This window comes from Nelumbo lutea, chromosome 2, assembly GCF_056320005.1.
Source record: "Nelumbo lutea isolate HS-2025 chromosome 2, American lotus-T2T, whole genome shotgun sequence".
Taxonomy (NCBI): Eukaryota; Viridiplantae; Streptophyta; class Magnoliopsida; order Proteales; family Nelumbonaceae; genus Nelumbo; species Nelumbo lutea.
This window is the reverse complement of record NC_142685.1, coordinates 18,750,946-18,895,124: the sequence shown is the minus strand read 5'-3', so window position 1 is coordinate 18,895,124 and position 144,179 is coordinate 18,750,946. Positions and strand designations below refer to the sequence as shown.

The following is a 144,179-nucleotide window of genomic DNA, read 5'->3' as shown; positions in this document are numbered from 1 at the left end:
GCAAATTCGTTCCCAGGATACAATAAAGCCTTGGGCGAGAATCTGCAACCAGCAAAGTTGAAGAGTCTCCAAAGAAACTTTCTGTGAAACTATAGCAGACCAGACTGAGAGAGAGAGAGAGAGAGAGAGAGTGAATTTCAAAATTGTGTTTTTGGGGTCTGATTCATGCTCCTTAAATAACTTGTGAAGAGGTATGAGGAAAATGTAGGTGCTGGTTTAGAGAAGGCACCTTGAACAGTTACAATTTCAACCATTGTGACTGTTTAAAAAGTTGTTAACAGTTGGTGACTGTTAACTTTGTGACTGTTAACTTTGAATTGTGCCTCTTGATCACACCCGATCGAATCATGACCGTTGATCTCATCAATGAAGATCAACGGTCATCAACGTACCAAAACCAGAGCCGCCCATCACAAGCCACGCGGGTGCACTTCTAAAGCGTCTCATTGCGCCACACTGGGTTTTCCAATGTGGGACCGTTGAATCCCCCTACTCTCCTCTACTAATTCTAAGGAGTGTAATTCAGCTCCTATTGAAATACTGAAAACAAAACTTATAATTTTCCAATGTGGGACAAGTTCAAAACTGGGTTTTTGTAAGAGAAAAACTGATTTTTTCAAACAAGTGTACATGTGCAATTTCTCATGTAATTGACCAATCAAACCCATTGGATTTAATCTCTTATGAGATTAAAATCCAACAATCCCCCACATTGATTGATCAATTACATAGTTCTCTCTCAATCCAAACTACTATGACACAGTTATGCATACAAAAGGTGTTTATCAACTTAAACCTCTTGTTAGTATAGTTATCTCAGAGCCTTGTCAAAGTTATTGGTGGTAAGACTTTAAACCAACTACTCTCAAGACAGACTGGAGACACCTATACACATAAAAATGTTCAGTCTCTGCAAGAGTTTCAAATTTTGCTCAGCACTGTTATGGCCATGTGCTTCTTTCCTGGTTTCATGAACAATCCCGAGAGCAAACCCAAACCCTCATGAGAAGCGACACCACTTCTATGTTCATATAGGTGAAGTTCCACTATGTGCTCCGTTATTTGACACATTTCAGAACTTCATTAAGAGTTTATCTCAACCTCTCATCATAACGGACAACACTGTTTATGTTGTGATGGAAAATTTCTCAATGTCAGTGCTAACAGTCACATTGCTGTAACTTGTTGTTACCCATTAAACCCAATACTGATGGCTTTTCAGTTCAGGTTGGGTTACCATTACAGGTGACTAAGTAAATGGTTTTAATCCCATCTCTTTGGTTGTCATTCTTACCAATTCTCTGGCTAAACCCTTGGTAAGAGGATCAACCAAGTTTTTACTTGACCTCACATAGGTTATAGTGATGACTCCATCTTGAATCAGTTGCCTAACAAATTCATGTCTCAGACTTATATGTCTGGACTTACCATTGTAGGTACCACTGTAGGCCCTTGACAGAGTTGCATCACTATCACAGTAAATGGAAATTGGAGGCATAGGACTAGGCCAAATTTTTATATCCAATAATAAATTCCTAATCCATTCAGCCTCTTTTCCAGCAACCGCTAAGGCTATGAATTCGGATTCCATGGTCGAGTGAGATATACAAGTTTGTCTCTTGGATGCCCAAGAGATTGCACCCCCACCAAGGACAAAAATCCATCCAGATGTGGACTTGTTATCTCCATTACCGGTAATCCAACTTGCATTAATGTACCCTTCTAGTACAGCTGGATAATCACAATAAAACAAGCCAAGCTCCAGGGTTCTCTTGAGATACCTGAGAACTCTCCCAATTGCCTTCTAGTGCTCTGCATTGGGATTATTTGTAAACCGACTAAGTTTACTTACTGCAAATGCAATATCAGGTCTGATACAAAGCATAACATACATCAAGCTCCCTACTGCATTAGCATACTCAAGTTGTGCAATTGCTCTACCAGTATTTTCTACTAGTTTTATACTAGAATCATATGGGGTGCTATATAATCTTTAAAGCATAAATGCTTAAATTTCTCAAATACTTTCTCAATATAATGTGATTGGCTTAGTGCATAGCCCCTATTATGCTTTTTAACTTTTATTCCCAAGATGGTATCTACTTCTCCTAAATCTTTTATCTTGAAAATAGAGGATAAATAGTTTTTAGTTTCATTTATGCCAATCATATTTGTACCCACAATGAGCATATCATCCACATAAAGACACACAATTACTTCATAATTTTCAGTGAATTTTGAGTAGATGCATCTATCAGCACTATTATGTTTAAAACCAAATGCTAGAATGCAAGAATCAAAATTCTCATGCCATTGGTGCTTGTTTTAATCCATATAGTGATTTAACCAGTTTACAGACTTTCTTCTCGTTTCCAAGAAGAACAAATCCTTCTGGTTGTTCCATGTAAACCTCATCATTTAAATCACCATTTAAGAAAGCAATTTTAACATCCATTTGGTCAACAAATAAGTGATAAATGGATGCTAATGTTATAAGTGTTCTAATAGAAGTTGTTCTAGCACTAGTGCATAGGTGTTAAAGTAATCAATCACTTCCTTTTGATTAAATCCTTTGGCTACCAATCTAGCCTTAAAAGTTTGCACAGTTCCATCAGTGTTGTATTTTCTTCTAAACACCCATTTACATTTTATTGGTTTTGATCTTAGAGGCAGATCTACTAGTACCCATGTGTCATTTGACATTATTGAATCCATTTCATCATTTATAGCTTCCTTCCAAAAGGCAACATCTCTAGAGGTCATGGCCTCACTATAGGTTTTTGGATCATTTTCAATGTTTAGGACAATGAATATTTTATTTAAAATCTTCTCTCTATCAGTCTCAACCAAAAATACAATTGATTGAGTAGAGATAAAATCTGAACCTAAGTGTTTCTCTGTTCTTTGTCTTTGACCTCTTCTAAGTCCTATAGTAGGTGTTATAGTTTTGTCATTTCTTCTTTCAGTCTCATTATTATCAACAGGTATTGAGATCTGACTTTCTTTGTCATTTTCTGTGGATTCATTTTCTGCAGGTTCAGAACACAGTTTATTTTCAAAGAATTCAACATCTCTAGTTTCAATTATTATGTTGGACTCTAAGTCTAGAAGCCTATAGGCCTTGCTATGTTCTGCATATCCAACAAACATACTTTTCTTAGCTCTGAGTCCTAATTTGGTTCTTTTAGGATCAACACCCCCACACTTTTAGATATGCTAAATTAGGTTTTCTTCCTGTCCATAATTCATTTGGGCATTTGTTATTAACTCTAGAAACAATTCTGTTATGTAAATGGCAGGTTGTTAGGAGTGCTTCCTCCACAGGTTTAAGGGTGCATTTGCTTTTAACAACATGCAGTTTATCATTTTTGTAAGTGTTCTATTTTTCCTTTCAGCCAGGCCATTCTACTGAGGGGTATAGGGAGCAGAACACTGATGTATTATTTCAAATTCTTCACAGAAAGAATTAAACTCATTTTTAAAGTATTCAACACCCCTATCACTTCTAAGGATTTTAATTTTCTTTTCTAGTTGATTTTCAACTTCAGTCTTATATAATTTAAACATGTCAAATGCTTCATCCTTAGTTCTCATAAGGTAGACATAGGTGTACCTAGAAAAGTCATCTATAAATGTTATGAAGTATCTCTTGCCTCCTCTAGTTAATACACCATTGAGTTCACAGATGTCAGAATGGATTAGTTATAGAAGTTGAGAATTTCTCTCAACACTAGGAAAATGTTTCTTAGCCATTTTAGATTTTACACATATTTCACATTTTCCAGTTGATTCATTACTGTAAGCAATTATACCTAGTTTGCTCATGTTCTTTATGGATTTAAAATTCAAGTGTGCTAATCTATCATGCCATAAAGAGAAAGAATCAACAATATAAGCAGAAACTTTTCCTTCATTAATACTTAATTTGAACATACCATTACAACCATATCCATTTCCAACAAACATCCCATTCTTGGATATGATTAGTTTGTCGGATTCAAAGACAATTTTGAATCCCCTCTTACAAACAAGATTTACTGAGACCAAGTTCTTTCTAATGTCAGGAACATGGAGAACATTCAGGAGAGTCAGTGTCTTTCCGGGGGTGAAGTTCAACTCTACGTTGCCTCTTCCAGCAACTTTGGCACATGTTTGGTTTCCCATCTGTACCTCCTGGCCATCAATCAATTCTTCATATGTCTTGAATAAGGACTTGTCCTTACAAACATGGACTGTGGCGACTGAATCAAACCACCATCTAGAAGACGATTCTGCCATGTTGACTTCAGTAATCATGGCCACGAGATTGTCTTCTACCATATTTGCAGACTTGGTTTCGCCTTTCTGATATCGACAGACTCGAGCATAATGCCCATTCTTTCCACAAACATAGCAGGATCATTTCTTATTGTTGCTCTTTTTGAAGTTCCCATCCTTCTTCTTTACTTGTAATGCAGTGTTAGTCTTCTTCGATCCGTTTTCCACAAAATTTACCTTAGAGTTCAACATACCGGTCAGGGTCTTATCCCTACTGTCTCTAATTCGAGACTCTTCTTTAATACGAAGGTGTTGCTGAATTTGCTCCAAGGTAAGTTCTTCAGCCTTGTGCAGAAGCTTCTTCTTGTAATCCTTCCAAGAGGGTGGAAGTTTGGCAATGATTGCTCCCACTTGGAAAGATTCAGGAAGGATGATGTTAAGGGATCAAATTTTATTGACTATCACCTGTAGTTCATGAACTTGCTCCAGTATAGGTTTATGGTCGTTCATGGTGAAGTCAAAGTATTCTGCAATAAGATACTTATTTGTACCTGCTTCTTGCACTTTGTATTTGAATTCCAAGGCCTTCCAGATTTCTTTTGGAGATGTAAGTTCCTTGTAGAAGTTATAGAGCCGGTCTGATAAGGCATTCAGTATGTGTCCTCGGCACAGAAGTGAGTCATCTTCTCGTTTTGCTCTTTCCTTCTTTAGTTTCTCAGAGTCTTTGTCAGTGGGTTCAGGAAGTGATTGCAGATTCGGGTCTAACAGATAGTATAGTTTCAGTGTGGTCAGAAAGAAGATCAACTTATCTTGCCATCGGCTGAAATTTGCTCCATCGAACTGGTCTAGTCGAACAAGATCTTGGTTCGTCATCTTGATCAAAGTCATGCTTGCTTCCGCCTCCATTGCAAAATAACGTTCTAAAATTGTTGGGGAAGATAGGGTCACTGTTACTTAGGAGGAGAAGCTCTAAGGCGTGTCTGAAGACACTGTCTTTAGAACGCTATTTGCTCCCACTCAGTTTTACTGAGTTTGCTGTTGGGTTACAAGCAAATTTGTTCCCATGATACAACAAAGCCTTGTGCGAGAATCTGTAACCAGCAAAGTTGAAGAGTCTCCAAAGAAACCTTATGTGAGATTGTAGCAGACTGGACTGAGAGAGAGAGAGATAGTGAATTTCGAAATTGTGTTTTTGGAGTCTGATTCATGCTCCTTAAATAACATGTGAAGAGGTATGAGGAAAATGTAGGTGCTGGTTTAGAGAAGGCTGTTAACTTTGAATTGTGCCTCTTGATCACACCCAGTCGAATCGTGACCGTTGATCTCATCAATGGTGATCAACGGTCATCAACGTACCAAAACCAGAACCGCCCATCACAAGCCACGCGGGTGCACCTCTAAAGCGCCTCATTGCACCACACACACGCGCGCACACGCGTGCGTGAGCGTTGCACGATATCAAATCCCCATACTCTCCTCAATAATTCTAAGGAGTGTAAATCAGCTTCTATTGAAAAATTGAAAACAAAACTTATAATTTTCCAATGTGGGACAAGTTCAAAACTGGGTTTTTGTAATAGAAAAACTGATTTTTTCAAACAAGTGTACAGGTGCAATTTCTATTCCAACAATTTGGAATCATTGAGTAGTCGATGCAAGAAGCTTCTTGGAAAGTGCCATGGAAAATTTTAATCACAAAAAACAAAAAAAAATCCTTCTCGTCAATGGCTTATACCGTTCTCTCTATAATAGTAGCATCATTCTCTTCCACACCAAAGATCTCCAGTCTAGTACATTCTTCTTCTTCTTGGTATTTGAATTGGTTGAGAGCTTACAACAAGCATCATGGCCTCAGAGGAGCAATGGCCATTAATGGAGAACAGCCATGGCAATGACAGCAGCCTCAAGGGGTCGAGCAAGGAGATTCGGCACGGGAGGACTGCGCACAACATGTCATCGTCGTCGCTGCGCAAGAAGTCGGACCTCAAGCTTGTCTCCAAGGTGCCGTTTCAACGTCTCAGACTGTACTTGGCAAACATCCAAGAGGTCATCCTGGGAACTAAGCTCTCCGTTCTCTTCCCAGCCATTCCTCTAGCGATTATTGCTGAATATTGCAAGTTTGGAAGAGTGAGTCCTGTTCCCTGATTTGGGTTTCTTTCTGATAGATGATCAATAACACATTATTTTTTTATTATTATTATTATTATTTTTATGGAATTAATGGTTTCTGCTGTTGTGACTGATACAGACTTGGATCTTTGCGTTGAGCTTGCTCGGCCTCACTCCACTTGCAGAGCGTGTCAGCTTTCTCACTGAGTAAGTTTGATCATCAACAACACTTAATCTAGTTTTCTGTAACTCCATATATATATATAATCTGATTAACAGCATTATCAACAGTATACTGATCATATATACTTTACCTAATCAATGATCTGCAGACAAATTGCATGCTACACAGGCCCAACAGGTAATGCCATTGCCATCTCATGTTTTTGAATTAAATATATATAAATCTGCTCTGATTGATATGGAATTAATTCTGTTTTCCAGTTGGGGGGCTTCTCAATGCAACATGTGGGAATGCCACAGAGCTCATAATAGCACTGTTTGCCCTTTACAAAAGGAAAATACATGTGGTGAAGAGCTCCCTTTTGGGTTCTATTCTCTCCAACCTTCTTCTTGTCCTTGGGACGTCTCTGTTCTGTGGAGGATTAGCTAATCTCAAAAAGGAGCAGAAATTCGACAGAGTAAGAACCAAACCGCTTAATGATCACAATTCACAAGCAAGGATATCGTTCTCGTTCTTGTCTTGATATCTGGGTTCGTTAATTTCGTTTGATCTTTATCATTGACATTGATTTTACAGAAGCAAGCCGACGTGAACTCGCTCCTTCTGTTGCTGGGTCTGTTGTGTCACATACTGCCATTGATATTCAGACAGGCCGCGAGTTCTGACATAGTGGCAGCAGTCTCAACTCTGCAGTTGTCGAGAGCGAGCGCCATTGTCATGCTGATAGCCTACGTTGCGTACCTCTTCTTCCAATTGAAGACCCATCGCCAGTTGTTCGAAGCACAAGAGGTGATTTAGAACATGGCTCTTTTTTCTCTTTTTCTATCAGATCTCCTGCCCACAGTAATCCTACCCACATCACACTACACATTCTACAAAACACGAACGTCTCCCCGTGAATGATGTAGATAGGGTAGATGATCCGAACCAAATCGTAATTTCTAGTTCTGCATAATTTCTACAAAACACGAACGTCTCCCCGTGAATGATGTAGATAGGGTAGATGATCCGAACCAAATCGTAATTTCTAGTTCTGCATAATTTCTATTTCGGATTGTTGTAGTCTTGTAGAGTTACGATAACGATTTGGTTCGGACCATTCCGTTCGGTTTCTTGAATTTTAGAAACTAAATCGTGAGCCGAAATATTTATTTTTATATATTTTATCTAATGTTAATATATAATGTATAATAATATAATATACAATAAAATAAACTTTCAAAACACTCTCATTCTAATCAAATTGATTTATGGTGATTAAAAGATAAATTTTAGTAGGCACTCCATTATAAGTACAGTGACTAAGCACTCAAGTGCTTACTCACATGGTGTCTGTTGGGCTTTGGGCTTGAAACAGGTTGGATCCAGAGAGGGCCCAGCCCGTCTTGATCCACATCACGTGGGGAGAGAAAAACGGGTTTCCTTTCCATGTCTGCTCTCATAACGTGGGTCCATGACCGATCCATTTATGCATATAACGTGGGTCCACAAGTTTTTTTCTTTTCTTTTTTTAAGGGAAATTATCAAAAACTCATGCATTTTTCTTAAACTCACCACAACTTTTCAAAATATCTATAACTCATCATGTCACTAATTTGACGTTAAAGAGACTAACGGCTGTTAGTATATTATCATTTTAACCTTCATAGAAAAATATAATATATATATATTTTTAATGTTTAGATATGAAAAAAGGAAAAAGTAAAAAAAAATATTTTCAAATATAAAATACATAGAAACACAGAAGTTGAAAAAAATATAAAAAAATTATAGCAAATGCACATAAAATAAAAAAAATATTTTCAATTTATAGAAACTATAGAAATTGAAAAACAAAATCAGAAAAAAATTGTAGAAAAAACACCAAAAATTATAGAAAAACACAGAAGTTGCAAATAAATAACAAAAAATACAGGAAATTTTGAAGATTGTAGAAAATAGAAAAAATGTAAAAAACAGAAATTATAACAAAACACAAAAATGTAAAAAAAAGAAAATTGAAAAATGAAAAAGACCCTTTTCCTCTAACTCGTCATTCAAGGGTGATTTGGTCATAAAATTTGTTATTTACGCTAAAGTGAACACCTCTGTTAAGAAACATTAACGGTGCACTAACGGAAAGTGAATTTTGAAAAACAAAAACTTATTGACATGGTGAGTTTTAGACGTTTTGAAAAGTTGTGGTGAATTTAAGAGAAATGCTGAAAACTCATGGTGAGTTTTAGACAATTTCCCTTTTTTTAATTATGAGTTAGAGGACTCTTGGCCTATCTATATGATATAGGTATGGTTATGGACTAGGGTCTGATTGGTTGAAAGTATCATACGCTGGAGAATATAAAAGCCATTTAATATTCATTATTGACCCCTCAATAATTGATATGCCATACAACGATAACATTTGAATTCATGATTGACCCCTTGATAATTTATACTTCCATACAATCATAACACATTCCTTGCAGCATTTTCCAAACTGAGCTCACATTCCATATGATGTGTGTGAGAATGAATTATTGGAGAGAGAGAGAGATTTGTGGTTTTATTATGTTAGAAGAATTGTGTTCAGTATCTCAAAATATCTGTATCAGTGCATTCAAATACCTAAATAATATATATGAATATATCGATATATAAATATTTTTAAAACTTTAAACATTCTAAAAAGTAAAAAAAAAAAAAAAAAACATAGTGAAGTATTGATGATATTGATCCGCTTGATATCTATTATCGAAATAAACTGGTAGCAAGGGTTTTCAATGGGATTCAAAGTCCAAAACCATGGAAACGTTCAATTTGTTTACATAATGGGATTGAATTAAGATACAAGCCTGATTAAGTTTTATAATATAGAATACTTATATTTTTATTTGTTTTCGATGATCAGATAGGATTCGGATGTTTGGATTTAAGTTTTTAAGAATCAGATAAGATTTGGATGTGGCTACAAGTTGAAGGTGATAGAAGGACCAGGGATAGAGGAAAAGGACTTGGGTGGAAGTATAATAACACACTTCGCAAGCAGGGAATCTAGCTCCACATTGGGAACATCTCTTCATAAATTTATGGGAGATATTCCCAATGGTTATATGCTATGTGCAGAGAATTTTTGCTTGTAGAAGATTCAGGCTCGATTCAAATGTGGTTGGATTTGATCCCATTACAACTTTAGTGACTCAAATGACTAAATTTAGAATCCAGATTTGAGTTTTTCCATGGTTTAAAAAACTGACCGAGAATGGAACTGTTTTGCCACTGATTCCTGGGCCAAACGGTCCAACCATCTGGTCTGAACCCCTTTGGACGGTTATAGGGTTCAAAACTGGACCCAGAGCCATGACTCTAGTTCCTGCATCAATCGGTCCGTCCAGTCCGGTTCGGTTTTCAAAACCATGATTTCTCCCTTAACTTATTTTTCCACCTCTTTGTTTCATTGTCCAGAAAATCAATACCCAATGAGTGTCTTAAGCTAATGAATATTGTGTGAGGTACTTGAGTGGATTGTAAAATCTAACTCATTCTTGTGAAATTAATCAGGATGATGAAGATGGTGATGATGTGACTTCTGAAGAAACACCTGTGATTGGATTCTGGAGTGCATTTGCTTGGTTGGCTGGAATGACAGCCCTCATAGCTATGTTATCAGAGTATGTTGTGGGTACAATTGAGGTATGCAAACTGTTTGATCTCTCTCTCTCTAGTTTCACTGGAAGAGCTTATTCATGCCTTGTCCAAAGTTGCTTAACCAAGCAATTTCTTTCCTTGTTCATCAGGCTGCATCAGATTCTTGGGGTTTGTCTGTAAACTTCATTAGCATAATCTTGCTACCAATTGTTGGAAATGCTGCAGAACACGCAGGTGCAATAATCTTTGCTTTTAAAAACAAGTTGGTAAGTGATTGCAGAGCTCCTTCAATTGGATATTTTTTTTCCTCTTATCCTTCCTGGGTTCCAAAGTTAACATCTCTTTACTTGGGCATTTGCAGGACATATCTTTAGGTGTTGCCTTAGGGTCTGCTACTCAGATTGCATTGTTTGTGGTGAGATACTTGGCCAAAATGTTGTTGGCTATTGATCCTTGTGAAATTGGAGCATCATTCTTATATAGATTACTCTGGTTCAGGTTCCTTTAAATGTCATCGTTGCATGGATATTGGGTATCAATATGGATCTTGATTTCAAGTTCCTTGAGACTTCTTCTCTTGTTTTAACAGTAATTATCACATCCTTCGCTTTACAGGTATGATCATCGATACTCCAAATTTGCCGATTTGGAAATTGATACATTGAACCTTGATAGAAATACACATTAGAAAGAAAGTAGAAAACTTTTCTCACCATTTTGAAGAAAACTAGCCACTTTCTAATTTCCTTTTAATACTAAACCAGCTGCATTGTGACTTACAGGATGGGGCCTCCCACTACATGAAAGGATTTATTCTTTTGCTCTGCTATGTGACTATTGGGGCCTGCTTTTTCGTTCTCAAAACGCCGCTTCGTAAGTAACAAGTTATAATGTAATTTGGGTTTACTGGAAATCTCAGATTGATCCATGGTTATCTGTCATTGCATCCCTAATTTGTATTCTTCTTTAACATTAATTCCAGACCAAACGAGCATCCCCAAGCTTGGAGTGGAATCATCATCTGCAGGAGTCTTGGCAGCTTAACAGGCAAGTATTTGTTCCTGCAGTCCATAGAGAAAAGCAGATAACGCACAGAGTTATCAACTTTCTAACATACAGCCAATCTCAGTGCAGGCTTTCAACTTTGGGGTTACTCCCTCATACCATGGCAAATTAAATGTCTCTCAAGAAGGGATAAGTTTTATCATTCTTTGATTTCTATTGGCTTTGCCAGTTCCTGAAGCATTCTGCAATTTACATTGTATTGTTAATAGAGGATTTTGTGATGAACCAAAAGCTCAAGTGAAGCTGCCATCGAAGTGGTGATAGACTGTGAAGACAAATGATACAATCCAATCCTGAAGAGGAGCAAAATACGCCACAGAATTCATGTATAGCTTCCTACATTTTGGTGTAGCATGGATTCTCCCTGTAGCTATTGCTTATTTTTGCTCAAGTAATACTAAATAGTATATAGGCTTGGTTTCGTTGTCTGGAGTACAGGGGAAATTTTCATTCTGATATTATTTTACTTGAGCAATTGCTTTGTTTATTTTTGAGTAATATTTAATAAATGAAAGAAGTTCTTATAATGGTATTCTTAAATTTTATCAAGTTGTACAGTTATTTGATCTTCTCAACTGGTTTAAATTGAAACCAAATAAAAGGGTGCATGATGTAAGTTGAACAGAATCAAAGCTTGTTGGTGATAGTTTAATGAATAAATTATTCATAGTCAGGGGTTCCATTTATGGAATTGCATAGCAGCAACAGGCAATGCCCATGATCAGGAAAATCTGATGCAGAGAAAAATCCAAAAATAGCATTCGACCCAGAATGGATTTTCTGAAAACGTTATTCTTACTCATGAAATCCCCTGGGATGAGCTTGGATGAGGTGGTGGGATTTGGATTTGGGCTCTTGAGAGGGGATTGAAGAGAAAATCATCTCTCCTTTCTTTGCTGTCTCCCATTATCAAGCAACCCTTTGAAGACCCAATGTCATATATCTTTTGGGAAACTGCTAGGGGACATTTAGCTTGTAATCCATGCCATCTGAAAGGCTAGGGCTGCATTTTCCATTCCTTATTTTAGGACTTGTCTCCTTTTTTTGCAGTTAAAATCTCAGAGTTTATAGGGGCATTTTAACATTAAAAAGGAGATAAGAAATTCAGGATCAAATGCAGCCTAAAACTAGTGGCAATTCAGATAAGAAATTCATGAATCCTGGGGTAAGATATACCCACCACAAGAACATTTCTCCAGGTCATCGTTGGAGGCATGTGTACGATGGCAATCACAAAGGATCTGGCATCAACCAAGTAAATGTTTGGCATTGATGCTGCAGATACAACACTGTTTCTGTTTTCAAACAAAATAAGATACCGTTTTCTGAAATGGCGCTGCTGATGTGTGGGTTGGAAGTACTGTTCTCTTAGAAAACAGTGTCTTTTTTTTGTTTGAAAATGTTGCTGCCAGGTAAGATGTTTCTTGGAGCAACAACAACACCTTCTATTTGGTACCAATGCTCCATATATGTTTTCAGCACTGGTACCCATTATAGGAAGTCCATGTCACTGCCACATCACGTCCCCATTGGCAGCAACGAGCTCTAACATGAGGAAACATCGAATTCAGTGTTGCTCCAAATCACGCCTTCTCGATTTTCAAGGCGTGGCTTGGAGCACCGTTTTTTATGGAAAACGGTTTCAAACATATTGTTGTTTCCTAGAGCACCATTTTTTCCAACGTGGCGCTGATGTGCCATTGTTTTCTGGAGCAACAACATCGATGCCAAACAGTGCTAAATGCCATTGGCCAACTGCCACGGTGCATTTATTGATATTTACTGCATATTAAATCCAGATCTCAACCAATTACATTAAATGGATTAAAACTTGAATTCCCAGCATTCCAATGAATTTTTTTGGGTGCCAAGCTGGTCCTCAGGCAAAATGCTCTGGACTTTAACTTGGTTTAGGTTTGGGTTGTAGCCTTGGATAACCTGAGCCCAAATCCTCCTTGACCCAATCTAAACTAGTATTACCACCTGATTGGTTGCCATTTTTATGATAGGGGTTGATTGGTTATTAGTTTTTTTTTTCAGTATCATGTTTCTCGGGATTGTTATATTAGAGTATATTTGTAGTATGTATATAATTAACTTTTTTTTTTGGAATTCGGAACTGGAATGGCTTATTCCCATAGTCTGTTTGGTTCAGGCAGGAATGGGAATAGGAATTGAAATCAACAGGAATGATATTTTCATTCCCAAGGGAGGGGCATGAGGGAATGTCATTCCAAAAGGAATGGGATGGGATTCCGATTCTGATTCTGCCCAACCAAACAGCTGGAATCGGATTAGCCATTCCGATTCCACTTCTAAACCCCTATTCCTGTGAACGAAACGGGGCCTAAGCTCTTTTCTTGGAGTTGGTTCAACAAGTGGAAGGGTTAATGTATCTGATTCTACACCTGATCCACTGCTTTCACCATTTCTTTGCACTGTATCTCTTCTAGATACCAAATCTGGCCAGATACAAGCTCCGGAAATGATAAAATAGCCGCTGATGATGTGAAAAGCATGGAGCATTGGAGTAATCTACATCAAATGAAGTTAGGGAGCAGGATTATAAAGAGAGAAGCCAGAGGCTTGAGTTCTTTCAGCAGTTGCTTCTATGAACCATTTTCTAAAACCCTCTGCAACTTGAGCGGATTATCAGAAAAAATACTAAAGAAAGAAGGAGCCATTTTGTGCAAAACCCTCCTACATGTTTCGGGTGATGAGCTACTTGTGATTGATGGTGTGTTCTTTCTTACAAAACAATACAAAATATATACAAAGTAATACAAAATGTAAGATTTTATGCTTTACAAATTTGCATTTGTATTTCTTCCAACTGTGCTTTAGACTCTTTTACGGTTCTTGAAAATTTTGATAGTTAATGTGAAGAATAATGGAGGGTAAAGTTAAAGGTACTTTACTCTTTATTGTCAAAGAACTTAAATGTATTTTAAGTAAAATTTCAAATATTAAGATAAGTTTTTGTTCATTTACTAAATTATAAAGGTATTTTAAATAATTAATTCTTAATCTTTTTTAAAAGTCTTCTCTATTTAGCTATTTTAACTCTATTTTCTTTTATGAGGGAAAAAGAAAATTAAAGAACCCACGTCCCAAAACCACAATTTATTATGAATCAAGGAAAAAAAAATTCATGATACAATATACACTTCGATAAAAAAAAAATATCTTCCTCTTTCTCTCTATCTCTCTTCCGTCATAAATAAACCTGAACACTCAATACATGTGTTGAACATGCACATTCACATGGATTTTCATAGTGGGACCAATTCAGTTAATGAGTCCCCATTATTCACAAAAATTAATGAGGCCGACACCCATCAGCTATCGTAATTCTCATCTCGTTTCTTAGAAAGATATCAATTTGATAGGGATCACCCTTGGAGCATGTGAATGAATGTACATGTGACTGTAATTTGGATTAGGTGAATGTGTTGGCTGTAGTGTGGACTGTGGGATCAATTATAACGTTTTAAGCGAGTCATGAAATATATGGCCTGATTTTAAACTCGTTTCAAATTTGTCTCATTTTTCTTTTCAATTTTTTAAACCCGTCCCGTCTTAAACCCGTTAAACCCGTCCCACTCGTTAAATCCTTAAACGTTTTCTACTAAAAAAAAGTAATAACGCCAAATCTCTTAGAACTACTTTAAGCCACTAAGTCATCTCACCTTCTGTATTATTTAATGGAATAAAATATATTTTATTAATTTTTGTATTCATAAAAAACCATCAATACATATATGATTAACGATTCTAACTAAAAATTAAAAGAAATAATATTTAAAATTAGAATTTTATAACTAAATGAAATAAACAATCTATCAAATCCAAATTTGCATCAAATGATGATTTTAATCCCAAAAAATTTATATAAATAAAATATTAATAATAGAATAATATCTTAGTATTTAAACTTTATAAATTTGTGCATGATATATAATATAATAGGTTCATATTTATGCATCCCGGGTATCGGTTTATTGGATACCCTAAAGTCAAAACCCAAATCTGTCCCAAACCCTATAGGGTTTTAATCTAAAATCCTAAACCCATCTCAAACCCTATAGGGTTTTGATAAACAAGTCCTATTATGGTCAGGACGGGTCGGATACCCAAAAATTCCTGTGAAATTGCCACCCCTATTGATTTCTTGACTGTATAAATTGGTCCCACAACGTGTCAAACAACCATTGTGTTCAACTAATCCGATCTCCTGATTGTGTTTGTATTGTTGGGTTGTTAGATAGGTCATAGGTCCATTTATTAAATGTACTCTGTAAAAAAAGGCTTCCTCCTAAGCTCACTATTATTTTATCCTCTCTTAGTGCATCATCACCCAAGTGTACAAAACATTGGCATGTTCATTGTCTCCCAAGTGTATGAACCACTATGGCAGTTCAGTAAAACTCACCAACATGAAGCTAGTAATGCTAAGTGCATTGTGTTCAAGAATGAAGGCTCAGGGCTTGTTTGTTTTCTCTTAACTCTTATATCTTAAGAGGAATCTTTTAACCTTAAGAGAAAAATGGTTGTTTGTTTCCTCTTATTTTTTATCTCTTAAAGTGCAATCTTACAACTTTTTGTTTTTCAATGATACATTTAAAAAGACAAACAAAAACTCTAATATATGGGGTCAAAATATATATTTGATAATTTTCAGAATTCAGAACAACATTCTCTGCATTCAAAGTTCAGAAGAAAGAAAAGTTCAGCGATACTAATATACCTCTCAATGTAATTAGAACAAATGAACAAGCCCTCCATTTGACAAAAGTACAAATATAAAAAGGTATAGTGTAAATGTATACAAAATAATATAAAAAATAAGGTTTTGCACTCTACATATTTGTATTTATACTCTTTTCAAGTTGAGCCTAAAGGTCCAAGAAATAGTTTCTTAGCAAATCATATCTATGGAAACAAGCCCAAGCTTCAGTTTCAAAAGGGTACTCATTATGATTCCAGTCCACTAAAACTCTCTCCTAACGTCAGCTCAATAACAAAAGCATCAAAATTTATCCATATGGAATATGAAATCCATATAGGCTAGGAAATTTTTTTTGGTAATCAAAGATATCATATCAAAGGAACTCAAAAGATACGAATCTAAAACATTTGGCAACCAAGCTGAGATACAAGTGCCAGAGAAGAGCAGAATTGAGAAAGTGCAGACTGAGTCTTCAATTAGTTTATAATGATAAGTGAATTCAGACAAATTAACTCCAAGTATTCTGATCCCATGTTGGAGACACCCTTAAACTATGTTTGGTTTGAAAGAAAAGGTAAAGAAAGGATTAGAAATGCGGCGGAGAAGACGATATAATACAGGTTTTCTTATCTTTGTTTTCCTTTCCCTATCTTTTCCTTCAAATCAAACATCAATTCCCTTCTTCCACCAACCCCGTACTTTGAAAACGTACTCCAAACGCACATAAACAATTAAGATAAGATCATAAGACAGGTGATTAGAAAAGCAAATTCATGTGTAAGAGTTTAGGCAATCAGAAATTAAACTATCATCCGAAAAACATAATAGCACGAGTATTAGGCTTGGGCACTTGTAATTGTTGTAATTGGATCAAAATGAGTACTTTCTAAAGGATAAGTTTGTTGCAGGCCCACCATATAAACCAAAACAACACTTACACTGCGCCATGGGTCAATATGCACATTTAGAACCAAGCCAAGCCAAATGTGTTGAGTGTTTTAATAGGATGACAATTTTTCCCACTCGCACAGGGTATTTAATCTCTCAGACCTGATGGAGTTGGAGATATAATATTATTTATATTATATATCAAAATACATTATAAATTAGTTTTCAAAAAATATTATTAATTAAAATTTTTTGGGGACTTGAACTTCTATTAAGTTTGGGGATAGGGATTTATTTTAAAATCAGGGTTAGGGACGGAGAATATAATCCTTGCTTCGAATTTGTCTTGTTGTCATTCCTAGTGCAACATGAGTGTACAAACAAATGCTCAATGCTCTCATCAGCGTCACCATAAAGGGAGCAAGAAATGCCCCAATTGGAGAGATTGAGCTTAAATGGAAGAGCTTCATAGATAGTGGTGTGGCCCATCCATGTATTCCAATCTTAAGCAACCATGTGTCTTTAGATAGAATGCTCAGAAAGATCATCAATGACCCGTTTCGTCCTAGCCAATTGACTCGATCAACTAGTTCATCCGAACAATTCTAGTGCACCCATATTTTGATAAAGTCACCGATATGGTCGGGCCCAACCAATAATCATCTCCTAATAGGAGTAGAACTCCTTGATGAGCATGGCGTGGTAAGATTTCTTCGGAGAAAGATATACACAGTATACCCTCTTGTTGCTTCCATCTTGCTCCTTTGCTTTCGTTGTCGACGAAGCCTCTTGTGCTCGGTCCGGTGATCTCTTGCCTACCAATGTACTAACCTAACCATCTAAGGGTTCTCCTGGAAGACATACCTCAGGAGTCGGGGACAGTCACTATTGTAAGCATCATTCCATGTTAAACCAGGTGCAGTGATTCTACAGTTGGAAGAGTCTAGGTCCCCGACATGTAAGAGCTTTTAACACAAAAAACCCAAAAGTAGTAGTAGTGGTATAACGCCCATGACTCCACGAAGGGTGTAAAAAAAAAAAAAAAACGAAAAACCAAATCGACTGAAACGAAAAATTGGTTAATTGAATTGGTCAGTTCCATTTTAGTTTGATGTTTTTAAAAAATTAAAGGTACCGATCGATTTTAGTTAATCAATATAGAAAACCGATGGTAAATTGAATCGACCGATATATATATATATATATATATATATATATATATATATATATATATATATATATATATTTATTTATTTATTTATTTATTTATTTATATATATTATATATTGATGAGGGCAGATTTGACCCTCTAGTGAAATTGTGACACGTGGCACCTCGTGACAACTAGGCGACACCCAGGCAACAACTTACCAAGTTGGTGTCCCACCCGGGCACCGGCCTGGCTTAGCCTGGCGAGGCCTACGCACTGCCTGGCGCACGGCCTATGCATTGCTTGGCGTGACCTGCACGGCCTAGCGCGGCCTGTGCGCAGCCTGCACAACATGGCCGACCTGGATCAGCCTGGCACATGATCCGACCTGGCCGACCTAGCTAACCTAGATCAGCCCGACACATGATACGACCTGGCCGACCTAGCCGACTTGGATAAGCCTGGCACACGACCCGACCTGACCGACCTGGCAACCTACAAGACGCCCACCGATAAACTCGGCATGCATACCCCACAAGCTCGGTAGCTCACCAAGGAGCTAGGCAGCTCTCCAAGGAGCTCGCCACCAAGGAGCCAGGAAACTCAGCAGAGCTCGCCACAAGAAGCTCGGCATAGCCCAAGGTGCTCAACATAGCTCCCCCGGGCAGCTCGCCACTTGTAGGGTAGCTCGGTACAAAAGAGCAGTTTGGCGTATTACAGGAAGATCTCCTGCCTGACAACTGTACCTGACAGATCTGGAGACTTGCGCCTACGTCTCTCGCCAGGCAACGCCTTGCCTGGCAGAGCCGTACTCTGTAACAGTCGCCTGCACCCGCCACCTCAGCTCTGACAACGACGACTGCGACAGAGGCGGTCACGCATGATTTGACAGGACACCGCTATATAAGGACTCCAACCCCCAAAGGCAAGGGGGGAGAAGGAAAAAATGGAAGTAATCCCTGCTCTCTAGCTCTTTCATTCCTCTAATATCATCTTCAAGCTCTCGACAATCAGAGTGCTAACTTAGGCATCGGAGAGTCCCTACCGGGTAAATACCCCCGGGCCCCTTGGTTCAGTTCTCACAGGTTCCTTAGCTCCCGCCGCCTACAAAGAAGAGGAAAATATGGAGTTCTCGCAGGTCCCTTAGCTCCCGCCGCCTACAAAGGAGAGGAGATCACCTCATGCAGAGGGCAGTTGGGTTGCACTACAACAGGGAGCTCCACCATCCTCTGAGTTACAGGCCGCCTAGGAGCAGGTCAAATGACGAGTCCACCAAGGTAGCTCACCACCAGGGAGCTCAGCATAGCTCTCCCCCGGGCAGTTCGCCATTAGGAAGCTCGGCATAGCTCTCCCCCAGGTAGTTAGCCATTAGGGAGCTCGTCACCAGGCAACTCACCACCAAGGAGCTCGTCACCAGGTAGCTCACCACCAGGGAGCTCGTCACTAGGTAGCTCACCACCAGGGAGTTCGTCACCAAGTAGCTCCACCATCCTCTCCTAAGAACAGGTCAAATGACGAGGCACTTAGCCAAATAAATTGAGACATCACAAAAAAAATGATACGTGACAAAAAACAATTACATCATATATATTTTTTATATTATAAATTAATAAATATGTATTATATATAAATATATATTTATAATATATGATATATTATTTATTATTTAAAATATCATATTTTATGTATATATTTATAAAATTTTATTATATATTTATATTATATATTGTAAAAATAAAAAACCAACAAATTGACAAACCAAACCGGTTAACTCAACCAATAAACCGATTGACTCTTTCAATTGTGTAGCCAGTCAACCAGTCAACCACACAGTCCTTTTTAACTGTGTATTAGGAATAACTCCATACTTAATATTTTTTTTTATTTATGGCGAGATATTCCTATATTCCCAATGTACGGTTGAAAAGGGCTGTGAAAACAGTGTAAATACAAATTTGTGAGCACCAAATCCAAATTATTTCAACCCTCTTTTTATTAGGCCCACAACCATTCGTATAAGCATTTAGTATTTAATGGGTCGTGGGAATCAAGATGTACGCAAAAAGGAGACCCACAAAACCAACTACCCTTTTCTTTTAAAATTTGGGTAGTGCTCCACCAAACACTACCATATTAATTTTTTATTGAATATATATATTGGCTTTTGGTTGAATTGCTTTAGCTGAGCTGCTGCCCATTTGAGGAGGGCTGAGCTGAAGGTTCAGCTAAGCTGGTTCATTGCTTTGAAGTGCTTCGATAAGTTATTCAAAATTTCAAACAGCTTTAAATGGTTGGATACCGTTGTGCTTCAGCTCTCCCAAAAAAGCTTCAATGAAATATCATGTAACCAGCTGAAAAATAATCAATTTGGGCTCTCCAACCACTGTTTATAGGCATTCTGGATGCTTCTCACCTCACAAAAGTCAAAAAAATGTGCAACATTAAAAGCCTTCCCAACTGGGCACTAAACTACTTCGTACACAAGACTTCAGCTCTATTCCATGGCTCTAGAAGTGGCAAATGGGTGAATTGGGTTATCAATCCATTCATATTTGACCCTCCAACCCATGATTTGACCACCTATATGACCCACCCAAACCCAAATTGTGACTTTTTATTTTTTATTTTTTTTCTATTTAATATCAATTAAGAGAAAATAAAAATGATAAAAAGTTCAAAAAATATTTTTTAAATAAAAATAAAATCCACAAAAACACTGAAAATGAATATAAAACATAGAAAATTATAGAAAAAATATAAAATTTAAATGAAAGTATCATTTCACATAAAAACAGAAAATTGCAAAAAGATACAAATTGCAAAAATTTAGAAAAATATAAAACATGAAAAATAGAAATTACATAAAAACTGAAGAAATTATAAAAAATATAGAAAAAAACAAATAAATACAAATAAATAACAAAAAAATTCAGGAAAACGTATACGATGCAAAAAAAAGCAACAGAAATTATGAAACATTTAGAAAAATGATAAAATGCAAAGAAAATAAAAAAGTTACAAGAAACATAAAAAAATGGAAAAATTGCAAAAAAAAACAAAAAAATTATAATAAAGCAAAAAATGCAAATAAATAACAAAAGTACAAGAAACCAAATATAAAAAATGTATGAAAATTACAAAAATTGATAGAAATTTTCAAAAAACGTAGGAAAATATGAGAAAATTAAAAAAAAATCTGATTCCATCTTCTTTACATGTGAACCCAGATCTGTCTTCACCGAGGAATACAATGAACACAAATCTGGGTTTGAACCAAATCTAAAGTGATCTTCTCCGGTAGTGGATCTATGTTTTCAACTTCACCCTATGTTCAATAGAGGAAGACAATGAACACATATCTGGGTTTGAACAGAAAGAGATCTAGTGCGAATCTGAGATTGAATGCAACCTCTGCCATGGTGGAAAGAGCAGAAAGAGATCTGTTTTGCGAACTCAAACTCTCTCATGGCGGAAAAGCAGAGAGAGATCTGCTATGCGAGCCCAACCTTTTGAAGAAGAAGAAACAAAGAGAGGGAGAGAGAAAGAAAGAAGGGAGAAGGGAGAAAATCATGGGCGGTTTTGATGAGAATGGCGACCTAACTTTCTCCCCTCAACCTGGCGATTTGGCAACACAGTCGATACTCCACCAAGGTTGACCCTTGTCCCTTACAATTTTGACCCTTCCCTCAACCCAATTGATCCTAACCCTTTACATCCCAATAGGTACCCTCAACCCAACCTACCCTAACCCTCTTCTCCTGATCCAATTGGATGACTCAACCCATAATAACCCTCATCTTAAATGGGTGGGTCAAATGGGTTAGGGTTAATATTGTCACTCCCACCAATTTTCTAAGTCAGAGACATGGGAGTCAAGCTACCAAGTTACCAATGAAACTAAAAATTGCTGTTTCTACATAAAAGTCGTGACTCTCATATGTGATGTGACAACGTGTTTTTTCATCGATTTGCATTAATCAATCCAAAATATTTCACACAGAAACAGCACCCCAAACACAAGCTTGATGATCAAGGAGCTAAGTGGTCGATTGACGTAGTCACGTAGAACAGCACAAGTGCTAGGACTTCACCACAGCCCATGTTCTTGCACTGACATAGCCAAGTAAGCCCAAGCCCATCAAGCCCAATGTGTAAAGTTTGGATCAGCTACCAACAGATGGTCCCAACAATGTTCCAACCAGCCATTAAAACCATAGATCGGGAACATCTTGACATGAATGACAAGGGAGCATTTCGTTGGTAGCACACCCCTACCCCAACGTGTAATTCCTTGCATAGCCACGTGGCTTTAGAGGATCCAAGCCTCATGCTACCAACAAGCTACAGAATTGCTGTTTCTACCTGAAAGTCAAATTTGACATTTGAACTACCAACAAGTTCAATGCTCTCATCATTTTTGTTGGAGATCACATCTGCGCCCCAGAAACGCCCCACATACACATCTCAGCATGCAATGGGAACATCTCCCGAGGTTGCCGGTGGGAGATGTTTCCAATCCACGGTTGGGATATGCTATGGGGCGTTTGTGGGGCGCAGATGCAAATTCTTTTTGGTTGATGATCAGGAGCTAAGTGGTGAATTGATGAAGAACGGCAGAAGTGTTGGGGCTTCACCACAACCCATGTTGGTGTATTAGCATAGAGGAATAGTAAGGCCAAGCCCAGAAGCCCATGAGGACCCAAGTACAAGGCCCAATGTGTAAGGCCTCGCGTGGCTTTAGAAGATCTGAGGCTCAGGCTAGGCTAACCAACTAAGCTCCTTTTTTTGATTTCTTTGATTTCTTTTCTGGTCAAAGTAACGAAGCTCTTATTACCAACAATAAAAAAAGCCACGAAGCTCCATTAATCCTCCATTAAAGCTTCGCGAGATCAAAACACATAAAAAACATGATAATTAATTAATTAGTTAAAAAGCAAAAAGAGGGTTGCCAATACTCAATAGAAACAAAACAAAAAATAATTCTCTCTCCTGTTTCCCTCTCTCTGCAACAACCTCGTTGCCTTATCTTCTCCTTCCTTTCTAGTTGGAACACAGACGAGAACCAACATTTCGTGTTTTGAAGCTCTGTTGAGAAGATGAGGGAGGAGGGCAAGTTGGTCTGGCGAAAGATTCCTGGTCTTGAAAGGTCTAGGAGGTGTTTCAGTGAAGAAACAGAGCATGCACAATGGAGGAAGAGGTGGGGAGGTGGCGGTGCTTTTGCTTGTGTTTCATTGGTGGAGAAGAGCGAGAAAAAAGTGTTTTCTCCGACGGCTGAGCAACTCTTGAAGCACCCATTGGCGTTGCTGGCTTTCGTGCCGAAAGACGCAGCACTCTTCGTCGCGGGAGCAATAGCCGGTGCTGCGGCCAAGACCGTCACGGCCCCTCTTGACCGAGCTAAGCTGCTCATGCAGGTCTTCAATCCAATGCTTCCATAATTCCTTATCCTTTTGCTGTCCAATTCAACATTTTCCTTAGCTTCCTTTTGCAAGCTTCTGGAAATGGGTTTCCTTCTGATTTTGAAAATAATGCTGGATTTTGCAAGTTGGGTTGTTTGAATTGTTTTGTTTCTTGGGGTAATCTAAACTTCAAATCGCTTTTGTTCAGTTAAAATATGTTGGAATTCTCTCTCGTCCTCTGTCATACAATTTAGCGTTTACCCGAGCTGTACCTCAGAACCCATCTCTTCTCCTTTTCTTTTCTTGCGTGCAAATAAAAAATAGGTTCGCTTCTGATTTTGAATTAGTGTTTCTTTTTAATTAGTGTGGTTCCTTCCAATAGCTTGCTTAACTGTAGCGCTCTCAGTCGAATTTGAATTTTCTTCGTTCGGAAAGTATGAAACCATGATTTACTGCTTCACATTTTGTTTTTTCTTGTCAGTGGGTTTGCTGGAAATTATGGATTTTTGGGGTAGTTTTCATTGGCTCATTTTTATTCTGTTTTGGTTTATTAAGTTTCAAAATAATTGGTGCATTTTGTAATTACTTTCTTGATATATTTTTCCCTCAAGGAGAGTTGTCTTCGTAATATACTCTTTTCTGCAAGATAGGGAGGGATGTCCTAAAACAGAAATAGTGGAACTCAGCATTCTTTCTATAGTTTTTGAAGCAATATTTTTATTATCAAAAAGGTATTTGTTGGTTTGGTTTTGGAAATGCAGCTAATTGCTTTACATGTATCATTTTTTTTTTTTGCAGACTCATGGTTTACGGGCTGGGCAAGAGAGTTTGAAGAAGGGAGTAGGTTTCATTGAGGTGAACTTACAGCTTCCCATTACCATTGGTTTTTTAATCCTTAATGATATCACATATCTTAGAATCTATTCATTGTGCAAATTTCTAGTAAGCTATCAACATTTCGCTCAGATTTGTATAGCAAGCAATCTCTTTGGCCATTCTTTACTTTTCATATAGCTTTTTTTAAAACGGAGTTTTCACTGTGTACATTCTGTGAAGAGGATGAGCAGCCATTTACTTAAATGCTTAGATATATGGAGCAAACATGCACCCATCAGCTACAGTTCTTTATGATGTGGTGGATGGAAGGAATTGGGAGTATCCATGTTCCAAGAAGCACTTGTGAGGCTGATGCAAACATGGAAAAAAGTGAAAGAGAAGATAGAAGAAGAAATTAAGGTTTTTTACTTCAGATTATTGCATCAGGGGCAATTTCATAATTCTTGAGTGATTCAAACTTTTGCCATATTAAGTTTTTTAGGAGTTATTTTGTAATTTGTTGGTGTTGTAGGAACAGGATCAATCATCTTAAAGGGTCAAATTAGTTTAAAGAGTTGTATATAAAAAGATATTATATTTTTGAAAAAGTTGAGGTTGCAATAGTGCTACTTTTATTGCAGTCTTAAGTCTAAGGGGTCAAAATGTATCCATTTGACTTGGTCTTTATGTTATTAGATAGACATTTCAATTACTTTTGAAGGAGACAAAGATCTTGTGTATCAAATGTGTTTTGGGAGGTTATAGGCATTTTAGTATTGAAGGTGTTATTTTCTGATGGGCTTTAGTCTTTCTATTTTTTAGTTTTTTTTTTTCTTTTTTAAGTTTTTTATGGTTTGTTTAGTTTTCGTAAAGATATTTGGACTTATTTTAAGAGTTCAAGTCCGTGTTAGAGTTTATGTATGAGTTATACATGAGTTTGCTTTGGTCCTAATGCAATTGGTAGTCATTTCTGGTCACTTTCAAGTTAGATCTGGAGTCTTTAAAGGGAGATCCCATTCTTGTTGCTAGTCTATAAATAGTCATTATAATTGAAAATTTAAGAGTTGATTGATGATAATAGTTTAGTTTGGTGAATTCTGGTTGTAACCAAGTCTCTCTCTCTCTCTCTCTCTCTCTCATTTTATTTTTCTATTATTTTTAATTTTTATCATTTATTTCTTGCTCTTCTGCTTAATTTCTCACCAATTATCACAAAAATCATCTTTCTTCACCTTAGATACTTGTTCATTCTTAGAGTTCCTTTTAGTGAAACTATGCTTATTGGTAAGATCTTTGGAGGATTGAGGCCTTTGTGAAGATCAAGAATCTTGAGTTGATTAGAATCAACTTCACCAAGAAGGCCTGAGAAAGCAAACTCAATTCCCCTAGTCTCTAGATTGACCAATAAAAAATGACCCACATTTCCAAGAAAGACCCCATCAAACTTCATCTTCACAAGCTGAGCAGTCTCAATCACTTGGTGCATCTAAAGGGATAATATAGGAACTAAACACCCAACTCTACCTTGAGAGAATTATCACTGCCATTAATTTATCTGGACAGAACCGATGTAGACATTGTGGAGGGCTATTGATATAAAACTTTTCAGGGAATATCTTGAATGGGGCCATAATTGTCTTTCAAACAATTATTTTCTTTTCCACCCAAATATCCCATAAAAGCACAGAAAAATGTGTTAGTCTAGAGAACCATTTGTCCATGATCCCACACCCAACTAGTAGGAAGGTCCAAAATGTTGTTCAGAAGGATCCATGATATGCCAAACAGTCTCAGGGAATAATTACAAATATATTGAGCATTTGAGCAGCTATATACTGGATATTGAATGGTATGCATATTCCCCAAACATTCTCAGGGAATAATTACAAATCCAAGTTTCAACAAACATTAATAGCAGAGGACCTTTATACTTTTAAATACAGTTATGTTACTACATGCGACTTTAGCTATTACCCATACTTCAGATACTGCATGCTGAAGATATCTGTTTTGGTCTCTCTTTTTCTTCTTGTCCCCTTTTTTGAGTTTAAGTGGCTTTTTTTTTATTGAAGGATGTGGGGGGTGAGAGAATATTAAGCCTATCTTTTGAATGATCTAGAGTTTCTGTTATTTGACATACTTCTGTGGACATGTGACAGTTAAGTTCTCACTATGATGTCTTCTATCTTTATTAATGCATGTTTCTTGACTTTTTTTTTTATAAATGATAAATTTTATTAATCACAAAAAATAAGAAAGTACAAGATCCCCAAGGGGAGGCACAAGATGGACCTCTCCATACTAGTTAAGAACAGCTTCCCAACACACTAAAACAAGTTGCAAGGTAGCACAAAAAAAAAAAAAAAATCTTCCCTAGTAACCCCAAGTTTGGCCAGAGAATCAGCCATAGTATTTTCTGACCTGTGCACCCATTTAACATCCACTCTCATATTACTAGTTAGCCACTTCACTTTTTTGAGGAGGTCTTTGTATCCCCAAAGGACAGCATCCGGGTTTGAGAGCCAGCCTATTACCACCTGAGAATCCCCTTCAATTAGCAAATGTTCCAACCCAAGCTGGTTGGCGATCTAGATACCTTGTACAGCCGCTAGTAGTTCTGCTCTTGTAGAATCTCCCACTCCCACTGGCCCTGAGAACAAGGACACAATGTTGCTTTCCTTATCCCTCAGCACACCCCCTACACCTGAAGGCCTGGGGTTACCTTGGTTGCTCCCATCAAAGTTTAGTTTGATGACACCTTCCGGGGGAGGTTCCATTCTATAACTCTTTTATTCTTCTTAGTAGAGGTATTAGCTACTGCTGGCCAATTCCTCCATAGGTCTTCAAAAGAAAAATCAGCAAACACATCCAATGTTTTCAACCAATGGATTGCTTTTGTCAAAACACAGTCCTTCAACTCAGCCAAGCTTCTTTCCTTTTCTAGGAATATTCTAGCATTCCTTTCCTCCCAAACAGTCCATAAGGTAGCTGCCCTAAGACATTTCCACATGATTTTACCTCTCCTTGTATGCCACCAAATAAACTAAAGTTCCAATTCCATAGCTCTGCAGCAAGAGAATAAGATATCAGTAAATGGAAGCAGTCCTCACTTTGGGCCTTACAGAGGGAACACCAATTCAGGGAAAGACAAAGAAGATGTCTATTTTTCTGCAAGTTTTCCAAAGTACTGATTTTCCCATAGTAAACTTCCTAGCAGAAAACAACAATTTTGGGGGGAATAGGTCTTGCCTAAACTTCTCAGGGGTCCAAACAAACTGGTTCAAGTAAATGAAGCAACTCAGTAACACAAGTAAACTCACCGTCCCTTAGACCCCTTCAAAACCCAAAGTCCTAGTTTAAGGATAAGGGAAGCAACGGTTCCAAGAGACACTTTGAAATTGGCTCATTTTTGTAAAGGGAAAGGGAGTATAAGGAAGGGAACCAATCCTTGAGGGGTTGGTTGCCCACCCAAATGTCCTCCCAGAACTGAATAGAATTACTAGAACAAGCATCATACCTGACAAACCTAAGGAAGCAAGGTAGAATACCATGTGTGGCTTTCCAAGGTGTTGTGAGGGTAGCTGGACAAGATATCTCGGCATCCCAACCATTTCTTGAGTATCCATGAATACATGACACCACCTAGGAGGGCTTCATTCTTTTGCACTAAGTTTCCTATCCCCAGGCCCCTTTCTTCCTTAGATTTGGTCACTATCTCTCATCTAATTATGTGATCCTTCTTCACCTCCCCTAATTCCCATAGGAAATCCTTCATGATCTTCTCTAGTTTCTTAGCCTCCCTTTGGGGGACCTTAAAGACAGACAGGAAGTAGGAAGGTTAGCAAGTGTGGCCCTAATCAAAGTCACCCTTCCCCCTATGGAGATGTAGTTCTTTTTCTAGTCTGCCAAATATTTACCAAATTTCTCCACAATAGGGGACCAGAAACTGCTTTCTTTAGGGTTAGCTCCTAAGGGAAGACCTAAGTAATTCAAAGGCCAAGGAGAGATGGCACAACCTAAGCACCCTGCAATGGATCCTACCTCCCAGACCTCCAAATTTATTCCAGCCACACAGCTTTTATCCAAGTTTATCCTCAAATTGGAAGATTGCTCGAAGTCTCTTATTAAACTTTTAATGTTGTGCACCTTACTTAACTCATTCCCTTCACAGAAGATAACAATACCATTAACAAACTGAAGGTGGATAACTGGAATGTCTCTCCTCCCTAATCTCCAGCTTCTTATTAGGTCCTCTTCATTTGCTTTAGAAATCAATCTACTTAACACATCAGCAACAAGAGTAAAGAGGAATGGAGAGAGTGGGTCACCTTGTCTTAGGCCTTTGATGGCTGGAAAGAAGTCCTTTGCCGCCCCATTGACTAAGACTAAGTAGTAATAGGACTTTAGGCAATCATTTATCCAATTACACCATTTGTTCCCAAAACTATGCCTTACACCTCCAATAAAAAAACTCCAATGCACTACGTCATAGGCCTTTTCCAAGCCTAGTTTGCATACAAAGCCTTGCCTACCAGATCTCCTCATCTCCTCCACACTATCATTACCAATGAGGATCTGATCTATAATTTGGCTGTCCTGTACAAAGGCTCCTTGTGCTTGGCTAATGAGAGAAGACTACTTTGATTCTCCTAGAAAGCACTTTCGTCAAGATCTTATACATGCTCGTCACCAGACTAATTGGCCTAAAATCTTTGGGATGTTTGGCATCGGTCTTTTTAGGAACTAGAGCTAGGAAAGTGGCATTGATTCCAGGGCTCACAACATGTTTATCCTCAAACACTCTGATAACTCCAACTAAGCCTTCTTTTTATTATATCCCAGCAATCCTGATAAAATGCCATTGTAAACCCATTTGGTCCCGCTGCCCTAGCTCTATCCATTAAGAAGACGACTTGTCTAATTTTCTATTCCTCAATCCTTCTTTCTAACCATCCCTTGTCTATCTCATTCAAAATTGGCCAGGCCTCCTCTTCCACTCTTACTCTATTCTCTAAAGGTCGTTGGAAGATTGATTTGAAGTGAGACACAACCACTAGAAATCTCCTCCTGAGAAGTTAGATCAACATCCACCTCTAGTTTTACTATTGGATTTCTCCTTCTTCTCCCATTAGCCATGGCATGGAAGAACTTAGTATTCCCATCCCCTTCCTTGATCCATTTGTGCCTAGATTTTTGCCTCTACAATATCTCTTCCCTCAGAAGAACTTCCTCTAGATCCTTTTTCAGCTTCCATCTCAGTTCTCTAGCTTGCAAACTCATTGTCCTGTAGGATTCTTTGGCATCAAGATTCTCAATCTGATTCAATAGAGTATCTTTTGCTTCCTCCACCCTACCAAAATGGTCCCTGTTCCATTCTTTTATTTTAGCTCTCAACCTCTTTAATTTCTTATGGAATCTAGCCCCTTTCGATTTCACCCCCCTCAACTCTTCACTCCATCATTCCTCAATCTTTTTCACAAAATCCAGATGTGTTAAATCACATATTCTCAAACCTGAAAAGCTTAGGTCCGGTTCCAAAAGGTTCTTGTCTGACTTCTATAGGGCAGTGGTCAGAGGTAACCCTAGGTAAAGCCTTAGCCACCAAACCTCTCCAATGGCTTTTCCCAACCCTCATTGAATAGAAATATGTCAAGCTTAGAGCAAGTCGGGTTCTCTTGGAAGTTGGACCAAGTGAAGATAGCTTGTAGTAAAGGAAGCTTTCATAACTCACAAGAATTAATGAATTCATTAAACTTCCTTATACTAGTTGTGATGGTCTGTTGGGGATTATTTGAATGTTTCATGACTTCATCCTATCTGTTAACTTCATGTTGAACCATGGTGTCATATTGAATGTTAACTCCAGGCCCTTGCACTGATTGGAAAGGAGGAGGGAATTAAAGGGTACTGGAAAGGTAACCTTCCTCAGGTAATTTGCATCATCCTATAGCTTAAAGGCAGGATTATGTTTCCATTTTTTATTTTGAGCATTTCTATTGGTTAATACCAGGTGATCCGCATAATACCTTACAGTGCTGTCCAGCTTTTTGCATACGAAACTTATAAGGTAACCTTCTGAACATTCTTTACTGAAACTTTGTATGTTATATCATGGATTCATAGTCCTTTTTTTGACCAAAAAAAAATCATAGTCAGTTTTGTTCAAGAATTGTGATCTATTTTCTGTTTTGGGGTATAGAAAATTTTTAAAGGAGAGAATGGAGAGCTTTCTGTTCTTGGAAGACTTGCAGCAGGGGCTTGTGCTGGCATGACTTCCACCCTTGTAAGCACCTTGAACTTGCTTTACTAATTCTAGTTGATTTTCCTTTGTTGTTTTTGTACCTCTGGAATTGTCATATGTGTGGCATCAATATTTTACTCATCATGAATGAAAATTCCTTGGTGAAACCAGTTGACCACTAGGGTTCAATCCCCTGGACATATGCTTTACATTCCTTCCATTTATTAGCTGTAAAATATTGCAATTTTTGTACTTTGTTCATAATTTTGTGCATTTATTGGTTCTCCCTCTCTTCTGTTGTGTGTTCAAAGTTCTGATTTCATAACCTTTGTAGGTGACATATCCTTTAGATGTTCTGAGGTTAAGGTTAGCAGTTGAACCCGGGTACAAAACCATGTCTGAGGTAAAAATCATTGTGTTAGATGTGTAAAATATAGAATTCTTCTTCAGTGGCATAACAAACTCTGGTGGGTTGTTTCAGGTTGCGCTTAACATGCTAAGAGAAGAAGGAATTGGTTCATTTTATAATGGTCTTGGACCTTCTCTTATTGGAATAGCTCCTTACATTGCTGTGAATTTTTGCATTTTTGATTTGTAAGCTTACTCTTCTGGTTATATGCTTTCTTTCCGTGTACATTTATGTTTTCCAAGGGGGGTGTAATGAAACTGATTACAAAATTGCCTTCTTTCTTAACTGTAGGGTGAAGAAAGCTCTGCCAGAGAAGTATCAGAAGAGGACAGAAGCATCACTTGCAACAGCTCTTGTGTCAGCAACTCTTGCCACACTAATGTGCTACCCTTTAGACACTGTAAGGAGGCAAATGCAAATGAAAGGAACCCCATACAAGACAGTTCTGGATGCCTTTCCAGGTAAGACTGGTACTAGTTCTTCAAAGTAATTCATTGATTTTTTTTTTTTTTTTTTGCACACAAACACAAAATATATAAAAAAACGGTGATGTATATGCTCCTATATTAAACAAAAAATACAAGTCAATCACAAGCTGTATGACCACGCAGCAGATACAAGCTCTTATAGCAATAAAGATTTGCTATACATTTATTAATCTCCAACCTAAGCAAGATCATCAAGAATTACATTCAGATCTCTATGAATCCATCTCAAAACATGGGCAGGTGCCCCAATAACAGTCTAATCTCATGACTACTAGGAGTGATCATGGGCCCACACACTAGGCCTGAAATATAGGGCCAGGATGGAGAGGACAGGTCCTCCATGCTGGGGTAGCAATGATGACCCCTAATAAGTACCTTATACTAAAGGAAAAAAGGATTCCCAGGAGCAGTGACCATAGGGCCAAATAGGAATGCCACGACCTCAGCCTGAATAGAATTTCTCTCTCCAATGCATTCCCTGTAATCCCAAACAATCATTATTTAGAAGTTAAGGATATGTTATTCTCTTTTATTTCCTGTTAACATATGGGGCCATTGATTTCTTAGGTTGTGTTTGGTACCATCGTCATTTCAGGCTCAAATGTTTAGAGAGGCAATGGCATTTCATGCTAAAATTCCTAGGCGTTTTGACAATGAAACTTGTTTCATTGGTACTTATGCTGACTAGGTGTTGCACAAGTGTCTTGACCAGTATTGGGTTTGGTATTGGCCTTGCTACCTAAATGTTTATATTCAATGTGACACCACCCTACCGTACTGGTTCTCATCCAATGGTCAAATTTTAAAATAAATGCTTTCTGATGATTGGCTCATTATTACACATAGATTAACATCTAGATACAGATCTAATGGTTCTAGAAGCACAAAGCCGAAAAAAGAATCTTTGTTTTGGAGGTAGGGTTTATAGGTATTCGCCTATTCGGTGTTGTTTATCCATCTTTGCCAGTGTGCAATGCACCGGAATATATTTCTAAAACTGCCATGTAGGACACCAACTAAGAGGCAAGTCATTGAACTTTTTCTTCAAACGGACAGCTGATGGAGAAAATATTAAATTGATGTTTCCCCCAACACCCCCTGGTTTATGTTTCTATTAGAAACATTTTATGTCTGTTTTAACTCAAAACAGTTCCAACCAAACAGAAAATTGATGATTAAACTCAAGCTAGGGCGCTGATGTGGCAGTGTTTCAAGTAGAAACAGTCACGGTACCAAACATCACCTTAATGACATCTTTATTGATTATGCATGTTATTTGGCAATGAAATTTCTACAGTGTTTTCTGGTTGTACTATGTTGATGGGATCTTGGCATTGTTTAATTGTTGATAACCCCATTCTTGTGTACCACAAGGTGCCTTTTCTCATTGTTTATGTACTTCTGACCTGTAGTAGAAATGGTTTATTCCGCCATCAAGTGACATTATCTCATAATTAATGGTATTGATTCAGGTATTGTGGCACGTGATGGTCTCATTGGATTATACAGGGGATTTGTGCCAAATGCCCTTAAAAACCTCCCAAATAGCAGGTTCGTTTCCATTGCTCTGTTTCTATTTTGTTATACTCAGCTTATTCTCTTTGTATATTATTATTGCTTATTTTGAAAACTTGGTATACCAATTCCCATTTGGTCAAGTTGACATATTTTCTAATAAGGCATCTAGTAATGGCTGAAGTTGCTTAACTGAATGACTTATTGCTTTGTCTTTAGTGGATAAAATAGTCATATAATAAAGTATTGGGTAAAAGACTTAAAAAACATACTCTAAGTTTTTATAAATCGACTTAAATATATCCCGAGTTTTTCGAAAAGGATTAAATATACCTTGTGACTCTTTTATCCTTCATTTTCCTTCAAATTTTCAAAACGTACCCTGGCCAATGGATTGGTTCTTTTACCTTGTGAAGTTTTTATTGTATATTCACCTTAATGAATCGAAACACATGTTTGTTTGTTGAGGGGATAAAGGAATTACAAGACATGTTACTTTTAACTTGGAGATGGGGGTGGGGAAGGTGAAGGCAGGACCCTATCACTATCAATCTATTCCAGGTCAGTGACAATGGATTACCAACTGATTTGGGTCTAAGCGCAACAGCCCACTCTGTCTAAGCAGGATGTTGTATTGCCATCCATCAAAAATTCAAAACCCAACTGCTTATTGAGCACCATACGCATTTAGAGGAGAAATTCTTGACTCTTGGACTCACTGGTGTGGGTCTAAACCAGACCCGAGCTTCTCCTATTTGCTATATCAATATCTCTGCATTATCGAAGATAGACAAGCTGGGTTCAAGCTTGCTGTGCCAAGTTAGAATCACATTCATGTTCTTTTTTTGTTAACTGAACCAGTCCGTTGACCATCTTTATTTTTTATCCTTCTATTCATATATGCCTTTTCATTGATGGAGAGTATGTTCAAGTCCAGTGAGGTCAGTCCGTAAGGTATATTTAACTAGTTTAAGTCTTTTTTAAAAACTCAGGGTATGTATAAGTCAATTTATGAAAAATAAGGGCATGTTTAAGTATTTTACCCTAAAATATTTAGGGTATAGCAACCAGTTTGACATGCCATTCAACCATTAAAGCGCTCGTACTTAATGAATAATTTTCTAAAAGAAAAAGCAATAAATAATTCAATTTGGCTACTTCAGCCATTATGTAATGGCTCCTAAACCTCCTGATCACCTGATCCAAAAGATAAGGTCTCCAGGCTGCAGCTAAGAAAAAGATACCCTGCTCTTGTTGAGATTTATCAGAGTTTTGCATCATTTATTGACCCAGAAAGATATTTATCATCATCACCTAAACCTTAATTCAACTATACGGGGTTCACTATTTGAATCCATTCTTTTTTTACCAGAAAGATGTTAAGCAATACAAATAATTATATGGTTTTAAGAAAACCAATTATTGTTTATTAAAAAATTTTAGGCTCATAATTCATTGCAGTCACCAAGTCAGTTTGCATATGTAAAACATTCATGCCTGTGCCAGGTTAGAGTTGGTCATTTTTCCAATCTTACTAGTTACTATTCAGCGTGCTTCATATATTCATGCCATCTCAGGAGTCTTTAACTCTCTATGGTCCCCTAGATAATGGATTATAATAAGTCTATTTTCTACTTTCACTACTAGGCAGCAAGATTCAAAATATCGATACGCTTGACATGCCGGTATGGGTGTATCGGACGAATTGATACCCTTCTTTTATAATATATATATATATATTTGCAACCGGTTCAGGGGGGGCGGTTTAGGTCTCCATCCCCTGGATCAGTCAGACCCTTGATACACCCACTGTAGGGGTGTACGGGAGGGGTGCCGGAACGATACGTATCGGCCGATACGGGCCAATACGTATCGATACTTTGAACCTTGTCAGGCAGTAGGGCCCTTGCTTTCCTCCTGGTTTGTTGACTCATGAACCTTTATCTTTTTGCAGTATTAGGCTAACCACCTTCGACACCGTTAAAGGTCTGATTGCAGCCAGCGAGAAAGAGTTCCAGAAAATCATGGGAGAATACAACCGGAAACAAGGCTAAAGCATCCATACACAAACAACAGATTTTTTTGTCCTAATTGTTCAGCTATCAATTTCATTTTTATTTATTTTTTCCTTTTGCCGTTTATAGTGGAAATAGCCAGGTGGATTTACTGTATGATATGTAAAAATGCTAGAGTCGCTAGCAAGTTCTAGTTCGGGCCTTGAAATTTTGTAAAAAGTGATCTTTCATTCAAAGCTCTGAGAGTGCAAAGCCCGTAAAATACTCTTATCACCAGAAGTTCCGTGAAAGGATCGTTTGTGTATTATCCTCTGTATGGAAAAATCATAGGCGCATATGAATGACTAGACGCGTTTATACATATAAAAAGTGCTTCTGGACTGGAACACCATTTGAGAGATTCCCTTTGTGGGTAACCTAAAATTCTTGATTCTAGTCCATAAATTTTGATCTTCCATGCCTTCAGTCAGACTTAAGAACCTAGAGATTGGATGGGTGTGCTCTAGGCATCAATGCATCATAATGATCATCCTGTTGATATTGTAGATGCATATGCATGGGTAAACATGGATACCTTAGGAAAACTCAAATAAATCCCAAAATATATAATAACACTAAATATAGGTCTCAAATTACTATAAATTATATACACACAAAAAAGAACTTTAGGAAATGTTGAAAAATGATAGAGCTAAAAATGTGTTCCCTAATTCTTAGGAAACTAGTATAATTCTTGTTAATGTTCATAAATACATAAATTTTAATAACTAAGTACTTTTTAGTTTTTTTCCTCATAGATATGTTCTAAGAAGAGAAAATATCCAAGGGTAAAAATTTATAGGCTTAAGACTCATACAATTATGACTATCTGAAGCATGTGGTGGTTCGAAGTCAGGTACTCGTGGTCGAGAATTTGCACTGTGTTGGGCCCATTCAAAATTTGACAAACTCTTAACCTAAACCTGCCAAAATTGCACTCCTAATTTTTATAGGATAAAAGATTTAAACCTCCCTTGATATTTCTTCTAAATACTAAAACTTCCTCTCTTGTTTAAATGGACTAAGACCTCCCATATCAGGTGTCATTGAACAAAGACCTCCCATCGTTGCGACTGATCTTTTTCTTTTTTTCTTTTTTTTAACCCGATCCCTTTAAAAGCAAGAAAAGAAAGGATGCCACGAAATATCTTTTGTAACTTTCTTGTTGTTAACAAGTGAAAGGTAATAGCAATAAACTTAGAATATTCTAGGCATGGGGACCGATGAATTCCAGATCATTTCAATTGGTTTCTTAATCTGAGCAGTTGATCAAAATTTTGATGTTGTTGACCTTTTGAGTTAAGTCAACGTTCGGTTGGTTTGCATCCATATCCAAACTGTTCTAAGTCATTTATTGAGATTTTTTTTTGGTAAATCGAGATTTAAAAAGAGGGTAATGATATAATAGTTCCTAGTCCATGGGATATGCAAAAGCTTATAATAATTTTTTTATAGGAAACGGTAATTTTCATTAGATTATTAAAAAGATTACAGGCTTACCACCCAAAAAAATGATGGAAAAAGAAAATAAAAAACTTACAAACAGGCCCAAAACAAAATCTTCTTAGTAACTCCTTGCTTAGCTAAACTGTCAGCCATTCCATTTATTGACCTTCTTACCCAATAAAGTGCACCCCAATCCCCCTTGCTAAGCTAATAATCTCTCTCAGCGACTGTCTAAGAGACCACACTCCCAGGTTTCCAGTTTGCATCCACCCTATTACCAGTTTGGAGTCTCCTTCCACTTCTAATTGCTGCATGCCCCATTGTTTCCCCAAATTCAAACTTTGAAGTAAGGCCATTATTTTTGCCCTTAATGAATCTCCCACCCCAATTGGGCCCAAGTAAAGGACTAAGACTTTTCCTTCCTCATTTCTATACACACCCTCAACTCCCGACGGGCCTAGATTACCCAAGGAGCTTCCATCAAAGTTTAGCTTCACCTTGAACTGAGGCGGTGATACCTAACAATCTTGTACCACAAGGGAGGAAGGTGAGAAAATAGCTATAACACTCCAATTTCTAATTAAGTCCGTTGAGGAGAAATCCTTGAAGAGATGATGTACTTTCAGTTAGCACATAACCTTGATGGTGACAACATCCACAAGTGCTTCCTTGGATTTTTCTTGCCCTAGGAAGATGGCAACTCTTGTTATTCTTCACATTACCTTGCCCCTTTTCCTTGGTTGTCGGAAGAAGCTAGAGTTAAAAAGGTTCAGCAAACCTAAGGGGGTCCATCTGTAACCAATCAAAGAAGAGAATCAATTCCACAAATAATAAGCAAAAAGACAAGAAGTCAAAAGATGAGTCGCCGTCTCACCATTTCTTAAGCAAAGGTAACAGACATGTGGGGAAAGGTTGCAAGTCTGGCCTTTTTTCTTTGAAGTACATCCATAGTATTGATCTTTTTAAGAGTCACTTCCCAGCAAAAAGCCCTAACTTTTGGCGGTAGAAGAGAATACCAGATTTCTTTAACAGGAAAAGAGATAGACACAAAAGAAGACTAGACTAAGGCATTGAAGAAAGATGAACAAGAGAAGGTCCTTGAAGATGACTTTTTCCAAATTCTACTATATAGGCAAGAAAGATCTAGAAAAAATGAATTCAACACAGTGAATAACTCATCTGCAGAAACCAATTCTAAATCCCTTAACCCTCTTCTCAAATCCAAATCCCAAGTCTCCTCAAATACATGAAGTGAGGAGATGGTTTTGAATTTATTTAGGGAAAGAGAATACATTACCGGGAATCAATCCTTAAGCAGGGTGTTCCCAAGCCAAAGGTCCTCCCAAAACAAAATTTTATTACCTGAACACACATCAAATTTGATGAAAGGCTGAAAGGAAGACGGGACTCCAATAATTGCTTTTCAAGGGGAGAAATGAGAAGCCCTAGGGTTGATGCCAGCATCCCATCCATTAGCTGCGATTCCATGAATACTTTCCACCACCAAGTACCACAAGCTGTCCTGCTCCAAAGGAAATCTCCATAACCACTTTCCTAACAAAGTTATATTTCTTAATCTGATATTGCCAATGCCTATACCTCCCGCTTCCTTTTTCCTAGAAACTACTTCCCACTTCACTAAATGATCCTTTTTTGAGTCACCTGGTTCCCACAGAAAATCTCTTATGAGCTTTTCTAACTTATTGGAAACTTTGGCAGGAAGCTTAAATGTAGACAAAAAATACACAGGAAGGTTGGCCAAAGTGGACTTGATTAAAGTGATTCTACCCCCTAGTGAGATATAATTCCTCTTCCACCCTGCTAGCTTTTAGTGAATCTTTCTAAAACAGGGTACCAAAAATTTTTTGTTCTAGGATTTCCCCCTAGGGGTAGACCCAAATATACTAGAGGCCAATCACTTACCTCCCAACCTAAAGCCCTAGCCACCAACTGCACTTCATCATCCCATAAATTCACCCCCGCTACACCACTCTTGTTCCAATTGATTTTTAGATTAGAGACTCTCTCAAAATGCATCACCACCAATCTCAAATTATCCATCTCCTCAATTTCCCCTTCATAAAAGAGAATGATATCATCTACAAAGTGTAGGTGAGTGACAATCACTTGTTGCCTCCCAACTCTCCATCCTTTCAGTAGATTTCTTGAATCAACCCTAGAAATCAAGACACTTAGGACATCCACTACTAAGGTGAAGAGGAAAGGTGACAAATGGTCTCTTTGTCTAAGGCCCCTCTTTGCAGGAAAGAAGTCCCTAGCTACTCCATTCACTAAGATTGAGAAGTGACAAGAAGTAATACAACCCTTCATCCACTTACACCATCTCTCCCCAAAACCTTTATTCCTCAGCACTTCTAGCAAGAAATTCCAATCCACTAAATCATAAGCATTTTCTAAGTCAAGTTTACAGATCACACTCTTTTCTCCTTTTCTTTTCTTTTTTTGTAATCCATACATTCATTGGCAATTAAAACCTGATCAATAATTTGTCTCCCTTTCACAAAGTCCCCTTGATTCGGTGAGATTAAGGAAGGAATGACTTTCTTGAGTCTTAGTGCAAGAACTTTAAAATGATCTTATACAGACTCCCAATCAGACTTGTCGGTCTAAAGTCCTTGGGCTGAAGTGCAGGCACCTTCTTAGGGATCAAATCTATGAAAGTAGCATTTGCACCTGCATTTATTTTTCCTCTTTCAAAGGTCATCAGACTAATCGGTCTAAAGTCCTTGGGCTGAATTGCAGGCGCCTTCTTAGGGATCGAAGTTATGAAAGAGGAATTTGCACCCGCATTTATTTTTCCTCTTTCAAAGAATTCCAACAAGACCTCCACTAGGTCACCAGATTGATCGGTCTAAAGTCCTTGGGCTAAATTGCAGGCACCTTCTTAGGGATCAAAGCTATGAAAGTAGCACTTGCACCCGCATTTATTTTTCATCTTTCAAAGAATTCCAAAAAGACCTCCACTAGGTCATCAAACTGATCAATCTAAAGTCCTTGGGCTGAATTGTAGGCACCTTCTTAGGGATCAAAGCTATGAAAGTAGCATTTGCACCCACATTTATTTTTCCTTTTTCAAAGAATTCCAATAAGACCTCCACTAGGTTATCACCAAAGATATCCCACAACAGTCTTGATAAAAAGCCATAGTGAATCCATCTGAGCCCGGGGCTTTTGATTTTTCCATAGAGAAAACTGCCTCCTTTATTTCTTGAACCTCAAACGGTTTTTCCAGGGGTTCCAACAATTCCCTTTCTCCAACATGCCACTCAAAGTCAGTTAGAGTCTCTCTTGCTTTACTGGGGCTGTCATAAATGGATTTAAAATGCTCTGTAAAAGCTTTTGCAATATCTTCCTCTCTTATCAACATTGCCTCATTCCATTCCAAGCTTTCTACTATGTTCTTCTTCTTTCTTCCGCTTGCCAAGCTATGGAAAAATCTTGTATTACCATCTCCTTCCTTCAACCACTTGCATCTTGATTTTTGTCTCCAACTTATCTCTTATTTTTTGAGAATTTCCTCCAACTCTTGTTTCAACTTCCATCTCTCTTCCCTTTCTTCACGCTTCAATCCTCTCTCTGCCTCAACAACATCAAGTTCTTGAATCCTTTTACTAATAGCCTCCTTTTTGTCTTCAATTCTACCAAACTCTTCTTTATTCCAAGCTTTGATCCTGGTTTTTAGTTGTTGCAACTTCTCATAAAACCTATATCCCTTCCACCTAAACTCCACCTGATCCTCTTCCCACCATTCTTTCACTTTCTTTCGAAAGTCTAGATGTAACAACCACATGTTTTCAAATATGAATGGGCAAGGTCCTCCTCCTAGCAAGGTTTAAAATTTCGATAAGATACGCCCGATACAAGGCGTATCGTAGCGTATCTTTTAAAAACCAATATCGGATACGCATAGAAATTGGATGTCTCATCTTTTTTAATGCATATTGGGGGCGTATCGGGGGTGTATCAAGGCGTATCGATAGCGTATCGGCAAAAAAGATACGACAAAAAACTTAAAAAGATTAAAGGGGGAGAGCAAGCTTCTTTTCCCCGAAATAAGCCTTCTTTCACCCCAAAATGACTCTAAAACTCCAAGCTTCATTCCTAGAGTGCTAAATTTGCAAAATTTTGCAAGAAACAAGTGTAAATCGTTAATTCTTTTTAAAGATTTTTTAAAATTTGAAAAAATATGAAATAAATAGGTAAAATTTTCATTCTTTTATAATATCTTGTGATTTTTTTTCTTGAATGTTTAAATTTATGTTGATCTACATTTCTTACATTCAAAATCACAATTTTTTTGTGCTATCAGTAGATTTATGGAAATTTCATGAAGATATTTGGGGAAAATATAAATTAACAAAAAAATTGAAAATGTAAGTTTTTTCTTTGCCTATAAAGACTAAATATGTTTTAGATCTATGGATTTATCTATCATATCTATAGAGAAATTGAAACTTATTCTTTAATATTTTTTTTTATTTTTTATATTTTTAGAGTTTAAAAAATAAATAATATTTAATTATATTTTATCATTTAATCATAACAATTGAAGATATTATAATTCTACATATGATCTATCATATCCATAGACCAATTGAAATTTCTTCTTTTAATAATTATTTTTTATTTTTTTAGAATTAAAAAAATTATTTAATTATATTTTATCATTTGATCACAATGATTGAATATATTATAATTCTATAGATGATCTATCATATCCACAATTGAAATTTCTTCTTTAATAACTATTTTTTGAATATATTATATAATGTTTATTTATTTTTTATAATATTTGAAAATGAATAATAAATAATAATTATTAATTATATTTTCACATAGAAGTTGTGCCAATGCATGTTTTATGGTTGGATAGGAGCGTTGGGTTTTTATCATCCCATAAAAAACATTAAAACTTAAGAATTATAATTTATAAATTATTTAAGCATATGATTTTTAATGAAATTATAATTAGCTATAATATATTTCTTCATAAAACCATTAAAATATATTAATTTAATGTATATACACCTCATTAAGGTCTTATATTTAGTGTTCTTGATTTATTTTTATGATTTATTAAAGTATTTATAGTGTTTCCAAGCATATTTATGTGTATCTTAATTTTTCTCCAATACACATGCGTATCCAAAGCGTATCCCGATACGTAACTTAAAATTGCCTTTCTGATACACTTGGCGTTTCCGATACATTGAACCTTGCCTCCTAGTCTTTCTTGAGATAGTCTAACTGGACAATGATCCGACGTAGGTCTAGGTAGTGCCCTCATCACCAAACCACCCCATACTTCCTCCTAGTTTGAAGAGAATAAAAATTTATCTAGTTTACAACAAAGTGGTTCCTGAAAATTAGAGTAGGTAAAATCAACTTGCACCAATGGTAGCTCCCTCAATTCAAAAGAATCCACAAAACAGTTGAACTTCCTCATACTTGAGGTGATCCTATGGTTGGGGTTGCCACCCACCCACCACAACAATACAAGTGAAGTGTGGGTCACTTTTCTAGGAAAAGAGATTCTACTATTTTGAAAATTTGAAGAATTAGCAAGAGATGGAAAGACCTTTTAAATAAGAACGAGAACTTAAATATGAGTTGGTGATGTAAGAAAGAATGAGACAAGTTACGAGCCAATAAAGATTCAATACGGACTGATACATGCATCTTATTGTTGATATGGGTGGAATGACATGGTTTCAGCCATTCACTCATGCTGAATACTGCTATGTGTCAAAATTGATGCATATCAGCCAATACAAATCGATACTTTTAAACCATGCATGCAGCATTTAAATTTAAGGGAAATTGTCTAAAAATCACTATGACTTTTCAGCAATTCTCTTAAACTCACCATTCTTAAGATCACCGTTAGTGTACATTGACAGAAGTTGCACACACCAGCATAAATGCATTTCTCATGAACAAACTACCCCTTAAAGGCAAGCCAGCCTTATTAAACATATTTTTATGATTAAAATGCCCTTAAGCACCCAACTACCTTTCTTGTGCTGTTTGAAAGTATTCCAAGGAAGCTGAAAAATAGGTTTTAGGTCGAATAATAACAGGGATATTTTTGGAGTATTGAAAATTGGGTTAAATATAAAAGGGTAAAATGGTAATCTACCAACACCTGTTAATCTGCTTAACATAAAGTTACTGACATAGGGTTCCCTGTATGTTTTAAAAAGTTATTGTGAGTTTAAGAGATACTGAAAAGTCATGATGAATTTTAGACAATTTCCATAAATGTAAAGAGAAGAAACCAGGTGTGATTGCTTGATGAGGAGCCACCGCCACTTATTGATTCTTCTAGTGTCTTATTGGTTCTTTTCACTTCCATTTTCTTCCCCTTCAAGTGTCAAAGAGAATATAAGATTGGATAGGTGATCTTTTCTAGAGGATACTTGTAAAAATAGGGAAATTTCAATGATGCCAAAAGGGTATGATAGTGTAAGACTTTTAACCAATCAGTATCTGACATGAATTTTGATGCATACATGACGTGGGCCTAAACCCGAAACAGGAGTGTTCCTCTTGGCAATTGGCTGCACAACCTATTCGAATCCCTTGGGAAGTGGAACAAGGAGGTCATTGCAGTCATCTTTATAACTCTGGAAAATCTAGAAAGAAACTTTATTACTTTAATGGTGATGATGCTAATCGCCTTGCTATTATTGATTATATTTACAGTTCAAAAGTGGAGAGAGATCAAATTTGGTGGCTGATGTTGGATAAATGTTCAAGGTTAAAACAAACGAAACCAAAACCTCTTTTTTTGCAGCCTCCAAAGACAAGTACTTGTTAGATCAACACTGATGGTGTTTTTTCAAATCCCAATAAGGCTTCTCGTTGGGATTGAATGTGGCTTTTGTTGGAAGAATGACTATTCAGTCCACCTCAGAATTCTTAGCATCACCATACAGGTGGGATGAATCCTGACCGTAGATTGTTGCCAAATCCAGAGTCAGGATGAAGTTTATAGGGGGGGTACTAGTAGATTATGGGGGGCTGTAATTTTAGAATTCTGCAGTGGGCTGCAATGTACTTCTCGTTTTTGTTTTGCAACACCTCCCCTCTTTGCCCAAATAAGGTTATTCTTGAAGCCATGGTCTTGGTAAACTACGATTTGAATAAATTGGAGCAGTTGGTTTCTTGCTTCATTGGTGAAAAAGACTACTGTCATCCTGATCTTTTCTGTCAGCATATAAAGCTTTTAATTGCGGGGAAAATTTTGAAGTCCCAGTGGTGCTGAAGGGAGTCAAATGCTGCTGCTCGCAAAGCTGCCAAGCTGGTCTTGAAAAAAGACTTTCAGTCCCTTGTTGCTGATTATTTGAAATCTAGGTCGAGGTTCGAAGTATCAATACATATTGGGCCATATCGGCCAATACGTATCATATCGGGGGCTTCTCAATACACTCCTGAAGGGGTGTTTCAGGGTCTCAACCAGTTCCAAGGGTAGACAGACCTTAAACCAGGCCCTTAAAAAAACAAGATAAAAACTATCAATACTGTTCAATACACCACTATATTTCTAATAAAAACTATTGATACTACTAGTGTATTAGGGGTATCGATATTTTGAACCTTGGTCTAGATTTCTGATAAAAGGCTTAAAAGAAGTTGGTACTTTAGTTGATAATCTCAAGGGTGTTTGGATATGTGTGATAGTTTTTATGCTATTTTAATAAATACGTTTTCAACCCATAATTTTTTGTTATCATGCCCTCAATAGTGCTTTAATTAATGAAACTAATGAAGATATAAATACAAAATTAGGCTTATGGATAAAAATGTCTTACAAACAAGAGGTTTTAAAATAAGGTTAAGATTAAACTAGAGTATATAACACAAATTTAGTAATAATAATAGAAATCAAAACACTCAAGATTGGAGACCAATAGATAACTCGTGTGATGATTTATGATACTTTGGTTCAATAATTAATAACAAGAGAGATTGGAGGATTTTACCCAAAAAGTTAGAGACGGATGGGCAAAATGGAGGGGTGAAAAATATATAAAATATAAGATTAGAATTAAAATTCAGTAACAACCTAGGAGTGACTCTAATAGTGGACTAAGATCATTTGGGCATGCACATAGAAACCACCTAACTATGCCAGTTAGATGAAGTGATTTGTTTCACATTTAAGGAGTTAAAAAATAGTCAGGGTAAACCAGAAAAAGACGGGTAGTAGTAAGAAATGACTTACGCACTAATAACTTGAAAGTGAATATGAAGATTCATGTAGCCACTCCCTATAATTGGGACAAGGCATGAATGATGATGGTGATGCCTTGTGGTACTTGTGTACGTATATACGGCAGGCCAGGCCTCAAACATAAAACTTAGGCCTAAGTACCTTAGACCAAGTTTTTTTTATAATATTAGATTTGTCCATATTAATAGAAACAGATGGGAGAGCTGCTGTTGGCTCAGTTTGCCAAGGTTATGGCCTCGGGGAATAAAATGTATATCCTTTGAGATGGTTGTGGTGTATCTAGACTGTTTTTTAATTTTGTGTTAATTTTAAGTTTTATTTGTTAAAAAAGAAAAGAAAAGAAAACGATGATGCCGCATCAAATACGATAGCGAAACCATATAAACAGCTTAACCATGCCACAGAGCTTTTCCTACTTTCATGTTAAGACGAAATTCCCAAGTAATCAAGCCTCATGGGTGATAAAACCATCTTCTCAAAAAAAAAAGTCCATCTTGGAGAAAGGTTAATGTGGCTACCCTGCAGATGAGTGTGGCACACCATTTGATGGATCCCATTAGAAGATCTCAAACACCACTAATTGACCCATTACTGCTATCTGGGTCCATTTTGGGCATTGAAGATCAGGATAGCTCCTAGGTGGGTTCCGTCAAATGGTACCTCACTGCCTGCATGCAAACAATGTAATGCTATCAACTCTACCAACCGTACTCTGGGGTTGTATGGGAGACAAGATCATTCAAAGAATGGAAAACATAGTCCAATCAATGGTTAATGGAGAATTCAGTGGAACCCACTACTTCAACGAGCAGTTCCCTAGGAACTTTAAGTTTTATGTGGTGGACATCCCATCCGGCTCCCTCTAACTGTTTAAGGAAATTTTCAAAGCTCTGTTCCAACGCCAGGAGACTTTGCTCAAGCTGATGAAATGCATCACCTGATGCACGCAAGTGCTCACAGAGCCAATATGTCTGCCATATGCTTCTCAAGACTGATAGACTTGTGGCTCCAACCTGGAGTAAAGAATGTTATCATCAATTACACGGGAGATAATATTTTGCTCCTGAAAATAGCCAGAGACAACTGAAAAATAAATCATTAATACCTTGAATGATACAAAAACCTCAATGTCTCTCTGTTGGTTTTGGTTCATGGCAAGAATATATTTCTCCCTTGCATATAGCTTCAAAAGGGCCTTTGCCTGTTCCAAGTCCAGAATATTGGAATTAATAACAAATTTATAAAAAGAAAAACATTGGGGTTAAGAACAACCTTTTTTTCCGGTGTACTGAGAACTTAAACATAGCCACATTCTAGTTCATTTACCACTCCTACAAATGGTTTTTTTAATAATCTACTACTAGTAATTCTTTCTTATAAGAGAAAATTATATCAATTTTTTAATAATCTCTTACTACTAGTATAATGGTAAAATCTCAGGCCATCAAACCTAGGAATGCAAGTTCAAGTCTGGAAAAGGTCACTAAGTCTCAAATACCCCTACCCCTCCCAAGCCTCTGGATAGCCAGGACCATCATTAGGTAAGGACCCTAAATTCTGTTGTTAAGATATTTATAACCTGTTTTAGATTTAACTAGGTCTGGATGTTTGCACTCTCACTTTATAAAAAAAAATGAATTTTAAGGTAACTGCAGAAAACAATTCTCTATTTCAGATTGTTTGAAGGATGTCTATTAAAATTCTAAAATCCAGAACATAAACCCTAGTGATGTGTGAATAAACAGGAAGCAAGAGAGTGAGTTGCAACATAATCTGAACCCTATTCTCTAAATAGTAGTGCAATTACTTTGAACAGAAAATGTGGCCTTTGATGGAGTGGAAATGTAAAACAAGATTTCTGCAGCCAAACACCAAATAGTTGGATGAGGCTTCTTTAACTTACTCATGCATATGTCATTATTTTCCATTTTCACCTTTATTGGTTGTTAATTTTTCTTTAGAAATGTTGCAATTATAAATGGCTTTCTAGGAATTGGCCTTTTCCCAATATAGTAATTGATTTTGTATAATCATTTCCGTAGTACAAAGCCTTAGTGTAAATAGGTTCTATTGTACATGCAATCCCATATTTTCCATAAATATTATTTTGATCTATATTTTACCTCTTCAGTACATATATATTTATTTATAGTAATGAAATTTGGTCCTATAGTGGTTGAATACCCTCATGTGGCTATGAATCCCCCACTGTTGCCAGTCAAATGTTAAAAAATTGCTAGCCACATGAGGGTATTCAATTTCGTATCTTTTTTCTAGGTTCAGTTGCTTTATAATACACAAATATGTATTAAGAAAAGGATTCATGAGTTGATTTTTTATGCTTAGCATCATCTGTTTGCAAGCTGCAAGAAAATCTTTTAACTGTTCCTGGTCTGGCTTACACAACTTTTTTCTTCTGGTGTTAAGGCTTACATGACCTTGACCTTACTCTATAGCTTTAGATGGTTAAACTAGATTTCCATGAATAGCAGATATTTAGTGAGAAGATACCATGTAACTAGATCTCTCCCCACCAAGCATTTCCTCCAAAGAAACACCAAAGGTAATGTGTGGCTTCATGAATCTTTGCCAGGATAAAATATTTTCCTTCCTATTACATTCAATATATCCTGTATTGATCCATTCAACGACCATCATAAAGAGGAAAAGAAATAGAAAAAGAAAATAGAGGCCATATAAGGTATATAACTGTACCTGGAACAGTGGAATGCAGAATGTGTGAATTTACAAGCATACGAGCTCGCTTGAGATTTATCTGCCAGAAAATATAAAAAGAAGAAAGAATACACTCACAAGTCAAACATGCAAAGATCTATGCCAGCATCCACATGTTTCATGCTCTTTTTGCTGTTGTTGTAATTACTACTATTACTGGTTACAAGGTAGAACTTTAAAAATGAAATTCTGTGTGCTCTCTCAACAAGAAAAATGCTCTTTTGACTGCAGCCGAGGCAAAAAAAAAAGCTGCAAATAATATATTCTTACTGTGTTAAATCTTAGAGTGGTAAGTGACTGGTAACGTAACCAAAGGTGCAGCAGTCTAATGCTCAACCATGTTAATGCCAATGTAGAATATGATGTTACAAAGCCAGGTGTATCCTGCAATTATGGCTTCAACTTCGTTAAACACATCCAACCAATAATCAGACAACAGGCTTATGATAGTGAATGGAACATGTCATTAGAAAAGTAATTAAGATGACCTAGGCAACTTAAAGATGCCACAACAAAATTAGGGTGGCCCAGTGCACGAGGCTCCCGCCAATGCCACAAAACAATTCAGAATACTAAATATGTGTACATGTGTATAGGTGCTAGGGGTGGCCATGAGCCGAGCTCTTCATGAGCTACTCGAAGCTCGGTTCAAGCTCGAGCTTGAAATATTATAATTCTTAATTATTGAAATATCAAATAAAAATATTTTTTATATATAATTTTTTAATTTTATAAAACATTTTTCTCAAATCAAGCTCGAGCTTACAAGTTTTTGACTTGAGCCAAGCTTGAGCCTCGTACTATTTGGCTCGACTAAGCTCAAATTCACCCCTAATAAGTGCAATTACAGGGGTACAAGCTGGGTATCTAATTTGAAAAACTCACACTGAATTGGCCTGGCCCACTCAAATTTATACACATGCTCAACTGAAGCCTGCCAAAGCTGCACCCCTATAGATGTGTGTGGATATAAATAGTTATATAGATGGATAAAGAGATACCAAGACCAATATTCCAATAGCAAGACCAAGTAGTTGAGCTGCCACTTCCCAAACTTCCTCCTGAGACGGTTAATTTGAATTACTTTAAGATAGCACTTAGTGGGTACTAAGATAAAAATATAAATTACAAAAATTACAAAAATTACAAAAGTGAATGCTCTCTTACTGGAGAGAGCTAGCATAACATCTAAAGTCTGAACTAGGAAAAAACTGGAAAACCTTCAGATTAGATTATTATTTATTATTTATTTTTTTTTGGGGGGGTGGGGGGGACTATCACATCAAAGGTAAGGATCTCACCAAGAGATCCCTTCAAAGACTTTTAGCCCTTAAGTACCAATCTTGTTAATATGAAGAGAAGACCAGCATGAGCTAGCATTTTGACAAACTGAGTAAATAAATACATTTTTCAAGTGTAAACCTTACATTAGATTCATCAAAAAACTTTGTGATGTTAGAATTAAGCATGAGAATTCATGCGTTAACTTCAAAAGCCATGCCAATTTCTGTACTGTAATGACTAATTCTTGAAATCCTTCCTTTGAACATATGGAAAGCAAATTTTAATGAAACTAAGGCAATATACAAAGTTGTAATAATTATCATGGTTAAACTCGTGAGTGTATATGACACTTAACAAAAATGGAATGGCAAAACAGGATTCATGTAGCCAACCCCATATAGTTGGGACAAGGCTTAGATGGTGGTGATGATGATCAAATTACCATTACATAATAAATGTCTACATTTTCACAGATGCTACAGAAACTCAACAATAGATGTGGCACAAAACAGAGCAGAATGGCATAACAGGATTCAAGTAGCCAACCCTATATAGTTGGGACAGTGGGACAGGGATTAATTGAGTTGAGCAATAGAAACTCAACAGTACAGTATCTTTGAGTTTTAAATGAAACCAACCTTGGCTACCTTAGTCAAAATATGACGAGCATGAAATATTTAAGCAGGAGAATCATGAACCAAATAAAACAATAAAAATATCTGCTTCCCATAGTATGTAACTTCCAAATTTTATGGGATAAAAACAAATCTATCAATTTATAGACATCTAGATGGCTGCCCTTGAAGCTTGACTAACAGAATTTTCTACAATAACAAATGAATCCATGTGACAAAAAAAATATTACAGGAGGCTTTCCAGCACAAAAATAGCACTACATAATCGTTTGAGCAAAAAAAACACCATTAATATAACAGTACACATATAATAGCATATAGAGAAGAAACAAATTACTATTATACCTTTGCTGCAACCTCTCCTAGATTTCCTGCAATGGCAAAATGATTTTGAATGACACGAAATGAAGGGTCTTTGAGTCCTCTTGCTACAGCCTGTTTAAATATCAAACACAAATGAGCATTAGTTGATTCTTTATATCAAATGCAATAAGCAATTTTTTACCTTTTTCTGGGAAAGAAAGGTAAATATTGCATTACTCATGTCAAAAGTAAAAAGATTACAACCCCCTGCACGACAAGGCACTGTGCAGCGCCCATGTCCTTTCTTCAAATTTTCTATTCCGTGTGCTTAGGTACAAAAAGAGAGCTAAAATGAAAAAAAAAAAGAACTATATGGTCTGCCCCTTTTAATATTTGTCTTCCTACCCATGAATACAATCAACCCCATAAACTTTTCAACAAATTTTCTTCTGTACTTTATTTATTTTCAAAAAGCCTCTTGTTTCTTTCAGTCCGTGTTCTCCAAACCACTGTTGCAGAGCCTATTCTCCATATGACAATTCCTTCTTTAGATAAGCTTTTTAGCTGCGAGCACCTTAGAAAGGATGACTAAGAAGATGATCCAGGTTGTCAATAAACTCCTTGCTAGTCTGCAATGAATAAGAAGATGACCAGGTTGTCAAAAGCTTCCTCACACAGTAAACACCTGGGGCTCCACCCTTTGTTCTCTCTTTGCCAATTCATCCACTGTTAAACACTTCCCTAGAGTTATTGTCCACATCAAAAATGCAACTTTGGGAGGAGTGAAGGCATTCCATACACTGGCCTCTTGGAAGCTTTCCGTTGCATCTTCATTCAATCTATTACAAAAGGGCATAACTGTGAGCATTCCTGCTTTATTCCCCCTCCAAACTCTTTTATCTACCCTTAACAGATCAAGTGTGATGGTACGGACTTGTTGCACTAGTTCCATCCACTGCCTTACCTCCCAGTCATTCAGATTCCTTCTAAATGCGCAACACCACTCACCTGGATTTCCTTCCTGAGAAAGCGTTTTAGTTATCACACAATCCTTATTTTGTGCAATCTCATACAGAGAAGGGGAAATCTCTTTAAGGTGTTGATCTTCACACCATATGTCATGCCAAAATTTTATCTTCGTGCCATCTCCAACCACAAACTTGATTTCTCTTCTGAACTCATTTAATGACTGCCTATGATTTTCTTTTCCATCACCTTGGTTGTGCTCAATATAAAGATTGATAGTTATAAAAATGGCCATGCTCAACATAAAGATGGATAGTTATAAAAAGTTATTAACAAAATGTGCATTTTTTCTGATTGATAATTGAACACTCAACTCAACAAAGCCCTGTCCCAACTATATGGGGTTGGCCAAATGAATTCTATTCTGCCATTCTGCTATATTCAGCCCTATGTTCATTTCAAAATTATGAACTCCAAACCATACCTCATTACTTTGAACCATGCTCTTTTCAGCCTGCACCTAGCTCTTTTAGAGCCTTCAACTCGCAACAGATCACTCTGTCCTACTAGTAATCACAGATGATCATCTATGGACATGACTAATCTACTCCCATCATTTTAATACCTTTTGGTATACTCGTTAGATTAGATGCCCAGAAATATGCTCATTCCTAATCCTATTTGGTTTTGCAACAGCAATCTCAATATTTGAATTAATAAAAATAGTCAATAGTAATATCAAATCATCAGTCTTGAAAGCATATAATAATTCTTAGTAAAGAATCCACGCCACTGAAATTTGGAAGTTACAAGGTATTAAAATGAAATCAAAACAAAGAATTAACTTTATGTTCAGGTATACCTTGGCAAGATTTCCAAGAGATGCAAGAGGAAGGAAATATGCTGGATACATTTGTGTACTGAGATCAAAGAAACTGCATAATAGATTTCCATCAGTCTAGTACATTGGTGACTTCCAAAATCAAGTTCACTTATTCTATTTAAGTGAACGAGTTGTTATATGGACCTTCCAGCACTTCCAATGAAGTCTGCATACATGCGCCACTGTTTTGGGTCATCATCAAAGAGATTTCCATACCGCCCACCTGGAAAATATAGGAATGGTTCTCAGCTTGAATACATTCACCACACAACCAATTTCTTTCTTTTATCTTCTTTCATGACTGCCAGACCAATGAATAGGCGTCCAATGGCACCGATTCCATCTTTTGACACCCATCTGCCAAAAAAACTCCAAGTAAACATATGCTAGTACAACTTATGTATTAGTCCCTTTAATTATAATAAACAAAATAACATTTTATTCTTATCATCTAAAACAGTAAATAGATACTTCAAGTCATTGTAAATTAATCTATTACTCAAGGCCAACAATGAAGGAAGATGTCTCTTAATGGAAAAAAGCACTTCTCACAAGTCATTAGGTCAAGGAACAATACCTGATGGCAGCAGCAGAGGCAGCAGCAGTGGTTCCTGAAAAAGATCCTACACCTACAGCCTGGTATAACCATCACCAAAATTAATTAGAAAACAGATAATTAATCATGTGCAGGATAATGTTTAACAAGAACACAGTCCATGAAAGAGTTCAAAAGGCTTTCAAATAAATAATAGACACTAAAAAAAAGGAAATGCATGAATCATGATGTAGAACCTCCGAAGTGTGGAAAACCATGTCTAGTCACTAGAGTGAGTCCCGGGCTCCCAGACAATCAATGCTGCCCAAGCATGGTAGACATGCAAAAAGAGAGGGGCATTTTGAAGGAGAGAAAATGTCAGAGATAGTGCCACTGCACCAGTCCATCTTTATAAGTGTCCTGGTAATATAGCATTTGATATTTCTAGATTGAGCAACAAACCTATGAGCGTTTTGGCAAGGGTGGAGAGTACTAACTTCTGGAGCAATTTAATATTAGTTTGCATCTTAATTTGGTTGTAGGTGTAGGTTGGTTGATAACCTTTCTTCCTGTTTTTTCTTTGAAAAGAGACTTACAGAAACCTAAGATTTGGTAGTGATTCACAACCCACGATAATTGTAAAAGGAATCATTTAATTTTTCAGAGACTAAAAGATAGTATTCTCTTGATTGGTGTTACTAGTATAAATTAAATAAAATAACAAAAATGGATAATTTTTAACGGATCACATAAACAAACAAAAACAAAATATAAGGTTTGGTTGATATTTAAGTAACCTTTAGGAGACTTGATGTCACTAATGTGTGGCAGATCCAACCAGTAACATTTGTTGGGAACTGCAATAGCATGTATTCCAAGTAATCATCTGAAACTGATTCTGCGTTGTACATAAAATGAGAACATTAAAAGCATGCCCAACATGCATAATAGGATCCTAACATTTATAAGCTGGAATAACACATCTATCATTTCAAATATTAGTAGTAACCCCTTGTACTAGATTTCTTATTCTTGTTTCGTTTTTGCAGATAACAATTAAAAGCAGATATGAATTCTGAATGTTGTTGATGCTAATTTCCATCTATTACTAAAGCTGGAGATTCAAGGATAGATTTCACAGACCAAAATCAACATAACACTTTCAATCCATAGGATTCACTTGGAAGGTAATATCAAAGTCAAAAACAATCCAAATATATAAAAACATATATGTAATTATGTATGTACATGAGCACACATAAACACCAAAATGCAAAGCACATAATGCATATATGATAATATAAACATATGCTAATTATCTATCAAAAAAACATATGTTAATAAATTCTGCCATTTACAAGTGCTATAAACTCCCTAAAATAAACACAGTATCACTAGGATAAGACAGTTTCTTTAGCTTGAATTAAAAAGGAAAAGATTAAAGAGGTTCTTCCTAATCACTTTTTTAAAGCTTATGCACTTGCAATTTCTGTTTGGAACTTCAAATGCTTATTTTAACTTGTTTTTGTTTGAAAAAGATAAAGTATACATTGTATAGAAAAGAAAGGAAATGCAGAGGCCCCATGTACACCAAGGATCTGTGCAATGGGAACTTACGAGCAGATAGGACAATTTTCAACTAATAATATAATTAGCAAACAAAAAAAAAACTAATAATATAATTGGGTAACGTCCACAGATTGGACAAATTTTTGAGGAACAAGTAACAAGACAGAACTTTTAGCCAAAAGAAAAGTTTACTCTGCTTTCTCACTGGATCTATGTCCTATTTGTCTATTTTTCACTTCCTACAAATAAAGAAATTACCGAAAGGAACAAGAAAGGAACTGATGAGATGAAGCATTTTTTATTTTGAGTTTTGACCTGGAAATCCTGCAGGTAAGATAAAATCCTTTAGGACATGAGGAAGCCATGATAACTCCGCATCAGAGGGTTGTGATTCTTGTAACTCATTTTTAACAGGTTCATGCTCCTCCAAGAAAGTCTGTATTCGGGAATCACTGCCCAGCACATACCTGCTTGAACCCACAACATAAATTATCACGAACTTAAGCATCCATACTACAATATGGAATATCCTTTACATGTGCCAGGTAAATACTGGAACAAATGTATAAGGAATCACATCCCCAATCTTACTTTTTCTTTACTTTTTCCACAGAACATTTATTTTCAATCAAATAAAAAAGAAAATGAAATAAAACAGAATTACCAGACCGCATGAGACTAATAGGAAACTAGGAGATAACAAGAAAAACCTTAAATGGACATAAAATGGGGGAAAATTAAAACAGCCAAGAGAAACAGAAGTTAAGTAAGGACCTCTTTGCAGTACCATTGCCATATCTCTCTACCAAAACCACATCCGTTGGCCCTTGAACTCTGTAGTAACAAAACATGCAGAGCACATAATTCGTCAACATCAAGCCTAACAAAACATTTGAAAAAACAAAAAACCGACTAATTTGCTTTCACTTTCTACCATTTGCAACCGAAACTCCATCCATTCTGTGTGATGATATATACCAGCTGAAGCTGGTCAATTACGATGCACCGAAGGACAACGATGGATCCGTAATTGCAGTCCCATCAAACAGAGCTACAGAAAAATAAAGCAAAATATAGGAAATTATCACATGAGTACCTTCTCTCACGAACCTCTTCTTCTGCTCCTCCTCCTCGAGCATTGGATTGTTCAGAGGAGCAGAGAAGTCGAGCATTGGAACCACTCCTGCTTGAGCTCCTTGTAGAAGGTTTGAAAGAATATACAGGGAAGAAGAATTGCAGAGAGTGGGACATCCGTGTGAGGAAATTCAAACTAGGGTTAGGGTTTTAAAGATTTGCAGTGCAGAGTTCGAGTATGATGAGCTTCTTCCTCTTTCCCTATCTTTAATATTTGTCACTTACGAGGTCTTGCAGTTGAAACGACATATCTACGTCCCCAAATTGGCGCGAAGTAAATACTACGCTTCTCGTTGTCACCGAAATAGTGAAAATCCAGACCGTCGGCTTGGAGGAAATCCAAAGTCGTGAGCCGGGAAACACTGGGCCCATGATTCCATGAACTCTTTTTACCACTTGCCAATCAGCCCAACACGGGCCCACAAAAACTTTGCACACGTATCATCCATCTGCACATTTGGAATATCTCCCGACTTCATGGGGAGAAGAATGTGCGCCTGAATTCCCATTTACCCCTAATTCCACTCCAACCGGACCACCTGCTGAAGGCGGGAATCGATCCCTAGTCTCAGCTAATATGGCACCACGGTCCACGTGGAATTTGGGCAAGCCTCGAGGTATTGATAGCGATTAGAGAGTCGCGACCGGATCTGCTCCTCACACTTGGTGCATCACACGCACATATTACCATGCATTGGAACATCTCCCATACTTATTAGTTATTATTCATGGGAGATGTTCCCAATGCATGGTGTATGTGATGTGAGGAGCAGAATGCACCTCCCAACCAACATGGGATATGCTCCTCACAAATGGGCATCTCACAGGCACATCCACCGTGCATTAAGAACATCTCTCATGAATGATAATTAATAAATACGGGAGATGTTCCCAATGCATGATAAGATGTGCATGTGAGGTGCTAGGTGTGGAGCAGATCCAGTCTCCTCCCAGCCTCATCCCAGTGTGTATTAAACGGAATAGGATCTACTCCTCACGCAAGAGCGCCTCACAAGCACATCCACCGTGCATTGGGAACATCTCCCATGAATAATAACTTATAAGTACTGGAGATATTCCCAATGCATGGTAGAATGTGCATGTGAAATCAGTGTGAGAAGCAGACCCGGTCTCATATCGAAAACATCTCCCATCCTTTATTTTGTTATTCATGAGGAGATGTTCCTAATACACAGTAAGATGGGCTGTGAGGTCCATCTGAGGTGAGTTCTATTAAAAGCATATCCCAATTCGTTGAGTGGCAGCTTAAAGGCCAAAAAGGCAAGATATAAATATAAATGAATTTGGAAGATTATCCCGGCCCAAGCCCATGTACAGGTAGGCCCAAGCATATATTTCAGGCCTGGACCCAGCCTTTTTTTTTTGGGTAATAGGGGCCCAGCCTGAACTGACCCATTTTCCTCAAGAAAGAACATGAGGAGGGTCAGTTCAGGTAAACTAAAAAACAAAAAACTGCATTATTAGAAAAATAAAAAAAATAAATAATTATTAGTTTATTTTTGAGTATCAATAAGGTTTATTAAGCATTATCCCAGCAGCTCGTATTGACACAAGCCACAAAATGTCTCTTTGTTGGTGTAGTTCCCATTTTATACGAGAGAAAATTGAGGCAGGAGGCAAGTGGTGCAAATTTTGCATCAGTTTTGGGGTGCAAAATTTGCATTAAGTGAATTTGATTCAAGTCCAGTATATACATCCTATGGATAAGATTTGATTTGTATCTGAATATAAATGAATCAAATTTGGATCCAGCAATCTCACTCAATTCCATCCATTTGCAGACTTACTACATTGATTCTTATTTATTATTTATTTTGGACATACTCTATTGGCCTGAGTTAGTTCTACATGTAAACAAGCAGATTAGCATAATGACAAACAATTTAAACCATTGAGAAGATCGCCCTTCAAAGTCTTCATGAATGGAATGAAAAAATGGGTACATTATGGGGGTGGGCAGTGTTGTAAATGTCGAAGAAACCTGTGCAGATTGGAAACCGTGACCCTTCCGAAAACTTCATATATCAGGTAAGGGCCTAACTAACTTATTCTGGGAGTCGAAGCCCGGTGGGGTGGCACAATGAATAAATAATCTTGTGAAGAGTTTCAGACTGCTATCCCACTGTAATGCATGCCGATCTCAATGTCAAGATTTACCAAATGGAGAATTTCTACATTACTGAGCACCATGTTTCTGCAGGCCGGTTTCATCATCTTCTCTGGAAGTTGAGGAACTTGACAGAGCAGGCATAGACAAAAAAGAAGAATATACAGAATCCAATGAGCACTACTACAGAGGTACCAACCATTCCAGACTTGTAGCCAAGAGCAATCTCCAGATAATCCTTCACAGATCCCTCAAACCCAGAGTCCTTAATATGAGTCTCCACATCACCAAGCTGGGAGGTTATGACACCTCGTAATGTCCAGGCAACAGGGCAGATATAATGAAACCAAATCCACCAGTCTGGAATTTTCTGGAAAGGAATAAAGCAGACTGGTAAGGGGTTATGGAGTTCTACCAATTATCTATTTCCTCAAAATAGAGGTGCAGTGTCAACTGGTGAAGCCCAAGAAAATAATTACTTACAGATGTTGGAACAAGAAAACCTGAGAGAAGATTCCATAATGAGTAAAATGCTGAAGAAACAACAGCAGCAAACTGCTGATTCGGTGTCAGACCAACCGCCATCATTCCATAATATGTAAAATAGGTGAATGTGAGGAACATGAATAGAATGTAGAGCAGAAATTTCCCTGCAAAACAAGATGCGTACTTGTCAATCCATTGCTTCTTTTTTTTCTCCTTCTATACAAATCAGGCTTAGAAGCAGCCTCTCTGTATCTGCAGGGGTAAGGCTGCATACAATGTCCCTCCCCAGACCCCACAGTGGTGGGAGCCTTATGCACTGGGCTGCTCTTTCTTCTATACAAATCAGGCATATTGACTAGCTTAATAAAAAATAGCGCAGAAGGGGTGAGGAAAAAAAAAGATGGTTTCCTTGTATTTTGAGTATAGTAGGGTTGAAGGCTCAAAGGATTTGACAGCTACCTGTTATCATTATGTAAAGAAAGATAATTATTTTTATTTATATTTAAGTTGAACAGGAAATTCATAAAATAACTTCTGCAAAATTGACTAAGTTTTATTTGAAGTAAACAGGAATGGAAAATGTAATAATGAGGCTTGTGCCAAGAAATTTGATAAACTCAAGGAAATTTACTTGATGATTCATATTTTTCAGTTCAAAATTTCAATAAGGCCCACTCTTTTTCTTTTGACATTTTGTTTATTTGTTGCCTCTACTATAAAGACTCCTATAATTGGTTTTTCTATAAACATGTCCGTGCATGCATCATGCATGCGCATGTGCATGTTTCATCTTTCTCTTCCTTCAAGAAATTCCTTAAGAACTTCCCCTCAACTTTCTGTTACTTTCTTATTTTCTGTCAAACCAAGCACAACCAAGGTGATCTCGGTATTCCGTACCAAGCAAAGCTCTATATACTTCTAACCCTAACCAACACACACACAAACATATACTAGCCATACATAAATTCTTTTCCTCTTGCTTTGGCCAAGATAACTAACCAATTACAGATGTCCTTATACCAGAGACAAAAATTAAAACAGAATCTCCAACAAAAATGAAATTAAAGAAGAACTAAAGGGGATGATAACATCAGTAGGTAGAAGGATAATTCTGCAATATTTTTGCACACAAAATAATTCTACAAACTCCTCAAGAGAGAAATGTTTAGGGAACTCCTGACAACTATCTTTTATTCATTCATCACCAAGTCAAGACTGATTCGTTTCAATTTCTACATCACTGAACAGTGTTGCACTAGCATATGAGAAAAGGAGTATAGTGACTTCTTTCTTTATTCTTTATTGGGATTTATTTATTTTGGGTGAGGACCTGGGGGAGATCCAGCTTTCAAATAAATAAGATGAGTTTATGTAAATGGCTGTAGATTAATCATGAAAACTTTTTCTAATTTTATAATGGAGATCCTTAGGCCATTATCTTCAAAATATACTAAGATATGGAAGAACATGAGAAGGACAAAGTTGAAAAAGAAAAGGAAATGTAAGTTTTGGATCTCATAAGACAAAAAGGCATCAAATTTTACCTACTGTCTTTTCAAAATTTATCATGTAGTATGTTATCACACCAAATAATATTGTCTGTAAGGCAATGTAAGGTACTTCCACAAGACCCTGTTGACAAAAGAAATAAATATACATCATTAATACAAAAACAAAAGTGCGACATTTATCCAATATCCATTCTCTTACCTGTGCTGCTGCATAAGGTAATGGAGAATACATTCCAGCTGCCTTTTCTCTATAAAAAACAGTTCTCTCAATAGAAATTATTGGTTGTACTGAAGAAGCATTATTGACTCCAAGAAACAAGCAGGAGGCATAAAGAGCTGCCATAATGACAAATAAGTCCTCTATTGTGTCCCTGAAAAATATTTAGGACATGCTAATTACTAATTCTATTGCATTTCTAAAACCGTGTGCTTAAGAAACAATAGAATAAAAAGAAAGGAAAGCCATGATTATGCAATTCCTTCTACATAGACCAATTAAACTATTTAGGACCAATAATTCCTTCTACATAGACCGAACTTCTTGTTGTCCCTTTTTCAAACTCAACCAAGGAGAGGCTTTGGTTACCCAAAAACAAAGAAAAAATATCAACATTATATTCACCACCCAGAGGAATCATATCTTGCTCCCTTATTTTCCTTCCTCTCATTTCATCATTCATTACAATTTCAAATTTTCAGATAAAATGGAAGAACCACTTTAGCTATTGTAATGAAGGTTAATAAGAAATAATCTCTATCACTCTTATATTAAAATGTTCCCAATAACTTCCGGCTATCATAGATTTTAATGCTGTAGAGATAGTTGTTAGTATGTGTGGTCCCACTAATATCTTTATATTTATTTCATAGTAGTTGTGGTAGTTAGGCTAGACATATTTGTTTTATATTTATTTCTATTTCGGAAGGGGTATTTGTGTAACTCCACTAATGTTAAGTTACAAACATATAAATACTAATCTGATGGGCCAGCAAGTCAACCTAACCGCACCCTTTTCTTCTGTTCATGATCTTCTTTTCTCTTCTTTTTCTACTGAACTTATATCAGAGAAACAAACTGTTTCTGGTTTATTTTATCCAAGTTGGTATCAGAGCCAACCTAGAACAGATTAGTATTTATATGTTTGTAACATAACATTAGTGGAGTAACAAAAATGCTCTGCTGAAACAGAAATAAATATAAAACAAATATGTCTATCCTAACTGCCATAACTGCCATGAAATAAATATAAAGATATTAGTGGGACCACACATACTAACAACTAACAACTATATCTACAAATGCAATATGTTGGAACTTCAAGATCTATCATTTAAGTTCATTAGAGCATTGATCCTCCTTCATTGGTCCTTCTGGACATATATATAAGAGTTCAGTTCCAAGAGAGAGACCAAGAGGATCTACCCTTTGAATGCCTATTAGGTTCACCAAAATCAGTGCCAACATATTAAAGCATCACATAGGCATGTTCAAGGCACATTGCCTAGGCAACCACCAAGGCAGATAGTACTATACACATAATAAACATCTTAATATGAGAAAATAACTAACATATGCCCCTTTATATAATGGTATGGTATCTAACCCATTACAAGTCAATAGAAACCTGTTTAGAGAAGAAAAAACTAGTGTCCTAAATTTCATATCTGAATGTATGATTTTCCTTTAAACTAGGTAGGTTATTCAAAACACTTGTCATTGTTTCTGAGAATCGGGTGTAAGTTGCACTTTAATCATTCATTGATTTAATTTGTGGTTTAATAGTGTATAATTAACATGTAATTATATGACATCTATGTATATTATTTTTTTGTCACCTTAGGAATTGACTTGCCAGGCCAAAAAGCTTAGCTTTTGCCCAGCCACATTAACTACACAGATTAGTGCCAAAAAAAGAGTCAGCAGAGTGCTGGCATCTGGTGTAGACCTACTGTAACTGGAAATTCTCGTCACTTGTATGTCTAGTGAGAAACATAGTAAGATAACCATTTTATTCCAACACTCCAAAATATTGACTTCGAGAAATTGCTTCTTGACAATTCCTTGTTGATAATTATAATCACATCTATGAGTCCATCTATTAAAATAACATAATGACAGGAGAGAAAGAAAGAACTAACATTATTCAATTGTAAGAGCAAAATCCAGAAGAATATTCAATTACAGTAAAGGAAATAAGCAAGAAATATGAAAAATAGCCATCAAAATAAACAAGGATAAAAGGAAGCACCTTCTTGAACCAATGTTCCAAAATATTGAACCGAATATCAATGCACACAATGTAGTAAAGAATAAACGCACAGCATTGTATCGGGGACTTCTCCAATATACAAGCATTTGTTTCCAAAGACAAATCCGAAATTGACTTGTGATATCTTGTGAATATTTGGAATCAAACTTCAAAGGCTCAGAACCAGTGGGTGGAATACTCAAACGCTTAATCAAATCTTCCACTTCCCTATAGATAAACTTGTATGAAGTCAGCTTTCTAATTTAAAATGATCATTCTAATATAAGAATAAGCGATCAAATGAGGAACTGCTCTTGATCATTGCTTGAAAAGGTAAAGACAATGTTAGCTACTCTAACCTGTGTTGATCAGAGTGTTTGTATATATCTGCAAAGTCTACACCAATTCGTAGCTCAGAAGCTGTTGTAGTGATCTCAAGCATCCAGGTTGCTGGATTATAACCATCAGGAATGGGAGGGACACCATGAATTCCCTGTAAAAGGAAACAAACCCAGGGGCTGAATCACTTATTCAAGGGCAAAGCAACTAAATAAGTTGCCACCCAACTCTTCTCCATCAGGAATTATAAAATATAATTCGATTTACCAAAAAAAGAATTATAAAGTGTGATTCTTAACACTGCATCCATAGGATAGTAATAGGCCAGAGAAATTTAAATTTGAAATTAGGAAAACCTATAGCAGCTAATAAAAATATATTTTTTTGATGAATTACTTACCAGTACCAATGGGGTTTCATAAGAACATTCTAGAATTTGACAACTGTTGTGGAAAACCCAGAAATACGGATTTGAATTGCACACAAAAAACAAAATAAAAAACAGAGATAAAGTAAACAAAGAGGACACACAGATTTACGCGGTTCGGCTAACAGCCTATGTCCACGGGTGAAGGAGCAGAAATCCACTATGAAATCAACAATGGAGAAGAATACAGAGCTGTGCACTCACAACCTCACTCACAGAAAAACCTAAACCCCAAGCGCACCCAAAGTCTCTCAACTTCTCTCACAAGACAGACAAAAAAGGTATGCGAGAGAGAAAATCCCCAAAATACATAACTCTTCGTATTCAGTTCAGACCCATAAGCTAAAAATGGACCGTACTGCCATGGGGGCTCTGCCCCCCACACCGCCCAATGGTGGTTAGTGGTAGGCTACAGGCTACACTTCCACCACAAATCACTATAAAATTTTGCCTTTGGATTTTCTCAACTCAATTCGGAGCGGATTCATGAAGCAGGTTGTGACAAAGAATTCAAGGCACAACCATAACAATAACAACTACTTGCAACAACAGAGATATAATTATATGAACTTATATCTGTTCCAATAAGTTTGGCAGCAAATAAAATGCTATTTTAAAGATTAGGTGGTAAGGAAAATAAAAAGATGTACAATATAGACAATGAACAACAAAACATGACTTTATTACAAAGTTGTACAAACATACAAAATTGCAATGAGGGCGCACCATACATTTCTTCTTAGTTGAACCCCAGTCTAGATAAGCCACCAGCCATAGCATTCATGTGTGCCTTCATGCAAGACAAGAGGAAAACAAGTGGCTAGCTTTAATGTGGACAACTGTAGAGATGTAGAGTAATAACTAGTGCTGCTATTTTATTTATTGTGGTCCCCACTACTGTTGTTAGTTAGCTCTTTTTATATTTGTTGTTAGGCTGTTGTTAGCAATGCTAGTTTATTAGTTATTTGCTTATATAAGCAGTAGGGCTTTAATGTAATTTCTATCTTACTTTTTGATGTTATTATAAATAGATGAGTGGGGCGGCAGCTAAGGCCTATCACTCCTTTCTCTCAACTTTCTCTTCTCTCTTCTTTCTTCCTTTCTTCTTCTTCTTCTTCTTCTTCTTCTTCTTCTTCAGTATTTTTTTTTCTTCTTAATCTGCATCAAGAATTGGACTGATTACAGTCCGGATTTGTCTACTTGGTATCAGAGCCAATCTAGGGCTTCTCATGTGTGTCTAATCCAGCCGACCACATGAGATATTCCTAGAGCTGGAAGTTTAGCAATAACTGTTCATCGGCTGATTCATGGAGGTTACCAGAAGGTTTTAGCAGCTGTCCAAAGGCTTGTAGAGGCTTGGAGAGTGTTTTTTGGTAATCATGAAGAATCAGAGAAGGATAAAAGGATCAAGATTAGGGTTCAGACCAAGATTGGAGGTGGCAATCAGAGTTTTCTAGGTAAGTTTTTATCTTTTCTTGAGACCAGCATCAGTCGAGATAGGTTGGACTTATCTAGAAGGAGCGGCTGAGCTTCCCTTATTTTCTCAGAGTTTTACTAGGGTTTGTTCTTAACCCTTCGACCAGACTTGGCTGTGAACCTATTTGGAAGGTGCAGCTGAGAATTGTTTTCTGTTCTCACAAAGATTTCTCCAAGTTTTCCTTAACCCTACAATCAGACCTGATCTTTATCACTTTTTGGGTGATTCCTAAATCTGTTTCAGCATTTCAGATTGTTCTTTAAGTGAATCCTAGACTTGTTTCAGCTTCCAAACTTGTTTTTGGGGGAATCCCTTTGCTGAGAACTGGTTTCTCTTGATAAACCTATTACAGAAATGGCAGGAGCTGAGTTTAAGACTCAAGGGGAAGGGGTTTTGGGGGCTGGAAATGTGGGAGAAAACAATTTTCAGATCACTACTATTAAATTTGATGGTTCAACTACTTGGAATGGGCTCAGTCAGCCATGATGGCGATTGGGGGCAAAGGGAAGTTAGGTTATGTGAATGGAGATGTAAAAACACCAGCCAAGGAAGGCCCTTCATATGCCAAATGGGTTCAAGAGAACCATTTGGTCATGACTTGGCTATGTAAATCTATGCAGCCTCATATTAGCCGCAATTATTTGTGGGCAAAAACAGCTAAGGAAATTTGGGAAGTGATGAAGGAAACCTACTCTCAGCCTCTCAATGTTGCTAGGGCCTATGAACTGAAATGTGAAGTAAATAATCTCAAACAAGGGGAGAAGCCGATTTCAGTTTACTTTTCCACTTTAAAATCCTTATGGCATGAAATTGATCATCTAGAAACTATTGAATGGGAAAGTCAGAAGGATGCACAAACCTATAGAAAACAAGTTGAGACCAATAGGGTTTTTGAATTTATAGCTGGTCTGAATTCAGAGTATTATATTGTGAGACAACAATTACTCACAAGGGAGAATGTAACCTTATCTCAAGCCTATTCTTTAGTGCAAAGTGAGGAAAGTAAGAGGAAGGTTATGTTGCAGTTTCAGTCTATGGAATCAGCCCTTACAGCCATAAAATCGAAATTTGGGGGTGACAAGGAAAGGGACACAAAGAAGGAGGATAAGAAGGACCTAGTTTGTGACTACTGTAAGAAGCCGAAGCACACCAAGGACACTTGTTGAAAATTATATCCCCATTTAATGCCAGCAAATATCAGAAATAAAAGGGGGAATGCCAATGTGGGTATTACTACTGATGGTGCTCCCTCTTCCAACACAAGAGACACATCCCTAGACACTTTAACTACTGTCGGGCTGCTCTGACTCAGATAGAAAGTGAAGTTGATACTTTAACTTCCTCATCTCAGCCACTGATTGCATCTACTACTCCTACTTCGGCATTTGCTCATTCAGGTACATGGGCATCAACATATCATGTTTTAGGCCTAGGTAATAATGGGCCTTGTTGGATCATAGATTCAGGTGCATTTGACCGCATGACAGGCTTATCTTCTTTGTTTACTACTTATTGCTTATCCTGTGGCAAAGATAGAGTATCCATTGCTGATGGATCTCTTGTTCCCATCTCTGGGAAGGGAAACATTAGATTATCGAATGCCATCTCCTTGTTCTTAGTTTTGCATGTTCCTAAACTTAGTACTAACCTATTGTCAGTTAGTAGCATCACTAAAAATCAAAACTGTTCAGTAACTTTTTTCCCTGATGGATGTATTTTTAAGGATCTGGAGACGAGGAAGGTGATTGAGATTGACCGTGAGACGAATGGAACCTACCTAATTGGAGGGTGTCTACATGGGGAAGATAAAGAAGTTGGAAGGTCTTTTGTCTCTCAGCTTGTGAGTCAGATTATACATTGGCATAATTGGTTGGGTCATTTGTCTTTGATAAAACTCATATTAGGTGTTCGTATATGTTCAGATCAGAAGAAAGAGAAGGAAAAGAGAGAGAGAAGGAGAAGAAGAAAGAGAAGAAAAAGAAGGAGAAAAGTCACAACCAAACTAGAGAGAAAAATAAAAAACCCTCTAGTCAGCCCTTCTTTTATTTATACTCTTCTAAGATATACAAGGATTACCATTGTGCCCTCACTTAAGTGAGAGTCACATAAGCTGAGCAGTACATATATAACTAAACATAAAAGGACTGTACTACCCTTGTACAACCGACTTTAACACTCTCCCTCAAGCTGGTGAGTATATGCCATATAGTCCCAGCTTGTTACATATGTAGTCCACTCTTCCCCGATTCAACCCTTTGGTAAATAGATCTGCCCATTGATTTCCTGTGTTCACATATGCTGTACTTATCACTCCACTAAGCACCTTCTCACGTACAAAGTGGCAATCCACTTCTATGTGCTTCGTCCTTTTGTGAAACAATGGATTAGAGGAGATATGAACTGCAGCTTGGTTATCACAGTATAGCTTCATAGGAGTGTCAATCGAGTATCCCATCTCCTCTAGTAGATGCTTCAACCACACCGGTTCGCATGTCGTGTGAGCCATAGCCCTATATTCAGCCTCTGCACTGCTTCTTGCTACCATTGTCTGCTTCTTACTCTTCCATGTCACTAAGTTCCCACCAAGAAAAGTGCAATACCCTGTAGTGGACCTTTTGTCAGATATGGACCCGGCCCAATCAGCATCCGTGTATCCCTCTATCTCAAGACTTCCTCCACTCTTATACAACAACCTAGAGCACCCTTCAAATACCTCACAATCCTTAGGACTGCCTCCCAGTGTGGGATTCTAAGATTCTGCATAAATTGACTCACTACACTGACCGCAAATGAGATATCAGGTCGAGTGATGGTTAGGTAATTAAGCTTACCCACCAGCCTTTTGTACCTTCCCGGATCCTCAAACTCCTCACCTGTATCACTACCCAATCTAACATTCAGTTCCATAGGTGTTTCAGCTGGTCTAGCACCCAACAATCCTGTTTCTTCTAGCAAATCAAGAACATATTTCCTCTGGCACAGATTAATACCATTATTGGACCTTGCAACCTCTATCCCTAGGAAGCATCTTAATTTGCCAAAGATCCTTTGTCTGGAAGTGATCATGCAAATAAGTCTTCAACCTATCAATTCTTGGTCTGTCACTGCCTGTGATAACAATGTCATCTACATTACCAAGAGAATCTTCCCAGCATTTGATTCATAGCTAATATGGAATGGTCAACCTGACACTGTTTCATTCCAAACTTCTTCACCACTTCACTAAATCTCCCAAACCATGCATGCGAAGATTGTTTAGGTCCATAAATAGCCTTCTTAAGTCTACAGACCTTCTCACCCTCCCCCTGAGCAACAAACCTTGGTGGTTGCTACATGTACACCTCCTCAAGAAGATCACCATGTAAAAAGGCATTCTTGATGTCAAGCTGAAAGAAGGGCCAATCAAACATAGCAGCAAGAGAAATCAGAACACAAACTGACCCAATTTTGGCAACCGGAGAGAAGGTGTCTATGTAATCAATACCATACTGTTGTGGATAACCTTTAGCAACTAACCAAGCTTTCAACCGTTCAACACTTCCATCAGATAAGTATTTAACCGTGTGCACCCACTTACAGCCGACCACATGCTTACCAGGAGGAAGAGTGGGGAGGTCCCACGTATGAGTACGAGTCAGGGCCGAGAGTTCTTCTTCCATTGCTTGGCGCCACCCTGGAGAATTGAGGGCTTCTTGGACATCCTTGGGAACAGAGACAGAGGATAACATAGAAACAAACTGTCGATGGGAAGCCGAAAGGTGAGATACAAAAACATAATTCGAAATGGGATGGAGAGTGCAACTGCGTTTACCTTTCCGCAAAGCAATAGGAAGATCAAGTCAGAACTTGGAGTTGGGGTTGGGGTGGGATCAACTACCGGATCTGTCAACGATGACGAAGATAGGGGAGGAGCCGATGCTTGACGATGTGTATACACTTGACGGATAGGTGGTCCTCTCTCAGGTAGCTGCACTGGAGGCGAAGACTAGGTCACGACTGGAACAAGAGGAACAGGATCCTCAACAGGAACTAGAAGAGGGGGTGATGGCAACAGAGGAGAAGAAGTATCAGACCTGGAGAAGAAAGGAACGAACTCAAAAAATGTAACATCAGAACACACAAAAGAATGCTGAGAACGAGGGTTATAACACTTATACCCTTTTTGAGTCCTGGAATAGCCAAGAAAGACACACTTAGTGGATCTAACATCTAACTTGTCCATTCCAGGCCCAAGATTATGAATGAAACACATGCATCCAAAAACTCTAGGAGTAAGGGGAAAAGGAGACAACGTGGGAAACAAAACAAAGAAAGGGGACTGACCTTCAAGGATAGACATGGGCATGCGGTTAATAATAAAGCAAGATGTAAGTACAACATCACTCCAAAAGGGTTTGGGGACATTCATCTGATGTAAGGGGAACCGAGTAGTTTCCAAAAGGTGACGGTTCTTTCTTTCAACCACCCCATTTTTGTTGAGGGGTGTAGGTACATGAGGTTTGACGGATAATGCCATGTTGTTCCAAATATTCTTGAAAGTGTGTGGAAAAATACTCGCGGCCATTATCAGAACGAAGAATTTTAATACGTACACCAAATTGATTGTGAATTTCAGCATAAAATTTCTGGAAGATAGAAAACAATTCACTTTTTTCTTTCATAAGGTAAAGCCATGTCATCCTTGAATAATCATCAACAAAAATTACAAAGTACTTGTAACCATTATAAGACACTACTCTGTGTTGGTTCGGCTGATATTTTGTTATCCTCTTGTCTGGATTGGGTATTAAGTCTTTAGTTAATGGGCCTTAGTTACTGGGCCTATTTTTATTTAGTGTCTTATTTGACTGGGTGTCCCATCACTAATCAGGGGCATCCTGGTCCTTTTATGTAACTTTATGTACTGTTATTATATAAGTGAACAGTGCAGGGCCGGATGATGAACAGTGCCCATTCGAACATTTCTTCCTTTCTCCTCTTTTCTTCCTCTTCTTCTTCTCTGCTCACTTGACAGGTTCAGTTTGGCAAACATGGTATCAGAGCACTAAAACTCGCCTGGTTACAGCAGCTGCCTCACACCTCTCTCTCTCTCTCACCTTTCTCTCTATCTTGGTATTGCAAAGAAACCCTAGGTCTGGTCATAGAACCCAGCAGAACCTATATCTAGGGTTTCCCTTGGTTGTAGGGCCCAAGGGGAGTTAGTCCCAGTAGCTGATGCCCTAAGAGACACACACAGCAAGTTGTAGCCATTTGGCTAAGTGAGATCTGTGTAGAACAGATCTGGAAGAGAGGACTGATCTCAGCAGTCCTAGAACAGTTTGTGGGTGAGGGTTCAGCTTGCAATAGCAGTGGTTAGTGCGTGGTAGAAGCCACAACAGTAAGGTCCAGGCTGCGGCAACAGTGGCTAAACACAGCAGAAGGGTTTCAGTTTGGTGCTTCAGCATTTTGGTGGCAGCTTGCAACAGCAGTAGTTAGAGCAGTACAGCAGAGTGGAACTTGGTATTTCAGTCCTGATACGGACCCTCCGGTCTGAGTTTACAGTGCTGCAAGCTCCATAAGTCTGAAGTGGTTTCATATAACTTGTGTGACAGTTTTTGGTACTCTTGCAAGTCGGAGAAGATGTCTTCCATATCCGGGAAGTGTCTTCTAGAGATGTTAGGGCTAGTTGGAGGTCTCCTAATCTGGAGAACCCAAATCTTTACAGATAACAAATGTGTTGCTAGACGAATACAACTTTAGGGAATGGTCCGTTTCAGCCATACTCTTTATCACATCCCGGGATCTTACCGGCTACTTGGACGGGCAGAAGAAAGAACCCGAAATAGGGAGTGCTGAATATGCTATTTGGAGAAGAGAGAATGCTACAGTCATGTCCTGGTTGTTAGGTTGAAGGTTTTGTATGTATTGATGGTTCGGCTGATAAGAGTTCTTATTATCCTGTGTTTGAGTTTAAGTTGTTATGTACTGGGCCTGTGTTAATGGGCCTAAGTCTGTTTAGTGTTTTAAGTTGTCTGGGTGTTCCATCACTAATCAGGGGCATCCCAGTCATTTCATGTAACATTGTACTGTACTTTAGTATAAATAATATTATTGTCGACTGGGTTAGTTCAGTTCGACATTCACAGTATCTCTTGGTCTTCTCCTCTCTACTGCTTCAGCTACAGCACTTCAGCCTTCATAGTATCAGAGCATTAAGCACCTTCCTGGTTACAGCCGATGCCATCTCTTCTCTCTTGCTGTCTTTCTTTCCTTTTTTTTTCTGGGTTGCTGCCGTGAAACCCTAGGGTTGTAGGAGAACAAAACAAGGTTCGAACCTAGGGTTTCCCTTGGTTTTAGGGCGCAAGGGAAGTAAGACCCAAACGCTGATGTCCTACTAGACTGTTTCTTGTAGATAGTAGCTATTCGGCTACTAAGAGAGGTCTGTATAGGACAGACCTAGTTGAGGACTGATTTCAGCAGTCCTAGCAGTAGCAGTAAGGGGGAGAACTCTCTCTACAGTTGCAGTACTCGAAGCTCAAGTGAAGTCTGCATAGCACAGTAAGGAGAACTCTCTTTACAGTTGCAGTACTCGAAGCTCAAGTGAAGTCTGCATAGCACAGTTGGGAGAACTCTCTTTACAGTTGCAGTACTCGAAGCTCAAGTGAAGTCTGCATAGCACAGTGGTGGAGAGCCCTTAGTTTCAGGTCGGTTACCAGCCCAGAACACCTCATTTGCTGCTGTAACTGAACTGCTTCAGAACTGTGACAGTCTCGGCAAGTCTGAAACAGTGTTGCGAGCTGTCAGAACCTTCTTCAACTCTGCAACTAGTCTCTCTTTCAGCACTGTGATCACTTCGGCTAGTCTTAAACAGTGCCATCTACACAGAGGCTGCAGTCAAGATGTATTCAGTATCTGGAGCGGTTTCTTCTAGGGACAACAGACCTGCTGCAAGATCTTCAAATCTGGAAAACCCTAATCTGCACAGCTTGCAGATTACAAGTGTGCTGCTGGATGAGTGCAACTTCAGGGAATGGTCTGTTTCTGCAATGTTTTTTATTACTTCCCGTGATCTCACAGGATACTTAGATGGGAACAAGAAGGAACCTAAGGTTGGCAGTGCAGAGTATGCTGTGTGGCGCAAGGAGAATGCCACAGTTATGTCCTAGTTGCTTGCCTCTATGACTCCTCGGGTTGCCAGGACTGTTCATCACTTTCCTACAGCATCCAAAATTTGGGAAAAGGTATCTAAGACCTATGGACAGAAGAAAAACAATGCTAGAATCTACAGATTGAATCAAGACAATGCGGCCTTAAGGCAAGGGGATATGACAGTTGCAACATACTTTGCAACTCTGGAAGGTCTTTGGGAAGAACTTGACCATCACTTGATATTGGATTGGGAAAATGCCAGGGACAAGGAAAGACATGATAAGCAGATTGAAGAGAGCAGAGCCTTTAAGTTCTTGGCTGGCCTGGACCCAGTGTATGAGGGTATAAGGTCACAAATTCTAGGGAGAGATGAATTGCCCGAGTTACACCATGTTTATTATCTGGTGAGGAATGAAGAAGTCAGGAGAAATGAGATGCAAGTTGACTCTCAGACTCAACCAACTGAACAATTTGGGGAACATTCAGCCCTGGTCTCCACTAAGGGAAACAGACGTCCAGACAAGAAGCACCTTAAGTGCACTCATTGTGGTGGTGAGAGACATGAAAAAGAAAAGTGTTGGGTCCTGTATCCTCACCTGAAGCCAGCTGCATTGAGAAAGGACAAGAAACAACAAAAGGGTCATGCGGCAAGTAGGAATCTTGTCACCAACAACAATGGTGACAACTCACAGAATATACCGACAGTGTCTTCTTCTCCTATGGGGCAGGTTGTTGATTCCTCTGGAGCTGGTGCTTTGGGCTTCACTGCTAGTGAGGTAGAGGTCCTTAGTTGGGCATTAGTTCGTCTAAGGAATAATTCTTTTGATTCCACCTCTCTTGCCAGATCAGGTACAATCTCTGCCTTTAGTGCAACTAGCTCTATTGACTCTACTTCTTGGGTTATTGATTCCGGTGCAACTGACCACATGACACATATGTCCTCCTTATTCTCTTCATATCATTTGTTGTCTGGTCAGGATAGGATGAGAGTTGCTGACGGGTCTTTCTCCACCATCTCTGGAAAGGGGGTGGTTGACCTAAGCAATGACCTCTCTCTTAAATAAGTTCTACATGTTCCCAGTCTTACCTCAAATCCTTTGTCTATTTCAAAACTTACCAAAAATTTGAACTGTAGTATAACATTTTTTCCTACTCATTGTGTCTTTCAGGACAGATTGACAAGGAGAACGATTGGGAGCGGTCATGAGTATGGAGGCCTCTACTATTTTGATGCAAACACTGGTTCAGCCTTACAAGCATCTGCTACTAGTAGTCCGGAGAGTGTGGAGTCAATAGCTAGATTGCATCTGTGGCATGCTAGGCTAGGTCATTTGTCTTTCTCTTCATTAGAAATGTTGTTTCCCGAATTGTTTAAGGACCTTTCAAGTCAGAGTTTAATTTGTGAAGTATGTCAAATGTCAAAACAATGTAGAACTGTTTATCCAATTTCCAGTAATGAAATTCGAGCTCCTTTTTATTTGGTTCATTCTGATGCTTGGGGCCCTTCATCCATTGTTTCCATTGATGACTTCCGTTACTTTATCAGTTTTGTTTACCACTATTCTCGATACACATGGATCTATCTGTTGAAAGGACGAGATGAAGTACCACGAATAACTATGGCTTTTTGCAAGATGATTGGAACACAGTTTGATAAGAAGATTAAGCAATTCCGGTCAAATAATACTGCTGAATATTTTAAAAAATCCTTGAACTTATTCATGGAAGATGCTGGCATGTTACATCAATCATCCTGTGCTAATACCCCTCAACAGAATGGGATTGCTCAGTGCAAGAATAGGCATCATTGGAGACAACTCGAGCCTTACTATTCCAGCACAAAGTTTCCAAGCAATACTGATCTCAAGCTGTACTTACTGCATCATATCTGATAAATCGGATGCCACCTAAGGTATTGGGTATGAAATCCCCTTTCTCTGTTTTGTGTCCCACTCTTCCAAACTTTCCTCTCCCTCCACGGGTCTTTGGTTGTATATGTTTCATACATGTGAAGGATCTAAAGAAGACCAAGCTGGATCCTAGGGCTACGAAGGGAATATTTTTGGGGTACTCTCCTACACAGAAGGGATACAAGTGTTATGATCCTGTCTCCAAGAGAACGTATGTCACCAGAGATGTGGTCTTTTTTGAGTCTCAACCCTATTTTCAGTCTTCTTAGAATCCTCTTCAGGGGGAGACTAGTGGGATGGAAGAGGATTCTCATTCCCCCTCTTTTTTTGTCCCTCTATCTACCTCGGGCCTTCCATCCTCTTCTTCTACTCCTAGTTGTGGAATTCTGGGTCAACCTAGTATGTGTGTGTATGTATTTATGCAAATATGTATACATGGTATGTATGTATGTATGTATGTAAATATTTATGCAAAATTTACATATATATACATATGTATATATAAATGTGTATAGTTGGGATGAGTTCAGGCTACCTAAGGGCTAAGACCAGGCCCGGCCCAAAAAATAAAAAAGCCCGACTTCTTAGGCCCGAGGACCAAAATTCCAAGCCCAGCTCGTGTAAAATTTTGGGCTGCCTGTTTCGATCTTGGGTTGGGCCTGCCCAAGTTGCACCCCTAGTAATATACAAAGTTGTAATAACTATCAGGGGCTTAAACTTCTGGATGACAATATGAAACTTTGTGAGAGAGTAATTAAACAAAGATTACAACTTAAAACAAGACTAGAGAATCAATTTGGCTTTATTCCAAAGAGATCGACCATGGAAGATATATTTCTTTTGAGACGATTGATAGAAAAGTTCAAAGAGATGAAGAACAATCTTTATATGGTGTTCATTGATCAAGAAAAGGGCATTTGGTAGAGTTCCTATAGAGATAATATGGTGGGTCTTGGAAAAGTGAAGGGTTCAAAATAGGTATATAGACCTAATTAAGGATATGTATGAGGGGGCAATGACCAATGTTAGAACACAATGGGAGAGACTTAAAATTACCATGGGTCTTCACCAAGGTTTATCACTTATTCCTTTTCTATTTGCACTGGTCTTAAATGAATTGATTAAACATATTGAAGAAGTTCCATGGTGCATGTTCCTTGCAGATGACATCTTTTAATTGATGAAACTAAGGAAGGATTAAATGCAAAATTAAGCTTATGGACAAATGCCTTAGAAATAAGAAGTTTGAAAATAAATAAGATTAAAACAGAGTATATGACATGTAAATTTAGTAATAATAGTAGTATAAATCAAGATACACTTAGGATTGGAGACCAAGAGATAACTCAATGTGACCATTTTTGGTACCTTGATTCAATAATTCATAACAAGGGAGATTAAGGAGGATGTCACCCAAAGAATTAAAGCAATAAGGGAAAAATGGAGGGGGTCTTTTATGTGATAGGCGAATACCATTTAGATTAGTTGGAAACATGTCCAAAAAATGAATGTGGCAGAAACGTGAATGCTAAGATGGATGAGTGGAAAAATTAGAAAGGATAGGATTAGGAATGAAGTCATCCGTAGGAACCTAGGAGTAGAGTAAGATGGTTTGGGCATGTGCATAGAAGACCACCCAGCGCCAGTTAGAAGTAGGGTTGATCAAACAGTTTATTCAGTTAAAAACTGAACCGAATAAACCAAAATTTTTAAAACTGAATTTTAAATGAAAATCCAAAACGAAACCAAAAGTTTTGGTTTGGTTTTCGGTTAAAACCGAATTTCATCAATATATATACACACACATATATATATATATATATATATATATATTACAGATATTATATATGTATTATATATTAAAGAATATATATTATACATTAAGTATAATAAATTAGGGTCCATTTGGTTCAATCTGAAATCAGAATTGGCTGGAATGGATTATGGGGGAATTCTATTCCACCAGGAATGGGAATGGGATTCGATTCCACCCAACCAAACAGTTGGACAATTCCAATTCCGATTCTGGACCCCTATTCCCGCAAACCAAATGGACCCTTATATATTTTAATATGTAATATTGTAGAGAACACTGATGTGGGCCCCATTGCAGTGGTCCCCACTGTGTTCGTAGGACAGCAGTGTAGTTATTTGTTTCAGTTATAGTAGTGTTAGTTTGAGTCAGTTTGTTAATTCAGTTGTTATTTATTTCAGTTTTTATTTACTTTATTTATTATGTAAGTACCAAGGGCAGATGTGTCCTTTCCATTATGTACTAAACATAACCTATACATATTAAGAGAGTGGCGGTGGCAGATTAGTAAGAATTTGTCCCTCCTTTCAACAACTTGTGTTCTCTTGTTTCTCTTCTATTCTCTCTCATTTCTCTCACTTTCTCTTCTGTGTTGCAAACCTAAAACCATTTAGGATTCAAGACTGATTACCATCTTGATCTTCTACTTGGTATTAGAGCCTATCTAGGGCTTCTCATGTGTGTCTAGTCCATCCGACCACATGAGGACTAGCTAGGGCTGGAAGCTATGAAGAAGTTTTTCGGTGGCTGAATCTTGGAGATTACCAGGAGAGGTTCGCAACAGTTGAAGACTTGCCGCAGCTTGCAGAGAGTTGGTAATCAGGAAGAGGCAGCGAAGGTTAGGGTTCAGGTAACCCTAGAAGACAGTAAACCGAAGTACATAAGTAAGTTTTTTTTTTTTTACTGAGTTTCAGAGATTTCAATCAGACGAGATAGGTTGGACCTATCTAGAAAGAGGGGCCGAACTGTGTTCGAGTTTGTTCTAGGGTTTGGCGTGCCGAACTGTGTTTAAGTTTGTTTCTAGGGTTTGACTGTTGGGCCGAACCCCCCTCTTCAAAGGTGATTAGTTTTTAGGGTTTCATATTGCCCTACGACAAGTCCCACTTGTGCGGATTGCTTGGAGAGTGCAGCTGAGCACTTACTTCAGACCTACAGTTGAAACCCTATTTTTGCTCTCGCAGCAGTGGGCCCCACAATAGTGATTTCAGAAAAAAGCATCTCAGATTGATAGGCTGCCTGGTACTGTGCATGCCGATTGATTTCAGATCAGATTTGAGTTGATTTCTTGCATATACTGTGATAGGCAATTGATTTCAGATCAGGTTTGGGTTGGTTTTAGATCGGATCAGATCAGATTTGTGTTGGTTTCGGATCAGATTTCAGACTTACTTGTTTGACTATGTTTTCTGGTATAATTGCTCTAATAGTTTGTAGCCACTGAATCTTGATCAAAGATGGAGTTTAAGGGTCAGGGAGAAAGTAGTTTTGGAAACCACAATTATGGTAGTGTATCTGAAACTGAGTTTCAGATTACAACTATGAGATTTGATGGGTCAAATTATTTGGAGGGGCGCAATCAGCCATGATGGGTATTGGAGGAAGGGGAAAACTAGGTTACCTCTTGGGAGATGTGAAAGAACCTTCCAAGGATGACCCAACATACACCATGTGGGTTCAAGGGAACTATTTAGTTATGGCATGGCTATGTAATTCTATGCAACCACATATCAACCAAAATTACTTGTGGGCAAAGACAGCCAAAGAGATATGGGATGTTGTGAAAGAAACCTATTCCCAACCCCTTAATGTTGCCAGAGCCTATGAACTGAAGTGTGAGGTGAACAGCCTTAAACAAGGAAAGAAGCCAGTTTCTGTCTACTTCTCTACCTTGAAATCCTTGTGGCATGAGATTGACCATCTAGAGACCCTTGAGTGGGAGAGTCCCAAAGATGCATACTCACAGAAAGCAAGTCGAGACGAATAGGGTATTTGAGTTTCTGGCTGGTTTGAATTCAGAATATGACATTGTGCGACAACAGATATTGACAAGAGATAGTGTGACCCTTTCTCAAGCATACTCCCTAGTGCATAGTGAAGAGACCAGGAGGAAAGTCATGATGCAGCCTCAACCCTCTTTCCGAGCCTTGACAGCTATTAAACCCAAGCCAGGGGGTGACTCAGAAAGGGACCGGAAGAAAGAAAATAAACGGGATCTGGTATGTGAACATTGCAAGAAACCCAAGCACACAAAAGATACTTGTTGGAAGCTACATCCTCACTTGGTCCCAACAAAACTAAGAAATAAGAAGGGTAATGCTCATATGGCAGTGAACACTGATTCAACATCCTCATCAGGTACATCCCTGGAAACTTTAGCTACTGTTGGGCTGCCCTCATACAGTTGGAAAAGGAAGTTGGGAGTTTAGCTCAGCCATCTCAGTCACCATCAGCTCTTGCCACATCTGCATTTGCACATTCAGGTACTCGAGTCTCAGCTTACCATGCTTCAGCTCTAGGTAATATTGATCAATGTTGGGTAATAGATTCAGGTGCATCTGACCATATGACTAGCTTGCCATCTTTGTTCACTTCTTATCACTTGTCCTCTGGCCGAGATAGAGTATCCATTGCTGATGGCTCTCTTGTTCCCATTTCGGACAAGGGGGACATCAAGCTATCGGATACTATCTCTTTATCTTCTGTCTTGCATGTTCCTAAGCTTGATACTAACCTGCTTTCAGTTAGTAGTATTACCAAACACATGAACTGTTCAGTAACCTTTTTCCCTGACCGATGTGTTTTTCAGGATTTGGAGACGAGGAAGATGATTGGGACTAGCCGTGAGACGAACGGGATCTATCTGCTTGGAGAGAGTTCTCATCGGGAGGAGTCAGTGGATAAGAAGTCTTTTGTTTCCCAGTTTGTGAGTTCGGTTATGCTTTGGCATAACCGATTAGGTCATTTGTCTTTTAAGTCTTTGAAGAGTCTGTTTCCTTCTTTATTTGAGTCTGTTGAGTTATCAAAGTTGAGGTGTGAGAGTTGTGAGTTTGCCAAACATTGTAGAACCTCTTATTCTTTAAGTAATAAAAGGAGTAATTCCTCTTTTGATATTGTGTATACTGATGTTTGGGGGCCATATCATATCTCTTCTATGGGTGGGTACAGATATTTTCTACTGTTTGTTGATGACCATACCCCGGTTTTCTTGGGTCTATCTTATGCGTTCTCTGGATGAGGTTCCTGCTCTGACCCAAAACTTCCATCAGATGGTTCTCACTCAGTTTGGGACCAAAATCAAAGTCCTTAGATCTGATAATGCAAAGGAATACTTTGCTCAGCCATTGACCTCTTACCTTCTTAGCCATGGAGTTATTCACTAGAGCACTTGCCCTTATACACCACAACAGAACGGCGTTGTTGAAAGGAAGAATAGGCATATCTTGGAGGTGGCTAGAAGCATTATGTTTACCTCCAATGTACCTATTCGCTTCTGGGGTGATGCTATCCTCACGGCAGTTTATCTCATTAATCAAGTTCCTTCCCGGGTCCTTGATATGAGAACCCCCTTTTCCCTTCTATACCCAGACGAGGAGTTGTTCATTGTTCCCCTTAAAACCTTTGGTTGTACCTGTTTCGTTCAGCTTCTCGGGCCTCATCATTCCAAATTTGAACCTAAGGCCTCCAAATGCATTTTCCTTTATGAAAAAACTCAAAAGGGTTATTGCTGCTATGATCCGGTTTCAGGGAAACGGTTTGTCTCCATGGATGTCACCTTCTTTGAGAAGACACCTTATTATCCTAGGGTTTCTCCTCAGGGGGAGAGCTGGGGCTGTTTTGAGTTTCTTTAGTGGAAGTGGGGCTGGTAGAAGTGGGGCTGTTCCTTTACCTATTCCACTAGGTAATGAAGGTTGTAGTGGTGTGAGGGTGGTCAAAGGGAGCCGGAGTTGAGAGTCTATCACAGGCGATGCAGGCAGATTGATCCTAGTCTTCGCCAGTCCCGGCTAGCTCCAATTCCTTCTGCGCCTCCAGATCTAGAGCCTACTGAGATGCCTCTCACTATTGCCACTTCCCCTCCTGTGGATGACCTTGATCTCCCTATTGCCATTCGCAAAGGGAAACAACATTGCACCACTTCTACAGCTCACAACATCTCACAGTTCTTATCCTATGATCGCCTATTACCATCTTACCGGTCCTATCTCACTTCCATTGCCGACGTCCCTATTCCAAGAACAGTGCAAGAAGCCTTATCAGTTCCAGAATGGAAAGATGCAATGCAAGTCGAAATGGATGCCCTGTTGAAGAATAATACTTGGGCACTGGTTGGCCCACCAAAAGGAAAGAAACTGGTGGGATGCAGATGGGTGTTCACTGTGAAGCATAATGCTGATGGCTCTATTGAAAGGTACAAAGCCCAGCTGGTTGCAAAGGGGTTCACTCAGACTTATGGTATAGACTACTTGGAGACCTTTGCCCCAGTAGCCAAGATGACCACCATTCGAGTTTTGCTATCCCTTGCAGCAAATCATTCTTGGCCCCTGTTTCAGATGGATGTTAAAAATGCTTTTCTGAATGGAGACTTACAAGAAGAGGTTTACATGCAGTTGCCTCCTAGATTATATCATATAGAGACAGGTAAGAAGGTTTGCCGACTGAACAAGGCATTGTATGGTTTGAAGCAGTCACCTAGAGCCTGGTTTGATAGGTTCAGATTAGCCCTTGGAAGGTTTGGTTATGTACAGGCCCAACCAGATCATACACTATTCATCAAGAGGGTGAAGTCCTCTTTGACACTACTAGCAGTATATGTTGATGATATTGTGGTGACAGGAAATGACAGTCATGAGATTGAGTCCCTCAAACAGCTCCTTCATCAAGAGTTTGAGGTGAAAGATCTTGGTGCACTACGGTACTTTTTGGGTATTGAGGTTGCTAGATCCAAGCAGGGGATTTTTATCTCTTAGAGAAAATATGTTCTATGTCTGTTGGCGGAAACTGGAAAGTTGGGTGTTAAGCCGGCCGATACACCCATCGAACAAAATCACAAGATTAGTGCAGAGGGTGGGGAGCCTCTTGAAGACAAAGTTATGTTCCAACAGTTGGTTGGAAAGCTTCTATATCTCTGCCTCGCTCGGCCGGATATCAGCTATGCAGTTAGTGTTGTTAGCCAGTACATGCACTCCCCTAGAACTTCTCATCTTCTTGCGGCAGAGAGAATATTAGCATACTTGAAGAGATGCCTGGGTAGAGGTATATTGCTCAAGAACAATAACCACATGAGGGTGGAAGTCTATACAGATGCCGATTGGGCTGGAAGTGTTGATTGTAATCTGAAGAGCTATACTCGAAGTAGCAAGGAAGAGAAGAGAACCACAGAACTGAAGAGAATGTCGAACTGTACTATCCAGTCGACCAGCCCTTTATTTATAGATGAATATAGTACAAGGTATAAGAAATTACTGGGATGCCCCTGATTAGTGATGGGACACCCAGATGACTTAAATCATTAAACAGGATTAGGCCCATTAACACAAGCCCAGTTACAAGATAAGTTAAACATAAGAATGGGCTAATAAGAACTCTTATCAGCCGAACATCACTCTAACATTCTAACACTCCCCCTCAAGCTAAGCATGAATATCAATCATGTTTAGCTTGCCAAGTATGTCCCTGAACTTCGTTGATGCCAGCCCTTTAGTTAATACATCTACAATCTGCATCTCTGGTGGAGTATAAGGCACACAAAGTTCTCCTGAAATAATTCTCTCTCTGACAAAGTGTCGATCAATTTCAATATGTTTTGTCCTGTCATGCTGCACAGGATTAATGGCAATGTTGATAGCAGCTTTATTATCACAATACAGCTTGAGAGGACCCTCAGTCTTGATACCAAGCTCATTAAGGAGAGTCCTGAGCCATAAGAGTTCAGCAACCCCGTGTGCCATAGCCCGGTATTCTGCTTCTACACTTGATCTAGCCACAACATTCTGCTTCTTACTACGCCATGTGACTAGGTTTCCTCCCAAGAATGTACAGTAACCTGAGGTTGATTTTCTGTCTCCAACAGAGCCAGCCCAATCAGCATCAGTGTAGGCTTCAATTTCAAGTCTGCTGTTTTTTCTGAATAGAATTCCTTTCCCTGGGCAAGTCTTCAAGTATCTAAGGATTCTTGAACTGACTGACAACATGCACTGCATAGGCAATGTCTGGCCGAGTAAGGGATAAGTATATCAGTTTTCCTACCAACTTTTGGTACCTTTCCTTATCACAGTATTCCTCACCCGTTGATTCTTGTAATCCATGGCTTGGTTCTATTGGAGTGTTTGCTGGCCTGCACCCCATCATGCCTGTTTCCTCTAGGAGATCTAGCACATACTTTCTTTGACATATGTAGATTCCTTCTCTTGATCTAGCAACTTCAATTCCAAGAAAGTATCTCAGATTTCCCAGGTCTTTGATCTCAAATTCTGAAGCTAAGAACTCCTTCAGCCTCTTCATCTCTTTCACATCATTTCCAGTAATCACCATATCATCCACATACACAATGAGTGATGTAAGTTTGTCATCCTGTCTCCTTGTAAACAATGTATGATCTGCACTGCTCTGAGTGTACCCTACTTTCTTCATGGCCAAACAAAGTCTCTCAAACCATGCCCGGGGAGATTGCTTCAAACCATATAATGCTTTCCTTAGTTTACATACCTTCTTTCCAACATCATATCCAGGTGGGGGTTCCATGAATACCTCTTCATAAAGATCACCATTTAGGAAGGCATTCTTCACATCCAGCTGATGAAGTTCCCAAGAGAATTTTGCTGCTAGTGACAGTAGAACCCTGATTGTGTTGAGCTTTGCTACTGGGGCAAAGGTTTCCTTGTAGTCAATTCCTTCCTTTTGTGTAAATCCCTTTGCCACAAGTCTGGCCTTGTACCTCTCAATTGACCCATCTTCCCTGTGCTTTACTGTGAATACCCACTTGCACCCAACAGTGCCTTTCCCTTCTGGCAGGTCCACCAATTCCCATGTCCTTGCTTTCATTAGGGCTTTCATCTCCTCATTCATGGCTTCTTTCCACCTTGGATCAGATGCCGCCTCTGAATACCTGGAAGGGACACATACAGAGGAAAGAGCAGACACAAAGGAATGATAGGCAGGGGATAAGTGTGAATAAGAAACATAATCGGCTATGGGATGCCGAGTGGTACAAGAACGAACAGGCTTACGGAGAGCAATAGGAAGATCCAAATCTGAATTGAGTGAATCAGAATTACCTTGGATTGCAGAGACAGATTGATCTGAGTTCAACTGGTTGCAATCATGAGGTTGAGGGGCCTTCTTCCTTCTACTGTATGTAAGTATCTCTTTCTCTTGTTTACTGGAACCTTCAGAAGCATCAGCCGAATCTGGAGAAGCAACTGGCACAGTGGAAGTCTCACTAGGTTGACCCAGAATGTTACAGCTAGTAGTAGTGGAAGGTGATGAAATGGGAACAAAAAAGAAGGAAGAATGAGAATCCTCTTCCAACCCACTACTCTCCCCCTAAAGAGGATTCTGAGAAGACTGGAAATAGGGTTGAGACTCAAAAAAGACTACATCCCTAGTGACATATTTTTTCTTGGAGACAGGATCATAACACTTATACCCCTTCTGCGTAGGAGAATACCCCAAAAATATTCCCTTTGTAGCCTTAGGATCCAGCTTGGTCTTCTTTGGATCTTTCACATGTATGAAGCATGTACAACCAAAAACCCGCGGGGGGAAGAGGAAATTCTGGAAGAGTGGGACACAAAACAGAGGAAGGGGTCTTCATACCCAGTACCTTAGATGGCATCCGATTTATCAGGTATGATGCAGTGAGAACAGCTTGAGACCAATATTGCTTGGGCACATTGTGCTGGAAAAGAAGGGCTCGAGCTGTCTCCAATAGATGCCTGTTCTTGCGCTCAACAACCCCATTTTGCTGAGGGGTGTAAGCACATGATGATTGATGTAACATGCCTGCATCTTCCATGAATGAGTTCAGGGATCTTTCAAAGTATTCAGCTGCATTGTCTGAATGGAATTGCTTGATCTTTTTATCAAATTGTGTTTCAACCATCTTGCAAAACATCATAGTTATCCGGGGAACTTCTTCACGTCCTTTCAACAGATAAATCCAAGTGCACTGAGAATAATGGTCAATAAAACTGATAAAGTAACGGAAGCCATCAATGGAAACAATGGGTGAAGGACCCCAAACATCAGAATGAACCAAATCAAAAGGGGCTTGAATTTCATTACTAGAAATTGGATACATTGATCTACATTGTTTTGACATTTGACACACATCACAAATTAAACTCTGACTCAGAATGCCCCTACATAATTCGGGAAATAACATTGCTAAGGAAGAAAAGGACAAATGACCTAGCCTAGCATGCCACAAGTGTAGCCTAGCTATTGACTCCACACTTTCCGGACTAGTAGTAGAAGCTTGCAAGGCTGAGCTGACATCTTCATCAAAATAGTAGAGGCCCCCATACTCATGACCACTCCCAATCGTTCTCCTCGTCAATCTGTCCTGGAAGACACAATGAGAAGGAAAGAAAGTTATACTGCAGTTCAAGTTTTTTGTAAGCTTTGAAACAGACAACAGATTTGAGGTAAAACTAGGAACATGTAGGATTGATTTAAGAGAGAAATCCTTGCTTAGGTCAACCACCCCCTTTCCAGAGATGGTGGAGAGGGACCCATCAGCTACTCTCATCTTATCCTGGCCAGACAACAAATGATATGTGGAGAATAAGGAGGAGATATGTGTCATATGGTCAGTGGCTCCGGATTCAATCACCCAAGAGGTAGAATTAATGGAACTAGATGCACTAAATGCAGAGGTTGTACCTGATTTGGCAAGAGAGGTGGAAGCTAAAGAATTGTTCTTCAAACGGGCTAATGCCCGACTGAGAACCTCTACCTCACTAGCTGTGAAGCCCAAAGTACTTGGTCCAGAGGAGTCGGCAGCCTGCCTTGCGGTGGAAGATGACACTGTCTGAATACTCTGTGAGTTGTCACTACTGTTGTTGGTGGCAAGATTCCCACTTGCTGTGTGGCCCTTATGTTGCCTTTTGTCATTTCTCAGAGCAACTGGCTTCAGATGAGGGTACAGGACCCAACATTTCTCCTTTGTGTGTTTCTCACCACCACAATGTGTACACTTGAGGGACTTCTTGTCTGAAAATCTATTCCCCTTAGTGGAGACTAAGGCTGAATGTTCTCCAGGTAGTTCTGTTGACTGTGTCTGGGAGTCAACTTGCATCTCATTTCTCCTTACTTCTTCATTCCTCACCAGGTAGTAGACATGGTGAAGCTCAGGTAATTCATCTCTCCCTAGAATCTGTGACCTTATACCTTCATATACAGGGTCAAGACCCGCCAGAAACTTGAAGGCTCTGCCCTCCTCAATCTGCTTATCATGCCTCCCCTTATCATTAGCATTTTCCCAATCCAAAATCAAATGGTGGTCAAGCTCTTCCCAGAGGCCTTCCAGTGTTGCAAAGTAGGTTGCCACGGACATGTCTCCTTGCCTTAGGGCTGCAATGTCTTGGTTCAGCCTGTAGATTCTAGCATTGTTCTTTTTTTAGCCATATGTCTTAGATACTTTCTCCCAAATTTTAGCAGCTGTGGGGAAGTGATGAACGGTTCTGGCCACCCTAGGAGTCATAGAGGCCAGCAACCAAGACATGACTGTGGCATTTTCCTTGCGCCACACGGTGTATTCAGGACTGCCAATTTCTGGTTGTTTCTTGTCTCCATCCAAATAGCCTGTGAGCTCACGAGAGGTAATGAATAGCATTGCTGAGACAGACCACTCTCTGAAGTTATACTCATCTAGCAGCACACTTGTAATCTGCAAGCTGTGCAGATTAGGGTTTTCCAGGTTTGAGGACCTTGTAACAGGTCTGTTATCTCTAGAGGAAACTTCACTGGATAGTGAGGACATCCTGACTTCAGTCCAAGAGTTGTTCACAGTGCTGTAGGTGGTTCTGTTTAGGACTGGCCGAAGTGGTCACAGTGTTCACAGTGCTGGTAGAAGTGTTCACAGTTCGGGTACTGTGCAGTGCTGTTTAGGACTGGTCGAAGTAACTGAACCAGTTCACAGTGCTAGTAACTGAAGTTACTTCAATTAGGGCTTGTTCTGCAACCTGAAGTAACTGTGCAGTGCAGTAACTGAAGTTCACAAAGTAGGACTGATAACTGACCTGAAGAGAATATGTAACTGAAGTTACCACAGTTCTGCCCAAGTCTTGCTGGGGCACGAAGCTGCAACTGTAGAGAAGGCTAAATCTTTACCACTTGTTCTGCGCAAGTCTTCCTGGAGCACGAAGCTGCAACTGTAGAGGAAGCTCTGCCCCCTTTTGGCTAGTGCTAGGACTGCTGAAATCAGTCCTCAACTAGGTCTGTCCTATACAGACCTCTCTTAGTAGCCCAATAGCTACTATTTGCTGGAGATAATCTAGTAGGACATCTACTTCTGGGTCTTACTTCCCTTGAGTCCTACAACCAAGAGAAACCCTAGGTTCGAACTTGCTTTACTCTCTTACACTCCTAGGTCTTCACTACAGCAACCCAGAAAAGGAAGAGAGAAGATGAAAAGACAGCAAGAGAAAAGAGTGCGCCTGCTGAAACCAGGAAGGAGCTAATGCTCTGATACCATGTAATCTGAAGAGCTATACTCAAAGTAGCAAGGAAGAGAAGAGAACCACAGAACTGAAGAGAATGTCGAACTGTACTATCCAGTCGACCAGTCCTTTATTTATAGATGAATATAGTACAAGGTACAAGAAATTACTAGGATGCCCCTGATTAGTGATGGGACACCCAGATGACTTAAATCATTAAACAGGATTAGGCCCATTAACACAAGCCCAGTTACAAGATAAGTTAAACATAAGAATGGGCTAATAAGAACTCTTATCAGTCGAACATCACTCTAACATTCTAACATTGATGACAGAAGGTCTACCTCTGGATATTGTGCCCTAGTGGGAGGTAACCTTGTCTCTTGGAGGAGTAAGAAGCAGAGTGTTGTTTCCCGCTCCAGTGCTGAAGCGGAATACAGGTCAATGGCTAATGGAGTGGCTGAAATCTTATGGCTGAGGTCACTACTTGAAGAGTTGGGTATTGACTATGAAAAGCCCTTAATGCTGTATTGTGATAATCAGGCAGCTATTAATATAGCCCACAACCCAGTGCAGCATGACAGAACTAAACATATCGAAGTTGATCGACATTTTGTGCGAGAAAGGGTCACATCACAAGAAGTGTGTCTGCCGTACATCACATCTAATATGCAGCTCGCGGATATCATCACCAAGGTTGTACCAAGGAAGAAGTTAGAGATAGACCTATCTAAGTTGGGCATGATAGATATCTACTCCCCAACTTGAGGGGGAGTGTAGAGAAAACTGATGTGGGCCTCACTGCAGTGGTTCCCACTGTGTTCGTAGGACAACAATGTAGTTATGTGTTTCAGTTATAGTAGTGTCAGTTTGAGTCTGTTTGTTAATTCAGTTGTTATTTATTTCAGTTTTTATTTACTTTATTTATTATGTAAGTACCAAGGGCAGATGTGTCCTTTCCATTATGTACTAAACATAACCTATAAATATTAAGAGAGTGGCGGCGGCAGATTAGTAAGAATCTGTCCCTCCTTTCAACAACTTGTGTTCTCTTGTTTCTCTTCTATTCTCTCTCATTTCTCTCACTTTCTCTTTTGTGTTGCAAACCTAAAACCTTTTAGGATTCAAGACTGATTACCGTCTTGATCTTCTACTAATATAATACAATGTAATATATATTATACATATTAATATGTATTATATGTTAATATATATATATATAGAGAGAGAGATCATAAAGTTTGGTCAATGTTGTCAGTTGTTTATGTATTCAGGTTTAGTACCATAAGGGTACTGTTGTAATTTTTCCTGTGTTTGTATTGTTCGGCTGTACTAGTATAAATAATAATATATCATTCTTTTGCCCCCTAAGTTCTGAAGGGGCTTTCAGTCCTCTCGGCTCTCCTCTCTTCTCTCCCTCTCTTCTCTCCTCTCTTCTCTTCTCTTCTCTTGCTCTTGCTCAACATGGTATCAGAGCAAGTCGTCCATGGTGTCAAGCAAACCCGTTGTTCAATGTCGAGTAGATAGTCTCTTCATCTCCTAGAGTTGTATCCATCGAACTGCTAATCAGTTGTATTTAGTTCGACCCAGAAGTTATAGAGACTTTTCATCTTCCAACCCAAAAGTTGTATTCATTGTCAGTTCGACTGTAGAGAGGCTATCATCAGAGGTTCGTAGAGGGAGTTCTGGTTTACAGAGAGGCTATCATCTGAAGTTAAAAAGAGGTACTGTTCATTTACTATTCGGCTGCCCTACGGATTGATTGTTTATTGATTGACTGAAAGCCGATTGATGGACTATTGATTGACTGTATTTCTTTAACAAAGCAGCTGTATTCGACATTTTTTTTGTATTTCTTTACCCCTTTGATGGACTGTTGATGCCCTAAAGCAGATGTTGTATTGATCTCAGTCATTGATTGTTCGGCTACCAGGCCTGCCGATTAGGGGTGTGGTGAACTTCACCTTGTATTTTCCATTTTGTTGGGGGGTCATATGACCTCTGTACAATTGTAGGTCATACAGACCTGGTTATGTACTGCAACTGTAGTGTTGTTTTTTGGACTCCTACAAGACCGTAGGTTATACAGACCTGTTCCAGTACTGCAACAGCAGTGTTCAAGCTTTGCTCCCAGGGAAACCGTAGGTCAGAAGGACTTGTTTCTATAATAGCCTTGTACGAAAGTACCCTTTTTTGGTTGTTGTTTTCTCCTAAACCCGAAATCATGAGTAGTGAAGATTCAGCCACATCTGGAGTTTCCTCAATGCTGAATGGAATGGGTGGGGGTGACCTATCCTTTCCTATGGTGGTCAAGAGGGATCAAGTTATACATCATTGCAAGGGGGAAGCTAGGCTATATTAATGGGAGGATAAAAGAACCATCCTCTGGGAGTGCTGAATATGATAGATGGAATCAAGAGAACAATATTGTTATGTCCTGGCTCTTGGTTTCCATGCAACCTCAAATCAGGAAGAATTTCATGTGGGCTGAAACTGCAAATGAAATCTGGGAACAAGCAAAGTCTACATATTTAGAATTGCGACACTATGCCAAAATTTATCAACGGCAGGCAGCATCTTCTACTTGCAGACAGGGGGAGAGGTGTTTATCGGTCTATTACTCTGACTTAACATCTGCCTGGAAGGAGTTGGATCACTACCAGAGTGTGGATTGGAAGTGTGATGAGGATGCTAAGAAGTACAAACAGCTTGTCTCCCAGCAAAGGGTGTTTGCATTCTTACATGATCTGAATCCTATGTATGAATCTATCAGGGTTCAGATTCTCAACTCTAAGGATCTCCCTTCTGTTCAGGAAGTCTATGCTCTTGTACAATCTGAAGAAAGCAAGAGAAATTTGATGAACAGCCCTGATGGGGATGTTGTTGTGTTAGTTGCAAAAGGGGGTGTATCTACTGGTGTGGGATCTTCTTCCCGGAAAGGAGATCTCCAGAAAAAAACAGAAGATATGGAAAAATTGTGATGCACTCATTGCCAGAAACCTCGACACACCAAAGATACCTGTTGGGATCTTCATGGAAAACCAAAATGGGCTCAAGATCTGACTAAGAAGCAAGGTTCAGAAGTGAATAAGAAGTACGGACAGCAAAGTACAAAGAAACATCACATGGCCAACATGGCTACTTGGGAGCATCAGCCCCCCATTTCTACTGTGACTCAGACACATCTCATTGGACCTGACCCGAGGGAGGACATTATGAATTCCTTCCGTGACCATTTAGAGCTCTATGGTAGAGCAATTCATCAGATGGATACTCCTCCCTCAACCTCATTTGCATCTATGTCAGGTAACCCTGCCACTGCTTTCCATGTTGCTTCTCACACCCCTGACTCTCCATGGATCATTGATTCTGGAGCATCAAAACATATGACTGGTACGTCCTCTTACTTTCAAACCTATCACCCTCTTTCTGGAAGAGACAAGGTGAGACTAGCCGATGGATCATACTCTTCCATAGCTGGTCAATGAACTCTCTCTCTTCCTCTTGGCCTCACCCTTTTTGATGTTCTTCATGTTCCAAATTTTCCCATTAATTTGTTCTCTGTTAGTAGTGTTACTAATTCCTTGAATTGCTCAGTGACCTTTTTCCCTTCTCATTGTGTGATTCAGGATCTGGCCTCGGGGAGGACGATTGGTAGGGGTCGTATGGCTGATGGACTTTACATGCTGGAGAATAAGGTTGGTCTTCATGTTACAGAGTCTATGAGTCAGTCATGTAAGAAAAAAGTCTATTTATGGCATTGTCGTCTTGGTCATTTGTCTTTTGAGTCTTTGAAAGTAGTATTCTCAGAACTGTTTAAGTCAATGTCTGTCTCTGATTTTTCTTGTCAAACGTGTCAGTTGAGTAAGCATTGTAGAACTCATTTTTTTCAAAGAAATAGTAAATCCGAATCTCCATTTCACATTGTTCATTCTGATGTGTGGGGCCCTGTTACTTTACCATCTGAGAGTGGCTACAAGTATTTCATTACCCTCATTGATGATTATTCTAGATTTACTTGGGTATACCCGATGCGAACCAGGGAAGAAGTACCAAAAATCATTCAAGATTTCCAGCGGATGGTCTTCACTCAATTTCAAACTAAAATCCAAATTTTCCAATCAGATAATGCAAAAGAATTTTTCATAGTGACCTCACGAAATTTTTTGCTTCGCATGGTTCTCTTCACCGTAGCTCTTGTGCCCGCACACCACAACAAAATGGTGGCCGAACGGAAGAACCGACATCTCCTTGAAGTGGCTCGAGGTTTACTACTTCATATGAATGTTCCCAAACGGTTTTGGCTTGAAGCTGTTCTTTGTTCCACTTAACTTATAAACCATATGCCCTCTCGTCGGTTAGAGTACAAAGCCCCACATCAACTTCTCTTTCCTAAAGCTCCCCTTCTTTCTATTCCTCCTTGTGTCTTTGGTTGCCGGTGTTTTGTCCAAAATCTGTCTCCCACCCGTGGGAAATTGGATTCTCGTGCTATACCTTGCATATTTCTTGGTTACTCCTTCACTCAAAAGGGATATCGTGTTTTTTATCCTGTTTCTCGTAAATTCTATGTCTCTATGGATGTTTCTTTCTTTGAAGATGAGACTTTCTATCATGTTTCTCCTCAGGGGGAGTGTAGGCATGAGGAGAAACCGGTTCAGCTTCCCTCTCTCCCTGACCCTCCACCTTTTCGTATTTTTTCCCGTCGTCGCAAAGGCCAGCCAAATCCAAGAGCTGTAGAGAATCCGGAAGCTGTACCTCCAGTGCCACCAAACTCCTCGAGGGAGGATCATACTCACTCAGGTATTTTGGCTCCCAATGATGTCCTTGAATCTATTGAAAATGATTCCTCTACTGCTAATGATCTTGACCGTCCTATTGCTCACAGGAAGGGTGTTAGATTGTGCACCACTAAACATCCCATTTCCAATATGAGAACATTTCATCCTCATTCTGTGCCATCCTTACCTCTATTGACAGTGTCTCTATCCCTAAGAATGTGGCAGAAGCTCTTTCAGTTCCTGAATGGACAAATGCCATGAGGGAAGAAATTAATGCCCTTCACAAAAATGGCACATGGGAACTTGTTGATCTTCCTAAGGGAAAGGTTCCAGTTGGATGTAAATAGGTGTTCACAGTCAAGCATAAGGTTGATGGAACAGTGGAAAGGTATAAAGCTCGCTTAGTGGCAAAGGGATTTACTCAAGTGTATGGAGTTGATTATGTTGAAACTTTTGCCCCCGTTGCCAAGATGAATTCCATTAGAGTCCTTTTCTCTCTTGCAGCCAATCTGGATTGGGTTTTACACCAGCTGGACATCAAGAATGCATTCTTGAATGGTGACCTGGAAGAGGAAGTGTACATGATTCAACCTCCTGGGTTTCTAGCCCAAGGCAATGAACAGAAAGTGTGCAAGTTGAAGTCCTTATACGGGCTGAAACAATCACCAAGAGCTTGGTTCAGTAGATTCCATGTGGCAGTTCAGCAGAAAGGATACAGGCAATGTCAATCAGATCACACACTGTTCGTGAAAAAAGGAGAAGGTAAAATTGCTGCTCTAATTGTATATGTGGATGACATAATTGTTACTGGTGATTGGGAAGATGAAATTCAGAAATTGAAACTTTTTCTTGCCACTCAGTTTGAAGTGAAGGATCTAGGACCTGCCAGATACTTCCTTGGAATTGAAGTTGCCCGATTAAAGAAGGGTATCTTCATTTCTCAAAGGAAATATGTCCTAGATTTACTTCAGGACACTGGAAAGATGGGGGTGAAGCCAGTTGACTCTCCCATTGACTCCAACCATAAATTAGGTGACAACTGTGGTGAATCGCTCAAGGATGTGAAACAGTTTCAGAGGCTTGTAGGGAGATTGTTATAACTTTCTATGACTCGCCCAAACATTGCATATGCTGTTGGTGTCCTTAGTCAATTCATGCATGCTCCTAGGTCTTCTCATCTTGAAGCAGCAGAGAGAATCCTCCGATATCTGAAGAAGTATTCGGGTACTGGTTTGTTGTTTCAAAAGCATGGACATTTGAAAGTTGAAGTTTATACAGATGCAGATTGGGCTGGATCCCAAAGTGATAGAAAGTCTACCAGTGGCTACTGCACCTTTATAGGAGGGAACCTTGTTACATGGAGGAGTAAAAAGCAAAATGTGGTAGCTAGATCCAGATCGTGCTATGGCCCACGGGGTTGCTGAAGGCATGTGGATAAAGAATTTGTTGGGGGAGTTGGGTTTCTCAGTGACCAAACCTATAACTCTATTTTGTGATAACAAAGCAGCTATAAGCATTGCTGCCAATCCGGTGCTACATGATAGAACAAAGCACATCGAAGTTGACAAGCATTTTATCAGAGAGAAAGTTATCACAGGCGAAGTGTGTACCCCCTATGTCACTTCTGAGAACTAGCTTGCAGACATCTTTACAAAGGGTTTAAACCGTTCCAGACATCATGATCTTTGTGACAAGTTGGGCATGATTGATATCTATGCTCCAACTTGTGGGGGAGTGTTGTCAGTTGTTTATGTATTCAGGTTTAGTACCATAAGGGTACTGTTGTAATGTTTCTTGTGTTTGTATTGTTCAGCTGTACTAGTATAAATAATAATATATCATTCTTTCGCCCCCTAAGTTCTGAAGGGGCTTTCAATCCTCCCAACTCTCCTCTCTTCTCTCCCTCTCTTCTCTCCTCTCTTCTCTTCTCTTCTCTTGCTCTTGCTCAACAATTAATTCAGTTAATTGAAATAACTGAACCGAAAAAACCAAAACCAAACTTTTTGGTTCGGTTTTTCGGTTTTAACCAAACAATGCTCACCCCTAGTGAGAAGAAGTGATTTGTTATACATTGAAGGGGCTAGAAGAGCCCGGGGTAGACCAAAAAGGACATGGATAGAAGTAGTAAGAAATGATTTAAGGACTAATAATTCAATAGTGGATATGACTTTTGTTGTAAGGCTTATTTAATTGTTACTTTATAGTTGCTGCTAGTAGGCTGACTTCTTAAGATACTGTCAGTTAGTTACTTGTCTTTTTTTATTAGTTTGGTTCTAGGGTGTGCCGCCAAGGGCATACTTGTAATTTCTATTCTTTTTTATTAAGTTAATATAAATAGAAAACTGGTGGCTGCCAGTAGGATCTTTTTTCTCTCAATCGTATCTCCCTTTTTTCTTCTCTTTCTCTCTCTCCCTTTCTCTCCCACTCTCCATGAATCATTACATGGTATCAGAGCAGTTTTTCTAGGCTATAAAAGACCTACGATCCCTCCTGTTTTGAGCAAGGTTTCCTTCTTTAAAAATCTTGGAAGTGGAAGACATGGAAACCCTAGTAGGTTATTGGCGGAAACCCTAGCAGATTTCTGGCGGCAGTTCCTGTATTTTTTCCTTGGTCGTAATACCAAGGAAACCCTAGTCGGAGAAGGGCAATGCTGATACAGACTCCCTTCCTTCTCTGTTCGATGCTGTGAAGTCGATTTTAGGTTAGCACCTTCATACAAGTGCTTAACAGGTGTGTTCTTTGTGTCTGTCTTCTTTGGCCGATGATATGTAGGGCTTATTCCTTGGTTATATATATATATATATTGGTTTGGATGTTGGATTGTTAGACTGTATGAACTGCAGTCAGACTGATAGTAATGTCTGCCTTGGTTGTGTTGAACTGATTACCGGGCTGGTTTAATGACTGAACCTTCTCAGAGTTGATTCTAGCAGTGTCTTGTTCTCTTCTTCACATCCTAGAAGTAAATTCCTTGAGGGTTGGTATTCTGTTTGTGGCTGCTATGTAGTTGTGTGGTGTTTGGACTGTTTTTCAGCAGTATTCGATGGCAAACTATGAATCAACTTCATCGGGGGTTACACCAACCCGCAGCGCAGCGGGTATGGGAGGTGAAAACATGATTTTTCCCATGCCAATTACCCCTTTAAATGGTCTGAACTAGCTAGAATGGGCTAAAAGTGTAAAACTCTATGTAACGGCAAGGGGTAAAGCTGGTTACATTAATGGAAGGGTGAAAGAACCCAAGGGTGAGACAGTTGAACATGATAGATGGGACCAAGAGAACAGTATGGTGATGTCTTGGCTCCTCGTAGCCATAGAACCTGATGTGAAGAAGAACTTTATGTGGGCAGACACTGCTAGTGAGATCTGGGAACAGGCCAAAACTACCTATTCTGAGCAAAGGCATTATGCCAAAGTTTACCAGTTACAAGCTAAATCTTCAACCTGTAAACAGGGAAATCGTAGCTTGTCTTCATATTATTCAGCCCTTACCTCCATATGGAAAGAATTGGATCATTATCAAGCTATAGAGTGGAAACATGATGATGATGCTAAGGCCTACAGGAAGTTGGTCTCTCAGCAATGTGTGTTTGCCTTCTTGTTGGGACTGAACCCTGCATATGAACCATTGAGGGTTTAGATCCTAGGAAGCAAAGAGTTGCCGATGGTTCACGAGGTATACTCCCTTGTTCAATCGGAAGAAAGCAAGTGGAATGTAATGGTTACAGCTAAGGGGGAGCAGCAAGTTGCTTTGGCTGCAATAAGTAATAACTCCACGGGGAAGAAAAGTGACACTAAGAAGACTGATGATAAAGATAAGTTGTTTTGTACCCACTGTCGACGTTCACGACATACATGTGACACTTGTTGGGACATCCATGAGAAACCCAAGTGGGCAGTGAAGAATCAAGAATAGGGTAAAGGTAAAGGTCATAAGAAAATGAACACAGCTCAGAATGCAGCACATGTGGCAACCCAAGATACTCAGGTTGCCGGTAGTACCCGGGATCACCCTAATAGGTCTGACCCCAAGGAAGATATAATGAATTCCTTCAGAGAGCACTTGGAATCTTATGGTAGGGCTTTGTGACAAATGGACAGCTCAGCCACTGGTACTCCTTCTACTTCATTTGCATCTACTTCAGGTAATACGGCTTCTGCATTCCATGTCACTCCCACGGATTACCCTTGGACCATTGACTAAGGGGCCTTCAACCACATGACCGGTAAGCCGAATTTGTTTCAGTCTTATAGCCTTTTGTCAGGAAGGGATAGAGTGAGACTTGCAGATGGTTCTTTTTCCTCCATTGTAGGTCAAGGATCAATATCTCTTCCCCATGGCCTTAACCTGAATTGTGTATTGCATGTTCCTCAACTTCCTATAAATTTGCTTTCAATTAGTAGCATTACAAGCTCTTTAAACTGTAATGTAACCTTTTTTGCTGACTCGTGTTTTTCAGGACCTGACTTCTGGGAGGACGATTGGTAGAGGGAGCCTAGTGGATGGTCTCTACATTCTCGACAACAAAGCTGGTCTCTCGGTGACATCCTCAGAGTCACATAGTCAGTCAAATAAGAGTCGAAATTTTTTGTGGCATAGTCGTTTAGGTCATGCTTCTTTCGAAATAATAAAGTCTTTGTTTCTGGTTTTATTTAAGTCATGTTCAATGTCAAAGTTCCAGTGTCAAACGTGTCAGTTGAGCAAACAATGTAGAACAACTTTTCATTCAAGTAATAAAATATCAAATGTTCCTTTTCATGTTGTGTATTTTGATGTATGGGGGCCTACCAATGTAATCTCTGAGGGAGGATATAAGTACTTTATCACATTGATCAATGATTACTCTCGCTATACATGGGTAATTCCTATGTGTAGTAGAGACGAAGTTCCAAAGATTGTTAAAGACTTCCAGAGGATGATGTTTATGCAGTTCCATGTTGAAATACAGATCTTCCAATCCGATAATGCAAAAGAATACTTCCACGGGGAGCTCAATGAGTTCTTTGTCTCCCACGGATCTATTCATAGGAGCTCATGCGCTAGAACACCACAACAAAATGGTGTTGCAGAAAGAAAAAACAGACACCTCCTTGAGGTAGCTTGCAGGATGATGTTACACATGAATGTTCCAAAAAGGTTTTGGGTGGATGCTATACTTGCAGTTGCTTATGTCATCAATTGCATGCCCTCCAAAGTGCTGAACTACATTGCCCCTCATCAATTGTTGTACCCTCAGTCTCCTTTATTTTCCATTCCCATGAGAGTCTTTGGTTGTTGTGACTTTGTCCATGATTTGTCTCCATCTCGAGGTAAGTTAGACCCTCGGTCCATTCCTTGTGTCTTTCTAGGGTATCCCTCCTCTCAAAAAGGGTATCGGTGCTTTGATCCCGTTAGTTGTAAGTTCTTTGTGTCTATGGATGTGTCCTTCTTTCAGTCTGAGCCATTATTCCCTACTTCTCCTTAGGGGGAGAGTAGTAGTGTGGAAGAGGAGAAGCAGGTCCAGGTATCTCTTCCTTCTATTTCAGACCTTGCTCCCTTCCGTATCTTCCAACGTACACGTCGTAGAGATTAGCGGTGTGATAGAGATATGCAGCAGCCAAACACTGAGCAACCGACACCATTAGACTCCCAGGAGGTAAGTCCACTCCCTAACCCTACTCCTATTGTGGATGACCTTGACATTTCTATTGCCCAACGAAGGGGAGTCAGGTCTATAAAGAGACTGGGCCGAATGGGCCCTAACAGCCGAATGGGCACTAACATCCTCTCTTGTAATATCTTTTATTTTATTCTTAATGGGCCTGTTATTTATTTTTTGTTTTATTTTCTTTATGTAACTGCCAAGCTGGCCGCCCACTTAAGGGCATTCTTGTCATCATCAAATTTTTACATCTTAATAAAATAGGGTTAGAGGAGAATGGAGAATATTTGACTCCTTCTCTTACCTCTTCTTTTTGCCATCTTCTTCTTTTGTACAGTTATTCAGACATGTTTTCTTCTGCTAATCCCTAAGTTTACTCTTGATATTAGAGGATTGATTCACATCTTGGTATCGGAGCGGGTTTAGTTTCTCTTCCTTTGTTTTTCCTTCGTTCCTGTACACTCTAAAATCAAGGAAGTGTAAGGAGAGATAGGTTCTCTATAAAATAGAAAATCACTTGCCTAGTTAGTAGAGGGTATGGAGAGTTTAGATCTGGCTGGATTTTGCCAAGAAGTAATGTTGTTCTGCTGCTGCCCGAAACCCTAACCGACTAGAGATTTTCGAGGTTACCAGGAAAGGTGAAGCTCGGGTGTGGCACTCTATGCTTGGAAGGTGTCTGGTGACTACTAAAGGAGGGTGGTTCAGGTTTTGAAGAGTTTGGGTTAGTCTGGAAGGTGCGACTGCATCTTCTCTCTTCCTCCCATCAACTGGACGGAGCAAAACCCTAGTTTTTCAAGCACCCAAGTTCTGGTTTGACTTCAAGTAAGTTTACATAGTCAAAATTTCTGGTTCTTTGATTTCCGTTTGATTAATGGAGGCATACGGAAGTGAGTTCAAGCAGGTGCCAGTTTCTGGACCTGCCTCAGTAGATTTCATTTTGACTGATGTAACCACAATTAAGCTAGATGGGACGAACTATCTTGCTTGGGCACAGTCTATAAAAATCTATGTTTGTAGTAGAGGAAAACTCGGGTATCTCACAGGCAGTAAGGTGAAACCCGAGGAGACAGACCCTGAATTTGAAAAATGGATGCAAGAGAACTATACTGTAGGATGGCTAGTCAACTCTATGCAACTCCATATAAGCCAGCGCTATCTCTGAATGTCTTCGGCTAAGGTGTTATGGGACAGTGTTACTGAGACCTATTCACAGAAACTGAATGTAGCCAGAGCATATAAATTGAAAAGTGATGTGAAGAACCTGAGACAGGGGGAGAAGAGTGTAGCAATCTACTACTCTATACTAAAATCCCTATGGCAGGAAATTGATGTTATGGAGACAGTGGTATGGGAGAGTAAAAAGGATGCTGAAATGTATAGAAAGCTAGTGGAGAGAAATAGGGTGTTTGAGTTTCTCACTAGACTCAACCTTGAGTTTGATATTATTAGACATAATATTTTGGCCAGAGATGAGGTTACTCTTTCACAAGCATATGCTATGATAAATGGTGAGGAGAGTAGGGGGCAGGTTCAGTTGTAGAGTCCACCTACAGAACATTTTGCACATGCAGGAATGAAACCAAAGGGCCCTACTGAGAAAAGAGAGAAGGTGTGTGAATATTGCAAGAAACCACGACATACAAAGGACACCTGCTAGAAGCTTCATCCTAGACTTCTCCCTGATAGGTTTAAGAACAACAATAACTCTAAGAAGGGCAGTCAGGTGGGAAAACCCAAGACTGCTAATGCTGCTACAGTACCTGAAGGGGAAAGTAAGGAGAGTGAAGAGAAATCAACCATTGAGCAATTGGTTGCAATGAAGCTAGACTTTGAAAAGTATGGGAGGCTCCTGAATCACTTGGAAGCTACAGTTTCTTCAGCTCACCCTTCCGACAATACATCATCTTCACCGGCTTTCGCTCACTCAGGTATTCGTGCTTCTGCAAATCATGCTTCAGTTTCAGGTAATCATAAAATCCCTTGGATTATTGGTTCCGGTGCATCAGACCATATGACCATCTTGTCTAACCTTTTTTCTTCATATCACCTTCTCTCTGGGAAAGAGAAAATATCCCTTGCCGATGGGTCCCTTTCCCCCATCTCTAGTAAAGGTGATATAAAGACCTCTAACACCTGTTCTTATCTTCTGTCCTTCATGTCCCTAAGCTTAACACAAACCTCTTATCTGTTAGTAGCTTAACAAAATCCATGAATTGCAGCATAACCTTCTTTCCCACTCATTGTGTTTTTCAGGACCTGCAATCTCAGAGGATGATTGGGAGTGGCCATGAGGCAAATGGAATATACTTGCTGGACACACCGGATCATGCTTTGGGACCACCTCATGGAGTTGCCTTAGAGTCAATCATGTCAGAGTCTGTTAACAAAATTTTATTATGTCATTTTCGGTTTGGTCACTTGCCTTTTTTCTGCTTTGAGCCATCTGTTCCCAGATATGTTTAAAGGGGTGTCTTTATTGAGTCTTCATTGTGAATCATGTGAGCTGGCAAAGCACTGTAGACATTCATATTCAATTAGCAATAAAATATCACTTTCTCCTTTCCATATTGTTCATTATGATGTGTGGGGGCCATGTCACATGCCAACCATGAGAGGCTACAAGTACTTTATCCTTTTTATTGATGATTATTCGCGTTACACTTGGATTTATTACATGAAATCTAGGGATGAAGTACCAACTATTGTGAAAAAATTTTATGAACTCATCCTCACCCAGTTTAATACTTGTATCAAAGTATTCTGTTCTAACAATGCTAAAGAGTATTTTGAGAGAACCCTCTTCACCTATCTTGAAACTTTGGGGTTATTCATCAAAGTTCTTGTTCCTACACTCCACAACAAAACGGGGTGGCGGAAAGAAAGAACAGACATGTGGTTGAGGTTGCCAAATCCCTTTTATTTGCATCCCATGTTCCTATAAAATTTTGGGGGGATGTTGTTCTTACTGCTACCTTTTTGATCAACCGTATGCCCTCCCGGGTCCTTGTCTTTAAAACTCCTTTTAGTCTTCTCTTCCCGGATGAGGATCTCTTTTCCCTTCCTTTCCGTGTGTTTGGGTGCACTTGCTATGTGCATATTCATAGTCACCAAAGGCACAAGTTTGAACCTAAGGCTCATAAGTGTGTGTTTCTGGGATATGCTTCCACACAGAAGGGTTACTGCTGTTTTGATCCAGTTCGTGGCACCCGATTTGTATCTCGAGATGTCACCTTTGCCGAGTTGACTCCCTTCTTTAACATTCCTCCTGAGGGGGAGAAATTTGATGAGCCCTTTTCTATGTCTCCAGCCGTTCCTCTTCCCATCCCTTGTGAGTCAGATCATGGGGTGTCCACTTCTTCCACTGGACCTACCTCTGATATCCCTGCTCCTCCTACTTCTACTCCTGCTCTCCAAAGGTGGTACCAAAGGCAGAGATTCAGACATGTGCAGGTTGTTTCCAATCCTTCAGAAGAGCATCTTGCCACTCCCATCATTCCCGAGGTAACAGGTCAGCCCTCTACTGACCCATCTCTGATTGTCCCAAATCATGACCTTCCTATTGCTCTTCGCAAGGGCAGGCGGAAGTGTACAACCCATTGTACCTCCAAACACTTATCTTACAGCCTTCTCTCCCCTTCCTACTACTCCTTTCTTGCCTCTGTTTCTTCCCATGTGATACCCAGGTCTGTACCGAAAGCATTATCTCAAGCTGAATGAAGGGATGCTATGATGGTTGAACTTGATGCATTGCATAAGAACCATACCTGGGATATTGTGGACTTGTCGGAAGGGAAGGAACCAGTGGGTTGTAAATGGGTGTTTACCATTAAATATCACTCTGATGGCTCTATTGAGAGGTTTAAGGCTCAATTAGTTGCTAAGGGCTACACTCAAATGTATTGCATTGACTATCATGAAACATTTTCTCCTGTAGCTAAGATGACCTCAGTCAGGGTTTTACTTTCTCTAGCAGCTACTTTTGATTGGCCCCTACACCAGTTTGATGTTAAAAATGCCTTCTTGAATGGAGACCTACATGAAGAGGTCTATATGTCTCTACCTCCAGGAGTGTATGAGAAAGAAATGAAAGGCAAGGTGTGTAAACTACACAAATCTATTTATGGTCTCAAACAATCTCCTCGGGCTTGGTTTGAAAGATTTTGGGCTGCTCTTGTCTCCTTTGGCTACATTCAAGTACAATCTGATTATACACTGTTCTTGAAGAGAAATGACTCTCTGGTGACCTTCTTGATTGTTTATGTTGATGATATTGTGGTCACGGGTAATGACATTGAAGAGGCCAACAAACTAAAAGAATTTCTCAACTCTGAATTTGAAATCAAAGATTTGGGAGATCTTCGGTATTTCTTGGGCATTGAAGTTGCTCGATCTAAGGATAGTATTTTCATATCTCAACGCAGATATGTCCTTGATCTTCTTGCTAAAACTGGTAAACTTGGAGCTAAACCCATCCTTGTTATACCTATGCAGTAAGTGTTATTAGTCAATTTATGCATTTTCCTAGAGATATTCATCTAGCTGCTGCAGAAAGGGTTTTGTGCTACTTGAAAGGTACTCCAGGGAAAGGTATTCTATTTGCTAAGTGAAGAAAACTGAAGAGAGGAGAGCTTGAGAGTTCAGCAATGAGGGTCTGAGAATGAGAGTTTCGAACCTTCTCTCTCTCAGCACCCTAACACTCTTTTATTAAAGATATATTTGAATAATTACAAGGAGGCCCTTAGTTGGGCAAGAATTTACAAAGAACTTAATATAGACAGGATGGGCCCAGAATAAGGCCCATTACAGAAAAGAAACATAAATAACAAGAAAGAATAAACAACCTATGGGCCATTCGGCCCATCTTCTCTAAACTCCCCCTCAAGCTGAGCATAGATGTCAATCATGCCAAGCTTGCTGGTATCATGCTGAAGTTTTGCCTTGGGAATGCCTTTGGTGAGAAAATCTGCCAACTGTCCTTCAGATGTGATGAAAGGAAGACACACTTCACCCGAAGAGACCATTTCCCTAATGAAGTGTCGATCAACTTCAATATGCTTGGTTCTATCATGTTGCACTGGGTTGTGAGCAATGTTGATGGCAGCCTGATTATCACAATACAACATCATTGGCTTGTCATATTCAACTCCAAGTTCTTCCATCAATGATTTTAGCCATAATAATTCAGAAACTCCATGTGCCACGGCCCTGTATTCTGCTTCAGCCGAAGACCGAGCAACGACCGATTGTTTCTTACTTCTTCAAGAAACAACATTATCAGCCACCAAGCTGCAATACCCAGAAGTAGATCTTTTGTCATCAATGTTTCCGGCCCAATCAGCATCGATGTAGGCTTCAAGTTTCAGATGACTATGCTTGGTAAACAGAATACCCTTTCCTAGGGAGCCCTTCAAATAACATAGGATTCTCTCTGCTGCTGCCATATGAGTGTCTCAGGGAGCATGCATGAATTGGCTAATGCAATTGACTGCATATGCATTATCTAGCCGAGTCATGCATAGGTACAAAAGTTTCCCAAGAAGTCTCTGAAAGATTCCTTTGTCTTCTAACAATTTCCCTTTTGAGGCTGAGAGTTTATGACTCATATCAATAGGAGTAGCAACTGGTCTAGCACCCATCTTTCCTGTCTCGGAGAGCAGGTCAAGAACATACTTCCTTTGGGAGATAAGAATCCCATCCTTGGGTCGAGCCACTTCTATACCAAGAAAGTATCCCAAGTCCCCCAAATCTTTAATCTCAAACTCTGTATGGAGAAAAGATTTTAGATCATGAATTCCTGAAACATCATTACCAGTCACTACAATATCATCTACATGCACAATGACGTATACTACCAGAGGTCCACTCCTCTTCACAAAAAGAGTATGATCGGACTGTGTCTGCACATAATCGAAGTTAACAAGTGCCGTTATAAATCTCTTAAACCATGCTCTAGGGGACTGTTTCAGTCCATAAAGAGATTTCTTCAGCATGCATACCTTCCCTTTCATATCAGTTCCATACATCCCTGGAGGAAGAGACATATAAACCTCCTCATGTAATTCACCATTCAAAAATGCATTCTTCACATCCAATTGATAAAGAGGCTAATCAAAATGAGCAGCTAAAGATAGAAGAACCCTCACAGATGTCATCTTGGCAACAGGTGCAAAGGTCTCTAAATAATCAATCCCATATGTCTGTGTATAGTCTTTTGCAACCAGCCTGGCCTTATACCTTTCAATGGTGCCATCAACTCGGTATTTGATAGTAAAGACCCACTTGCAACCGATTGGATCCTTCCCTTCAAGAAAATCCACCACTTCCCATGTGTCATTCTTGTATAGGGCATTGATTTCAAATCTCATAGCATCCCTCCACTCTGGAATCTTAAGAGCTTCTAACACAGGCCTGGGAATAGGATGAGAAGCAACAAAAGAGAGATAGGCAAAGTATGGAGGTGAAAGCAAATTGTAAGAAAGGTGCTTGGAAATGCAGTGTGCAGTGCACTTCCGTTTTCCTTTCCTAACAGCAATGGAAATATCAAGGTCAGAGAAGGATGAATCCAAAGGTGTTGAAACAGTACCTGTTGTCTCTTCTGTGATTGGAAGTGTATGAGGCTCATGTGTTGTAGGAGAAACAACCTGCACATTTCTGGATCTTTGCCTTTGATACACCTTAGGATTGAAGATAGGACGAGGAGGTAGAGTATTGGGACAAGGAAAAGCAGACACATCAAGAGACTCAACAGGGACAGGAGAAGCAGACACATCAAGAGACTCAACAAGGACAGGAAGAGGAAGAGCAAACACCTGTGACAAATTCTCCCCCTGTGGACAATGTCCTTTTGGAGAGGAACCATAAAAGGGGGAAAGCTCATCAAAGGTGACATCCATTGAGACATACCGATTGCCAGACTTTGGATCAAAACAACAATAACCCTTCTGTGTGGGGGAATAACCACGGAAGATACACTTTTGAGCTTTGGGTTCAAATTTATGCCTTTGGACACTTGGAACAAGTGCAGCCAAAGACACGAATAGGAATAGGAAAAAGGTCCTTTTCTGGATGAAGAAGATTGAAGGGAGACTTAAACCCCAAAACCCTGGATGGCATACGGTTTATAAGGTAGGTAGTAGTAAGAACAACATCACCCCAAAACCTGGTAGGAACATGTGAGGCAAATAAGATACTTCTTGCAACTTCAACAATATGCCTGTTTTTCCTCTCAGCAACCCCATTCTGTTATGGGATCCTAGCACATGAGCTTTGATGAATGACCCCCATGTCAGAGAGATAGCAGGATAGGTTTTTCTCAAAGTATTATTTTGCATTGTCAGATCTGAAGATTTTAATCATGGTATCAAATTGGGTTAGAACAAATTCATGGAATTGTCTTACAAGTCTTGGAACTTCATCACGGGATTTTATTAGGAATATCCAAGTGAACCGAGAAAAATCATCAATAAATAGGATAAAATATTTATAACCACCCATGGAAGGTATGCGGTAAGGCCCCCACACATCAGAGTGCACAATATTAAAAGGAAAGGAAGATCTTTTATAACTCAAAGGATAATTGTTTCTACAATGCTTTGACAATTCACAAGACTCACAATGAAGACTGAACAAACTAATTCCCTTAAGCAGTTTAGGGAAAAGATGACTCAAGGCAGAAAAAGACAGATGACCAAAACGACGAGGACACAACATAATCCGACTAACACACTCTAAAGAAACAAATCCAAGAGCAGCATTCCCAAGATGATCAGTGCATTGTTCCGGGGTATCAAGCAGGTATATTCCGTTCGCCTCATGGCCACTCCCAATCACCTTCTGAGACTCCAGATCCTGAAAAACACAATAGGAAGGAAAGAAGGTTACACAACAGTTTAGTGACTTGGTTAAACTGCTTACAGACAACAAATTTGTATTTAGTTTAGGTACATGAAGGGCAGAAGGTAGGAACAAGGAATCCGTAGCCTTGATGGTTCCCTTACCAGAGATAGGGGAAAGTGAACCATCAGCTAAAGTGATTTTATCACGTCCAGGAAGCAAGTCATATGAAACAAATAAGGTAGAGAGATTGGTCATATGGTCAGAAGCACCTGAGTCAATAATCCAAGGGATCTTGAGATTACCTGAAGTGGTAGCATGATTGGCAGAAGCCCTTATACCTGAATGAGCAAATGCTAAAGCAACAAAAGAATTGCCTGAAGGGTTGGAAGAAGAGGTCACATCACTCAGCTGACTGATCATCTTCCCAAACTTTTTATATTCTACTCTCATGGCTGCCACCTGTGCAGAAGCAGACATTTCTTCACTATCTGGTCCGGCAGCTACATTTGCACTTCCTGATCTTTTACTATCATGCCTTTTCTGAAACCGACTGGGAACAAGATTAGGATGTAATTTCCAGCACTTGTCTTTGGTGTGCTTTGGCTTCTTACAATACTCACATATAACTTCTTTCTTTCCTATGCCACCAGAAATTCCAGCATCCCCTTTGGGTTTAATCCCCATATTGGCAAAGTGATCATTAATATCAGCCCCTTGAACCTGAACAGCTCTCCTGCTCTCTTCACTACTCACCAATGCATAAGCTTGTGACAAAGAGGCACACTCCTTGGAAAGAATATTTTGTTTTGTGATATCATATTCTAGGTTTAGTCCAGTTAAGAACTCAAATACCCTGTTCCTTTCAACCAATTTTCTGTAGGTCTCTACATCATTAGGTCAATCTCTTGCCATAGGGACTTCAGGGTTGAGAAATATACAGTAAGAGGTTTCTCCCCTTGCCTTAAATTCTTTACATCACTTCTCAATTTATATGCTCAGGCCACATTGAGTTTTTGTGAATAGGTTTCCACAACACTGTCCCAAATTTCTTTTGTTGAATTCATCCATAGGTAGTGTTGGCTGATTTGTGGCTGCATTGAGTTCACAAGTCACCCAATGACAGTGTAATTTTCTTGCATCCACTTCTCGTAGGATGGATCATCTTCTGGGGGAGCCTTCTTACTCCCAGAAATGAATCCCCACTTTTCTCTACTACAAACATGAATCTTTACTGATTGTGACCATGCTAGATAATTAGTTCCATCTAGTTTAACTGTGGTCACAGTCAATAAGGAATCATTTGGAGTCCCCTGAACCAGTCCATATTCAGCACCATTTTTGTTTTCAAACTCTGAGGAGTACATCATGTACACACTCTAAATATGATTTCAGATGACTTATACAAGTATACTGAATGAGGACAAGCAATAACAGAGTTCATCCGACCACAAGAAGACAATATACTGAGTTCAGCCTTCAAGAAGTAATCAGAAACTCCTAGGCACTGTTCACTTAGCCGAAGTACCTTTTCAAAGCTGTGCACTCAACCAAGAAGAGTAAATACCAATTGGTATTGCTGAACAGACCTTTTCACAAACACAGTGTAGGCAATAGAGACAACCCCACTGTCAAGGAAGAGAAAAGACCCCAAAAACAGTTTGTGCAGCCCCCTAAAACAACCAAAATATGAGTAACAATACACAACCTTGTTACAAGGATGTTTCGGCAGGTTTTAATAGTCCAAGAAGAAGAGAAAAAACAGCCCAGAAATTTCTGGGTTTAACCAGATTTAATGCAGTCAAAGGTAGTACAGAACAGCTAGGATTTTCGGACACTTCAACAGTCCAAACACAGTCGAAGATAATACAGAACAACCAGAAAAACTGAGCACAACTTACAGTTCGAGCTTCAATAGTCCAAACACAGTCGAGCTTCAAAACAGAACAACCAGAAAACTGAGCACAACTTACAGTTCGAACTCCAACAGTCCAAACACAGTCGAGCTTCAAAAACAGAACCGAGTTGTTCCTCTTCCCCTCTTTCTTTCTCTGATTCTTCCTGGCCAACGAACCACTTCACCAAGAGATTCTAGTCTTGGGCTCGTCCAATGACCTCCAAGAATCAGGCAATACGTGACTAAGCTTCCAGCCCTAGGATATTCAAGTTCAGATATGCTCTGATACCATGAAGAAAACTAAAGAGAGGAGAGCTTGAGAATTCAGCAATGAGGGTCTGAGAATGAGAGTTTCGAACATTCTCTCTCTCAACACCCTAACACTCTTTTATTAAGATATATTTGAATAATTACAAGGAGGCCCTTAGTTGGGCAAGAATTTACAAAGAACTTAATATAGACAGAATGGGCCCAGAATAAGGCCCATTACAGAAAAGAAACATAAATAGCAAGAAAGAATAAACAACCTATGGGCCATTCGGCCCATCTTCTCTACACTAAGCATGGTCACATGAAGTTGGAAGCCTTTACTGATGCAGATTGGGTAGGATGTATTGATGATAGAAGATCCACCTCTGGTTATTGTGCTCTGGTTGCTGGGAATATTGTGTCTTGGAGGAGTAAGAAACAATCAGTAGTTGCTAGATCCTCAGCTGAAGCAGAATACAGGGCAATGGCTCATGGCGTGTCAGAATTACTATGACTACGATCTCTTCTAAAGGAATTGGGGGTGGACTATGTGAAACCAATGATGCTCTATTGTGACAACCAAGCTGCTAACAACATTGCACATAATCCTGTTCAACATGACAGAACTAAGCACATTGATGTTGATAGGCATTTCATAAGGGAAAGAGTCTCTTCAGGAGAAGTTTGTTTGTCATTCATCACATCGAAAGAGCAACTGGCTGATATCTTGACCAAGGGAGTTCCAAGAGGGAAATTGACACATTACATAAGCAAGTTGGGCATGATTGACATCTATGCTCAGCTTGAGGGGGAGTGTAAAGATACTGGGCCGAATGGGCCCTAACATCCTCTCTTGTAATATCTTTTATTTTATTCTTAATGAGCCTGTTATTTATTTTTTGTTTTATTTTCTTTATGTAACTGCCAAGCTGGCCGCCCACTTAAGGGCATTCTTGTCATCATCAAATTTTTAGATCTTAATAAAATAGGGTTAGAGGAGAATGGAGAATATTCGACTCCTTCTCTTACCTCTTCTTTTCGCCATCTTCTTTTGTACAGCTATTCAAACCTGTTTTCTTCTGCTAATCCCTAAGTTTACTCTTGATATTAGAGGACTGATTCACATCTAGGTCATGCACTACCAAACACCCCATTACCCTTTTTGTCTCCTATGATCACATTTCCCCCTCATGCCGAGCCTTCCTATCGGCAATTGATTGCATCCCTGTTCCCAGAAATGTTGCAGAAGCCTTAAAATGCCCTGAATGGACAGATGCCATGAAGGATGAGATTAATGCTATTCACAAAAATCAAACTTGGGAATTAGTGGATCTTCCAAAGGGGAAAGATCCCGTGGGGTGTAAATGGGTGTTCACGATCAAGCACAAGGCAGACGAAACAGTTGAAAGGTACAAAGCAAGATTATTAGCCAAAGGGTACACACAAGTATACGGGGTTGACTATGATGAGACTTTTTCTCCAGTAGCTAAGATGAACTCAATTAGGGTTCTCCTGTCCTTAGCTGCTAATCTTGACTGGGAATTGCATCAACTAGACATAAAGAATGGTTTTCTGAATGGTGACTTAGAGGAGGAAGTATACATGGTTCAACCCCCTGGATTCTGTGCCAAGGGAAGTGAAAATAAGGTGTGCAAGCTGCGAAAGTCATTTATGGTTTAAAACAGTCTCCCAGAGCCTGGTTCAATAAGTTTCACATGGCAGTTCAACAGATGGGCTTCAAACAATGCCAGTCTGATCATACACTTTTTGTGAAGAGATGTCAGGAACAGGTTGTTCTATTGATAGTGTATGTGGATGATATCATCATTCCAGGAAGTTGGAGCTTAGAGATACAGAACTTGAAACAATTCCCTGCATCTAAATTTGAAGTGAAAGATTTAGGTCCCCTGAAGTATTTCCTTGGGATTGAAGTTGCCCGCTCAGAAAATGGTATCTTTATCTCTCAAAGGAAATACACCCTTGATCTATTACAAGATACAGGCAAACTAGGTGCAAGGCCGGCAGATACTCCCATGGATGTTGACAACAAGTTAGGTGACTGTGTTGGTGAACTTCTGAAAGATGTGAAACAGTTCCAAAAGTTAGTAGGAAATATGATTTATTTGTCCATGACCTGTCCAAACATTGCCTATTCCGTTGGGGTCCTAAGCCAGTTCATGCACTCTCCTAAGAAACCACACATGGAGGCAACAAAGAGAGTTCTTAGATACTTGAAGAAATATCCTAGAATAGGCCTACTATTCAGTAAACACAATCACCTAAAGGTGGAAGTCTTTACAGATGCTAATTGGGCAAGAGCTGTAGATGGCAGAAAGTCCACAAGTGGGTATTTCACATTTGTGGGAGGAAATCTTGTGACCTGGAAAAGCAAGAAACAAAGTGTGGTAGCAAGGTCAAGCACAGAAGCTGAATATAGAGCTATGGCACATGGGGTGGCTGAAGTCCCTTGGCTAAAGAATCTTCTAGGGGAGCTTGGAGTTGTTGTTCATAGTCCTATGTCCCTTTACTGCGACAACAAGGCTGCAATAAACATCGCCAGCAACCCTGTCCTACACGAGAGGACCAAGCACATTGAGGTGGACAAACACTTCATAAGGGAAAATTTGAAAAAAAAGGGAAATTTGCATCCCTTATGTCAACACCAAGGAACAACTTGCTGATGTCCTCACAAAGGGGCTTCCATACTCGCGGCACAATGAGTTATGTGACAAGTTGGGTATGATAGACATATTCAGCCCAACTTGAGGGGGAGTGTTGTAAGGCTTATTTAATTGTTACTTCATAGTTGCTGTTAGTAGGCTGACTTCTTAAGATACTGTCAGTTAGTTACTTGTCTTTTTTTATTAGTTTGGTTCTAGGGTGTGCCACCAGGGGCATACTTGTAATTTCTATTCTTTTTTTTATTAAGTTAATATAAATAGAAAACGGGTGGCTGCTAGTAGGATCTTTTTCCTCTCAATCGTATCTCCCTTTTTTCTTCTCTTTCTCTCTCTCCCTTTCTCTCCCATTCTCCATGAATCATTACAACTTTAAATAGAACTGATTGGAAAAACAGGATTCGTGTAGTTGACCCTATATAATTGAGACAAGGCATGGATGATGATGATGATGAAATAAGAATGAAAAGAGTTGATTGTCCACTCTTATTTTCTCAACAAACATTGTGCTCCTTTCCTTATCTTATCCTCTTTTCTTCTCACATCTTTTCCTCTTTCTTTGTTTTTCTTCCTAAATTAAATAAAGAAAATACAACTGCTAGGTATGGGCACAGTTTACTCATATGTGTATCGGTTGACGTGATAAGTTAGTATATATTATAGGATAAGAGAAGGCACTAGATCTGAAGGATCTAAAATATGGACAGCCAATGTAGAAAACACTAGGGTTATATTCCTCGTTGATAAGCTCCATTCAACCTCATCTTCATAAGGACTACTTATGGATGAATCAAGAGATTTGCAATAGCATCTCTAACAAATATTCCTAAGCAGTCAATGTAGCAAACGTATGTCAAATGCTTATTCAAGTGAATAGTCTTAAACAGGAGGAGACACCATTGTCTCTTTACTTTCCTACTTTGAAACCTTTTTGGCAAGAAACTGATCACCTTGTGGTGTTCAATGGGAATGTTCAAAGGATGATGAATTGTATGAGAAATTAGTAGATCACAATAGAACTTTTGAATTCTTGCAAGGTTAAACTCAGTATGACATTACATGATAGCATATGTAGAGTTATGAAAAGCCAGTTTGTCTCAAGCGTATGCATTAGTTTAAGGGGAAGAAAGCAAGAAACGTGCTCTGTGACCACAGGCACCACTTACTTCTCCTTATTGTATCTCATTACTTATAGAGCCATTTTAAATTGAACTTTGTCTCATTAAAGGTTGTCACCCACTACTGGTTTTCTCCAATACCTAAGCACCTTCAAGACTTCAACTTCAATCTTTCTCGATCCTAGTACCATCAATCTCTTCTCTAGACATGCTAGAACCATCCTAAATCAATTCTCCCATCACAGGCTTTCTTTCCTCTATAATCTACAAATTCCATTACTTCTCCATTCAATTCTTTGCAGATCTAGTTTTGATAACTTTCTCAATAACAGTGTTACAAGAATCCAATAGTCTAAGTTCATTTAGTACACACACACTTTAGATTTTATAATTGATGTGATTGTGGTGCAGTTACTTCTGATTTTCTAGGCAATTTTTTTGGATGGAGTTTTAAGGTTTTGCATCAAATATTAAACAATATACCATGGAAAATTCATAATGCAAAATAATGTAAATGGAGACTCCCTCCCTTAGTTTCAAACAGCATTAAGGCTCATGAAATCCAGGATGACCAATTCAAAGCTTTCCCTCAGTTAAATGGAGACTCCCTTCCTTTGCAAGTTCTTTACATACCTGTAGATCTAAATGGGATAGCTTTTACTTACTTTTTCAATTTGAAGTGAAACTCTATCCTTATCCACTGTAGTTTCTCTAAATTAAGATGATATATGGTACTAAAGGTAAAAGGTTATTAGTCAATTCAATAGTACCTGAAAGTAATCAATCATAATTTGTGAGTGTTCACCAAGCTTCCCTCCATATATAACTCGACCTCCTCGTTTCATCAAAAGTAGCTGCATCAAAATCACATTCCTTTTACAGAAGGTAATGCATCATTTCATTCATAAACAGAGAATCCCTGCCCAAAAAATGTACAAGGCAAGAGTCCTCTATACAGCAACACCACAATCACAACAACAATAATAATAATATAGGGATAGAAAACATATTAAGGTGCTCATTAACCTCATCAAATGCTTCAAATATATCAATACTTGGTTGATGTATGGTGCAAACCACTGTTCTTCCAGTATCGACAGTATTACGAACAGTACGCATCACAATAGCAGCTGATCGAGCATCTAACCCAGATGTAGGTTCGTCCATGAAAATAATGGAAGGATTCGCAACAAGTTCCACTGCTATTGTTAGGCGTTTTCTTTGTTCAGTTGATAAGCCACTACTCCCAGGCAAACCAACCAAAGCTTGCCTTAGATTATCAAGCTCTACTAATGACATCACTTCTTCAACAAACTCCTAAAGTAGACAACAATGGATTAATTTCAAGAAAAAAATTGAAATAAGCATATATAATTATAGAAAGGTTTTTCAGAGACTAACACGTTTCTTCTCTTTGCTGACTTCTTTTGGAAGGCGAAGAGATGAAGAGAACAATAGGGACTCCTCAACTGTAACTTGAGGAGAATGAATATCATTTTGCTCAACATATCCTGCAATTCTCGCAAAAGTACTTTGTTCTTTTGGGTATCCTGATATCCTAATATCCCCTTCAATGTACCCACCAGTTTTCCTACCTGCAAGCACATCCATTAATGTGGTCTTCCCTGCTCCACTTGAACCAACTAATGCAGTAAGAACACCTGGTGAGAATACCCCACTGACATATGACAAGAGTTGCAACTTCTTTTCTGGAATACCTTTTGAAACCATCTCCTATAATGAAAGAAATACTGAGTGAAATGTATTGATTATAGATAAAAGAAAGTAAAGCTAGCATACAGATTTACCTTTGGCATGTCAACAAAGTAATTAACATTATGAAATGTCATTTCTAGTGGTTGAAATGGAAGGATCATTCCCTTCTTTGAAGTTTTATGTTGAGCAGATGGAGACTCTGAATTAGATATCTGACTTATAACTGCAATTATCAATGATCATTACTGTAAAAATGATTTACTAAAGAAAATCTAGTAAGCAATTCAGAGATGAAAATCCAACAAGAAACTAATAGTTGTAGCAGTAAAGTTGAAGTATAATTATGCAAATTTCAAAGAAGGTGCACTAACCACAGTCATCACCAAAACTATCTTCTCTGGCATCCAATGGAATCACAGCCTGGACCTTTGTCAGAGCTGTAAATAAATAATCACATACTATTGCTGTGAGAAAAAGTGATATATAAAGAAATGCACCAACAAAGCATGAACTATTTGCAAACGTACGGTTAAGGTAGGTCAAAGCAAGTGTTGCCAAATTATTGAAGAGCACTGAATAAGCCAACAAAACCCCAACTCCAATCCAATACCAGTAACTTGCAGTGGGTAGAGCATGTGAATGAAGAACATTATATCCAACTGTAAAATTTCCATATGTAGATTTCTGACAAGAATGGAAACAAAAGTTGTAAATTTGATTTCAGCTGTCTAAAATACAGAAGTATTCAGGACATATTCTGATGATTGAGTCCTTATGAGATATGTCAAAATGTGAAGCTATATAGATCTAACAAAAATCCAAGTATGCAAATCCTAAAGAGAACCTTCATCCATTTTGAGGCCAAAAATTCATTAACTGAAATTGCACGTTGCCCATATGATAATGGTGATAACCAGAAAGCCCAAATCCACCATGGCTTGATCCTTGCTGGAGAGACAAACCACTTAATGGTTAAAAGAAAACGTGAAAACATTATTGTTCAACTTGTCAAAAAAAATGGTTAACCCAACCTTTTGGAAGGATAAATCCTCCTAATAAGAATATCACTAGTAAAGAAGCAGATCCAAATGTATTAGCAATGATAATATCCCGTGAAACAGCCGCCATCATACGGAAGAGGCCCAATGCCATTTGGTGTACTGAAAATAGGACGAACATAAACCGGAAAAACCTAGAAATATTTGACAGTTGATAAGTATCAATAATATGCAACGATTATAATGTTAAGGTTGGCAAAGAAAAATTACCTTTCAGTACCAGGGGCAAAGCCAACAGTGAAATATACAACACAAGACCACACAACAGCTTCAAGGACCGAGTAAGGGACACGCAATATCCAACTAGGAATGGACCATGCCCAAGCAGGATGAAAGAAGTTATCTCTTTGTTTATAGAAAACTGGTAGTCGAGATATTGTAATTGGTAACTCAGAAAACCCATTGAACATTATGTGCACCAGGCCAAAAAACAAGCAAGAAAGATAAAGGTTTCCATTGATCTCATCTGTAGAATGTATTCTTGTTCTTAGAAATATTGTGCATGTGACAAATCCAATAAAAGCAACCTGTAAGAATATGTAAATGACATTAATAACACTCAGAAAATTCAAAACAAAGTCTAAAACAGTTGTGAGCTCATTCCTTCCATTGTTTCTATCCCTGGTCGCAGTGTTTTGTTTTCTAGATCCTTCCTTTGGCAACCCCATTTGTATCCTTTGTTTTCCTCTTTTTTCTTATTAATGCATTTGTTTTATCAGTTAATTATGAAATACATGAAAGGAAAAGACAGCAATTCACTGAGCAGTGGCACTCTAGCAGGCACAAACAGACAATACATTTTACAAATTACAAGTGACTAATATTCTTCTATATAGAAAACCAGAGGCAAAAACATGGCAAGGTAAAAGCATACTTGGCATGTTCTAAAGATATAGAGGAACCGGTGTCTGCTGATCAATAGAAGTTCTCGTGTGAAGCATGCTTTGAAAAGTTCCCACTTTGTTATAGCATACTTGCTATAGGCAAGTGCTGAAGGAAGACTCTTACTTTTATCATATGGAACTGAAATGGTGGCCTTCACACTCCTTCCAAATTCAGAATTTCGGAATGCATCTGCAATTTTTGAAACAGGAAGAAATCTGTATGGTTTTGAAGGATCAGCCCAATACTGTGCTTGATCCTTTCTCGAGGTAACCTGGAGATAAAACATATTAGTTAAGGCAGAGGTGACTTAGAATTTAGAAAAAAGTTAGGTTATTGATCATAAATAGCAGTACCTCTTGAAGAAAATCAGCAACCCCTTTACGAGGTGGCAATTGAAAGCCTAATGATTGAAAGAAATCTAATGCTTGTACTCGAGGGCCATGATAAACAATCTGTCCTTCAGATAAAAGTATTAGGTCATCAAACAAACTGAATGTCTCAGGGGCAGGCTGAAGAAGGGCCATCAGAACAGTGCCCTCCATTTTCTGAACAAAGTTTTGTATACATTTTACAATTTGATACGTTGTAGAACTATCGAGTCCAGTAGATATTTCATCCATAAATAAGGTTTTCCTTGGTCCAACAATCATTTCTCCTGAAATTAGAAAACAACCATAGAAAATTTAATCAACATATTCCTGAAGGAAAATTAATACTATGTTTAAGCTCTGAAATGTAGACATTAGCATACCTTTTACATGATGGGTATGGATATACTAAAAAACAAACGTAACCCCTAATGTATAAAACATGCCAACAGCTTCCCTCTTACAATACATGGAAGGATACACTTTTAGTGAATGGCAACATTTTTTATTCGCAACTCAGAAAAATTTATTAATTTGCAATAGAAATGTTTGAGATATACAACTAAAGTATGCCAAGCACCACAAGAGATTTTAGGCTAGCCTTGCTACCTAACCCATTATTGTTCCTTACTTTTGTTTACGTTTTACTTTACATATTTACTTCCAATTTTCCTAGGGATAATCTCCAATACAATCGAGTCCTTGACTCCTTGTTTTGACAGTGCGTATGCCATTTAGTTGGATGAACTTCTAGTGAAGGTTCAAAGTAGCACCCATCCTCTAGCTAGTTGTCTTACTTCCCTCCAAATGATTCAATATTGCCAAGGTCTGGACTGTTGTCCTTGAGCCACTGAACTGTTACAACTGAATCCTGTTCCACCATAAAATAGTTAAAGGAATGCCTCAACCCCTGGAGCACTACAAGCAGTTGAGTTCATCCCTAACTAAATTCCTTAGTCTATTGGTCCAGAATATGGTGCTACTGATTTGCTTCAACACAACTTCTAGACATTGCTCCTATGATTTAAATTCCTAGGTTTCTCATGTTTCACCCATCAAAATTCAACTTAATTCAGTTGACTGGAGGAGGTGTCCAAGCGCAAGGGTTCAGGTTTCCGGTTTCAATAATATCTTCCTCTCCAAGGAAGGTGTGAGTGAACAGGAAAATTTTCTTCAACGGTGTTTGGTTGCTTCTTTGTCGGGTGTCTGCCCAAAACCAGGAGAGGTAGAGAACTGGGCAGCTCTCTCTTGGAGAAATTTGAAGAAACCAACTGCTAGGAGGTTGGGAGAAAACATGTGTTTGCTTGTTTTATCCTTCGAGACTGAAGCTATCGAAGCATTGCACATTAAAGGCAGAAAATTGGTTTCGGTAGGTGGTGGTTTTGCGTCTTCGGAATACCTCAGCATGCATGGTGTCCGGTAGTTTTCAAAGAGATTGGAGATGCAGTAGGAGGCTTCATTGTTGTAGAACCTTCAAACCTCGTTTGGAGTAACTTGAGAGTCCCTACATCTGTTAATATGGAGCAAAGCTGTTAAAGACATTCCCAAATCTATAGAGTTAATTGTGAGAATGTAAGGTTCTTGCTCAGGATTAATGTTGTGGAGGATGCGGCTTTTTTGGTTGATTACAAAGCTCGGTTTTGTCCTTTTCAAAGCTCTGTTTCACCGACTCCTGTTCCACTCACTCATTTTCATGTCAATTTCTTGGTGGTAACAACATGTGTGGCAACCAGCAACCTCTCATGGAGGGACGTGGGAGCAGAGCCAACCGCAAACAACGATGGTGGCGTCCCAGAAGAAGGAACAAAAGACCAAAGTTTCCTAATACTACTAGTGGAGGAGCTCTTGGGACTCGTTTGTTAGATGTTATGTCGCCAACGGCCGCAATTGTCCATACTCCAGAGAGAGACCTCCAAATCGTCCCGATCCCTTTGGCAAGCAGTACTGTTTCTTTGGTGTCCTATTCAAATTTCAAACAAGCACCGCGCCATGTTTGTCTTTTGAGCATGTTAGATCGATTAATATGAAGTAATATGAAGTCTGAAGTCTAAGCAAAAACACCTCCGCAAAAGTTAAGAAAGCCTCCGAAAAAGTTAAGAAAGCATTCAGTCGAAAATTTGCTTTTTCACATCTGCAGATATATCTGAATATAGTGATATGAATATAGTGGAGTTATTCGGTAATTTAAATGTTGTAATGTTCTGAAAATTGTGTATTTTACAAATTTATCCCTTTATTTAAAAAAATGTAATGATTAAAATACACATTAAAAGAGTAATAAAAAAAGATTATTATTATAAAAATAATAAAAATTTAAAAAAATAAAATTAATAAATAAGTATAAAATATAATAATATTAATAGTACTAATAAAAAATCATGTAAGATATCAATTTTGCCTTTATTATTTAAAAAACATAAAATATCAAAAATTTATTAACCAATAAATAAAAAATATTAAATATACTATTAAGGATAACTAAAATATGGCAACTATTTTAATAAAATAATTAAACACCCTGAAATAAATACAAAACATTATTAAATGGTAAATCAATAAATGAAAATGATAAAAAAATTGTAAGTTAAATTAATAAAAAGATCATCTTAATTTCTTTATAGAAAATATTAAAATTATAAAGAAAGAGAAAAAAAGAAAAATATATATAAATAAAAAGATTAAAATGGAGTTTAATGACGTGAAGAAGGAAAACAAGTTGGGGATCAATCATTTTTTATTAATATTTGATAGGTGTACACATAAGTTAAGAGATTACTTTTTTCTCTCAAAAAATCTATTTGTTTTACCTGTGTTTTATCTTATTCTCCCTCCTCCTCTTGTTTTTTATTGTTTTTTTTTTAGAAAACAAAATGTGGTCCGCTACCTCTGAGTGTATTCGGAGGAAATTGACTCATTGAATGACTCGGGGGAATTTTCAGATTTCAGATGATGAATTCAAGGGTGCTGCCAAACAACCTCGAAACACCAAAGAGTAAAAATTCTGTGTTCGAAGGTCGATTCAGCACTACCAAACACCACCTATGTGGGACCACCTATCTAGATCCGTACTGGGTTTCTATTTTTACCCAGACCCACTTGCAAACTCTGTCCCTTTTACTTCTCCCTTTACTATGGAGATTGTGCCCATGAGTAACACTCCCTCTACTCTGTTTTTGTCCAGACCCACTTGTAATCTTGTATTTCGGTCAGTGCAAACCTGTGCTTATACCATTCAAACAGTCTTTTGCATGAAAAATCACATAAGTACAGAAATATTTTCAATGGAAGGTTGTAAAGGTTGTTGGTTGACCGAAACCAAATTCATTCTTAAGGCTTTATCCCATTGGGAAAAGTGTGGAAGAGGCTATTTATCAATTAAAAGCTAAGTTTACATTTCACCCCACAAGGGAGTGCCCCACAATGTCCCACAAGCACATTGCTGCCATGTATTGAGAATATCTCTTAATAATGACATCATTGATTCTGGTACTATCATCATCATAAGGTGATATTTCAATGCACCGCAGGATGTACGGTGGGACATTGTTGGGCGCAGAACACTTAAAAACTCAAGGGAGAATCTCTCCAATATTCCACTTCGGCCAATTGTTGCGGCCCCTATATTCCTAGCAGCCAGGGTCACTGGGTCAAGGAAAAGACTACCATGGAAGTAGACTCGGTAACGATTATATCTTCCTTTGTCTTCTTGTGGGATGATGGAGCATCCAGTTGAGGTTGGTACTGAATAAGCAGAAATTTCAATTATGGGTCTTGAGAGTGTTGCTCAATTTCAAAATAGTGTGGACCTCCTTGTGGAGCAAGCTTTCTTGGTGTGTCTTTCGATGGAGTTCAAGAAGAACAACTTCCACAGACAGCTTAAATTATCTACCTAGGTGTAGAAGGTCTAGGAAACTTAAGTAGCCAAACAAATTTTCCATCCATTTGCTACCCAAGCCATTATGTGAATAATGAAAATACTAAAAACAAGGAAAGAATACATGGAGAAATATACCAGTTTTTCAATACCTATATCAATTTCAGAATTTATGCATGAAGGGAATATAAAATTTTGGTGTTTTTAGTAGGGCTGTAATTGGATTAGATTCAGAAGGGATGCAGTTGCATCCGCATCCCCATCCTGTTAGCAAGCCTCTAGATCCATACCCTCTTCTTATTATCATATTGATTTGGATTTAATCCACAATTACCTTATTGTATTTAAAATGACCAACAAAATTAATAAAGTTTTAGAAAAATTATTATTTTTTAATTTATATATGCATAATAAAAGTATATAAATATTAATATTAAATTTATCAATTATAAACTTTGCATAAGTATGCATAATATATATACATAAAATAATAATTTTTTATTGAACTCAGATTTTTATCGGATCAGATGGGGTTAAATCTGCATCTAATTCAACAATTAATTAGAGGCAAGTTCTAACATCTAAATCCAAGATAATTAGATTCAGAGTTGAATCGGGTGTTAAACTTTTAGAGTCCATTGACAGCCCTAGCTTTTATGAGTTGTTAAATTCATATTTAGTTTGTGGGTGTCTTAAAGAATACGATTTTAAATCTTCTAGGAAAATACTTTTATTAGTAAAAATCAAATGTTCTATTTATGGTAAGTTTCATACTTATTGTTTATAACAATTTTTGTAATGACTATTTATAGTACAATTCATGATTTACTATTTTTAATAATTTCTGGTTTCTTTACATTTAGTTTTAGTAGGATTACTATTAAGTCATTGGAGTTGTTTTAGCATTTTAGGAGTTAGAGTCCTTGTTTAAGTATCCCTATAGGTTATCTATGAGTTTGTTATAGTTGTAAAACAACTAGAACTACAAATAAAGTCATTGTAATTAAAAAAGAAGAGTTGATATGATTTAATAAAGTTTGGTTTAATGAATTTTTGTTGCTGCAAGTTTTTCTTTTTGACTATTCTCACTTCTTCCAATTGATATATCTCTTTGTTCTTTACTCTAACCGCAAAAGATGTTTCTCTTTCTTCCTCATCTTTTGGTGGACAGAAATCTGTCTATTTACTCAACCTATATTTTTTATGCATATCACCCAATGGATTTCATTCACCTTAAAAATTCCACCACCAAATCTAAAAGTTGTAAGAATTCCTACCTGTCCCATATGCCATAACTTGTTTGTATCGAATGCAAATCCCCAAAGCAACTTACCTAATAGTGAGTTTCTATTCTCCCAGACCTAACCCTTTATCCTGTAGTCTTTTGCAAACAATGTTCCAATTGGTTAGATGAGACTCTTTTGGCTCTCCTGGTTCACAAAGGTAGTCCTTTGTGATTTTTCTAACTTTTTTTCCCAACAACAGAATTATGAATATATAAAAGGATTTTCATTGGGGTCCCAATGATTGTAAATTTGTGGAATATTCGAAGTTTCCAAACTAAAGAGAAGAAAGGTGGTGAATAATTGATTATATGATTCACGTGCACAAATGGTTGTAGAATTCATAAAGCAGAATTTCATTGCTTCGTTAAGATGATAGGAGATGGTTGTACATAACAGATAGGAGGCACAAACTGTTACCAGTTGTAACTCTCTTTCTTTGACCACCTGAAACGCCTCTGATCATGTCATTGCCAACTATTGTTTCTGAACATACATCAAGGCCAAGGACTTTCAAGATGTAATCAGTTGAAAGACTATGCTTCTTGCCACCAACTGATGATGCCTGTGCAATAGATTTCAGAGAAGTTATAAACTTACAAATATACTATACTAATAAAATGAGTGAAAAGGATTAGAAAGAAGGGTTTATATGGAAACCTTCATAAATGCATCAATTTCTGGACATGGGCGTATGCCCTTTTCCTTCTCTAGTCTGGCCAGATCTTCCAAATATCCTAAAGATTTGGGAGAAACCATCAAGAATACTTCAGTTAGTCTAAAAATGGTATAACTTAGCAGTTATGGGTTTCTCTGGAAAAAAGAAGAAGAAAAAACAGTTAAGGTCATAATTCTGAAACAAATTAAATACTAAAAATTAAAACCCCATTTAACAGAAGATCTCAACCAATCAATTAATCCAGACATATCGGCTTCCAAAGCGTCTTCATATAATATATCAAACACATGTTAGTATTCAAGGGTAGAAAAATCTATACCTTGAGACAATGTTCAAAATATCGATACGTTCAATATGCCGGTATGGGCGTATCGGGCGAATTGATACAGCTTTTCACATGCTTTTTTTTTAATTTTTTTTTACAACCGGTTCAGGGGGGGCAGTTTAGGGCTCCTCTACCCCCTGAACCGGTCAAACCCCCGATACACTTACTGTAGGGGTGTATCGAAGAGCTCCTGAAACAATAAGTATCGGCCAATACGGACTGATATATATGGATACTTTAAACATTGCCTTCAGATATAACAATGTAAAAGAAATAGTTCTCAATGTCAGTGACATTCTTTAGAACACATTATCATATCTGACTATAAAAGTATTGAAAGAAAGTTAGGACATAAATTCCGAACACTGTGAAAATGGTAACGTTATTATTGATCATATGGGCCAAATACATTTTAATTTGATGCTTGGGAGGGATACAATTTGCAGGTCTTTTTGTTTTTGTTTCTTAGTGTCCATAACATACTTGATGTAGGTGTGTGTGTATCTGGATATCTGCAAAGCTGTATATGCCAATGAGGTCAAACATGCAAGAGCTTTAAGATACAATTTCCGACAATTCTTTAATTTAGACTATTTGTTTAGGTAATATCCTGGTATCATATCTTCTCGAAGACGAGAGTTCAAGAAGAGCGTCCGGTCTTCTTGCCTCGAGTTATGGTAAGGAGCAGTTCTCACAGTGAACTGTAGACCAATCTTGAAGAAAAATATGAAAGAATAATTTCATTCAATAGTCATTCAAGGACATAAAAGGTTCTTTAGTAATTAATAGGAATTGGGATCTGCTACTCACGAGATGTTCTCGTTTTTTTACACATAAGACATGACAACTGCATATTGAAATGGGAGATGTTTCCAATACATAGTGGTAATCTGTGACTGTGGATATAGGAACAACTTACCAGTAGCAGATTCTGAGTCATTAATAGCATGTATATCGTTATAACGGATGCCTGCAAAAAAGTGAACTCGGATGAGCTCCCGAACCCCACAGCCCATCCCCCTCATGCATTGGCACTTCCCCATATATGTGAGTTGTTCCCAATTCATGGGAGGGATGGGCAGTAGGGGTGTCAATGGGATGCGATCCGTGGGAAGCTGCCACATTGTACATGACGTGTGCATGCATGCAAAATAGAAGGGATGTGCACTATGCAAATTAGGTTGGGGTGTTCAGGGTTGATTTGATTCGGTTGCAAGCTATTTGGTCAATTGAACAACGTGGTCAGGTTGAAGAGTTAAATCATCCAAAATTAATCGATCATTAGTGAAAACTGGTAAATTCAGATTGTATCAATTGGATTGATTATTGATTTAGTCGATCAGTTTAAAACATTTAAACTTAAAATTAAATTTAAATTTAAAAATTTATAATAATATTATTAAAAATTAAATAAAATTTTAAAATTTAAAATATAAAAATATTAATATATATCTATAATCTATGAAATCAGTTAGATTTTGATTGGACAGTATTGATACCGGAAGGTTTGTCTTTTGGGCAACAGTGTTGACCCTGTATGCACAAATAGGACAAGCCTTTCGTTACGTGCATACAGGGTCTCCAGGTCACCTGGCATTGGTCAACACTCGATCAATAACTTTCAAACCAAACACAGCCTTAGTCTTCACTGTTCAGTTATTGACACACGAATTCCAAATAAAGATTCACACCTTATTAAGGTAGGTATTTCCAGCCTCGCACGGCTCACTGGAAATTTTTGGGCTTGGTCCTGAGCCCATATATATATATACTTCAAAATATTATATATGTTTTAAAAAATTTAATTAATAACTTAGGCCCAAAGCCTGGCGTGGCCCATAATCACCCCTACACCTTATGCACGGAAAACTGACGTGTTCACTCTTCATTGGAGTAAAGCTCGTCCTAATTGAATAGCTCTGTTTGAATTTTGCAACAGATGTGGAGTCCCTCTCTTAATTAAGGGGACGTTTATCAGTGAAGTTCGTGCTCAACGCTCATCAGGGTGTTTAGTTTTTTGGATGAAACTATCCCCGTATAAAGCAAATATTTCTAAATGTATTGACAATTATTTAGTTGCATTAATTAATAGTTTAATTGTATTGGAAATTAATATGTAAGCTATTTTAATACTAATTTGTTTATTTTAGATATTTTATCTATTTTTTAAATGCATTGTTAATTATTTTAATATTATTTGCTTGCGCTAAACTTTTGTTTCAACATTATTTTATTAGTTAATTACTATTTTCAGAATTTCAGTAATTTTTATTTACAGTTATTATTATTTAATTATGCTTTATTGATTCATATTATTTAGTTATCTTGTTAATTGTTTTAATTATGTCATATTATCTGGTATTTGTTATATTTTTAATTAGCCAACTGTTTAGTTTCAGTTATTTTAGTATTAATTCTTATTTTATTTATTTCTATTGGTTTCTAAATATATTGGTGTATTGTTAATCATTTTCCAATTCAAGATTCATATGAAAGGTAGGTGGTCTTTTCTCCAAAGAGGTTTGGGTTTTCTTCTCCATAGGCTATTTAAGTGGACATTTTGAATCTGTTTTTAAACTAGTAAATATATATATGCATTTGCATGTAACAATATATCTAATAAGATAAAACTATTTATAATACATAGACAGTTTCTAAAATGAGAGTAAATGATATATATACCCTCTTTATGCTCTATTATATGTTTAGACAAAAGGAATAAAAAATGTCCAATGAAAATTTAAAAGAAAAAAGACATTCACTGTTTTATAAGTAGTATAAATATAAATTTATAATCCTGTTTTTACTTTTGTTCTGTGTCGTTGCAGCTGCATAACTTCTGTGCTGTGTATCCTGTTTCTTCTGGGTTGAATGAAATCGCGTAATCCTAACTGGTGATTTTTATTGATTTCATTTTTTCAATACCAATGAGCATAATATAAATAATAACAAGCATCTAATATTATTCAAACCGCATGCATCAGAATTGCAACTAAAAAAAATATTCACATTGCCAGAGAAATAGATGATACAAGTAAAATTCTAGGACAAAAGTGCAAGGCTTCAGCGAATTCGGATCTGGTCCTAACAGGCAATTGCGGCCGTACATCGGGTACATCTAACAATGAAGGAAGATGTTCCTAGTACACCGGCTGCAATGGCTTGTCAGGACTAGATACGGACGCGGCTTCAGCACAACAAAGAGAAGTCGTAAAATTGTATGCATTTAAGTGCAAAGACAGAGAATGCCTTTTGGAAGCAAATTACCATATCAACTTGTACAATAGATAATAATGGGAGGGATTAAACAAACCTGCATAGCCTTGACTTGCACCTTGACATCTCGCAGCAAAATCTAAAGCTTCCCGAACAGTTAGCTCTGCAATATGATTATCTGTTTGGCTAATGTACGCAGCAGTTCTTTGCACACAAAACTCATCTAGTTCATATCCGTTATATGTAACGCTGCCACTTTTCTGGGGATAAAACCAGAGAGGAGTTGAGTCAATATTAACAAGTTGAGGACTCTTGTACTTAGTAGGGACTATCTATACTATCTATATATCCTTACTTCTAGAGTTGGAAAAGTGGAAATACCCCGAAGTTACTTCTAGAGGTAACCAGTAGGACTCTTGTATCTATATATCCTTATTTCTAGCGTTTTCATTAGATGTGAAATGCCCCCAAGTTAGAATTGGAAAAGAGGAAATGGCAAATATGTTATTTTACATTTTCATTTAGTGTTTATTTACAAATGGACAGAAAGTACCTTTATGTTCGGTAGTTGAAAAATAAGCCATGGTAAAAATGTTATTTTATATTTTCATTTAATGCTTAATAGGAGAAAGATCAAAAAGTACCTATTCATAAAATGCATCATTTTCAACCAAATCATAAAAGTTTCTTTCTAAAGCTAAGGAGAATTGAAAGTTGAAATCAAATTGTGATCATCTTTTTTCTTGTAACTGAAAAAATTATTCTTGTATTCGAATCAATGGGTAAAAGATTTAAGCATACCCTGACTTTTACAAATACACTTAGTATACCTTGTGCGCTGACCCTACTAAATAGTTATTAAAATGTTAAAAACCATTAACATGTGACGTCCTGTGGCCTATTTAATTTTTTAAAATCGTTGCCTTACCCCTATATGCCCCTATTAATAACTGATAGCATGTGTAAATCAAAATAGGTTGGAGTAGGGATGGTTTTGTAAATTCTAGACTCTATATGCCTTCCTATACCTCCCAACCTGTATCTTCACCAAAACCCATCAGAGTTGGATTTTAAGAATTCAAACCCTCCTTTCACATAAAAATGCAAAGTCCTTTATGCATTTGAGGGTGAGGTGGACTAGGTTTAAAATTCACATCTAATTTTTTATTATTTCTTATTATATATAAATAATAAACAAATAAAATAGCATGAACAAATATCAAAAGTTTCAATTATTTGATTAAACATGTAAAAAAAGAACACCTAGTTAAAAAAATAACCAATCTATTGAGTTTTGTTGAAAAGTCACAAGGGAGGATGAAACGGTTTCATTTTAACTTTGAAGTTTGAATTCATCTGCCTCTGCTCCCATTTTCAATGTGATCCTGTTCTACCTAGCTTTTCACAACCAGAAAACTGAGACTCGCTCAGCTTCCACAAGATTTCAAAGGGTCAGTTGATTTAATGCATTATGCATGCAGGGTTCGACCATGATAAAACTTGTAATGAAAAAATCTGTATAATAAAAGTGGTAATTAATCAGATGGTTATTTATCAAATTCAACCCGGATGGCGTTAGCGGAATAAACAAGACATAAGAAACTAATAATGTGGAGTAAGTGAGATCGGATTAGCTGAAATTCAGTAACTGTAGCGGGCTGTGAAACCAATGATAACAATCCATCTGTCCCCACAACCTCTAGTTCCACATCCCACACTGCCATTGCGTTTGCTTAATCCAAATTATAAACAAGTACCAATTGAAGAGTTCACATATGTGCCTCACAAAGGGGCGCCCCATAATGCCCTACAGTACATTCCCACCTTGTATTGGGAATATCTTCCGAAATGAGACATTACTGGGAGATATTCTCACTATAAGGTGGGGATGTGCTGTGGCATTGTGGGGCGCAGATGTGAACTCCCACTTGAAGCACTAACATTAATATTTCGGTCAATAATTAATTAATGAGAAGAGAGAGAGAGCCGGGAAATAAGTCAATTGGGGTAAACTCGGCATAGTAACCGAATTGAAATGTCAAGATAATTCTCCGTGCAACGGATCGAGTTTTGATTCAGCTGCCCTAACATTATTGTCCCATTTTACACGCAGAGTTGGAGCTAGAGAACCATGAGGCAAGAGTTGAGCCTAGAAACAGGACTTATCACAAACACAAATTTCATGCATGTGACAAGATAGTGAAGAAGTGTACTAACCTTTAACCTGGGATCGAGTTTCCCAGCAAGAGCTAAAAGCAATGTAGTTTTCCCTGAACCAGGAGGCCCCAAAAGCAGTGTCATCCTACATAGACATGATCACCATTAATATTCGAGAATGTCTTGCGACTGACCAATTATAAAGCACAGTAAGAGAGTAGAAGATCGGGAGTCTGTTTTGCTGGCAGTCGCAAGAAGTGTAAGCTCCACCCAAAGTATTCACGTAAAAAAAAACGATCCTTTGATTACGTGTCTTGATTAACGGAATGTCAAGGCTGTACTACGGACTCTATAACCAATATTGACAATCCATCTCAGTTATAAAACGTATATGTTCCAAAGCCACCACTCTGGCTGTTGGGGGAAAAACAGCCTACACTGTTGAGAAGTTTTTGGGAATGCCATGTTATCATGTGAGTGGGGTAAAACAGTAGTTGCTCTTATTTTCTTTTGATCAAATAGTTAGACGTGGGTGTGAAGACTCCAGATCTCTTGCCCATGAGAATTTTGTCCATACCTACCCACGATACACTATCCCCGTAAATTGGGAACATCTCCACCTGCATAATACCATGCAGAAGATGAGATGTTATCCATGTATGGCTGAGATAAACGTGAACAGAGTTGTGGTGGGCAGGAGATCCGGACTCGGGTGTGAATGGGTTCACATCTCCAGCATTACAAATACATGAGCACTTTGATAAATATTCTGACAATTAAGGATGGAGACAAAGAAATTTTTTGAGGGGCCAAAACCTAAAATTGATTTGAAGGGGAGGGGGATAAATATGGATGGACCTATAAGGGGACCAATAACTAGAGTGGAGAATGGGGTAGGGGGGAATTAATTTACATAGAATACTGTATAAAAGTGAGAATTTTTGGACCATAAGGGGGCCACGGCTCCTCTGGTCCCCCCTAACTGCGCCCCTACTAACAACTGTATCAAAAGATATTTTTTATCTTTTTTAAGGGAATTGGGATTTGCTCCCCATATAATGCACCTTACAGTCCCATCCCACCATGTATTGGGAACATCTCCCATAAATAACAATACAAAATATGGAAGATGTTCCCTGTGTGAGGCTGAGAAATATTGTAAGGTTGGTGTGAGAAGCAGATTCGGGCTCTTTTTGATGATAGATTGAGAGTATTTTAAGGGATAGGTGTCAAAATTTTTTTTAAGTACTTACTCCATGTATGCCTACCTGGTCCGGAGTCTCAATCTTTCACTTTGCATGCATGGCAAATCTGAAGAACACTCAATGTTTGACCCTATGAACTAATGAACACTGAGTTTTTAATTATAAAAAAGACGTCCTTAAAATAAAATAAAGAATGCCAAATGTAACCTAAATTTTATATGACTCACAACACAACTCAATAAGTGTGTCATTATTATTGGCTGCATTGTCATAAACAAGGGAGGGGGGGGGGGGGAGCAAAGTATATCGGTGGGGTCCCCAGCCCCCCTCCCCACCATAAAAAAAAAAAGACCATAAAAAGTCCCACTAAAATGTTTAGGATCATTGTGTAACACTCCTCCAAGCCTTAAAATTAAAAAATCTTATTTATTTTTTCTTATAAAATAATCTACAATAGACCCAAACCTTTTCTGTTCGACCTCTCTTCAAACCCTAACTCATTTACTCCCTATCTGATCATTTTCTTGTTTAAATTAGCCCTCCGAAAGAAAATTCATGGCTCTGCCACTGCCCATAACACAGCCAACAAGTTCAATTAATTGATCCATACTCCGTGTATGTCTGCCATGAGTTGTTATCATTAGTTAAATAATCATTGCATTCGGCTAATCTCTTCTCTTTTATTTATTTTTAATATTTTATATTAAATATATAATATATGTAATAACTTTATGTTATACTTTATATAATGTATATTATAATTATATATATAGAATAACACGTTAACAAAACCTATGCTCAACTTCAGAAATTTCTTAGCGGGTTAGAAATGACCACACCCTACATGTACCCTACATGTATATAGCCTTTGGCTTCACAACCAAACGACCATGCAAATAACAATATCATTTTATTTTCCTTTTTCCACGCACTGCTTGTCTCTCTCCTTTCTTCTCTTGTTGGGAATAGCACAGCAATATAGAATTCGGATTCAGTATTCATTCTCACAGCCACAAGTATGAAGAAATTCTCAATACACGAATACAAGTGGCTTTGAGGATGGTGTGAACACGGTTGTGCGTGGACTGAATCCAATCTCAGTAACATGCTAATCACTCTCCTTCGAAATAGGTGGTAACAGACTAAATGCGCATCTCCCGTGGAACAATCCAACTAAGGCACCAACTGAGCTGAGCCACCGCTCAGTTGGTTCTCCTTTCTCTTGCTAGTGCGTTTTCACACTGAACCGCCACAAAGGCCCTGTGCCTTTCAGCGTGAAACAAGTCAATAACCGTTTCACCGCAACCCGTCGGAGGTGGTGGGTGTTGAGGCATCCTAACAAACTGTGGGACCAAATCATGCCTCAGTCTCCCTTGGTAGGAAATAGGAATACACCACGCCACGTGCAACTGAAGCAATCATTGCTTGACACGTGGACAGCGAACATGCTACATGCGACTTTGGTGGCGTGTTTGCCACGTGTATATAAATCTGGGGACGTCAACATGCATGGTAATGGTCGAAAAAAAAGTGAAGTTGGAAGAGGAAGTAGGAACTCCAAAGGTGGGATTTATTTACCTTCCTGGCTTCACAAAACCACTGACGTTATCTAGGATGTTCAGTTTGTGTCTTTTGGGACGAGATATCCTCAAACTAGTAAGAACTTTCTGCAAAGCAGAGAAAATCTGTGTCTCGTTACTGAGAATTAACAGAAAACAAAGTTTGATTAAAAGAAGAAAGGAATGTAAGTGCGCCACGATACATACCTCGAATGCGTCACGTGAGTAATTCAGCAGAGTAGGCAACGCCCTTGTTCCAGTTTTCACGTCGGCCGAAATGTGCAGATTCTCGAACCTCACTTCGACTTTAGGGACCTCCAATCCTACCCTGTCTCTCAGAATTAAGTACAGAAAATGTTAGATTTATGAAATGGATTGAATCAGAAGCTAATCGGTTCAGGCCGGTTGGTTCACTCTAGATCTCTCTAGTTCTCAGAATTCAGAAAAGAAAAGCTTCACGTCCAAAGAGAAGAGAAAAGGTACGTATAATTCAAATTTTCGATAAATTAAAGACAAACGAAAACGTGTAGACGAATGAAGACTGTTTATCTGTTGCATTAATAATCTCATTAGCGATCTGGAGTTTTACCACGGAAATCCAATGAAAAAATAGAGACGTCATCAACGGTTAATAGTTGATGGCGAAAGAAGAAAATGAGATCCGAGAGAAAACACAGATGCGATATAATCAAACATCTGCACCAGGTACGATACCTATCGAGACGTTCTTTAACGGCCGACAAGAGCTTGTAATTATCTTGCTCTTCTGTCGCAAAAGCCCTGTGGAGGACGAGTTGACGACCGAGACGATCGAGTTTTCTGACGTCGATCGTCTGCGCCCGTTCTCCTTTATCAGATTCGGAAGCAGATCGCTTTAAGATGGCGACATTCGTTCTTTTCCGAGATGGCAATCTCGCGATCGCGGCCCAGATAAGTTCCTCTTCGTCTTTGGCAAGCGATTCATCGTTCGAAGGCCGAACAAATGAGTCGTTTCTGGCTTCTAATTCGATCTCGAAGTATTCACTTCCATTAGAGTAGGCCGCCATGAGACCTCTGTCCCGAGTCCCGACTCTGAGATCTCTCCCTGTCTCGGTAAAACTCTATGATTCGGAAAACAAGAGAGCAGGTTTTGTTAATAGACTCCGCTCTCCAACAAAGTAGCTCGCTGACCGCGAATTTGAAGAAAAAATAAAATTACGGAATCCCCCCGCACTTTCACGTAAAATGACCTTAATTGTCCTGTAACACTTGTCGAAGACGAAACACCGATCATTAGCGTCGTCGCTTTGTTTAACAAACTCCCCGACAGAGTAGCGATTATACCGCGAATTTTGAAGAAAAAGAAAATTACGTAATTCCCCTGCGTTTTTTAGTGAAATGACCTTGGTTGTCATTGAGCACCTGTAGCTATCGAGGATGAGACGAATCCGGATTGGATCCCCAGATAACATTCGTGGTGAAAGGTGTCCGGCTCCCAACAGCATTGCATCCATGCATCGGGAATATTTCATAATGAAGAAGAAAGAAATATTCCCAATGCACGACTGCAATGGCTGGTTGTCCCGGTGTTGGGACCCTGTGTTGGTACTGTCTTAACTCAAAAAAAAAGGTGCACTGATGTCGGGAACGCGTGGAATTAGGATTTGCCAGTCAGTGCGTTTTACATCGACCTCACAGTGATATTTCACCGTTAGGATTAGGATCATCTCTGAATAATAAATATTACGACAGGAAATGTTCTCGCGTGTGGCTGGGAAGTAGGGGTGATGGCTGGGCCTGGTCTGGAATTTGCATTTATGATAAGGGTTATACTTTAGGCCTGGTCCCGGCTCTGTTTGGGGTTTTGGGCCTAAAACATAAATCATATCTCAGATCTATATGGGTATGGGTCGGGCCGAGTCTGATTTTGGGCAAATATCAATCATAAATAAAATATTATATATCTATAATATTTTATATTAAATGACATAACATGCATATAAACTTATTTTATACATTATATAATATAAAATATTATATACAATATTACTATACATATCATGTTATAATATTTGTATATAAAATATATAATATAATGTAAAATAAAATGTATACATATGTATACATTATACACAAAATGTGTAAATTTAAATATATGCGGGCCGGGTTGGGCCTGGGCCAGGCTTGAGTATTAAGCCCAAGCCCAGCCCTAAAATTTGTGGACTAGGCTTGTGTGGGCCGGGCTGAAATGATCACCCCTAACATAAGGGTATCAATAGATAGACTGGTTTTGGATTCAACCCCGTCCAGTCCAAAATCAATTTGGACGGATTGGATAGACCAACAAGACATATTGGATAGGGCCAATCTGATCCAAAATATTTATTAGATTGGACTGGACCTGGTTCGTCCATAACAAATTTATATAGGATTGGATTGGATTGGATTAAGCCAATATGTGGTCCATTGATATAAGATAAGAATATATGTGTCAATGGACGTGGTTTGGGATGAAGCCAATCTAAATCAAAACGAAATTGAATAGATTGCACGGTCTAGACATGACTGGTCCAAATTGGTCCAAAACATTCATTGGATTGAATTGGACTTGGTCCATTTATAATGGATTCACATTGGACTAGATCAGATTGGACCAAATCCATCCAATTGACCCCCCTACTGGGACATGTTGTGAGGTTAGTGTACGGAGCATTGTGTGACGACTAGATCCGAACTCAGCACATGTGGGGTGCAATATGTAGGAGATCCAATGAATCATATCAACACCTTATATCACCACCACCGTGACAAGATCTGCTCCTCGCAGATGGGCACTTGACAGGCACATCCACCATGCATTGGGAACATCTCTCGTGAATATTCACTAATAAGTAAGGGAGGTGTTCCCTATGCATGGTAGGATGTGCGTGTGAGGCACTAGTGAGGCATCAGGTGTGAGGAGCAGATCCGATCCGGTCTCACCACCACCACCACCACTATATCATCATCCTTGCAATCACTTTAGGTCTATTTGGCATTGTTCCTCGATAAATTCATGTTCCATAACAAGAATGGAATTTCTAGTTCCTAGGGAATAGACCTGTTGATCGGTAGGGTCGGGCTTTGCCTTTACATTAACAAAAAATGTTTAGGCCCGAGCCCAAGCCTAGCCCGACCATTGGGCCTAGGTCTTGAGCCTGAGCCCAGCCTGACTATAAAGCCTGAAGCCCGGGCCCGAGCCCAAGCCCGACTAGAAACTTGAAAAGAAAAAGATTTTTCCTTTTTAATTCAACTAGAAGGTGTTTTATTTATAATAAAAGACCTCAAAACCTAAAAGAATAATGAAGTCTCATTATTACTTGAAAAAAGAGAAGAAAATATTATATATATGCTTTTTTATTATATAAAATATATTTTTATTAATATAATGCATTATCAAGTTGGGCTCGAGCTTAAGTCGGGCTTTTTTTGAGAAAGCCCAAGCCCGGCTCGAAAAAAAAATTTGGGTCCAATATTTTAGGCCCAAGCTCGAGCCCACGGGCTTGAAATCTTGTCCAAGCCTGACTTAGATTGGGCCAGGTTGAGTCGACCCATCGGGCTACCTGACCCATGAACAAGTCTACTAGGGAATAACAATAATGTTTGGCAATTTGTTCCTTAGGCTCAGTTTGAAAGGAGTATAAATGCAAATATGTAGAGTGCAAAACCTTATATTTTGTATTATTTTTTATGTACTTGTACTATACATATTTGCATTTATACCCTTTCCAAACTGAGCCTTAAGAGAGCAAGCTTCTATTATAAAGAAACTGAAACAATGTTTGGATACGCTATTGAATCTTAAGATTAGTTTTTCAAATCCATACACATACAAAGTGATGGAGGGTAATTTGGCCGACCAATCACGAAGAAACACGAGGCGAATCCGAACCATTTGATGACACTTCAGTGCCACATGGGGCATGTCAAGTGGAGTCAGGACGGCCTAGATCGACCCAACTAGCTAACATCCCAACCTGAGATTGACTAGTAGGCCGCTCCATGATAGAGTAGCATATATCACCTCAGGAGAACAAGCCAATGACCTAGGAGGCCATCTTGACCTCCTTGACCAAGGCAGCCAAAGACTTGAGTAGCTAACTAACTTCAAGGTATTGACCTACCAACCTACGTGGTAGGTTGTCCTTATCCAAAGTGGTGCCTATCGGTTCCAAGTCAGGTGATAAGTGCAACCTACTCTCTCTTACTCTCTCAAGTCGTTCTCTACTATCAAATACTCTTTTCACTAACTTAAGCATCGGAGTGCCAGCCCAGACCCATCACCTCAAGTACTCTGATCTTCTAATCTTCTTATAGTTCGGTGGACCAACCTCATTAGCTTGTTTGTTTGAATTGTCCTACATTGGGGAGTTTGGCGATTTCAAGTAGCATCACAAAGCATTGTTCAAGTCCTCAAACATAAAAGTAATAAAAGAGGATCACACATAAATATTGTCTTCCATTGTCTATCATTTGATGGTTATTTTTTTCTTTCTAGTAGGTTTTTAATGAAATGAAAAAAAAAAATCAATGGTGATGGGGTTTTAACTTAGACTAACACAGTTTCAAATCACTAAGAACACACAAAGCTGGTGTATGACTATAGGAACAAATGAATACTTAGAATAACATGAACTTTATTTAAACATGAAGAAACGATTGCAAGAAATGATCACAATAAGTAATGGGCTCTTACTTGTGCGGTGGAGAAACCTAAGGAAGATTGCAAGAAAAACCTAGGTGAATTGGTCGAAGCTCTGCGAGAGACTTGTAGGAAGAAGGAAGAAACCCCACTCAATTTTGACTAGGGCTTTCTTATGTCCGAATCTGCTAAAATTGTAAATTTGCCCCATCCAACACGTAGGAAACTAGCACATGTGTTCGCAAATTTAAAAAGACAATGTGGGAACTGCGTGTTCCCAAGTTTCTCATTCCTGCGGAGTAACGGAGTAACGAGTTCAAATCAGCCCCTCCCCCCCACAAATTGCCCTCCACAACATCCCACGACACATCCCTGCCGTGTATAGGGAACATTTCCTGATGATCACATCATCATTTCTGTTATTATCATCAGAAGATGTTTTCAATACATGGCGGGGATGTGCTATGGAACGTTCTAGGGGGCAATTTTGTGGGGGGGATGATTTGATCTCCGGAGTAGCGTCTTGGTCAATCCAAAAAAGCAAACTTGGAATGTGCCATTCCCACTCCAAAAGAACCCGTTCCCACTTAAAATGAGATGCCAAACATGTTCCTGTTCCGGGGGAACATCAAGAATGCGAGGAACACTCCCACAAAGTGATGCCAAGCGAGACCGTACCTATTGTAGTGGGTGAAGGTCGTCTTTTTGTTTTCTGTTTTAGTGAGGTGATTTCTTTGTGGTTAGTTGAACACGTTGCTCTTGAAGGTCTGAAGGATAGTGCCTATAGGCTATAGCCGTGTTATTTTAGTGCCACTGTAGTTTGTTTCTCTATTGTTTTTCTCTCTTTTCTTTCTTCTAGGATAGCTTGCTTTTTTTAGTTTGAGTTGTTATTTTCTCTCTTGTACGTTGTCCTACTTTTCTATGTTATTTTTTTTCTTCTCTTGTTCATTGTTTCTCCCCTGTCTTGTTTTACTACTAGCAAGGACCCCTACGACGCATAGGATTTATTAAGCAAAAGCTAAATAATAGAAAATGATCATTTATTAAAATACCCTTATAATTTTATGGATTTACTAAATTCTACCCTATAGTTAGCATTTTACTAAAACAACACTTAAAAGTTGCAATGGATTTAATCAATCTTCCATTAGATGGCAGTGTTGACCTTAATATTCATTTAAATAAATTTGATAAAAAAATTGAAATAAAAATACCATTTTTGCCCTTAATAAGACAAGGGCAATGACTCTATTGGCCATATTTTGTCAATTTTATTTTATGTACAAAAAAGTATTATGGGTAACTTTGGAATAAAAAATCATGGGCCTAATGGCAAAACAAACACTCCTTAATGAAAGGTTGATTAAGTAAATAAATTGTAAAATATATGGAATATTTTAGTAAAATGAAAACTATAAGGTAGGTTTAAGTAAATATGTAAAACTATAAGGTGTGTTCTATTAAATGACCTTAATAGTGAAAATACAATATAATTAATTTCAATTAGGTTTATTCATCAAACCGATGAAGCCGACCAACCAAATCAACTCAACCCGAGTTGGTTGGTTTTCTAGTATTTTAGGTTAGCTTTGGTTAAAAAATTTCCCAATTCAACCAAGTTGGATCAGTTTCATTTTGGCCATTTGTAAACTAACCAGAATCGAGCGACCTAACCATGGATATATATATTAATATTTTATATTTTAAATACAATTTTTAATATGGAAAAGTGGAAAATTTCCCATATTTTTTAGTCTAAAATGTTTTATATCATAAATCTATTTTTTAATAATTGCATAGTAATTTCTAAAATTAAATTTATTTTTTAAGTTAAAATATTTTGAATGGAATGGCCAAACCAAAAAATTGACCCAAACCGTTACAACTTGAGTGGGTCAATTTTCACAAATGGTCAATCGATTCAGCTAACCAACTTCCCAACCTGACCAAGTCAATTTGGTTGCCCAAATAGCCTATGACCAAACCGAACTAAGTCATAAACACTCATAATTTCAGCTAAATTAATAGCCTCATCTCTAATAAATAACAATAGTCTAATCTCCAATCATTATTGAAAATTTATAGTGAAAATACACAATTATTGAAAATATATTGATAATGAAAATAATACAACAATTATAATAATTACAAAACTATAATAAGTAATAAAAATATATTAGGTTAATCAATAAATAGTATAATCTCAAATAATATTTTAATCTCTAATAAATATTAATCAATAAGTTATAACAAAAATACAATAAATACAAAAAGTACAACAAATTAAATTTAAAAATTTCAATAATAGTAGTTTAATCTCTAATAATTATTGAAAGTTTTAATAAACAACAAAACAAAATAAGTTTATACATAATCATTAAAAATACATTTACCACAAAAAACAATAAATAATTACCGAAATACAATAAATATTAATTTTATTATATATAATTATATAATAAGTACAGATTAAGAGTTTAGAATTATTACTAATACATATTAATTTTTTTGAAAGTTATTTTCTCGAATTATTACTTGATATAAATGAAATTAGTTATTTACAATATTATGTAAAAATATTAAATTATTATTAACTTCAATATCATGTTATAATTATTTTTCTACTTTTCGAAATTTCTGAAATTTATTACATAATTTATTTGTTTGAACTATTTAAAATATAGTTATGTTAAATATTTTGATATTTAAAATATTTAGTTATTTAAATACTTAAACAATATGTAAAATATTTAAATTTTAAAATTTTAATTATTTATTGAACTTAATTATCCAAAAAATCATAACTTATACTATTATTACATAATTTCATTATCAATTTTGTAATATATTAAAATATTTTTAATTTCAATATTATTTTATAATTATTTTCTACTTTGAAGAAATTTTTAAAAATTATTACAAAATTTTGTTATTTTAACAATTTAAAATCTAGTTATGATAAATATTTAGTTATTTAAAAATAGAAATAATCTATAAAATATTTAAAATTTGTTGTTATTTGAATTTTATTAATTTAAAGATATTATATATTACTAAATATTTGAAAAACATTTAAATTTAGGATATGAAAAAACATAATTTAAACTGTTAGTACATAATTTTGTGATATATTTCGTAAAAATATAAAATTATTTTTTTTGTGTTTTTAATAAATATTTTAGAGTTATTATAATTTTGTTAGAATATTTAAATAATTCTAAATTTTTTAATCCAAACTTTATTTATATAGATATAGATAAAAATTAGGGGAGTGGGTAAATAGGAATTAGAGATAATTTAGGAGATAAACTCTCTATTAAATTAGAGAAAATTTTGGAGATAAATAGGAATTAGAGATAATTTAAAAAATAAATAGGAATTATAGATAATTCAGAAGATAAATAGGAACTAGAGATAATTTTGGAGAAAGTGAGGGAGGTAGTTTAGAAGAAATTTTAGGAGAAGAGAATATTTAGGTTATTGGGAAAGTACCTCATTGGTTGTTTCAAAATGGCATGGAATTAAAAAAGTAGAAAATTCAAATAAAGGAGAAAATTTCTAGACTTCCTTATTTTAATATTGTGATATATTTTGTTTCAAAAAATAAGAGAAATTTTAAATTGTTAGCACGTAATTTTGTGATATATTTTGTAAAAATACAAAATTATTTTTTGTGTTTTTAATATATATATATATATATATATATATATATATATATATATATATATATATATATATTTAAAATTGGTCCTGCCATGTCAGCAGCCCTCTCCTCACTTCAAACCCCCTTCCTAATTTTCCGTTTTATTGAATTTTTTATTTTTTTAATCCCACATTATTATCCATTAAACCAATAAAGAAATCACATATGCTTATCTATTTCTAACAACCATAAAGAAAGAGGGATTTGCTTTTCTAATGATTATCCAAGTGGCACCACTTTCTCCTAAATTGTCTTTAATTCCTATTTATCTCATAAATTATCTCTAACACCTATTTATCACTTAAATTATCTCTAATTAGTAGAGAGATTCTCTCCTAAACTATCTCTAATTCCTATTTATAGTCTCCCCCACTTTATATATATATATATATATATATATATATATATATATATATATATATATATATATATATATAAACAAAGTTTCAATTAAAAAAAATTCAGAACTATTTAAATATTATAACAAAATTATATACTAAATTTAAAATATTTATTCAAAACACAAAGAATTAGTAGATTTACTAATATTGAAATCATTAACAATTCAATATTTTTACAAAATTCATCATTAAATTATGTAGCAACAATATAAATTATAATTTTATGAATTATTCAATTTAAATGTTATTCAAATAATAAAAATCTAATATTAAACAATAAAACATTATTTTAAATTTTCAATAACTAAATATCTTAAATTAAAAACATTAAAAGTAGATAAATAATATAACAAAATGTTTAATATTATGTAATAACATTAAAATAAATAAAATTCAAATAATGAATATTTTAAAATATTTTACGTATTATATAAATATTTAAATAAAAAAATATTTAACATGAAAAAATTTATATAGTTAAAATAATTAAATTATGTAATAAATTAAAAAAAATCTTAAAAGTAGAAAAATAATTATAACAGAATTCATAATATTCATACTAATAATAATTTAATATTTTAGAAAATAAATAATGAATTATGTAATAATAGTACTTCTATAATTTTAGGGAATATTAAATTCAATAAATAATTAATATTTTAAGAATTTAAGTAACAATATTAAATTCAATAAATACTTAATATTTTATTAATATTAAATTAACTTATAAATATTATTTCAAAAATTATTTATAAATGTATTTTTATTTTTTATTTAGTTGAAATTAGGAGTGTTTAATGATTGGTTCAGTTTAGTGGCAGGTTGTTTAACCAACCAAATCGATCTGGTCAAGCCCCGTAGTTTGTCACTCGAAACCGATTGACCATTAGTGAAAATCCACAAACTCGGGTTGTATCGATTTGGGTTTATTTACAGTTTAGTTTGATTGCTCAAAAGATTTAAACTTAAAATTTAACTTTAAATTTCATAAATTACAATGATATTATTAAAAATTAAATCTATGATATAAAATATTTTAGACTAACAAATATGAGAATTTTCCTACTTTCTCATATTAAAAAAATAAATTTAAAATATAAATAAATATATATATATATATATATATTTATATTTATATTTATTAAACCAAAGCCAATCTGAAATACTAGAAAACCGCCCAACTCGGGTTGAGTTTGATCAGATTGTTTATTAAAAAGTTGAAATATAAAACAATTATATACTTTTATGTATTTCTATTGTTTAACTTTCACTTAACAAAGCACGGGTCCCCGTTCTCATGCCTCTCCAAGCTCCATTATCCCCACCATGCATTCTCTTTGACTTTCTCTCATCTCCCCTTCCCACCACTCCCGTTAAGCCATGTCACCCAACTATCTAAAAATATTCCTATAATCTCTCTACTAAGGTATCAAATTTAAACCAATAAAAAAGTATCATGTTGCACCACTCCCTGATCAATTCCTAAGATGCATCCCCCCTCAATCTAATCAATTCCTCATTTTAAATATTCATATTGATTAATAAATAGTTAAATATGATTAATATTTAATCCCACCCATATTCAATGAGTATTAAATAGTGTTATTATCAAAAGTTAATAAATACGGTTAATAAATTACCAAAAATTAAATATCCTTATTAATACGGTTAGTAAATTACAAAAAATTAATAAATATTTTTATTAATTAACTCATTAACAACATTTTATAGAAATTGAAAACTCTTTAACTAATTTCTATAGAATTGTGAATTATATTTAACAATTATCAAAAAGTATAAAGTTTTAGTTATTGTTATTATTATAATTAATAACCAAACACAAATGGGGGAACAAAATATTATAATGTTAGAAAATGAAATTATTAATTAATTTATATTGAAAAGTAAAAGTTAAATTAGTGTAATTTTGTTGGTAAACTACCAAATAGAAAAATATATTTAATAACAATTTAAAAAATAATAATAAATCCCCATAGTTGCACAAATGTAATATAATTTTCAAAAATTCTCATAAAACTACATTTTTTAAATTAAAAGATATAAAGTATTTAAAAGTTTATTTAAAATGCATTAAATAATTATTAAAAATTATTAGAATATTTTGGAAATTTGAAGAAAATTTATTACCTTTGATAGATTTTGGAAAACCTTTGAAAAATTATTTAATTTTCATTACAAGTAATTGAAAATTATTAAAGATAAATGACTATGGGAAAGGGAAAACTATAATTTGAATAAATAATTACACAAATTATTAATATAAATTAGTATAATGAATTATTGGTTAGTTTATATTAGAAATTATAAGATAAATTAGTATAGCTTTGTAAGTAAAACATTTAAAAAGAAAATAAATTATTTAATAAAAATTTACATAAATTTGGATAAATTTTCAAAATTACACAAGTATAATAAATTTTACAAAATTTTCATAAAATTACATTTTTTTAATATTAAAGGCAATTTAGTGTACTTTTAGAAATTTACCATGTGGTTGATACTCAATTTATCCTTTTTATCATTTATATCATCAAATTTAATATTGGATTGACGGGGATAGTGTTTTCAAAACTGGATCAAACCAAATGGTTAGATTGGAAAAAATGGGAACTGAAGACTGTTTCACCTCAAAACCGCTTTTTGTCAAAAAATTGTTTATTTGGTTAGCAAACTGCTGACTTGGGCAGTCGAGTCATCAACCTAGACAACAATTTTTGGCATTTTTTTTGTAATTTTTTTATTTTTTTGTCAGAGCGGATCATCCGCTCGGACCAAGCAGACATATTGTTCGACCCTAGAACGATTCCCTATCTGACCCAATTTTAAAAACCTTGGACAGGGAGTGGGTGTAGTGTTGCACACCAAGCCTTGAGTTTGGCTTGGTGTGCGGCACGACATGGCCTAAGGACAACCCAACCCACAGCATGGCACGGGCCCGTGCGGGCTCGAGCCGTGGGCCATGCCAAACCGACCCCCCAAATTATCCTAGAGGAGGGAGGCACGACCTAAGATGCCTCGTGGGCCAGCATGGTACAACTCGCACTTTGTGTGGGCCATATGCGGGTCGTGTCATGTATTCAACACGACCCAATTTACACCTCTACTTGAACCCGCCCAATACTAGGGACAGGGCAGGGAAATTCAATGGATTCTCCGTCCTTTATGAGGAGTGGGGTGCCTTGCCCTTGAACTCACCCGACATAGAAGAGTGGTTACCTTGCCTTGAACCCGTGTGACACTAGGATGGGGTAGTGTCTTGACTATGGGGTAGGGAAAGGGATGGGGTGCCTTGCCTTGAACCCAACCCGTTGTCATTCCTATATAATTGTTAATTATTAGTGGAATTAATAAAAATGTTAGCTTTTATAATTATTTTTATTTATTTAAAATTAATCAAAATTTTATTTAAAAATAATAAAAAGAATAAAAATTATTCAAATTACTACAAATTATTAATAAAACTAATTTTATTAAAAAATTGTTCATATTCAATTAGCAATAATTATTTTTTTATAAATCAACATTAAGTGAAAAATAAAATTATTAAGTATTTCAGATTTTCCCGTGCATTGCACGAGTCCTTACTAGTAAATATTTTAAAGTAATTATATAATTTTGTTAGAATATATAAATAACTCTTAATTTTTTAATCCAAACTTTGTTTAAATAGATATGGATAAAAAGTGGGGGAGAGGATAAATAGGAATTAGAGATAATTTAGAAGATAAGTATGAAGTAGAGATAGTTTTGGAGAAAGTGGGGGAGGTAGTTTAGGAGAAATTTTAATCCGTTGTGCAGTTTTTTTAGCATGTGACACGTGTCCTATTGCACATGAATTAAAAAGAAATTTAGTACAAGTCAAAATATATTAATGCAAAAGGAATACTATGACATTTTCCTTTGGGTTAGGGTGGTTTATGTCATTTCCTTTCCTTTTCTCTATATTTCTCTCTCTCTCTCTCTCTTTTTTTTTTTTTTTTGCTTTATGGGGCTACGCAATGAGGCCTAGTCCATCCCCAAACCTATAACCCGAGGCTGGCTGGTTTTTGTCAATCCCAACATTACTTTGTAGGTGATTAATCTATTTATGATGATTCTTATTAATTATTTTTAAGTTTTTATTATATTATTTTAAAATTAAATTATATAGTAGTATTTTAAAATTTTAATTTTTATCGATTATGTTTTCTAAATTAAATTTAATTATTTTAATTCAATCTTATTTATTTAATTACACTATTATTTTATCATTACAAAATTTAATTCTTATTAATTGATGTTTAAACTTTTGTCAATTATTTTTTCTATATTTAAAAGTTTAAATTTTATTTTCTATTAATTACTTTTACAATTAATTTATTAATTTTTAAAACAATGTTAAAATTTTAAAAATGATAATGCAATTTTCTTAGGTTATAAAATAATTAAGCATTAATATAACAACATAACATATATTTATATTAATTGTTAGTAATCAATTAAAATTTTAATTTTCTTAATTAATTCTTATCACTTTTATAATACACGTGGTCCTATATAGTAATTCATTTTTTTTCTTTTACTTATTATTTATAAATTAATTAATCACTGATATTATAAATTGTAGTTGAGTGTATATACATGCATTTACTTGTATACAGCACGGGTCACTTCAAACATTTAACCCGTACTCCCAATGGTATGATTAAATGGTCAATGGGTCCGTATGATATGGAAAACCATATCGTATGGAAAATCCCTTGTAATGCCACGTTTGTAATAATTACCGAATTTATTATATTGACCGAAATTAATTATTTTATATTATAATTAAAATTTAAAATATTCAAAAAATATATGAATTTTTTTCCAATTCCTCCCCGTCAGCGAAACAGTTATACCCCTCAGCGCAATTTGAAATAGGAGAATCCGTCCACCAAAGCTTTCTCTTTTACAGTCATGGCGATCAAAGCCAAGCTTTCTTTGTGTTTCTTCCTCCTCTCTCTCTTCCTTTTGTTAGCAGCTTTGTCATTGCTTACCCACTGAAACTGCAAAGAGATAACAAGCAAAGAGAAGGCAGCCGAGAGGAGGAGCAGCAGCAGGAGCGACATAAGAGTAACCCCTACCTCTTCGATGAGAGATTCAGCTCCTGATTCAAGCTTCTGAATGGTCTAGATAACTACCACTTGGCTATCCTGGAAGCCGAACCTAACACTTTCCTGATCCCCCACCACTGGGATGCAGATGCTGTTGTCATCGTTGTTAAGGGGAAGGCAACAATCAACTTGGTGAACAAGGATAACAGGGAATCTACAATCTTGAGTGTGGAGATGTAGCTAGGATTCCTGCTGGAATGATGATCTACTTGGTGAACAGAGACGACAACGAAAACCTCCAGATAGTCACACTCTTCAGGACCATCTCAACTCCCGGCCACGCCTTGAAATTCTTCAGTGCCAACAGCGAAAATGGGGTATCATTCTACACTGCATTTAGCAATGAAATCCTGGAAGCCGCTCTAAATGCTCCAAAATACAAACTAAAGAGGATGTTGGGAGAGAAAAGGAAGGGAGTGATGAGGGAGGCGTCAAAGGAACAGATTAAGGCCATGAGCGAGTAGGCTTCTTCATCATCAGAGGATGGGCGTCGGTGGAGCATACACAAAAGTGAGATGAGGGGTCCGTTCAACCTGTTGAAGAAACGCCCCAAATGACGGCTCCATCATATTTAGCAACATCAGCCCGGGAGCTGGAGCAATGATAGCTCCCTTGTACAACACGAGGTCGACCGGGATAGCTTTTGTAGTGAAAGGGAGTGGATGGTGGGAGATGGCGTGCCCACACACCTCCAGTTAGAACTGGAGAGGAAGAGAAGGAGAAGGTGATGGGGTATAGTATGAGAAGGCCAGTTCCCGTGTGTCTTCAAATACAGGTTTTGTAATTCCATTAGGGCATGTGTTTATCGTCGTTGCTTCCGAGAAAGAGAATATGTAGATAATTGTATTCGGGATTAACGCCAAGGATAACAAGAGGAACTTCATCGTTGGGAAAGAACACAACATGAGGAAACAGATGGACAAGGAGGCGAAGGAGTTGACTTTTGACATGGGAGGAGTTGTTCTTTGTTCCTTGTCCCCTAAAGCAGAATTAGCGCCACAAACACGATAATGGCGGACCGATTTTTAGATAAACTGTAATTTGTAGGATGTAGGAGATAGACCTACTACTACTGCTGCTGCTACTTAGTACGTACTAGAGTCTGGCTAGAGTGAGTAAACATCAACTGTGATCCTTTTTGTAGAAAGAAAACAAATGAGCGAGAGCTTCTGCTTTCTAGTTTTGCTCACCACCTATGAAATAATAATGAAATGAAGGCTCTTTTTGGTAGTTCAAAAAAAAAATCGAAACAGGAGAAGAACTCTATTCGAAAATCGATGACTTCTCAGTTCTTTCGTTCGAAAACAACGACTGTCTTCTTCCCCGTGCTCCTCCATTCGCCGTCCAGTAGATTATTCCCCATCGTCTTCTTCCCCATGCTCAAAAAAATGGAGAAGAAGAACTCTGTTCGAAAATCGATGACTTCTCAATTCTTCTGTTCAAAAACAACGACTGTCTTCTTCCCCGTGCTCCTCCTTTCGTCGTCCAGTAGATTGTTCCCCACCGTCATCAAATTATTACCGCTATACCCCTGAACGCAACAACAGGAGAAGAACTCTGTTCGAAAATCGACACATTCTCTATTCCTCCGTTTGAAAACGATGATAGTCTTCTTCCCAGTGCTCCTCCATTAGCCATCCTGTAGATTGCTCCCTGCCATCTTCTTCCCCGTGCTCAAAAAAAGGAAAAACGAATTCTGTTCGAAAACGACGACTTCTCTGTTGCTCCTGACTGTCTTCTTCCCCATGCTCCTTCATTCCCCATCCCGTAGACGACTTCTCTTGCTCCCGACCGTCTTTGTTTGTCAGAGGCCCCCTGTACTAGCCGTCTGAGGCAGCCGTTCTTCACCTTCAGAAGTGAGCTTTTCCGGTCATCGTGCACCCCCATCCACCAGAGTGGCTTCCGGGTGACGTTTAACAGTGAAGACGTTAACATCTTTCTTATATTGAAATGAATTTCTTTTTTAAAATACAATTTAAATGATTGTTTTTAAAACCGGTTACGTATGATAACCCGTATTCACCGAAACAGAGAAGGCGAGGAAAAAACACTTTTTCCATATCATAGATTTTCCCCAATAAAAAAGATTAAAAAAAAAAAAAAGTCTTCTTTACGTGAATTTGCAAAGCGGGTTACGCGAAACCCGAAACAACGCAAACATATGTTTTGTCCAGAGAGAGAGAGGAAGAGACTAGAGAGTTGTGTTCTGCTTGATTTGTCAAGGAGCTGGCTTTTGTTGATGCCCATGTAAAGAGTTGAACGAGGAAATGCTCCAACATTTGAGAAAAGCTTTGTTTGGTTGGAGGGAAGATTTAAGGACACGTTTGACTCATGGAAATAGGGTCTGGAATCGAAAATCAGAATGGTCAATTGTTTGGTTGGGTGGAATTTAAATTCTATTCTCATTTCTGTTGAATTGGCAATCTTTCATTTGAATAAATGGCCATTCCCTCCCTCTTTCTTGAAAATGAAATCATATTCTAACTTATTTCAATTTAGGTTTTGATTCCCATCCAAACCAAACAGATTAGGAAAATAGATCATTTCGATTCAGACTTTAAGGGATTTGGATTCCACTTGCAAATCAAACAAACCCTAAAATATTGGTGATTCATGTCCGTCCACTTGCTCCCTTGCAGTCTTTTAATTGCCCGGAATTCAACATTTGATGAAATTAATGACGAGCAAATACAGTCCTTCGTTGACCATTATCCTTAAAAAATTCAATAACTTTGACGCTAGAACATCGGAAATATCTACCTTGACAGAAAAAAACCATCTATAAATGGATAAATTTCAGATTAATACCCTGTAATTTGAGGGTAGTATCATTTTAGTACCTAAATTTCAAAACGTGCCACTGAGTACTTAAATTCTCAAAAACTATCAGTTTAGTAGTACCTAAATTTCAAAACATGTGATGTGACATACAATTCTAAA

General features: G+C 37.8%; 5 protein-coding genes and 1 pseudogene across 6 annotated transcripts; 4 read left to right on the top strand and 2 right to left on the bottom strand.

The window, feature by feature from the left end:
* The first annotated feature begins 5,999 nt into the window (after positions 1-5,999).
* Positions 6,000-11,766, top strand: LOC148868969 (vacuolar cation/proton exchanger 3-like). 2 transcript variants are annotated; one of them, XM_088973840.1, is made up of 12 exons: positions 6,000-6,384; positions 6,506-6,573; positions 6,699-6,727; positions 6,811-7,007; positions 7,127-7,339; positions 10,088-10,219; positions 10,324-10,440; positions 10,536-10,589; positions 10,673-10,789; positions 10,957-11,047; positions 11,157-11,221; positions 11,304-11,766. In XM_088973840.1, exons 1-11 carry the CDS (start codon positions 6,103-6,105, stop codon positions 11,216-11,218), a joined length of 1,362 nt encoding a protein of 453 aa, XP_088829966.1. In that variant the 5' UTR covers positions 6,000-6,102; the 3' UTR covers positions 11,219-11,221; positions 11,304-11,766. The 2 variants fall into 2 exon arrangements, with proteins under 2 accessions (XP_088829966.1, XP_088829965.1); XM_088973839.1 differs by having other exon boundaries at positions 6,002-6,384; positions 11,309-11,766.
* Positions 11,767-22,826: 11,060 nt separating this feature from the next.
* Positions 22,827-35,148, top strand: LOC148868968 (thylakoid ADP,ATP carrier protein, chloroplastic-like). The gene is made up of 10 exons (XM_088973502.1): positions 22,827-23,417; positions 24,201-24,257; positions 30,085-30,147; positions 30,229-30,285; positions 30,418-30,501; positions 30,794-30,862; positions 30,941-31,053; positions 31,160-31,329; positions 32,829-32,907; positions 34,826-35,148. The coding sequence occupies exons 1-10, from the start codon at positions 23,103-23,105 to the stop codon at positions 34,923-34,925; spliced, it is 1,107 nt and encodes a 368-aa protein (XP_088829628.1). The 5' UTR covers positions 22,827-23,102; the 3' UTR covers positions 34,926-35,148.
* A 10,218-nt stretch (positions 35,149-45,366) lies between these two features.
* Positions 45,367-54,979, bottom strand: RUS5 (root UVB sensitive protein (Protein of unknown function, DUF647)). Its single transcript, XM_088973235.1, has 15 exons — positions 54,636-54,979; positions 54,314-54,373; positions 53,855-54,006; positions 52,768-52,868; positions 52,013-52,071; positions 51,746-51,792; positions 51,580-51,658; positions 51,415-51,487; positions 49,629-49,718; positions 48,366-48,425; positions 47,635-47,748; positions 47,344-47,404; positions 47,140-47,258; positions 45,734-45,829; positions 45,367-45,641 (listed from the first exon to the last, which is right to left on the bottom strand). The coding sequence occupies exons 1-15, from the start codon at positions 54,788-54,790 to the stop codon at positions 45,393-45,395; spliced, it is 1,515 nt and encodes a 504-aa protein (XP_088829361.1). The 5' UTR covers positions 54,791-54,979; the 3' UTR covers positions 45,367-45,392.
* A 1,475-nt stretch (positions 54,980-56,454) lies between these two features.
* On the bottom strand, positions 56,455-128,468 carry LOC148868965 (ABC transporter G family member 31-like). Its single transcript, XM_088967692.1, has 24 exons — positions 128,034-128,468; positions 127,527-127,647; positions 127,339-127,427; positions 124,616-124,700; positions 122,496-122,658; positions 118,839-118,915; positions 118,599-118,743; positions 113,007-113,308; positions 112,643-112,924; positions 111,979-112,295; positions 111,742-111,902; positions 111,555-111,658; positions 111,238-111,394; positions 111,082-111,147; positions 110,803-110,933; positions 110,396-110,728; positions 110,021-110,311; positions 109,765-109,848; positions 61,407-61,540; positions 61,048-61,275; positions 58,998-59,169; positions 58,832-58,919; positions 57,285-57,451; positions 56,455-57,171 (listed from the first exon to the last, which is right to left on the bottom strand). The coding sequence occupies exons 1-24, from the start codon at positions 128,363-128,365 to the stop codon at positions 56,905-56,907; spliced, it is 4,296 nt and encodes a 1,431-aa protein (XP_088823818.1). The 5' UTR covers positions 128,366-128,468; the 3' UTR covers positions 56,455-56,904.
* LOC148868966 (uncharacterized) lies at positions 70,313-71,683 on the top strand. Its single transcript, XM_088967693.1, has 2 exons — positions 70,313-71,267; positions 71,588-71,683. Exons 1-2 carry the CDS (start codon positions 70,448-70,450, stop codon positions 71,623-71,625), a joined length of 858 nt encoding a protein of 285 aa, XP_088823819.1. The 5' UTR covers positions 70,313-70,447; the 3' UTR covers positions 71,626-71,683.
* A 12,574-nt stretch (positions 128,469-141,042) lies between the features above and the next one.
* On the top strand, positions 141,043-142,272 carry LOC148868964 (vicilin-like antimicrobial peptides 2-2 pseudogene; annotated as a pseudogene).
* The last annotated feature ends 1,907 nt before the right edge of the window (positions 142,273-144,179 follow it).

Bases quoted from the DNA above. Each gene is read 5' to 3' on its own strand.
- LOC148868966 (XM_088967693.1), top strand. From the start codon at position 70,448: ATGACTCCTCGGGTTGCCAGGACTGTTCATCACTTTCCTACAGCATCC. The intron at 71,268-71,587 runs GTACAATCTCTG...TGTGTCTTTCAG, and splicing joins CACCTCTCTTGCCAGATCAG to GACAGATTGACAAGGAGAAC.
- LOC148868965 (XM_088967692.1), bottom strand. From the start codon at position 128,365: ATGGCGGCCTACTCTAATGGAAGTGAATACTTCGAGATCGAATTAGAA. The intron at 111,659-111,741 runs GTTGGGTTAACC...TTGTCTCTCCAG, and splicing joins AGGATTTATCCTTCCAAAAG to CAAGGATCAAGCCATGGTGG. The intron at 110,312-110,395 runs GTTAGTCTCTGA...TGTCTACTTTAG, and splicing joins TCAGCAAAGAGAAGAAACGT to GAGTTTGTTGAAGAAGTGAT.
- LOC148868969 (XM_088973840.1), top strand. From the start codon at position 6,103: ATGGCCTCAGAGGAGCAATGGCCATTAATGGAGAACAGCCATGGCAAT. The intron at 7,340-10,087 runs GTGATTTAGAAC...GAAATTAATCAG, and splicing joins AGTTGTTCGAAGCACAAGAG to GATGATGAAGATGGTGATGA. The intron at 10,220-10,323 runs GTATGCAAACTG...CTTGTTCATCAG, and splicing joins ATGTTGTGGGTACAATTGAG to GCTGCATCAGATTCTTGGGG.
- LOC148868968 (XM_088973502.1), top strand. From the start codon at position 23,103: ATGAGGGAGGAGGGCAAGTTGGTCTGGCGAAAGATTCCTGGTCTTGAA. The intron at 23,418-24,200 runs GTCTTCAATCCA...TTTTTTTTGCAG, and splicing joins GAGCTAAGCTGCTCATGCAG to ACTCATGGTTTACGGGCTGG. The intron at 31,054-31,159 runs GTAAGCTTACTC...TCTTAACTGTAG, and splicing joins AATTTTTGCATTTTTGATTT to GGTGAAGAAAGCTCTGCCAG.
- RUS5 (XM_088973235.1), bottom strand. From the start codon at position 54,790: ATGTCCCACTCTCTGCAATTCTTCTTCCCTGTATATTCTTTCAAACCT. The intron at 51,659-51,745 runs GTCTGGCAGTCA...TATATTTTCCAG, and splicing joins CATTGGACGCCTATTCATTG to GTGGGCGGTATGGAAATCTC. The intron at 45,830-47,139 runs GTATCTTCTCAC...GACTTGGAACAG, and splicing joins GGGAGAGATCTAGTTACATG to GCAAAGGCCCTTTTGAAGCT.